The 136,355-nt window shown below is 49.3% G+C and overlaps 3 protein-coding genes across 3 annotated transcripts in view; 2 read left to right on the top strand and 1 right to left on the bottom strand.

Annotated features, from left to right (window-relative positions):
• Window positions 1-21,980: 21,980 nt before the first annotated feature.
• CLPTM1 (CLPTM1 regulator of GABA type A receptor forward trafficking) lies at window positions 21,981-81,868 on the bottom strand. The gene is made up of 14 exons (XM_060258237.1): window positions 81,715-81,868; window positions 70,603-70,721; window positions 55,564-55,687; window positions 54,344-54,502; window positions 49,604-49,721; window positions 44,804-44,889; window positions 41,504-41,624; window positions 37,689-37,933; window positions 36,647-36,740; window positions 33,254-33,444; window positions 29,181-29,276; window positions 25,771-25,906; window positions 24,829-24,996; window positions 21,981-22,903 (listed from the first exon to the last, which is right to left on the bottom strand). Exons 1-14 carry the CDS (start codon window positions 81,772-81,774, stop codon window positions 22,605-22,607), a joined length of 2,016 nt encoding a protein of 671 aa, XP_060114220.1. The 5' UTR covers window positions 81,775-81,868; the 3' UTR covers window positions 21,981-22,604.
• Window positions 81,869-83,433: 1,565 nt separating this feature from the next.
• Window positions 83,434-119,938, top strand: RELB (RELB proto-oncogene, NF-kB subunit). Its single transcript, XM_060258295.1, has 11 exons — window positions 83,434-83,600; window positions 97,690-97,746; window positions 100,556-101,067; window positions 104,673-104,830; window positions 106,514-106,605; window positions 109,011-109,142; window positions 111,420-111,524; window positions 113,912-114,127; window positions 116,137-116,205; window positions 116,510-116,587; window positions 118,862-119,938. The coding sequence occupies exons 1-11, from the start codon at window positions 83,456-83,458 to the stop codon at window positions 119,227-119,229; spliced, it is 1,932 nt and encodes a 643-aa protein (XP_060114278.1). The 5' UTR covers window positions 83,434-83,455; the 3' UTR covers window positions 119,230-119,938.
• Window positions 119,939-133,284: 13,346 nt separating this feature from the next.
• The window catches only part of CLASRP (CLK4 associating serine/arginine rich protein), a 50,596-nt gene continuing 47,525 nt past the window's right edge, over window positions 133,285-136,355 (top strand). Inside the window, 2 exon segments of the mRNA XM_060258162.1 lie at window positions 133,285-133,392; window positions 135,806-135,920. Coding sequence (XP_060114145.1) covers window positions 135,822-135,920 — 99 coding nt within the window. The 5' untranslated portion in view covers window positions 133,285-133,392; window positions 135,806-135,821.

Below are 136,355 nucleotides of genomic sequence, written 5' to 3'. Positions count from 1 at the left end.
ATCTTCTTAATCCCAACGTAACAGTGCTCTTCTTTTTAAAATTTTAAGACATCTTTATACCTCCTTTGTAGGGTTCGAGAGGGCTTTACAAATATTCACAACTGACAAAACAACACAACATTTCATTGCTTAGCCTTAAAAACACAACCACCGTCACGGTACGATACAAAGCTGAATCGCGGGACGTAAGTAGCAGTTTGTCTTTAATGAACTATAATTCTAACACAAACAGATCCTGATGAACGAGATAGTCGGAGTTTCCAGATCAAAAACAGAGAAAGAAAAGACCCCCCCCCTTCATATTGTGCATAAAACTGAAACCAAGTCAGTGGCACACCAAGGATTCTTAAAGAGAGATTAAATAGGAGGATAAAAAAGGCACGCTCGAGCCATCATTGCTCCCACGCTTGAGATGTTATTAGTCACAACATCCATAAACTTGAGTTAGTGGCCTATTAGCTATTATTAATGTGTCATTAAGATCGAATGGGGGAGAAGACAGAAAGGACCTTGCTTCTTAACTATCACTTCGCAAAGTTTTCAGCCACACCCAGGGCATTTTTTATGTAGCGGAAACTCCTTTGTATATCTGGCCACACACACCCCCTGATGTAGCCAACCCTCCAAGAGCTTACAGGGTTCTTCTTACAGGGCCTACTGGAAGCTCCAGGAGGATTGGCTACATCAGGGAGGTAGATAGATAGATAGATAGATGATAGATAGATAGATAGATAGATAGATAGATAGATAGATAGATAGATAGATAGATAGATAGATAGATAGATAGATAGATAGATAGATAGATAGATAGGTAGGTAGGTAGGTAGGTAGGTAGGTAGGTAGGTAGGTAGATAGGTAGATAGATAGATAGATAGATAGATAGATAGATAGATAGATAGATAGATAGATAGATAGATAGATAGATAGATAGATAGATAGATAGATTTATTGTCATTGTTCTCCACAAAAAGAGAGCAACGAAATGAGGTGCTCTTCCACAAACATACCAACACATCAAACACACATATTCATATTCATACCATTTAAATACATCTAAAACCATTTAAACCATTTAAATACATCTAAAACAGATAAACATTCATAAAACCATTAAAACCATTTAAATACATCTAAAACAGATAATCCTTCATAACCCTGCATTTAACCTAACCACAGCACTTGGATAGAAACTGTCCTTAAATCTGTTTGTCCTAGCCTTCAACACTCTATATCATCTACCTGACGGTAAGATCTCAAATAGCAAATGGCCCAGATGTGAAGGGTCCCTTAGGATCATTTGTATCTTAAGGGACCCTTCACATCTGGGCCGTCCTAACCCCCTTCTTCCACCAGTGGTAGGCTTGCCAATCCCCAGGTCCCAGCGGGGTTTCTCCCGCTTTCCCAGGCTCCTTCCCGCCCCCCGTCAGCTGGCCGGTGGGGGGAAGCCCCGCCCCCACAGCCACCATGTGACTTTTCACCATGTGGCTTCAGTCTCCGATTGTTAAGGCTTCCTCTTGGGATGGTGTGGCTGTTGCTTTGAAGAAGCTGGCAGCAACTCGTGAGTAGAGAGGCCAATCCCTCGCTTCAGAGTCGCCAGGAATGGGGGGAGGGGGGAGGGAAATGTCTGCTGGGCGCTTCATTATTCCCTATGTGGAGATCGATTCTCATAGGATATAATGGGGAATTGATCTGGAGGTATCGGGGGCTCTGGGGGGGACTGTGTTTTGAGGTAGAGGCACCAAACTTTCAATATAGCATCCGGTGCCTCTCCCCAAAATAACCCCCAAGTTTCAAATAGATTGGACCAGGGGGTCCAATTCTATGAGCCCCAGAAGAAGGTGCCCCTATCCTTCATTATTTCCTATGGAAGGAAGGCATTGAAAAAGTTCTATTATACTTGTGGCACCCTTGCTCCTGGCTCCGCCCCCAATGTCTCCTGGCTCCGCCCCCAAAGTCCCCAGATATTTCTTGAATTGGACTTGGCAACCCTAACCGGTAGCCAGGGGGGACTTGGCAACCCTATGGGAAGGTGGCAACCCAAACCTGTGGAGCTTGGACTCCTGCCCCTCCCACAACCCTTGATGCCATTCAGAGTCTCTCTTCTCACCCCCTACATGGATGGGTGAACTGCAGGGCTTTTTAAAAAGAAAAAAGAAAAATCCCAGCATGGACTCATTAGCATATTAGGCCACACCCCCTGACATCACCATTGTTTTGAGCAGGGATTTTTATAGAAAAAGCCCAGCAGGGACTCATTAGCATATTAGGCCACACCCCTAACATCACCATTGTTTTGCCCAGGGATTTTTCTAGAAAAAGCCCAGCAGGGACTCATTAGCATATTAGGCCACACCCCCTGACATCACCATTGTTTTGCGCAGGGATTTTTATAGAAAAAGCCCAGCAGGGACTCATTAGCATATTAGGCCACACCCCCTGACATCACCATTGTTTTGAGCGGGGATTTTTATAGAAAAAGCCCAGCAGGGACTCATTAGCATATTAGGCCACACCCCTAACATCACCATTGTTTTGCCCAGGGATTTTTCTAGAAAAAGCCCAGCAGGGACACATTAGCATATTAGGCCACACTCCCTGACACCACCATTGTTTTGTGCAGGGATTTTTACAGGAAAAGCCCAGCAGGGACTCATTAGCATATTAGGCCACATCCCCTGACATCACCATTGTTTTGCCCAGGGATTTTTACAGGAAAAGCCCAGCAAGAACTCATTAGCATATTAAGCCACACCCCCTGCTGCCAAGCCAGCGGGGACTGTGTTCCTGTTAAAAAAAAAAGCCCTGGTGAACTGTTACCTTCCATTTCAGTGTATCTGAGGAAGTGTGCTTGTACACAAAAGCTCCTACCTCGAATAATACTTTGTTGGTCTTAAAGATGCCCCTGGACTCAAATTTTGTTCCGCTGCTACAGGCCAAGACGGCTGCCCACCTGGATCTATTCTCACCAAACAGCCGACCTTTCCCTCCCCAACTTTGTATTTGTCTTGTATTTGGCAAGTGATGCTCTGTATTTGTAGTTGCTTGGGAGGGGCCACAGTGGGAGGGTTTCTAGTGTCCTGGCCCCGCTGGTGGACCTCCTGATGGCACCTGGAGGTTTTGGCCACTGTGTGACAGAGTGCTGGACCGGATGGGCCTTTGGCCTGATCCAACATGCTTCTCTTATGTGACACAGAGTGTTGGACTGGATGGGCCATTGGCCTGATCCAACATGGCTTCTCTTATGTTCTTATGTGGCACAGAGTGTTGGACTGGATGGGCCATTGGCCTGATCCAACCGGGCTTCTCTTATGTTTTTATGCGACACAGAGTGTTGGACTGGATGGGCCATTGGCCTGATCCAACAGGGCTTCTCTTCTGTTCTTATCTTTGCCCAATAAAACACATGACGGATCTGAAGAAGTGTGAAAGCTTGAATAAAACTTTGTTGGTTTTCCAGGAGCTGCTAGACTCTAACTTTGTTCTGCTTTGCTTCAGACCGACACGGCCACCCACCTGGATCTATCTCTATGAGAAAGGGGCTTTCACGTGCCCCATTGTTTGGGAGTGTGAGTGTGTGTGTGTGTGGGGTGTGTGTCCCTGTTAGGCCAGCTTGTTTACTCCCAGGGCCTGAGACTGTGGAGTGAGTTAACCATTACCTATCATAAAGAGTATGCTGGGAAACCAATCAGATGGACAACACTGGCCAGATCCAGGAACTGATTTACAATATGGAGGCTTTACATGGATTTTTTCTGTGGGTGGGGGAGGGATTCACAAGCACTTCCGTGCCCCCCAGCAGCTTGCAAAAATCCCAAAGCGAAGCGAACCGCCTCCTAAGCCTTCTCAGGAGTAGAAGCTTCCTAGCCAGGAGACAGGGTTGCCAAATGTCAATCCCCAGGTGGGCAAAACCGGAAACCACAGCGTACTGATTAGGAACAACTGAAATAAACCAGTGCGTTACTTATATATTGCAAATAATTGCTCAGCAGGAGATCACAGGAGCACAGCTCCTGAACGTTTCTGAGAGCTCCACCTCCTCCTTCCCACCTTGTCCATTGAATAGTACAGGGGTGGCCCCGGTAGCTCTCCAGATTTTTTTTGCCTACAACTCCCATCAGCCCCAGCCATTGGCCGTGCCGGCTGGGGCTGATGGGAGTTGTAGCAGAAAACATCTGGAGAGCTACCGTTGACCACCCCTGGAATAGTAGGTGCAGCTGCATAACAATCCCTGGATGAGCTCTGCCACTTTTTTCCCTACAAAATGACCCCTGCTGCTACCTAATCTTAAATAGGCACACATGTGGCCCAACCTGACATGGCCTGGCCCGACAAGGTCTCATTTATGTCAGAACCGGCCCTCATAACAAATTAGTTCAACACCCCTGGTTTAAGACATACCATGTTTTCCAGTTCAGCCACAGAATCACAGAATCTGATGACTTTGAAGGTCACTGTCTCCTTGCCTCAGTTCCCTTGCCTCAGTTCCCTTAGAGAGCCAGTTTGGTGTGGTGGTTAAGTGTGTGGACTCTTATCTGGGAGAACCGGGTTTGATTCCCCACTCCTCCACTTGCACCTGCTGGAATGGCCTTGAGTCAGCCATAGCTCTGGCAGAGGTTGTCCTTGAAAGGGCAGCTGCTGTAAGAGCTCTCTTAGCCCCACCCACCTCACAGGGTGTCTGTTGTGGGGGAGGAAGGTAAAGGAGATTGTGAGCCGCTCTGAGACTCTTCGGAGTGGAGGGCGGGATATAAATCCAATATCTTCTTCATCTTCTTCTTCTTATCTGCGCAATGGGAAGAAAAGCAACAAGGTGGATACTCTAAGTCTTAAAAAATGCACATCTGTTAACTGTCTCTGCTGTGCCCATTTCTTGATCAATGCTGAAACTGAAGCCCACAAAACTATGCCCAGCTTTAAGACTTCCATTTAGATCAGCTTCTTAAATCTGAAGACACCGCACAGAGGACACATTCTTAGTCTGTTCCGCTCAGAACACAGACTCTCAACTAGAGATTCTTTAGTGGTACAATCTTATTGGAACATCAAGTTCAAGCACTAGATGAACATTCAAAATATTCCTTTGCATGTGCAAAGTGATTTTCCCCTCCCTGCTGAAGAACAGCCACCAGCCTACAGACATGCTGTTCCAGTTCTGCGAATTTCCTTTATGGAAATTGCCTGCAGCTGAACTCTTGCAACATCATTGCCTGCAGCTGAACTCTTGGGAAGCTTATATCAACTGGCTTTTTTTGCTTGAAAAACACGATGTCTCCAAGACAATCGACCTATTTTCTTTCCTTCCTTTCCATCTTTAGAACTGCTCAGTAATCATGCTTGGTCCCCACCTTCGTTTTATTGTCGCATTTCACCGGTATGTAAAACCACACCACATCTTGTGAAATGACTCAATGGTTTGAGATAAAACTGATCAAGATAGAAGAAAACAACAGGAGAGAACAGATAAAATGCTAAGGAGGCACAAACAAACACAAGAGTTTTTGTGGCACCAGAATGACTGCGTTTTGTACACAACCGTAAGCTTCTGTAGGTTGGACTACACTTCCTCCAATGCATGAGGCATCGGAGTTGGTATATGCATATATATGTAGACACACACCAAAAAAAATCAGGATGATGAAAGAATGCAATGGCTGCGGGGTCAAGAGGTCACGAAATGCAGTAAGTTCAGGGTGTGACGTAATTATGGAAAATGCATACATCGTCGAGAAAAGAGCACATAGGGGTAACTGTCCTTTTTATGAACTGCTTTTACTATCGCATCTTTTATTCCTGACACTCCACGCCTTCTGGATATTCTGCTTCCATAAAAACAACCCTGCTGGATCAGACCAGTGGTCCATCCAGTCCAGCATCCCCTCTCACACAGTGGCCAACCAGTTCCTCTGGAGCGCCAACAACAGGGCTGCGAGGCTGAGGCCTTCCCTTGATAACCACGTAAGAGCCCTGCTGGATCAGACCAGCGAGGGTCCATCTAGCCCAGCATCCTGTCTCACACAGCGGCCAACCAGTCCCCCTGCATGGCCAACAACAGGGCAGAAAGGCCGAGGCCTTCCCCAGATGTTGCCTCCTGGCTCTGGGATTCAGAGGATTAATGCCTCAGAATGTGGAGGTTCCCCTCAGTCAAAGCGGCCAGTAGCTGCTGATAAAGCTCTCTTCCACCTTAAAGGTGCCACAGGAATCTTCTTTCACGTCAAGCCCCAAAGCTGGGTCTGGCTTCTTCCTCCTCCCCTCCCCTCTGCCCTCTTCTTGGGTGGGTGGGGGGGAAAGAAGCCCTCCCATGTAGCAGACCCCATTCTTCACATTCCAGCCGTCCCAGGAGGGCGGGCCAAGTACCTTCCATGACAGGGGCTGAGCCGGGAATAAATCCTATTTATGGGAGAAAGTTTGGCCAAACAAAACTTCTCCTGCGCTTCTCCTCCAACTCGGAAGTGGCGCATTCCTGACTCGTCCTTTGGGACCCAGTTGGTCGGGCCTCTCTCCTGCTAGAAAAAAGGGGTTGGGGAAAGCAAAGCGTTATGGGTTGTTGTTATTTATTGGCCAATAAAGCAGTCCTGTGTGCGTCACAGGTCTCTGCCCTGAGAAGTTTACAGTCTCAAATTTGGGATGAAGGAGGAGGACAGATATGGGTGCCAGCCTCCAGGGGAGTCATGGAGATGCCCCAAAATGACAGTTCATCTCTAGACTACAGAGATCAGTTCCTCTGGAGAAAATAGGTGCTTTGGAGAGTGGACTCTATGTGGGGTTGCCAGGTCCAATTCAAGAAATATCTGGGGACTTTGGGAGTGGAGCCAGGAGACTTTGGAGGTGGAGCCAGGAGCAAGGGTGTGACAAGCATCAATGAACTGCAAAGGGAGTTCTGGCCATCACATTTAAAGGGACCACACAGGAACCACACATCTTAAATGACTTCCCTGTATTGGAAATAATGAGGGATAGGGGCACCTTCTTTGGGGGCTCATAGAATCGGACCCCCTGGTCCCATCTTTTTGAAACTTGGAGGGTGTTTTGGGGAAAGGCACTGGACGCTATGCTGAAATTTTGGTGCCTTTACCTCAAAAAACAGCCTCCCCCAGAGCCCCAGATACCCGCAGATCAATTCTCCATTATACCCTATTGGAATTGGTCTCCATAGGGAATAATGGAGTGTCCCCTGCTTTCTGATGACCCTGAAGGAGGATCCCCTACCCCCACCTGGGGATTGGCAACCCTACTTGTACTCCAGCTGAGTTACAGGGCAGGAAGCGGGCCAGAATGTTAAAATAAGCAGAGTTTAAGGCCTCCCCCCTGGTCTAGAGTTGCCAACCTCCAGGAGGGGTTTGAAGATCTCCCAGAATTTCAACTGCTCTCCAGACAACAGAGATCTGTTCCCCTGGAGAACGTGGCTGCTTTGGGGGGGTGGACTGTATGGCAACATACCCCTGCTGAAGTCCCCTGTCAGCCGCTCTTCCGAGATCTCCAGAAACTTCCTAACCTAGGCTTGGAAACTCTGGTAGTGTCACAAATATCAATCATCAGACACGTCTGTGCACATTTTTATTGTCACCGATGCTCAGGGTTGAACCAAGGTGTCCCTGTGGCACCAGCCATGCCCGCTGGGATTCAGTTCAGCTTCCTTCTGACTTCTAGCAGTCCTTGGGGTGGGGGTTATGGCTGCAAACCAACAGGTGGTGCCTGCAGGTCTCCTGGGATTACAACGGATCCTCAGGCGACAAAGATCAGGTCCCCCGGCGAAAATGGCCGCTCTGGAAGGTGGACTCTATGACATTATACGCTACCAACTTTACTTTATTTGGTTTATATCCCGCCCTCCCCGCTGAAGCAGGCTCAGGGCGGCTCTAGCGTTGCCAATCCCCAGGTGCGGGCAGGGGATCTTCCGGTTTGCAGGCCCTCCCCCCGCTTCAGGGTCATCAGAGAGCCAGTTTGGTGTGGTGGTTAAGTGTGTGGACTCTTACCTGGGAGAACCGGGTTTGATTCCCCACTCCTCTACTTGCACCTGCTGGCATGGCCGTGGGTCAGCCACAGCTCTGGCAGAGGTTGTCCTTGAAAGGGCAGCTGCTGGGAGAGCCGTCTCCAGCCCCACCCACCTCACAGGGTGTCTGTTGTGGGGGAGGAAGGGAAAGGAGATTGTAGGCCGCTCTGAGACTCTGTCCTTGAAAGGGCAGCTGCTGTGAGAGCCCTCTCAGCCCCACCCACCTCACAGGGTGTCTGTTGTGGGAGAAGAAGACATAGGAGATTGTAAGCCGCTCTGAGTCTCTGATTCAGAGGGAAGGGCGGGGTATAAATCTGCAATTCTTCTTCAACATCATCAGAAAGCCGGGGGGGGGAGGGAAATGTCTCCTGGGCACTCCATTATTGCCTATGAAAACCAATTCCCATTGGATATAATGGAGAATTGATCTGCGGTTATCTGGGAGTCTGGGGAGGCTGTTTTTTGAGGTACAAATTTTTAAGCATAGCATCCAGTGCTTCTCCCCAAAATGCCCTCCAAGTTTCAAAAGGATTGGACCAGGAGGTCCAATTCTATGAGCCCCAAAAGAAGGTGCCCCTATCCTTCATTAATTCCAATGGGGGGAAGGCATTTAAAAGGTCTGCGGTCCCTCTAAATGTGACAGCCAGAACCATCAATTTAAAATTCAATAATTAAAACAATCTGGTGCTAACATCCTATGTAGTTGTTTCGCTTCCGACGGCTTCAGTGTTCTTACATTTTCTCCTACCGTAACGGTAACTCTAAATCAGTTAAAGGCCAACCGGAAGAGTGTGGTTTTACAGGGCTTGTGGAACTGAGCAAGGTCCCACAAGGCCCTCCCATCCTCCGGTAGCTGGTTCCACCAGTAAGGGGCTGCTACCAAGAAGGCCCTCTCTCTGGTGGATTTTAGTTTTGCCTCCTTCTGCCCGGGGATCACAAATAGGTTTTGGGATCCAGATCTAAGTACTCTCTGGGGAAAGTGTGGGCAGAGACGGTCCCTAAGGTAAGCAGGTCCTCAGCCATATAGGGCTTTAGTGATCAGCACCTTGCAGTGAATCCGGTATACTTAGGGTTGCCAAGTCCAATTCAAGAAATATCTGGGGACTTTGGGGGTGGAGCCAGGAGACATTGGGGCGGAGCCAGGAGACATTAGGGGTGGAACCAAGATCAAGGCTGTGACAAGCATAATTGAACTCCAAAGGGAGTTCTGGCCATCACATTTAAAGGGACGGCACACCTTTTCAATTCCTTCCTTCCATAGGAAATAATGAAGGATAGGGGCACCTTCTTTTGGGGCTCATAGAATTGGACCCCCTGGTCCAATCTTTTTGAAACTTGGGGGGTATTTTGGGGAGAGACACTAGATGCTGTACTGAAAATTTAGTGCCTCTATCCCAAAAAACAGCCCCCCCCCCGAGCCCCAGATACCCGCAGATCAATTCTCCATGATTTTCTATGGGAATAAATCTCCATAGGGAATAACAGAGTTCCCAGGAGACATTTCCCTCCCGTCCTCCCCCCCCCCGCTTTCTGACGACCCTGAAGTGGGGGGAGGGCTTTCAAACCGGGGGATCCCCTGCCCCCACCTGGGGATTGGCAACCCTAGGTATACTACTGGCAGCCAGTGCAGTTCCCGCAGCCCCGGCTGTATGTGCTCCCGCCTGGTCGCCGTGTTCTGCGCTAGCTGGAGTTTCCAAAGTCCCTTCCCTCCCCAAACTCCACCTTCCTCAGGCTTCAACCTCCAAAACTTACAGGTATTTCCCAACCTGGAGCTGGCTACCTTTGGTGGCGGTCTACCAGGAACCTTCCTGGAAAGGGTGAAGGGGCAATTCACGTTAGGCAGGCAAAGAAACTACCACGGGAACCCCTGAGGTTGAGAAGAAGAGGACTGCCCTATAATATAATTCAAATACCAGGGAACTCAACTCCTGCTCTCAGTCACTCTTAAAAAAAAGTAAAGGTAGTCCCCTTGTGCGAGCACCAGTCGTTTCCGACTCTGGGATGACGTCGCTTTCACAACGTTTTCAAGGCAGACTTTTTAACGGGGTGGTTTGCCATTGCCTTCCCCAGTCCTCTACACTTTCCCCCCAGCAAGCTGGGGACTCATTTGACCGACCTCGAAAGGATGGAAGGCTGAGTCAACCTCGAGCCGGCTACCTGAACCAGCTTCTGCTGGAATCGAACTCAGGTCGTGAGCAGAGGGCTCCGACTGCATATTGGAAGAATTCCTGGCTGGCCGTGTGGGGAAGGGATAGACCTTTCCCCTGCTTTTTTGAATAAGCGAACACGTCAGAAACAGCAAGGGCATTTGGCCGGTGGGAGTATGAGCAGAGTTGATACAGCAAATTCGAGACGGTTCCTTCGCCAAGGACAGAGAGGTTTTCCTTGAGGCAGCAAAGATAAGAGCACCGCCTGCCCCGTTTCTTGCATTTCTCTGGTGTGCAGGGGGAGAACAGGATTGCTGGCCTTCAGATGGTGGCGAAAGGGCCCACCGTAGACCTTCTTATTTTTTAATTTTTTGATTTTATTATATTTGTATCTCACCCTCCCCTGACGGGCTAGCAGCAATTAAAACAACCTCAAATTAAATTATCACCATAAAATCACAATAAGTCATTAAAATGTCTCAAATTGTATAATTTTAATCCCTAGATGGCATCTTTATTAATTCTTGATTAGGCCCCATCGCTCCTTGGCAAACAGAAGGGGAAGACATGGAGGTCGTGACAGACTTCACATTAGGGCTGCTAATCCCCAGGTGGGGGCAGGGGATCCCCCGGTTTGGAGACCCTCCCCGGGCTTCAGGTCATCAGAAAGCGGGGGGAGGGGAGGGGGGGGAAATGTCTGAGAACTCTTATTATTCCCTATGGAGATTTATTCCCATAGAAAATCATGGAGAATTGATCCGTGGGTATCTGGGGCTCTGGGGGGCCCCTGTTTTTTGGGGTAGAGGCACCAAAGTTTCAGTATAGCATCTAGTGCCTCTCCCCAAAATATCCCCCAAGTTTCAAAAAGATTGGACCAGGGGGTCCAATTCTATGAGCCCCAAAAGAAGGTGCCCCTATCCTTCCTATGGAAGGAAGGCATTGAAAAGGTGTGCCATCCCTTTAAATGTGATGGCCAGAACACCCTTTGGGGTTCAATTATGCTTGTCACAGCCTTGATCTTGGCTCCACCCCCAATGCCTCCTGGCTCCACCCCCAAAGTCTCCTGGCTCCACCCCCAAAGTCCCCAGATATTTCTTGAATTGGACTTGGCAACCCTACTTCACATTTCTGGGGTCCAAGATCACCGCAGATGATGACTGTAGCCATGAAATTAAAAGACTTTTGCTCCTTGGGAGGACAGCTATGGCAAACCTGGGCAGTATAATAAAAAGCAGAGACATCACCTTGCCAATAAAAGTCCGTATAGTCAAAGTGATGGTATTCCCAATAGTAATGTATGGCTGCGAGAGGTGGACCATAAGGAAGGCCGAGCGCAGAAGAATAGATGCTTTTGAGCTGTGGTGCTGGAGAAGACTCTTGAGAGTCCCTTGGAATGCAAGAAGATCCAATCAGTCAGTCCTAAGGGAAATCAACCCTGACTGTTCCCTGGAAGGTCAGATGCTGAAGCTCAAATACTTTGGCCACCCAATGAGAAGGGAGCACTTGCTGGAGAAGACCCCGATGCTTGGAAAGACAGCAGGCCAAAGAAGAAGGGGACGGCAAAAGAGGAGATGGCTGGACAGCATTACTGATGTAACAAACACGAATTTGAGCAGACTTCAGAGGATGGTGGAAGACAGGAAGGCCTGGCATGACTCGGTCATGTCGCAAAGAATCAGACTCGACTGTGCGACTGAACAACGAAAGCACTGTTTACTGTAATGTTATTGGATGTTATTGAGCACGTTGCATTTCTGTTTGGGTTGAGTTAGGATGTTAATGCTGCGGGGCGGTGAAGTACTGGGTGCCTCCAGTAGATGTTAAACGCCTGTTCAAACCATTCTGTCTCGCAGGCCCTGTGGAATTGTGGCAAGTCCCGCAGGGCCCTGATGTTTCCAGGGAGAGCATACCAGAGGGCAGGGTTTGCCACGGAAACGGCTCTTTCCCTGGTGGTTAACAGCTGAGCATCCTTTGGCCCGGGGACCGTTAAGAGGTTTTGTGAGCTTGGTCGTAGTTGTCGTAGTTATGCATTTCATTTATACTCAGTTTGGTGTAGTGGTCAAGCGTGCAGACTCTTATCTGGGAGAATCGGGTTTGTTTCCCCACTCCTCCACTTGCACCAGCTGGAATGGCCTTGGGTCAGCCATAGCTCTCACAGGAGTTGTCCTTGAAAGGGCAGCTTCTGGGAGAGCTCTCTCAGCCCCACCCACCTCACAGGGTGTCTGTTGTGAGGGAAGAAGATATAGGAGATTGTAAGCCGCTCTGAGCCTCTGATTCAGAGAGAAGGGCAGGGTATAAATCTGCAATTCTTCTTCTAAGAATCTTAGGACAGTGGATGTAGTTCTCTCTTCCACAATTGCATCTTCACGACAACCCTGCAAGGTAGGCTAAGCTGAGCGCCATTGGTCGAAGTTCACACACTGAGCATCTTGGGAATATGGGGATAATTGTGGGACAACCTACTGGCCAAAGGGCATTTCATAGCTCCTATAGAGGCTGTGAAAAATGGCAGCAACTTATTTCTTCCTTGATTCTCTGTTGTGAATGTGGGTTCCATGGTTACCAGAGCACCCCCTGGTGGTGGCATTTTAGTATTGCGGCAAATTTCACAGCACTCAAAAAACCAATATATTGCCTTTTGAACATATGAAGCTGCCTTATACTGAATCAGACACTTGGTCCATCAAAGTCAGTCTTGTCTTCTCAGACTGGCAGCGGCTCTCCAGGGTCTCAAGCTGAGGTTTTTCACACCTATTTGCCTGGACCCTTTTTTGAAGATGCCAGGGATTGAACCAGGGACCTTCTGCTTCCCAAGCAGATGCTCTACCACTGAGCCACAGTCCCTTGTTCTGTAGAACAAAGCTGGAGTCCAGTAGCACCTTTAAGACCAACCAAGTTTTCTTGAAAATGTAAGCTTTTGTGGGCTAAACGCAGACTTCATCAGACAATGAAATGGGATACAGTGAGCAGTGCGACATAGCTGGTGGTAACGCATGCAAAACAGTATAAAGTTGGAATCCAAGGGCAAGATAGTGAAATTAACAAATTGAAAAGATAACAGTTTGGTCTGGATAGTGTAAGTTGCCTGGGAAAACAGCAGAAGGTAATAAACTTGTCGGAATTGGAGAATGATGGTGTGAATAGCAGTAATCATTTTCTAATTCTGACAAGTTTATTACCTTTTGCTGTTTTCCCATGCAACTTACATTATCCAGACCAAACTGTTATCCTTTCAGTCGGTTAACTTCACTATCTTGCCCTTGGATTCCAACTTTGTCCTGTTTTGCATGCCTTACCCACCACCAGCTATATGTAGCGCCGCTCACTGTGCCGCGTTTCATTGTCTGATGAAGTGTGATTTTAGCCCACCAAAGCTGACGTTCTCAAGAAAATAGATCCAAGCGGGCAGCCGTGTTGGTCCAAAGCAACAGAACAAAGCCGTAGACAAGTTTCACCTTTAAGACCAACTAAGTTTTATTCAGAACGGAAGCTTTCGCATGCTCTAAGCAGAGTTCATCAGATGAACCCCAGACAAAGAGTTTCAACAATAAGCTGCGGCTAACAGGACCTCAAGACAGGAGGGCCTGGCGTGACTTTGTCCATGGGGTTGCAAAGAGTCTGACTTGACTGTAAGAACATAAGAGAAGCCACGTTGGATCAGGCCAATAGGCCATCCAGTCCAACACTCTGTGTCACATAAGAACATAAGAGAAGCCCTGTTGGATCAGGCCAATGGCTCATCCAGTCCAACACTCTGTGTCACATAAGAACAAAAGAGAAGCCATGTTGGATCAGGCCAATGGCCCATCCAGTCCAACACTCTGTGTCACATAGTGGCCAAAAAACCCCAAGTGCCATCAGGAGGTCCACCAGTGGGGCCAGGACACTAGAAGCCCTCCCACTGTGCCCCCCCAAGCATCCAGAATACAGAGCATCACTGCCCCAGACATAAGAACATAAGAGAAGCCCTGTTGGATCAGGCCAATGGCCCATCCAGTCCAACACTCTGTGTCACATAAGAACAGAAGAGAAGCCATGTTGGATCAGGCCAATGGCCCATCCAGTCCAACACTCTGTGTCACATAAGAACAAAAGAGAAGCCATGTTGGATCAGGCCAGTGGCCCCTCCAGTCCAACACTCTGTGTCACATAAGAACATAAGAGAAGCCACGTTGGATCAGGCCAATGGGCCATCCAGTCCAACACTCTGTGTCACACAGTGGCCAATATGTGTGTGTGTGTGTATACGCACACATGTACACACACACACACACACACACACACACACATATATTCTGTGGCTAATAGCCGCTGATGGACCTCTGCTCCATATTTTTATCCAGTCCCCTCTTGTAGCAACTTTGGGTTCTTTCCCCATTTTTTGTGGGGGGAAATCTTAGAAAGCTTGTCAAATCTTTGGAGTCCAGAAAAATTCACACGGGGGGGGGGGGAGGGGTTGAACAGTGGAATGTGCGACTGAACAACAACAACAACAACAAAACAGCCACTGATGGACCTCTGCTCCATAGGTTGATCCAATCCCTCTTGAAGCTGTCTGTGCTTGTAGCCGCCACCACTTCCTGTGGCAGTGAATTCCATGTATTAATCACCCTCTGGGTAGCAGCCAGAGACCTCCTGGGATTACAACTGATCTCCAGGAGAGAGATCACTTCACTTGGAGAAAATGGCCGCTTGGAAAGTTGGGCTATGTGGCATTATACCCCATGGAAATCTCTCCCCTCCCCAAATCCCACAGGCTCCACCCTCCAAAAATCTCCAGGTATTTCCTAACCTGGATCTGGCAACCTTGCCAATGACATCACAGCTCTTAGGGGAAAGATTAGGAAAGCGTTTGAGCCTGCCTTCCTCAGTTCTGATCAGCCTCCCGCCCCCTTTTTTGCCAGCTCCTAATCTATTTCGTGATGCGACGTCACCCCAGAGTCGGGAATGGCTGGTGCTTGCACAGGGGACTACCTTTACCTTTAATCTATTTCCTTTCTGCAGAAATACGAAAGAGACCTTTGGAGTCCTTTCTTTAGGGCTAGCAACGTGCTTTGTTCAAATTCACCCCTGTGCAGGAATATTAAGAGGCTGCTGCAGACAACACCTGGCCATAAAGTCGTTTGCACCTAGCGCAGAAGAGATCTGGGCAGGTCTCAGGTGATGGTAGGAAGGGCTGAAATCCCCTTTTCTACGGAGCTATCAAGGCTGGCAGCCCCATGGCACAGAGTGGTAAAGCTGCAGTACAGTAGTCTGAGCTCTCTGCTCACAACCTGAGTTCGATCCCGGCGGAAGCTGGGTTCAGGTAACTGGCTCAAGGTTGACTCAGCCTTCCGAGGTCGGTAAAATGAGGACCCAGCTCGCTGGGGGGAAAGCGTAGATGGCTGGGGAAGGCAATGGCAAACCACCCTGTAAAAAACCTGCCGTGAAAACATTGTGAAAGCAACGTCACCCCAGAGTCGGAAACGACTGGTGCTTGCACAGGGGACTACCTTGGCCATTATCAAGGCTGGAGGGTGGGAAAGGAAGTATGGGCTAAGCACCCAGATGTCCCTAGCCTTTGGGATTCTGACCAAGGGCAGGAGGTGCAAGAACAAAATGGCGGCCGCAAGAGGCGGAGCCAACCGTAAAGCACCAGGGATGGAGGCGACGTGCAACCCATAATAGGAGCTCTCCAACATTCCAGGCAGAAGTTCTGCACAGCCAATCAGAACTCTGTGAGGAAAAATCCCACCCGCTTTCTACAATTATTTGGGTGCTGCATTGGGGTCCCCTGGGCTAGCTCGATCTTGTCCGATCTCGGAAACTAAGGAGACCGCCAAGGAAGGCTCTGCAGGGGAAGGCAACGGCCAGCCACCTCTGCTTCTTGCCTGCCTCAAAAGCCCCTCGTTGGGGGCTCCAGAAACCCACTGCGACTTGGGCATAGGGTTGCCAATCCCCAGGTGGGGGCAGGAGATCCCCCCGGTTTGGAGGCCCTCCCTCCCCCCGCTTCAGGGTCGTCAGAAAGCGGGAGGAGGGGAGGGAAATGTCTGCTGGGAACTCTGTTATTCCCTATGGAGACTTAGTCCCATAGGAAATAATGGAGAATTGATCTGCAGGTATCTGGGGCTCTGGGAGGGCCTGTTTTTTGAGATAGAGGCACCAAATTTTCAGTATAGCATCCGGTGGCTCTTCCCAAAATACCTCCCAAGTTTCAAAAAGATTGGACCAGGGGGTCCAATTCTATGAGCCCCAAAAGAAGGTGCCCCTATCCTTCATTATTTCCTATGGAAGGAAGGCATTTTGAAAGGTGTGCGGTCCCTTTAAAGGCGATGGCCAGAACTCCCTTTGGAGTTCAGTTAAGCTTGTCACGCCCTTGCTCCTGGCCCCACCCCCAATGTCTCCTGGCCCCACCCTCGAAGTCCCCAGATATTTCTTGAATTGGACTTGGCAACCCTACCTGGGCACTTTCCTCACACATTAAGGAAGGAGGAGAGTCCCCCCCCCCCCCGCACACAAAAAAATCATTTCACATTCTACCAGCTGCACAGCAGTCCGCAAACGTCCTCCACCCCTTCCCTGGGGGCTCATGCCAGACCTCATCCCGAATTGCCAAAGTCTGAGGTCAAGAAAACAAAACGTCACCGTGGGGCCTTCAGAAGGACATGGAGAGACAGCCTAGGCCTGAAACTGCTCTTGGCCCACAGCTGGGGTATCTGGGGCTGCCCTGGGCCAGATGCTCAGCTTGCAACCAGTGGCGCTTGGCCCTTTTTTCCCTTCCCCCCCGTCCCTTCTGCTGTTTCCAGGGCCTTGCCTGCTGAAGAGATAAATGCCCGTTTTGAGCCAACCTGCGGCTTAAGTGTCCAGCTGTGGCCAGCAGGTTCCAGATGTTTTCCTCTGCAGCAACTGCGAGGAAACTCTGAGCCTGCGGGAAAGCAGCGACCACGCCCGAGCCCCCTTTTGTGCGAATGCAGAGCCAGACCCAGAGATTGGAAACAGGCCTCTCCGAAAAGCAGGGTCAGGCTTCGTTTGGGCCAGCTGGTCTTCCCCTCTTTGGAAACTGCTGCCTCATCTCCTGTGTTCGCCTTCCACCAGTTTCCCTCGAAAGCTCATCTCTCCTTTAAGCACACAGACCGCTTAACTGCCCCCATTTTACTACAGACTCTGGCTGTTTTCACTGTCCTTTGGAAAGATCTGGGACAGGGGTGACCAAACTTACTTAATGTGAGAGCCACACAGAATAAACATCAGATGTTTAAGAGCCACAAGAAGAAAGGGAGGGAGGGAGGAGGAGGAAGAAGAATTGCAGATTTATACCCCGCCCTTCTCTCTGAATCAGAGACTCAGAGCAGTTTATAATCTCCTATATCTTCTCTCCGCACAACACCCTGTGAGGTGGGTGGGGCTGAAAGGGTTCTCACAGCAGCTGCCCTTTCAAGGAGAGCCTCTGCCAGAGCTATGGCTGACCCAAGGCCATTCCAGCAGCTGCAAGTGGAGGAGTGGGGAATCAAACCCGGTTCTCCCAGATGAGAGTCTGCCCTTTCAAGGACAACCTCTGCCAGAGCTATGGCTGACCCAAGGCCATTCCAGCAGCTGCAAGTGGAGGAGTGGGGAATCAAACCCGGTTCTCCCAGATGAGAGTCTGCCCTTTCAAGGATAACTCTGTGGCTAACCAAAGGCCATTCCAGCAGCTGCAAGTGGAGGAGTGGGGAATCAAACCCGGTTCTCCCAGATAAGAGTCTGCCCTTTCAAGGACAACCTCTGCCAGAGCTATGGCTGACCCAAGGCCATTCCAGCAGCTGCAAGTGGAGGAGTGGGGAATCAAACCCGGTTCTCCCAGATAAGAGTCTGCCCTTTCAAGGACAACCTCTGCCAGAGCTATGGCTGACCCAAGGCCATTCCAGCAGCTGCAAGTGGAGGAGTGGGGAATCAAACCCGGTTCTCCCAGCCAAGAACCCTGTAAGCTCCAGGAGGACTGGCTACTTCAGCGAGGCGTGGCCTAATATGCAGAGTAGCTCCTGCTAGAAAAAGAGCCCTGTGTCTCTTGGCAAGTGCAATAACAGCTCACGGTGAAGCCGTCAGGTTCTGATAGCTTGGCAAAAGCTCAGCCTATCAATCATCTAAGGTCGTTTCCCTTTCTCGCCGTGCATTTTATCAGCTGCACGACAGGCTCGGAGACCTCTCCGCAAACGTGATTGTTGGTGCTCCGGTTACGGCCTGACCGGGCTTGTCGCACGGGCAACGTTTCTAGAAGGACCGGCTTGGCCGCTCCTCGGCGGGCTATCGGAATGATGCCATTCCAGGAAATAAAGACGCACCTTTGTTTAATTTGCAGGGCCCAGGCAGGCCATGGGGGGTTGGGACTTGGAACCCACCGTGCGGTTGAGACACCCGTCAGCTGTGCTGTTTCCAAGAAGGGGAAAAGCAGATTCCTTCACACAGACCAAGGAGTGCACGTGCTCCTCTGCTCTCCTCAACACTGTTGTCGGGGTGTCAAACATGCGTCCTGGGGGCCAAATCAGGCCCCCGGAGGGCTATCAGGCCTCTGAGCAACTGGCTGTCATCTGCTTCCTTCTCCCTCTCTCTTGCTTCCTTCTGCATCTCAGCTTGCTTTCCACAAGGCTTGCTCGGTTGCACAGGAGTTACAGAGCAAACCCCCCGTTTTCTCCATTGGTTGAGGCTCCTCCCCCTCCTGGATCCCCAGGGGAGGGAGGGAAAGCACCAGAGCTTCCTTTGCCCAGTTCCCTGGATGAAATACAAATAAAGCACCTTTTAGACCAACAGGTAACTGGCTCCAGGTTGACTCAGCCTTCCATCCTTCCAAGGTTGGGAAAATGAGTCCCCAGCTTGCTGGGGGGAAAGCGTAAAAGACTGGGGAAGGCAATGGTAAGCCACCCCATAAAAAGGTCTGCCGTGAAAATGTTGTGAAAGCAACGTCACCCCAGAGTCAGAAATGACTGGTGCTTGCACAGGGAACTACCTTGACCATTAAGAGCCCCACGGCGCAGAGTATTAAAGCTGCAGTACTGCAGTCCTAAGCTCTGCTCACAACCTGAGTTCGATCCCCGTGGAAGCTGGGTTTGCAGCCAGCTGGCTCGAGGTTGACTCAGCCTTCCATCCTTCCGAGGTCGGAAAAATGAGTCCCCAGCTCGCTGGCGGAGGGGGGAAGTGTAGATGACTGGGGAAGGCAATGGCAAACCACCCCGTAAAAAGTCTTGCCGTGAAAACGTTGCGAAAGCAGCGTCACCCCAGAGTCGGAAACGACTGGTGCTTGCAGAGGGGACTACCTTGACCTTTTAAGACCAACAAGTAATAATGTTTTAAGCATGTTTTATCTTAAGGTGTTTCTTTTTTTTAATCGTGTTTGTCTGTGTCCTTTAAAAAGTTTCTCTCTCTGCTACCTAATCTTAAATAGGTACACACATGGCCTGGTCTGGCAAGGTCTCATTTATATCAGATCCGGACCTCATAACAAATGAGTTTGACACCCCCGGTTAAGAGTGTAATAGCTCCACCACGCCAGGCAGGGGGCAGGAAAAGAGCTCCAACAACATACTCTTTCCCCAAAGGTGGAGAGACACGGCCTGGTCCCAGCGCACTGATCAGCGCAAGAAGCCGTGGCGCAGCACATTCCTCAGGAATGACCGCCGCTATTAGCTGAGGCCAAAAAAGAAAAGGATTTCCTGCCTTTTTCACTCGACAGAGGAAAGTCAAGGCCGTGACTGAGGCAGCTATTCGAATCCCAAGTTGGGTAGAATCTGAAGATGAATTGCAGATTTATACCCCACCCTTCTCTCTGAATCAAAGCAGCTCACAACCTCCTTTATCTTCCTCCCCCACAACAGACATCCTGTGAGAAGAGGACATTGGATTTATATCCCGCCCTACACTCCGAATGTCAAAGTCTCAGAGTGGCTCACAATCCCTTCCTCCCCCACAACAGGCACCCAGTGAGGTGGGTGGGGCTGAGAGGGCTCTCCCCACAGCTGCCCTTTCAAGGACAGAGTCTCAGAGCGGCCTACAATCTCCTTTATCTTCCTCCCCCACAAGACACCCAGTGAGATGGGTGAGGCTGAGAGAGCTCTGACAGAAGCTGCCCTTTCAAGGACAGCTCCTACAAGAGCTATGGCTGACCCAAGGCCATTCCAGCAGGTGCAGGTGGAAGAGTGGGGAATCAAACCCGGTTCTCCCGGATAAGAGTCTGCACACTTCACCACTACACCAAACTGAGTGGGGCTGAGCGAGCTCTCACAGCAGCTGCCCTTTCAAGGACAACTTTTGCCAGAGCTGTAGCTGCCCCAAGGACATTCCAGCAGGTGCAGGTGGAAGAGTGGGGAATCAAACCCGGTTCTCCCGGATAAGAGTCCGCACATTTAACCACTACACCAAACTGGCTCTCCTCTTCTGAGGAATCGGCAGCTGGCACACGAAGAGGGGGCGGCTGTGCACTCTCCTGCATCTGACCAGGGTTCTGTACGTGGCACATGGCAGGCTAGGAGAATCTGGTATCCCGGTATGGAGCTTAGCGCCTGGAAGGTCGTGGCTGCTGCTGCCTTCCACACAGACGTTTCCCTTGGTTGTGACGATGGGTGGAAATGACTCCCGCTCTGTACGGGTTGCATGCCTAAGCAGCGGGGGGTTCCTCACACCACCTTGTAAAATAGGAGGCCTGTCCGTCTCAGCCCACACCGAGTTGGGGGGAACCAGAAAACATTAAGTTAACACACCCATCCCATCGAAGGATGGTTTGAGTTTGGAGCGTTTGGAGGACCACGGCCCCTGCAAAAAGGATGTTGCGGAGCTGGAAGAAATACAGGAAAGGGGCCTTAAAAAGGACCCAAGGAGCAAATGGCCTATAATGAAGAGGTTATGGCTCAGTGGAAGAGCCTCCATTTGGTGTGCATTTGGATAGCCAGGAATTGGGGCTGTAGCTCAGTGGAAGAGCCTCTGCTTGGCATGCAGAAAGTCCCAGGTTCAATCCCCGGCATCTCCACTCAAAAGGACCAGTCAGGAGGGGATGGGAAAAACCTCAGCCTGAGACCCTGGAGAGACAGGAAGTGGGGCTGTAGATCAGTGGAGGAGCCTCCATTTGGGCATGCAGAAGTTCACAGGTTCAATCCCCGGCATCGCCAGTTAAAAGGACCTGGTAGATCTGACGGGAAAGACCTCCACCTGAGACCCTGGAGAGCCAGGAAGTAGGGCTGCAGCTCAGTGGAAGAGCCTCTGCTTGGCACGCAGAAGGTACCAGGTTCAATCCCCGGCATCTCCAGTTAAAAGGAGTAGGCAGGAGGGGATGGCAGAGACCTCAGCCCGAGACCCAGGAAGTGGGGCTGTTGCTCAGTGGAAGAGCCTCTGCTTGGGTGTGCAGAAGGTCCCAGGTTCAGTCCCTGGCATCTCCAGTTAAAAGGACCAGGTAGAGGTGATGGGAAAGACCTCTGCTCCAGACCCCGGAGAGCCGCTGCCAATCGCAATAGGCAAAACTTGATTAAGCAAAATGCCTGATTCAGTATAAGGCAGCTTCAAGTGCATTCAGGAGAAACCAAGGGGGCTTTGGGGGCGTTCCAGTTTAAGGTTGTAAGGAGAATTAAGACATACTAGGAGCCTAGGAAATTATGAACCCTGTAGAGTGAGAACACAGAACCTTTTCTTATGCGAAAAACAGCGTTGATGTCCTAGCAGCGGGGTCAGGACTCCTCCGTGCAGAAGAGAACGAGGCCATCTGGCAACCGCGAGAGATAAAACCTTTTCTTTGTCAAAAAGCGAGCGACCGGAGTCTTCCTCCCAGAACCGAGAGGCGCATTCAGGGTTCGAGTCTAGCGAGAGGAGACGGGAGAAGGAGGAAGAAGCGGCGGCGGCAGAGTTCCGGGTTTTTTTTAACTTAAACACCCATATGAATTTATTAAATCCAAAAGTCCGTATTAGGATGTAATGATGAGAGATGATACTTCTGTGGTTTGGTGGGGGGGGGGGTTGATGGTGTGGGGGGCGGGGTTCGTTTTGCTTTTGTTCTGACGACGAGCTCTCTTTATGAAACGGAGACACGACTCGGGGGACGAGAGCTCCCGAACGACAAAAGTCCTAAATACCTGCACGATGGAATGGAGATCACAATTATTACTGACGGAAGTTTTTGTTTTTTTTTTAAACACGGAGATTTAACGGAGGGAGGTTGGGTGGGCGGGTGAGGCAGGGCGGGGTTTCTCTCCCAGGGAATACAGCTTGTCACACCGAACGTCATTAACATCTCAGGTGCTCTCTTTCTCTCTCTCCTCCTCCCCCCCCCCCCAAAAAATCTTGACAATCCCCTCCTTTCCCACCCCCCACAAGTTTACTGGAATATAAAATAAAAAGCTTTGGACCCAGATGGACCGAAGGGACCGTGCCCCGTCCCCCTCCGGCCCCCTCCCTGCCCGACCCCTTTGCCATCTGTCCATTATCCAACAATGAGAGAGTCCAGTTAGGGGATTTTTAAAAATTAAAGTTAGAGCCGGTTAATCTTTCTTCTTCTCCTCCGCTGTTTTCGAAGGCGGCGGCTGGGGCAGGCCGTCTGGCAAGCTGGCCGCGGAATCCTGATTGGCTACTTCCTCCGTCGCCGCCGGGGAGGCCCCGTCAGCTGGCCCTTCCGTGATGGCACCCTGGGGGCCATTGGCCGGCAGCGCGGGGACGCCGTCTTGCTGCGCTGCGTTTTGCGTCGTCCGCTGTGTCTCCCCGCTGATCCCAAACTCGTTGACGCGGGTCAGATCCACCCGGTAGATCCACCGCTGGTAGAGGTAAATGAAGAAAACGACATCTGGGGTGGGAGTGGGGGAAGAAGAGAGAAGGAGAGAACACTGGTGGTCAGAACCGAAGAAGAGCCCGGCTGGGTCGGAGCAGTGGTTCACCTAGTTCAGCATCCTGCCTCACACAGGGGCTGACCAGTTCCTCTAGAGGGCCAGCAACAGGGCGGAGTAGCTGAGGCCTTCATAAGAACATCAGAAGAGCCCTGCTGGATCAGAGCAGTGGTCCATCCAGTCCAGCATCCTGCCTCACACTGTGGCCAGCCAGTTCCTCTGGAAGGCCAACAACAGGGGAGAGAGGCCGAGGCCTTCATAAGAACATCAGAAGAGTTCTGCTGGATCAAACCAGTGGTCCCTCTAGTCCAGCATCCTGTCTCACACAGCGACCAATCAGTTCCTCTGGAGGGCCAACCACAGGGCAGAGAGGCCGAGGCCTCCATAAGAACATAGGAAGAGCCCTCCTGGATCAGTCCAGTGGTCCCTCTAGTCCAGCATCCTGTCTCAGACAGTGGCCAACCAGTTCCTCTGAAGGGCCAGCAACAGGGTGGAGAAGCTGAGGCCTTCAGAAGAACATCAGAAGAGCCCTGCTGGATCAGAGCAGTGGTCCCTCTAGCCCAGCATCCTATCTTGGACAGCGGCCAACGGTCCCTCTGGAGGGCCAACAATAGGGCAGAAAGGCTGAGGCTTTCCCATGATGTTGTCTTACATGATTCAGCCTCAAAGAAAAACCCTGCGGGATGGCCACAGCGGTTCACCTAGTCCAGCATCCTGTGTCTCACTGTTTCTCTGGAAGACCAACAACGAGGCGTGGAGGCCGAGGCCTTCCCCTGAAATCGCCTCCCGGCACTGCTATTCAGAGGCTGAGTGACTCTGAACGTGAAAGTTCCCTTTAATAATCGTGGCTGGTAGCCGCCGACAGACCACTCCTCCCTGAGCCCATCTCATCCTCTTTTAAAACCATCACTACGTCCGCTGGCAACGAATCCTGCTTTTGCTGTTGGATCTTTATAATCGACACTTTACTTTAAGGAATCTCAGAGCCAGCTGACGATCTCCTTCCCTTCCCCTCCCCACAACAGGCACCTTGCGAGGCAGGTGGGGAGCTGAGGGAGCTCTGAGAGAACCGTGACCGGCCCAGGGTCACCCAGCTGACTGCACGTGGAGGAGGAAGAAGAAGATGATGATTTTGGATTTCTATCCCGCCCTATACTCTGAATCTCAGAGCGGTCACAATCTCCTCTACCTTCCCTCCCCCACAACAAGCACCCTGTGAGGTGGGCGGGGCTGAGAGAGCTCTGACAGAAGCCGCCCTTTCAAGGACAACTCCTGCGTGAGTTGCGGCTGACCCAAGGCCATCTCAGCAGGTGCAAGTGGAGGAGCGGGGAATCAAACCCGGTTCTCCCAGATAAGAGTCTGCCATTTCAAGGACAACCTCTGCCAGAGCTACGACTGACCCAAGGCCATTCCAGCAGGTGCAAGTGGAGGAGTGGGGGAATCAAACCCGGTTCTCCCAGGTAAGAGTCTGCCCTTTCAAGGACAACTCCTGCATGAGTTGCGGCTGACCCAAGGCCATCTCAGCAGGTGCAAGTGGAGGAGTGGGGGAATCAAACCCGGTTCTCCCAGGTAAGAGTCTGCCCTTTCAAGGACAACTCCTGCGTGAGTTGCGGCTGACCCAAGGCCATTCCAGCAGGTGCAAGTGGAGGAGTGGGGGAATCAAACCCGGTTCTCCCAGGTAAGAGTCTGCCCTTTCAAGGACAACTCCTGCGTGAGTTGCGGCTGACCCAAGGCCATCTCAGCAGGTGCAAGTGGAGGAGCGGGGAATCAAACCCGGCTCTCCAGATTAGAGTCCGCCGCTCTTAAATCCCTAATCCACACTGGCTCAGAAGGGGGTGCGTGTGTGGATGGAGAAGGGAAGGTCAGGGAGAGGCAGGGGAATTACCATCGCGAAGGCAGCCTATCCTGTACATCATGGGCATTTTGATGACGAAGGCAAAGAGGTCGTCGATGAAGGTGTTGAGGGCCTTGTAGGTCAGCATCCGCCAGGGCAGGTGCGCGACCGACTTCAGCTTGTAGTTGATGAACAGCTGAGGCGTCATGGTGATGAAGCCTGGAAAGAGGCAGGGAACGTTTAGTACGAAGGGAGGGACGGTGGCTCAGTGGTAGAGCGTCTGCTTGGTAAGCAGAAGGTCACAAGTTCAATCTCTGGCATCTCCCATTAAAAAGGGTAGAGGCAAATAGGTGTGAAAAACCTCAGCTTGAGACCCTGGAGAGTAGGGGAGGGACGGTGGCTCAGTGGTAGAGCATCTGCTCGTTAAACAGAAGGTCCCAGGTTCAATCCCCAGCATCTCCAACTAAAAAAGGGTCCAGGCAAATAGGTGTGAAAAACCTCAGCTTGAGACCCTGGAGAGTAGGGGAGGGACGGTGGCTCACTGGTAGAGCATCTGCTCGTTAAACAGAAGGTCCCAGGTTCAATCCCCAGCATCTCCAACTAAAAAAGGGTCCAGGCAAATAGGTGTGAAAAACCTCAGCTTGAGACCCTGGAGAGCAGGGGAGGGACGGTGGCTCAGTGGTAGAGCATCTGCTTGGTAAGCAGAAGGTCCCAGGTTCAATCCCCGGCATCTCCAAAAAGGGTCCGGGCATGTAGGCGTGAAAATCCTCAGCTTGAGACCCTGGAGAGCCACTGCCAGTCTGAGTAGACAATACTGACTTTGATGGACCCAGGAGGGTCTGATTCAGTATAAGGCAGCTTCATATGTCCATTCATAAGGGGGCCCAGAATCACCCGCACTCCCATCCTCTGCTAGAGACCTGCTTCTGCACAGGTGGTGCAGGCAGGGCTCCGGTTTCTAGGCGTCGTAGAACGGGGGAACTGGCTGCTTACCGAAGGTCAGGAGGAACCCGTAGAGCATGCTGAGTACCCAGGAGTACCAGCCTTTGTGTTCCATGTAGAGGAGGCTATAGACGGCGTAACAACCCAGGAGCGGGAAAAGAATCCAGGAGAGATACCGGAAGGCCATCTGTGGGGGGGGGGGGGGGTGGAGGGGAAAGCGGGGAAAAGAGACAGGTTCAAAGGAGAACCGCAGACACCTTCCCAGGAATAACGGGGTTGCTCCGGTCTGCACAGAGAGATGGGTATTAGGGGAGTTTTGCTCTCACCTGCTTCTTCATATCAAACCAGAGAGCTCCCAGATAACATTAAGGTATATGACTTCAGAACACTCTGTGAGGGTTTTGACTAATGCATATATCGCAAAACAAAATATTTAACCGCAGTATTGTTCACCGATTAATTTGGAGGAAAAAAATTCAGTCCATTTTACAAAGACGATATACAGTGTTCTTTCTTTCTTTGTAGGACTTCCTGAAGTCCCAATACGGGTGTGACTGCAATTCCCAGAATGATGCGGCTGCAAGGGATTGCTGTTTCTATCCGCTTTCGGAGTTAATCCTTCCTCAGGCAGCTCACCAAGGGATACAATACTTCCGCTGACACTGCTCTGTATCTCCAGCGTCTAGCACGGCTCCACACTTCTATTTGTCCTAGGCTTAGAAACAGTCCAGTTGCAGCCACACAGGTTGTGGGAATTGCAGTTACACCTGTATTGGGCTTCAGGAAGTCCTACAAAGAAAGAAAGAAAGAACACTGTATATTGTCTTTGTAAAACGGACAATTTTTTCCCCAAAATTAATATGCGAAAAATACTGTGGTTAAATATATTGTTTTTCAATATCTCTCTCTTGGCTTGGCTTCGCGAACGAAGATTTAAGAAGGGTGCAATAGTCCACGTCTGGTGCAGGCTCGCTGGTAGCTGACAAGACCAATGCGGGACAGGCAGGTCCGGCCACAGTGGCTGCAGGGAAAAGTCTGATTTGGGGTTGGTGCTGTAGCAGTGCGATTCTTCCTCAATCTCCTTTTGTCCTCAAGACCAGCTATGCATGCGTTCTCAAAAGAAGAGACAGCCTGGTGGATGGTGTGCCTCCATGCTTTGCGATCTGAGGCTAGGTCAGACCACTGGTGATGGTTGATGCGACAGGTGCCAAGGGATTTCTTCAAGGAGTCCTTGTACCTCTTCTTTGGTGCCCCTCTATTTCGATGGCCGGTGGAGAGTTCGCCATACAGGGCAATCTTGGGAAGGCGGTGGTTTTCCATCCTAGAAATATGCGCTGCCCAGCGCAGCTGCGTCTTCAACAGCAGTGCCTCGATGCTGGTAACCTCCGCCCGTTTGAAAACTTCAGTGTTGGTCACAAAGTCACTCCAGTGGATGTTGAGGATGGTGCGAAGGCAGCGCTGATGAAAGCGCTCAAGGAGTCGCAGGTGATGACGGTATAAAACCCACAATTCGGAGCCGTAGCTGAGGGTTGTCATCACAACCGCTTTGTAAACATTGATCTTCGTGCCTTTTTTCAGATGCTTGTTGCTCCACACTCTTTTGTGCAGTCGGCCAAAGGCACGGTTTTCAATATATGCATTAGTTAAAACCCTCACCAGCTATCCCTCGCTCCCCAGAATCTATTCTCTTAAATTTTTGGCCACACAATAACTTCACTCCTCTCAAAGTGGAACTTATCTCACTACGAATATTAGCAGGAAAGATTTTTACTAGCTAAACAATGGAAAACGGTAAAAATTCCCTCCCTAACTTTGTGGTTTCAAAACATACGGGACATTGTGATTCAGGATAAAATAGCTTTCCCACATTTTATTAAGTGATAACCCTACGGCAGGGGATAAATTTCTGGAAAAATGGTTCGCTTTTTTTTTTAACAATTTATTAATAACATATGGTTACAATATTTAATTGTCTCTTTTCTATACTAACCCATATGATATTTCAACCCCCCCTCCCTGCAATATTTGACTTCCCTGAAGTTATAAATTTAAATTCAATTATAAGGTACCACTAACCAATCAAAGTTCAATACTTTTCTTTTCTCATTAATACTAAAAAATTGCCCAATGTCTTTTTACGTTCCACTCTTTCTCCATATATCCTTTAAATTTCTTCCACTCCTTTTTGAATATATCTAAATCATAGTCTCTTAAAGATTTAGTTAATTTGTCCATCTCACTCCACGATAAAACTTTCACAATCCAGTCCCATTTCTCTGGTATTTTTCCCTGTTTCCACAGCTTCGCTTTTTTTTGAACACGTCAATGAAAAATCTTCGAAACAAAATAGAATGCCAAGAAAATACTTGGACTTTATCTTATATTAACACGATTGTATAACTACAGACTTACTCCTTTTGGCTCATGCTGGCCTGCATCTTGGTTCACATGTTTATTTAGTTTTTTCGCTATGCTTTCTGTATTACTAAATTATTGCTTAATATCTGTTCGTTTGCTATTTTATATTATTTGCATGTTGAATACGCTGAAATTCTGAAAACAATAAAAATTTAAGTTTAAAAAAACAAAACAAACCCTCACCAGCTTCTTGGCACATCCAAGTGGGCAGCCGTGTTGGTTTGAAGCAGTAGAACAAAGCAGGAGAGAAGTTGCGCCTTTAAGACCAACCAAGTTTTATTCAGAATGTAAACTTTCGTGTGCGCATGCACACTTCTTCAGGCGAGAAATCAGGTGCAGTGAGCTGAGCTATGTATAGCTGGTAGGCAGTGGTTTAGAACGCAAAATGGTAAAAATTTAAAATCCAATGACAGAATAGTAAAAATATCCAATGTATTTCTCTTTTAGCTGGGATACTGGCTGTTTATCACATTACAAACACTAAACCCACTATATTTTTACGTATTTTTCTTCTAATGGCAAACTATATGTATGTTACATGTTAAAAAGTAAATTTGTTGGATGGGAAAAACTTCTCAGAAAGAAATGCTCTCATTTGGGCCCAGGCTTATAAACAACAGGGTGATTATTAGGCAACATTCTCACATTTTGACACGTTACGGTTTTATTGGTTTCTTACGCTCATGCTACCCAGATCAAAGGTTTGCTCGATTTGTTAATTTTATTCTTCTGTCATTGGGATCTTAAAATTTGTACCATTTTGCATTCTAAACCACTGCTTACCAGCTATGTGTGGCTCTGTTCACTGTGCCGGATTCCTCGTCTGATGAAGTGTGCTTAGAGCACACGAAAGCTGACATTCTGAATAAAACTTCGTTGGTCTTAAAGGTGCCACTTGACTCCTACTTTGTCTACTGCTTCTTGGCGGTCATTGTTCCCCCCTCCCTAATACCAGGCAGGGGCTACCAGTTTCTGCAAATCGTAGGCATGGGAAAGAACCGTTCTTCCCTGCTGGGGCGCAAGAGGGGTCCCCCTCTACTCACGTCATCGTAGACTTTGGTAGACGATTCTATGTATGTCGATTTGTCTTTGAAGGTGAGGCGGGGGAAGATTCCTGCCACTTTGTTGTCCCGATCCAGCTGTTTTGGAAAAAGAAGAGGGAGGCGGGGAGAAAGAAGGGGAGGGGGCAGCGGAGAGGAAAGGCATCAGATGGTTACCGAGGCGAGGAAACGGTTTGGCGAAGTGGGCCAGCTGGCTCACATGTTCAAAGGAGGGGGAAAAAGAGAAGTCACTCAAGGAAACGCCCATCCCAGGATTGTGGCTCTGTGGGAAAATCAACTCCAGGCCTCATTGGGGTCGGGAGCCTGGCAGAACCAGCTTGTCCAGGGTTTAAGGCCTGGAGCAGTGGCCTCACGGGAAGGAAATCTTAAGATGATGTAAAGCTTTTAAACCCAAACTGTCCTGCCTGCCCTGCGTTAGCCCAAAGCTCAGGTTTCTTCCACACTGCTAACATCTCAAAGGGAACAGACTGAAACGCACGACTGCGGAGGTTCTCTGTACAACTGCAAGACCAGCTGCCGTTAGAGTCAAGTGCAACAAGTAACTCTTTTGAGAATCAACAGCCCTTGAAAACCCAAATATTTTCCTAACCCCTAATGCCAGCTCCTCTATTCCTCCACTACTTTGCCCTCCTCTTCTCTTTCAGATAGCAAGCTCTGTGGCGCAGAGTGTTAAAGCTGCAGTACTGCAGTCCTAAGCTCTGCTCACGACCTGAAGGTGAGGCAGTGCTGCAGTCCGAGCCCTCTGCTCACGACCTGAGTTCGATCCCAGCGGAAGCTGGGTTCAGGTAGCCGGCTCCAGGTTGACTCAGACTTCCATCCTTCTGAGGTCGGTCAAATGAGTCCCCAGCTTGCTGAAGGGAAAGTGTAGATGACTGGGGAAGGCAATGGCAAACCACCCCGTAAAAAAGTCTGCCGTGAAAACGTTGTGAAAGCAACGTCACCCCAGAGTCGGAAATGACTGGTGCTTGCACAGGGGACCTTTCCTTTCCTTCTCTTTTAGATACCTACAGTGACAGAAGCATAACAGACACAGGGTGAGTATCCAATTATATCCAGTTTGCACAATTCATTCTGACCCCAAGACTTTGCGGGGAGGGGGTCACCTTCTGGCGATGTAATTTGTACACAGGTTTGGGCAGAGCTGGGAGGGAAAATAGTGATCGCAGTGGACTGGCTATCTCATCTGCCTAATGGCCCCTTAGCAACACAGAGCCTATTCGCTAGCTACGTTCAATGTGCCACCATCTGCCATACTTCTTGGAAGATTCCATAAAACTCCCTATGCAAATAGATTGTGCACTTGTGCATGTCCAGAGATAGAAACTTTAGAACATGTGCTCTTAAGCTGTACTTTTTACTCTAACCTGAGCGCCGTACTCATTGACCCCTGCTTGAGTGAGCAAACAGCGAAGCCCGGCAAATATAAAACTGTCTTCCTGTTGTCAACTCGGAACCAATTGTTAATTGAAACCGTTGCAAATTTCTTATATCTAGCATCTAAAGGTCAAGGTCGTCCCCTGTGCAAGCACCAGTCGTTTTCGACTCTGGGGTGACGTTGCTTTCACAACATTTTCATGGCAGACTTTTTATGGGGTGGTTTGCCATTGTCTTCCTCAGTCATCTGCGCTTTCCCCCCAGCAAGCTGGGTACTCATTTGACCGACCTCGGAAGGACGGAAGGCTGAGTCAACCTCGAGCCGGCTACCTGAACCAGCTTCCGCTGGGATCGAACTCAGGTCGTGAGCAGAGGGCTCCGACTGCAGTACTGCAGCTTTACCACTCTGCGCCACGGGGCTGTATCTAGCATCTAGGAGGTGCTTAATGTATTTGCAAATCGCCCTTTGATGGATGGATCGGTTCCCTGTTATGTTCGATATCATGCCAATAAAGGTTATTGAATCGAATTGGATTTTGGGAGCTAAGCAGGGTCAGTGCTTGGATGGGAGGCCGTGAAGGAAGACTGCAGAGGAAAGGAAGTGGGGCTGCTGGGTTGGTCTGAAGCAACTGAACAAAGTTTGAGCCCAGCGGCACCTTTAAGTTTCATTCTGGGTATAATCTTTCATGGGCATGCCTGCTTCTTCAGATACCCTGAAACAGCTTTTCTCAAGCCTTACATATAGGTAGAGAAGGTGGCTGGGGGAAATAGTTGCCAGTTTGGTGTAGTGGTTAAGTGCGTGGACTCTTATCTGGGAGAGCCGGGTTTGATTCTCCCACTCCTCCACTTGCAGCTGCTGGAATGGCCTTGGGTCAGCCATAGCTCTGGCAGAGGTTGTCCTTGAAAGGGCAGACTCTTATCTGGGAGAACCGGGTTTGATTCTCCCACTCCTCCACTTGCAGCTGCTGGAATGGCCTTGGGTCAGCCATAGCTCTGGCAGAGGTTGTCCTTGAAAGGGCAGACTCTTATCTGGGAGAACCGGGTTTGATTCCCCACTCCTCAACTTACAGCTGCTGGAATGGCCTTGGGTTAGCCGTAGCTCTTGCAGAGGTTGTCCCTGAAAGGGCAGACTCTTATCTGGGAGAACCGGGTTTGATTCCCCACTCCTCCACTGGCAGCTGCTGGAATGGCCTTGGGTCAGCCATAGCTCTGGCAAAGGTTGTCCTTGAAAGGGCAGTTGCTATAAGAGCTCTCTCAGCCCCACCCACCCAACAGGGTGTCTGTTGTGGGGGAGGAAGATAAAGGAGATTGTGAGCCGCTCGGAGACTCAGCGATTCAGAGTATAGGGTGGGATATAAATCCAATATCATCATCTTCAAACTTAGTTCTCACATCCGTTTCTTAACTCTTGCATATGTATGCTAATTCGCTGCTGTTCAAAGCCCTTACCAACTGCTTTAATCCACTCTCAGTTATATTTATCGCCCTGTTACTTATGCATCTTGACTCTAACACGGCCCTCCTGGCGACTAACCTCTCCCGCCCAACCTATATATAAGGCTTGAGGAAGTCAGTTTCAATGTATATGAAGAAGTCTGCACGCACAGGAAAGCTTATAGCTCAAATTAAACTTTGCTGGTCTTAAAGGTGCCGCAGGGCTCAAACATTGTTCTTCTGCAGAGGAAACTGTGCAGGGTCGCCGCTTGGAAGGGAGACCACCAAGGAAGACCTGCAGAGGAAGGCAACGGCAAACTGTCTCTGCTTCTTCCTTGCTGGGGGAAACTAAGCAGGGTCTGACCATGGATGGAAGGCTATTAAGGAAGACTCTGTAGAGCAGGGGTGTCAAACATGTGGCCTGGGGGCCAAATCAGGTCCCCGGAGGGCTATCAGGCCCTTGAACAACTGGCTGTCATCTGCTTCCTTCTGCATCACAGCTTGCTTTGCAAGGCTTGCTTAATAGCACAGGAGCTACAGAGCAAAACCTCTATTTTCTCCAATGGCTGAGGCTCCTCCCTTGAGAGGAAGGGAGAGCTTGCTTTGCCAGGCTCTCTCAATCACACAGCAGAGCTACTGAACCAAGTCCCTCTTCCTTCTATTGGCTGAGGCTCCACCCCCTCCTAGGCCCCTGGGGAAGGAAAGAAAGAGCCAGAGCTTCCTTTGCCCAGTTTCCTGGATCCCATGGGAGAGAGGCACCTTTAAGACCAAGGAGTGATAATGTCTTAATCATGTTTTAAGGTTTTTTTAAATCTTAAAGAGGTGCACATATGGCCCAGCCCAATATAGCCTGGCCTGACAAGGTCTAATTTATGTCGGATTTGGCTATCATAAGAAATGAGTTCGACATCCCTGCTGCAGAGGAAGGCAACGGCTAACCACTGATGCGTCTTCCGGGATCCCACGAAGAAAGACTCTGCAGAGGAAGCCACAGCAAATCCCCTCTGCTTCCCCCCTGCCTTGGAAGTCCCTTGCCAAGGCCAAGATAAGCAGGATCGGTACTTAAACGGGAGACCACCAAGGAAGGCTCTGCAGAGGAAGGCGATGGTAAAGCACCTCCCCCCCCCTGAGGGCCCCTTGCTGGGGTCGCCACAGTTCACTTGCAGTCTGACAGCACATGCACACAGCTAGACAGAGTTGAGGAAGGAAGAGGCGCTCCCGACAGGCCCCGTCCGCGGGGCTCTTACCCTGACGTCCATGACCTTGGTGATCTTCCAGAGGTCGATGAGGAGCCCGATGAAGACGCTCACTTGCACCACGAAGTTGGTCTCGTTGTCCAGGATGTAGAGCAGGACAACCAGCGACTGGAAGACCCCGAAGAACACGGAGCGGACAGAAAGCCCTTCCAGGGACTGCCTGCTGTTCCAGAACTGGATGTCTAAGGAAGGAGAAGGAACGAGGCTTTTTTTTTTAAAAAAGGAGAATCCCGACACCCTTCTGACCCTCTTCGGCAAGCAGCTTCCTGCTGGAACCAGAGCTGGACTGACGATCGGCCAGCGGATGCCGTAAAGCAGTCGGGACACAAACACTGCTCATGGCTCCAGCCCCAGCCTTGGTCTTAAGAGAATCCAAAATAACAAATGAACTCTCTGTGTTAAGAACATAAGAGAAGCCCTGCTGGATCAGGCCAATGGCCCCTCCAGTCCAACACTCTGAGTCACATAAGAACATAAGAGAAGCCATGTTGGATCAGGCCAATGGCTCATCCAGTCCAACACTCTGTGTCACATAAGAACATAAGAGAAGCCATGTTGGATCAGGCCAATGGCCCCTCCAGTCCAACACTCTGTGTCACATAAGAACATAAGAGAAGCCGTGTTGGATCAGGCCAATGGCCCCTCCAGTCCAACACTCTGAATCACATAAGAACATAAGAGAAGCCATGTTGGATCAGGCCAATGGCCCCTCCAGTCCAACACTCTGAGTCACATAAGAACATAAGAGAAGCCATGTTGGATCAGGCCAGTGGCCCATCCAGTCCAACACTCTGTGTCACATAAAAACATAAGAGAAGCCATGTTGGATCAGGCCAGTGGCCCCTCCAGTCCAACACTCTGAGTCACATAAGAACATAAGAGAAGCCATGTTGGATCAGGCCAGTGGCCCATCCAGTCCAACACTCTGTGTCACATAAGAACATAAGAGAAGCCATGTTGGATCAGGCCAGTGGCCCCTCCAGTCCAACACTCTGAGTCACATAAGAACATAAGAGAAGCCCAGTTGGATCAGGCCAATGGCCCATCCAGTCCAACACTCTGAGTCACATAAGAACATAAGAGAAGCCATGTTGGATCAGGCCAATGGCCCATCCAGTCCAACACTCTGAATCACATAAGAACATAAGAGAAGCCATGCTGGATCAGGCCAATGGCCCCTCCAGTCCAACACTCTGTGTCACATAAGAACAGAAGAGAAGCCCTGCTGGATCAAGCCAATGGCCCATCCAGTTCAACACTCTGTGTCACATAAGAGAAGCCCTGTTGGATCAGGCCAATGGCCCATCTAGTCCAACACTCTGTGTCACACAGTGGCCAATATATGTGTGTGTGTGTGTGTATATACACACACACACACACAAACATATACGTACTGTGACTAATAGCCACTGATGGACCTCTGCTCCATATTTTTATCCAATCCCCTCTTGAAGCTGGCTATGCTTGTAGCCACCACCACCTCCTGTGGCAGTGAATTGCATGTGTTAATCACCCTTTGGGTGAAGAAGTACTTCCTTTTATCTGTTTTAACCCGACTGCTCAGCAATTTCATTGAATGCCCATGAGTTCTTGTATTGTGAGAAAGGGAGAAAAGGACTTCTTTCTCTCCTTTCTCCATCCCATGCATCATCTTGTAAACCTCTATCACGTCACCCCGCGGTCGACGTTTCTCCAAGCTAAAGAGCCCCAAGCGTTTTAACCTTTCTTCATAGGGAAAGTGTTCCAACCCTTTAATCATTCCAGTTGCCCTTTTCTGCACTTTTTTCCAATGCTATAATATCCTTTCTGAGGTGCGGTGCTACCAAAATATTTTTGTATATTATAATAATAACCCTGTCGCCGTTTTTGTTTGCCACATTCACATTAACAGCATCACCACCAGTGTTCCAATCAACGTTCCCTCTAAGCTGCAGAGTCCTGTGAGCAAAAATTTTACTCGGTGAGCGACTGGCATTCAAGTTGTGAGCTCCTGCATCAACGAGTGTGCTCGGGGGCCGTCCTTCCTGAGCTGTGACAAAAACGTGTGAGCCGGCGGCTAAAAATCTGCGAGCCGGCTCACGCTAACTCAGCTTGGAGGGAACGCTGGTGACGATCAATCGTCACAGGCACAACGGAAAGAGCTGCGACTGCGCAAGGTGCTCAAGAGCGGCAAAATTTGGACAGATCACACTAACGAAGGTGAGCCGAACGGACAGTTACAGAAACATGACAGACGGAACCGGCCGGGGCTGTGAGGACCGGTGAGGCTAAACAGAAGAAGCCAATAAAGACACCAGATCCTCAAGGAAAGGAGATACATCCTAAATTCACATCCCCTTGGAGAAGGAGCAAAACAGACTATGCAGATATTAATACCATCGGGAATATATAGAAGCACTGCAGCTATTATGTATTTTGTATAAATTCCACCTCGTGCAGTTGCAGCTCTTTCGAGTGTACCTGTGATGACTGACTGTTAACACCGGTGATACTGTAAACGGGCTGCTAAATGTGATTGCAAACCAAGCGATAGGAGATGGTGCGAGCCCTGCGGGACCTGAACCAATTCCGCAGGGCTTGCAAAACATTTCTTTTTCAGTTAGCATTTGAGTCACCATGTGGTAACTAAGACAGAACCTGATTAATGAATGAATAGACACTTAGCCATCTTAAATACATCATTTTAGCACCTATTTTTATATCTTATATGTTTATATGTTTTTATGTATTTTAAATAATTTATTGTAATTAATGTTTAAATTGTTATGTTTTATGAATCACGGGACTCCCATGTCTATTATTGTTTAACGTGAATCATGAGACTCCCGTGTCTGTTAGCCGCCCTGAGCCCGCCTAGCGGGGAGGGCGGGATATAAAAATAAAATATTATTATTATTATTATTATTATTATTATAACATGCAAAATATTTTTGTAACACGGAGAGTTTATTTGTTACCTTGGATTCGATACTCTCGTGGTTCCTGTACTTCTTGATTGGTCTTAGAGCAGGGGTGGCCAAACTGTGGCTCTTTCACTCATACTGTGCGGCTCTCAAAGCTCCACCCACCCCGTCAGCTGGCTTGGAGAAGGCGTTGGTCTCTTTAAACCACTTCTCCAAACCAAGACAGCCAGCATCTTGGAGAATGCATTTAAAGTTAAAGTTGCTTTCTTTCCACCTCTCCTCCACCCCTCCCATTTATCTTCTTTCTTTCCTTCCTTCCTTCCCTCGTGTGATGTCCATGTCTTGCGACTCTCAAAACATCTGGCGTTTGTTCTATGTGGCTCTTACGTTAAACAAGTTTGGCCACACCTATCTTAAGAGCACGGCAGATGCAACGAATGAAGGGGCAGAAGGGGGAGATCTCCAGCGCTGAGGAACTCACCGTTTTTGAAAGCGAGGAATTCAAAGATGCTGTGCACGATGGAAACGATAATGGTCAAAGCGAGCAGGTAGGGGTTGGTTTCCAAAAGAGCAACCTTTAAAAAAGGGAAGAGGAAGGGAGAGGAGGATGTAAAAGGAGCAGGTCTTGTTTTGGGACAAAGTGCACAGGAGCCGTGCTCCAAAACCTCTAAATTTTTCTGTGTTCTTTCTTACCCTCCCACCCCCACACACACACCTCCCCAGGACTGAACAGGGTTACTGGGTTTTTTTAACTCATTAGATGTGCTAAACCCACTCTCACCTCCCCAGGACTGAACAGGGATATTGGCTTTTTTTATCTCATTACAAGATACACCTTGTTCCCAAGAAAGCCAGTTTGGTGTGGTGGTTAAGAATGGTGGACTCTAACCCGAAGAGCCGGGTTGGATTCCGCACTCCTCCACGCGAGGCCAGCCGGGTGACCTTGGTCCAGCCGCGGTCCTTTTTGAACTCTCTCAGTCCGAAAAACAAGCCTAGCTCGCCACCTAGTGGTGCATAACGCTAAAAGAGCTAGAACTTTCGGCTGCCAAGGCAGTCTTAGGATCTCCTGGCTATACCACACGCAATGCCACAGGGCAACAATTATTGTTCTTACCTCGCTCCCAAGAGAAACTGGCCTCGTTGCATCTCATTCTCCTACAGCTCTCCCCACCACCCCCCACCCGAGATTGTAAGCTGCATGAGACCTGGCTTGCTTGTGTGTGTTGCGGGGGGGGGGGGGGGAGGTAAAGGAGACCGTGACCGCTCTGAGACTCCAGCGATTCAGAGAATAGGGTGGGATATAAATCCAGTATTTTCTTCTTCTTCCCAGTTAAGTGTTTGCGCACTTAACCACTACACCAAACTGGAGGGTAACACAATACGGAAACAATTCACACTACACTAACATTGGCATCCACCCTGATGGGGTTCTGCGTGCCCGAGGACCCTTCCCCCCAGGGGCCACCTTCCCCCGCCTCTGGCAGGCCAAAGTACCACAGAGGAGCCAGACGTTCTCTGCTCACCTTGACGGAGTCCTGCTCCTCGTCCGACTGCTCGTACAGGTCCTCCCCCAGGAAATTCCAGGGGGACTTGGTGCTCTGGGCAGCATACAGCTGCCAGCGCCAGAGCGACAGCGGGCAGTAGGAGAGGCGGAGGGGCAGGTGCTCCACTGTCTCGTTGATAGGGAAGTAGTCCTTCTGCAGGTTCCAGTAGTCGTTGAAGTACAGGATGGGGTAGTAGTCGCCGCTCACTGCGTCAAACTTCACATCTGCGGCAAAACACAACAACAGATGGTGCCCACGATCTTACAAAACGAAATAAGCAACAGAGAAAGGTGAATTTCTGATTAATCATGTTTGCTTATTATTGCCAGAAATAATAATAATCTGGCATTTGTTATCTTTGGAGTGGAGGGTTGAACTTCAACAGTTTTGCTGACAAATCAGAATTCTGAAAAACACCTGAAATGCCAAAAGAAGGGTCTCCCGACTTTTGTGCTTGCGGGCCGCTCCGGAATTCTGACGCTGGGCACAACCACAAAATGGTTGCCGCAAGAGGTAGCGCCAACTACAAAATGGCTGCCTCAAGGGGCAGTGCCAACTACAAAATGGCTGTCACAACTACAAAATCTCAGGGAGAGAATCCATGCATAATTCTAATAGTCACTTCTAACATTTCAAGGAGAAGCAGTGTTTAATAGGATGCCTTTTAAAATAAGCACATTGCTTAAAAAAATTCTTGTACGCATACAGCTCACCTTCAGTCATACAATGAAGATCCTTGTGCTGCAGTCACTGGCTTTTAAGAAAGCTCTTCAGTGGCCAATCAGAAGCTTTCCTGGGCAAAAGCCCCATCTGGCCCTGACCACTTTTTAAAAACATTTTTTTGGGGGGGGGGAGGGCACCAAGAAAGATGCCTGAGAGCCCCATTTGGAGAACCCTGATACGATATGTGAATATTTAGGATCTGGAGAAGTCGCTGGTTGACGCTGGAGGTAGATTTCAGATGTCTGCATACACGCACGTGAGGATCCGTGTGCAAGACAGAACAAAAGATGTGCTTCTGGCTCTCTCTTTCTCACACACACTCACATACCCCCTCCCTTAAAACACCAAATACTCCCAGGAAGTAAATAATAAAATGCCAAAGGGACAGCTACAGTCATCTGTGGCAGCTAATCAATAAACAGCCTTTCAGCTGAACATCGGGAAAAACTTAATGGCGAGAGGAGTTTGATGAATGAGCCAGCAACGAGTCCGGTGGATGGCACCTCTCGCTTGCTGGAACTCTCTGTTAGCCAGCTGTCTGCTGAAGACGCTGTACCTTTGGACTGCAGCACTGAGCAGACGGCTGCGCTCCCTGGCCTAGAATGGCTGGTCTCAGCCTTCTGCATCTCACATTCTGCTAATCGCTTTGCCAAAGAACCTGGGTCCCACCAAGATGAAACTGTAACGCCACCTTTTCCAGGAAGCGATATGTTTACAGGCATCCTGTCATTCTGTTTAGCATGCACTGTAAGCTTGAAGGACATAAACAATGCCAGAACCGACTTCCTAGGTCAGGGGTGTCAAATCTGCGGCCCGAGGGCAGAATCAGGCCCCCAAGCAGCTGGCTGTCGTCTGCTTCCTTCTCCCTCTCTCTTGCTTCCTTCTGCATCTCAACTTGCTTTGCAAGGCTTCCTCAATCGCACAGCAGAGCTTCAGAGAAAAACCTCGATTTTCTGCATTGGTTGAGGCTCCTCCCCCTCTGGGTTCCCTGGGGAGGGAGGGAAAGAGCCAGCGCTTCTTTTGCCAAGTTCCCTGGTTCCCATGGGAGAAATACAAAGCAAGCAACTTTTAAGACCAAAAAGTGCTAATGTTTTAAGCATGTTTTATTTTAGGTTTTAAAAAAAAAACCCAAAAACTTTAGTCATGTTTGTGTCCTTTATAAAGTTTATATCTCTGCTACCTAAATAGGTACACACATGGCCCGGCCCAACGCAGCCCGGCCCTCATGAGTTCGACACCCCTGTAGGATCTCCCATCCAAGTGCTAACCCTGCTTAGTTTCTGAGATCTCGCAAGACCAGATCTCAGAACAACAGGAAAACGACACGGGGTATCGGTTGAAATTTTGATGCTGGATAATGTTGTTTTTGTCTCTTGGTTATCAATCGGTAAAAAGGTAAAGGTAGTCCCCTGCGCAAGCACCAGTAATTTTCGGCTCTGGGGTGACGTTGCTTTCACAACGTTTTCACGGCAGACTTTTTATGGGGTGGTTTGCCATTGCCTTCCCCAGTCATCTACACTTTCCCCCCAGCAACCTGTGGACTCATTTTACCAACCTTGGAAGGATGGGAGGGCTGAGTCAACCTCAAGCCAGCTACCTGCGAACCCAGCTTCCGCCAGGGATTGAACTCAGGTTGTGAGCAGAGGGCTCTGACTGCAGTACTGCAGCTTTACCACTCTGCGCAACGGGGCTCATCTATCAACCAGTACCCCGTGTCATTTTCCTTCACAGGACAATCCTACTTTTGTCGTTTTCCTGTTGTCGTTCTGAGATCAGGTCTTGCGAGTTCTCGGAAACTGAGCAGGGCTAGCCCTGGGATGGGAGACCACCGAGGAAGCCCAAGGTTGCTGCGCAGAGGCAGGCAATGGCCAACCACCTCTGAATGCCTCTCTTGCCTTGAAAACCCTACAAGACTGCCATAAGGCAGCTGCGACTTGATGACAAAAAGAAGACGACGACTTGCAGATTTATACCCCGCCCTTCTCTCTGAATCAGAGACTCAGAGCGGCTTACAATCTCCTTTATCTTCTTCCCCCTGTGAGGTGGGTGGGGCTGAGAGAGCTCTCGCAGAAGTTGCCCTTTCAAGGACAACCTCTGCCAGAGCTATGGCTGACCCAAGGCCATTCCAGCAGCTGCAATAGGGGAAGTGGGGAATCAAACCCGGTTCTCCCAGATAAGAGTCTGCCCTTTCAAGGACAACCTCTGCCAGAGCTACGGCTGACCCAAGGCCATGCCAGCAGCTGCAAGTGGAGGAGGGGGGAATCAAACCCGGTTCTCCCAGATAAGAGTCTGCCCTTTCAAGGACAACCTCTGCCAGAGCTATGGCTGACCCAAGGCCATTCCAGCAGCTGCAAGTGGAGGAGTGGGGAATCAAACCCGGTTCTCCCAGATAAGAGTCTGCCCTTTCAAGGACAACCTCTGCCAGAGCTACGGCTGACCCAAGGCCATGCCAGCAGGTGCAAGTGGAGGAGGGGGGAATCAAACCCGGTTCTCCCAGATGAGAGTCTGCCCTTTCAAGGACAACCTCTGCCAGAGCTATGTCTGACCCAAAGCCATCCCAGCAGCTGCAAGTGGAGGAGTGGGGAATCAAACCCAGTTCTCCCAGATAAGAGTCTGCCCTTTCAACCTCTGCCAGAGCTACAGCCATTCCAGCAGCTGCAAGTGGAAGTGTGGGGAATCAAACCCGGCTCTCCCAGATAAGAGTCCACGCACTTAACTGCACACACAAAATACACATTAACTGTGGACCCTCGGTGTTTCTCCTGATCCTGTTCCCCCTGCTCACCAGCAAGTTTCTTTGCCGTGCTGCTTCCTGCTGACCCTACACACCACAGATCACCTGTAGCAGTTCTGGCATTGTTTATGTTCTTCTACCTTACAGCTGCTTAGACTCTTCACCGTGGCCCTGCCATCGCTGCACCCCACAAACGTCGCTAACGAACAAGGGTATAGAAAGCGACTGAAAAGGGCTGAACGAAAACTGTGCTTGGGCCACCGTAAGGAAGAAGTCAGCATTTCCCTCCTGCCTGCCCCCATTCCCCGCCCGACACCGTTCCTCAGGGTGCCCTTACACTGGTCCAGAGGAGGAGGGACGCTGCCCTTCACCCACGGCGTGTGGTCATCCACAATGTTGATGGTGAGGTTCGGGTGCCAGTGGGAGATCACCTCCACGGGGCCGTAGTCTTCGGCTCTCTGCAAGAAAAGCATAATGCCTGAATAAAAGCCAAAGGTGGACATGACGCCTTCAAGATCTTCTCACAGTCCCGGGTTCTAAGGACGCCTGGCTGGCTTCAACGAGGGTCGTGGCCTTTTCGGTCTGGGCCCGTAACCTGGTGGAACGAGCTCCTGCTGGAGATCCAGGCCCTGCAGGACTTATCAGCCGCATGCTGTTTCCTGCCTACGCCTGCAAGACTGTCTGTCCTGGGGAAGCGCCCCGTGCACTTTATTTAATCGGACTTATATCCCGCCCTCCCCCTTACGGGCTCAGGGGGGCTAACGACATTTTAAAATGACTGCATAAAACAATTCAGCTTAAAAAAACAAAACAGGAAAGGAAAGGTCCCCTGTGCAAGCACCAGTCGTTTCCGACTCTGGGGTGACGTTGCTTTCACAACGTTTTCACGGCAGACTTTTTACGGGGTGGTTTGCCCTTGCCTTCCCCAGTCCTCTACACTTTTCCCCAGCAAGCTGGGGACTCCTTTTACCGACCTCGGAAGGATGGAAGGCTGAGTCAACCTGGAGCCGGCTGCCTGAACCCAGCTCCCGCCGGAATTGAACTCAGGTCGTGAGCAGAGAGTTCACACCACAACACTGCAGTACTGCTGCTTTACCACTCTGCGCCACGGGGCAATGTAACGATTTACAAACTATAAACTCATCATCCAAGATTTGTTGACCATCGCTACTATTATTACTTGAGCGCTCACACGTTGCTGACATTTGTTACTGTTGGCGCTCAGATGTTATTATTATAGTGCCGGTTGGGCTCTCAGAGCTATGACGTAGCGGTTGCCCGCCTTGGTTGTTAAAATGCAAGCCGGAAAGAGTTTGGTCTTGCAGGCGCTATGGAACCGCACCAGGTTCCACGAGACCTCTAATTTCTTCTGGGAGGGCATTCCACCATGTGGGGGCCGCCACAGAAAAAGCCCTGGCCCTGGTGGTGGCCGAACGTACTTCTTTTGGCCCAGGGATCGTTAAAGAGATTTTGGAAGCCGTGGCGTAGTGCCCGCTTGGAGGGCGCAAGAAAGATGGCGGAGGGCGCGGCGGTTGGGGACCCCTGAGGTAAGCCAAAAGGAGACGTCTGAGGAAGAGCCGTGGCAGGTTTCCTAAATGAGTCCCCAACCCTTCGGAGCCTGCGTGCACTTCTAGGATTCTGACACCACGTGGTGTATCCAGCCATAAGATGGCTGCTGCGGTCTACCTTCACGCCCCTCCCCTTCCCCAAAACACCTGGTGAGCACCATGCTGCCCACGGGCTCCACGCTGGGGACCCCTGCGCTACAGCAATGAACCTTGGGTTAGTTCAGCACAGTTTTTTAAAAAGCAGCTCTCCAGTTTTCATTAAGGTAGTTGTCTTCCCCGGTCCCTCGCAAAACAGGCCAGGTTATAAACGACGAGACCCGTGCAACTCTAAACTGCGGCGCCGTGCCATTGACGACACCCGACCCAGCGACAGAACTGACGCATGCCTGGAGCATTAAGGGTTTTTTAAACTCGCGCTGAATTGAAACGGCTGTCAAGAGGCTTCCTTTTTACATTCGCCGCTGCAGCCCGGAACCCATGCAGATGCCAAAAAGACACTCTCTAATTATAGCGCGACCAGAAATTGCAGGCTTGTGGCAGGAGCTGAGGTAGCTGACGACGGCCCTTGGCAAAGTGCGGCGAGGCTCTTACAACGGCTGTTGGAAGCGACGTGGTTGTGATGGGACGAGGCCCCGGGGCTTATGCACACGGAGCTGCACAGGTGGCGTTTCTGCTGCTAAACGGAGGGTGGGGGAGGGGGAATTTGAACGGAGCAGCCACAATGCAAATCGCCAAATGGGCAAGCAGTGTGACTCGTTGAACGAATCCCTCCTGTTTCCACTCGCTCGATGCTCTAGTGGGGCGGCGCAGAGCCCAAAAGCAGCTCAGAAGGGAATTCTTCCCCTCTCAGCCTACCCGCCGTGGAAAAAGAGCCCGGACGGATCGGGCTGACGGTCCATCTCCTCCGGCCATCCTCTTTCAACCACGGCCAGACAGCTGCTCCGGGAAGCAGGGCTCGCTCAATCACTTCAAAAGCTTCTCCCCCGCAAACCGCAAGCAGCCATTTCCAGGCCAGGCTTTAAATAGAACTCTGGCTTTTCTGCTGTAATGGTTTAATAGATCCACCCCCCCCTCCCAACCCTTCCCTTTCCCAAACCCAGCCTGTATTATCTTTCCACCTCTATAAATAAAGTGGCTTGTGTGAACTTCCCCCTTCCCCCGTCAAAAGAGACGGCAAGCTTCAACATCTGATGGAGAAGGAAGCTGGAACCGCCAAAAGGGCGTGATAGAAATCGTTTCCTGATGTTGGCTTGCTGTGCCAATTCATCAAAGGCCCATCAGTGTCCGGGACCAAGAAGAAGAAGATGACTGCAGATTTATACCCCGCAATTCTCTCTGGATCAAAGACTCAGAGCGGCTTACGATCTCCTATATCTTCTCCCCCCTGTGAGGTGTATGGGGCTGAGAGAGCTTTCACAGCAGGTGCCCTTTCAAGGATTACTCCTATGAGGGCTATGGCTGACCCAAGGCCATTCCAGCAGCTGCAAGTGGAGGAGTGGGGAATCAAACCCGGCTCTCCCAGATAAGAGTCTGCCCTTTCAAGGACAACCTCTGCCAGAACTACTGCTGACCCAAGGCCATTCCAGCAGCTGCAAGTGGAGGAGTGGGGAATCAAACCCGGTTCTCCCAGATAAGAGTCTGCCCTTTCAAGGAAAACTCCTATGAGAGCTATGGCTGACCCAAGGCCATTCCAGCAGCTGCAGGTGGAGGAGTGGGGAATCAAACCTGGTTCTCCCAGATAAGAGTCTGCCCTTTCAAGGACAACTCCTTTGAGAGCTATGGCTGACCCAAGGCCATTCCAGCAGCTGCAAGTGGAGGAGTGGGGAATCAAATCTGGTTCTCCCAGATAAGAGTCTGAGCACTTAACCACTACACCAAACTGGTTCTCACCACCTAACACCTGCATAAGGCAGGGAAGGTTGAATTATTTGGGGGGGGGGCAAAGGTGCAGGGGGAAAGATCTGCCAGCCACAAGGGCTGTTCTCACTGCGAAGGGTGATCGCTTTGACCTCAGCGGACTGAGGGACTGAGCAAAAGCCAGAGAGTTTGGTGAGAGAAGCTAGCGTTACTTTGATCATTTCGGGATCCGCTTCCGTCTCTCCCGTTAGTAGGTTCTTGGTCTTCTGGAACCGTCTGCGCTTGTACTTATTGATCACTGCAAAGAAGAAGGGGGTGGGGGAAGAGGACAGAAACTGGCATTCAACCGTCTCAGCAGGCCAAGCCAACCAACACATTATTATAATTAAGCATAACTTCAGTGCCTCGGCTGGATCAGACCGATGGTCCGTCTTGTTCAGCGCTCCGTTTCGCGCAATGGAGGCAGAAAGGGGGCAGAGAGGCCTAGGCCTTCCCCTGATGTTCCCTCCTAACAACGGCATTCACAGGTTGGCTGCCTCTGAACATGGAGGCTCCCTGAAGCCACCTTGGCTAATAGTCATCGTCCCTGTGCAAAAGTATTCCAAAAGGACACATGCGCCTATCTAATTCAGGCTGCACGTCTGTCTGCCTTGAAAGAATCTAGGATTCCTCTCAATTTCTAGTCCTCGTGCACAGAAACGTAAAACTGGAAGTGACCTCAAAGGGGAAGTGATCGGGCTTGTAGCTACGGTGGGGCCCAGGCAACCTCCCTTGCAACTATATGGCCTCTCCATTGGAGGGTCCCTAATCTGTCCCCTTTGCTCACCGCCACTCTGAACTAGTACCATTGCTGCTCCCCTCCTCTCCCCTTCCCTAACACAGCGTGCAGAGCAAAGAGGGGGGGGGGCGGGTAGTGTCAAGAGCTCTCTGTCTCTCGCTAGGATATTGTATGCACAGTTGTGGAAGCAAAAAAAAAATACCAGAAAAATGGGATTGGATTGTTAAAAGTTATGACATGGAGTGAAATGGATAAGTTAACAAGAACTTTGAGAGACTATGATTTAGAAGTATTTAAGATGGAGTGGAAGAAGTTCAGAAGGTACGTAGAAAAAGAAGGGAAAAAAAAAGGACATTGGACAATCTTTGATAACGATTAAGTATGAGCGAGAGAGGATATGAACTTTGGTTCTTATTAATTAGGGGTACCTTTTATAATGATGTTTTGAATACAGTACACCGCCGGGGGTCAAGTAATGGGGGGAGGGGGAGGTAGAAAGTAATATATGGGATAGGGGGAAAAAAGTAGTTATTAATGAAAGAAATTGAATATATTGCCATATGTTACTTTGCTCACCACCACTCTGAACTAGTACCATTGCTGCTCCCCTCCCCTAACACAGCATGCAGAGCAAAGGGGGGTGGGTAGAGTCAAGAGCTCTCTGTCTCTCTGGGATAGGGGCACATAAGAAAGGAGTGGGGGGGAGCGGAGCTGCTGTGACTGCCCAGGCAAAAGGGGTTCACTTGTGGAACTCAAAGCAGCTTACAGTGCCGAGAGCTCAGGGCTGGCAAACCGGGTGGCCCTCCGACCTCCTCAAACAACGAATCCTGCTGTGGGCCTCACCGAACATGAAATCATGGCTACGGCCCTGGAAGCGACCTCAGGAAATGCACAACTGCTTCCACCTCCACATCCCCGGTGACCCCTGCTCTGTGTCCAAATGAAAGCAGAAAAACCTTCAGGATCCCTGGCCAATCTGGCCTGGAGGAAACTTCCTTCCCGATCCCAAAGCGGTGATTGGCATTACTCTGGGCCTATAAGAAAGGGCCGCTAAGAGCTGAGCGCAGATTCATCCCTCTCTCGTGAACTGCCAAGTTCACGGAATCTGCGCTGCTGTCAGATGGCCGTCTAGCTTCAGCTTTAAAAACCCCCAAAGGAGGAGACCACCGCCTCCCGAGGAAGCCTTCTTCACTCTTCTGTCAAGAAGTTCTTCCTAATGTCTAGATGAAAACTCTTTTGGATTTAATTTCAAGATGGGTAGCGTGTTAGTTTGTCTGTTGCAGAAGAAAAGGGCTAGAGTCCAGCAGAACCTTAAAGACTAACCACATTTGCGGCAGGGGGGTAAGCATTTGTGAGTCACCGCTCATCCAGATGGGAATCAGAAAGGCAGCTGAATTACAACTGATGAAACTCAAGACAATGCATCCTGCTGGATTGATTTCTCCACACCTACTACACATCTGGATATCACACCTAACCAAATCATACCTACTGTTGTCATTAAGAACATCAGAAGAGCCCTGCTGGATCAGACCAGTGGCCCACCTAGTCCAGCATCCTGTCTTACACAGGGGCCAGCTGGTTCCTCTGGAAGGCCAAAACAGGGCAGAGAGGCTGAGGCCTTCCTCTGAGAAGAACATCAGAAGAGCCCTGCTGGATCAGACCAGTGGCCCACCTAGTCCAGCATCCTGTCTCAAACAGTGGCCAACCGGTTCCTCTGGGGGCCCAACAACAGGGCAGAGAGGCTGAGGCCTTTCCCTGATGTTTCTTCCTGACTCCGGGATTCAGAGGGTTAGTGCTTCTGAATGTGGAGGTTCCCCTCAGTCACCAAGGCTAGTAGCCACTGATAGACAGATTCATGGAAGGTGAGTTGATCTAATTCCCCTTTAAAGTTGCTTATTCTTGTGGCCATGATTACATAGCCACTGGCAGTGAGTCTCACATTTTAAGCACTCTGCGTAAAGTCCTATTTCCTTATTTCCTGAACCTACTGCCCATCGGCTTCGTTGGATGCCCTCAAGGCCTAGAATTTTGGGAGATGGAGAAAAGGTTCCTCTTAAAGGTGCTACAGGACTCCAAACTTTGTTCTACTCAGCGCCTTGGTCGCTCACCCATGGTGACATCTTGACACTGGCCACCAGCGCCTCAAGACCGAGGCACTCCCTGGTGGGCGACACCAGGAAATTAATTAATAATTTGAAAAATTAATAATTAAAAAAATATTATTTCCGTGAAGCAACTTCTCCTTAACCCGCTGTCTTGCTTTTCCAAAGGAAAAAATAAGAGAGGGGCACCATATAACATAAGCAGAGAAAAAAAGCCATGGGCTCACGGAGCTACAAGCTTATACACTGAATATTAAATCCCAATCGACACAAGTAAGCAAAAGTCTTTGCCAGTTTCGTAAAGGAATAATCCCACTTCTATACAAAATCCAAGGACGAAGACTCGTCTGGAAAGCATACAAGGTCCATATAAAAGTCCAAATTTTCATAATGGAACTCCTGTTCCTTAGCAAAGATGCTTGCATTGACGTTAGGTTTCTGGGTCCAGGCACAAAGCGACGAAACGTTAGCCAAATTTTCACTTCCCGCAGAGGCTTCATGCTCGTAGGACTCATCTCTTCACGATACGAGCTCTCCGAGTCATGCATAGAAGCTGGCGTCAATTGCCGCTCTCTGAAGCAATTGACGCCAGCTTCTATGCATGACTCGGAGAGCTCGTATCGTGAAGAGATGAGTCCTCCGAGCACGCAGCCTCTGCGGGAAACGAAAAATTGGCTAACGTTTCGTCGCTTTGTGCCTGGACGCGGAAACCTAACGTCAATGCAAGCATCTTTGCTTAGGAACGGGAGTTCTGTCTTGAAAATCTGAACTTTTATATGGACTTTGTATGCTTTCTGGTCGAGCCTGTGTCCTTGGATTTTCTGTAAAAGTGGGACTATTCCCTTACGAAACTGGCAAAGACTTTTGTTTAATTGTCTTGCTTTCCCAGTCATAAAGAACATTTAAAAAGCCACACGATTGGTAAGTTGGGGCAAAAAAGAACTAGAGACACTGGGCACGTGGAGATGGTATTGAGTGCAGAAATCTCACCCCTACAACCAGGGCTCTTTTTTCTTTTTAGTAGGAACACAGTTCCAGCTGGTTTGGTGTCAGGAGGCGTGACCTAATATGCAAATAAGTTCCTGCTGGGCTTTTTTCTACAAAAAACAAAAAAGCCCTGTGTGAAACAAAGGTGGTATCGGGGGTGCGGCCTAATAGGCAAGTGAGTTCCTGCTGGACTTTTGTTTTGTTTTTAAGGATTGCTTTCTTATGCTTTTGTCATCTTTCATTTTACAGATTTAAATGCGACTTTAAAAGAAAATTCTGAGAATTTAACAGTACGTAGCTAATCAGCAGCAATATCAGCAACGAACAGAAAACCCGTTTAAATAACCTCAATAAATGCATTGCCACTTGCAGTTGCAATACTATATATATTGACTTGGGTGTAAGACCTTTAAGCTAATGGTACTTCTGAGTGCACCTGCATAGGATTGGGCTGCGAGACTCCTAAACTAGGGCAATTGACACATGTCGTCTTTATAACTGATTTTACATATTTAAGATCACCATCTGGAAAGCTTTTGGGTATAAGCGCTTAACTCAACTGATCACGGAAGGAGGGATCCAAACGATTGCGGCTTCTGTGAACAGACTGATCTTCCAAGCCCCCATTCTACAGCACCCTTGGACACCCTTCAAGAGAAGCTTGCAGCTGCTGCTCTTCAAGACCTGGGAACTGACTGGAATGGCATCTGGCGTTTCTCAAACGGCTTGGGTAGAACGTTGGATTTTTAAAAAAGAAAACTCCCGTGCGTATCCTTAACTGTTATTCTATGCAATCCTAAACAGAGTATGTTTAGGATTATACTCTGGATCTCCGCAAAGATTAGGCTGGGTTCTGCCTACAACTAACAGCTGCAGCCTCCAGATGAGAGAGAGGGGGAAGGGATGGTGGCTCAGTGGTAGAGCATCTGCTTGGGAAGCAGAAGGTCCCAGGTTCAATCCCTGGCATCTCCAAAAAAGGGTCCAGGCAAATAGGTGTGCAAAACCTCAGCGTGAGACCCTGGAGAGCCGCTGCCAGTCTGAGAAGACAAGACTGACTTTGATGGACGAAAGGTCTGATTCAGTAGAAGGCAGCTTCATATGTTCATATGAAGGGTTGGGACATATCCCTGGGAGAGACTTACTTCGCGATGTGTGGACCGTGGAGAGCCGCTTGTAGGAGTTCTTCTGCTTTGGGTCGGGATTGAAGCCGCTCTTTGTGAAGTACACGTGGATGTAGATGGAGCCGTTGTGCTGGACGCTCTGAAACCACACACGGGCAAAAACGGGCCAGAGTTAGTGGCATCACCGGGCAGGCGGAGAAAGGAGCCCAACTAGGCCTTTGCAGCAGGAGTTCCTTTGCATGTTAGACCACGCCTCCCCCCCTGATGTAGCTAATTCTCCGAGCTTACAGGGCTCCTCTTACAGGGCCTACTGTAAGCACCAGGAGGATTGGCTGCATCAGGGGGACGTGGCCTAATATGCAAAGGAGTTCCTGTTCCAAAAAATAGCCCAGAGCCCAACCATCGCTGCCTGCTACTAGAACGGGCAGTGCCACTCACGTTAACTGAACAATGCAGCTGTCTCAGAATACAACCCCACTAATAGTTCTGTCCACTCCCTTTATTCCCTACCGCCTGGAATAGCTTGACTTTTGCATTCAAGGCCAAAAATCTTTACAGAGAAAGGTCCCAGCAAACCTGGTTTGGCATGTTTCCTTCTTTTTGCCAAAGGGACGCAAATCTGCCTTCTACCCAGTCTGGTGTTTTCAGAATTAAAGGGAACAAAGTCGCTTCTCGAACTGTTGATGCCGGGCGCATGGGGATTGCACCACAGAGATGCCAGAGTGAGGCAATATCCCTGCCTGCTTCTGCAGAGCATCACAGCCTGTGACTTTCAGCTTGGTACTGGATATTTCAGGCTGTGCACCATTCAAGGGAGAGCCTGCGTGGTCTGGTGATTGAGAGCAGCAAACTCTAATCTAGAGAACCTGGTCTGACTCCCCACTCCTTGGGCCAGTCACAGTTCTCTCAGGACTCTCTCAGCCCTCACAAGGGGCCCGTTGTGCGGAGAGGAAGGGAAGGAGATTGCAAGCCGCTTTGAGACTCCTGGATGTAAGAACATAAGAGAAGCCATGTTGGATCAGGCCAATGGCCCATCCAGTCCAACACTCTATGTCACACAGTGGCCAAAAAAAAGGAGGTTCACAAGTGGGGCTAGAAGCCCTTCCACTTCTCCCCCTCTCCCAAGCACCAAGAATACAGAGCATCACTGCCCCACACAGTTCCAATAATATGCTGTGGCTAATAGCCACTGATGGATCTCTGCTCCATATTTTTATCCAAACCGCTCTTGAAGCTCGCTATGCTTGTAGCCGCCACCACCTCCTGTGGCAGTGAATTCCACATGTTAATCACCCTTTGGGTGAAAAAGTACTTCCTTTTATCCGTTCTAACCTGACTGCTCAGCAATTTCATTGAATGGCCACGAGTTCTTGTATTGTGAGAAAGAGAGAAAAGCACTTCTTTCTCTACTTTCTCCATCCTAGGCATCATTTTGTAAACCTCTATCATGTCACCCCTCAGTCAATGTTTCTCCAAGCTAAAGAGCCCCAAGCATTTTAACCTTTCTTCATAGGGAAAGGGTTCCAAACCTTTAATCATTTCAGTTGCCCTTTACTGAACTTTTTCCAATGCTATAATATCCTTTTTGAGGTGCGGTGACCAAAATTGCACATAGTATTCCAAATGAGACCGCATCATCGATTTATACAGGGGCATTATGCTACTGGCTGATTTGTTTTCAGTTCCCTTCCTAATAATTCCCAGCATGGCGTTGGCCTTTTTTATTGCAATCGCACACTGTCTCGACATTTTCAGTGAGTTATCTACAACGACCCCAAGATCTCTCTCTTGGTCAGTCTCTGCCAGTTCACAGCCCATCAACTTGTATTTGAAGCTGGGATTTTTGACCCCAGTGGGCATTACTTTGCACTTGGCCACACTGAACCTCATCTGCCACGTTGACGCCCACTCACCCAGAAAAAGGTAGAGAAAAGTGAGGTATAAAAACCAACTCTTCTTCTTCTTCTAGTCTCTCACTTGTTGTAAGCTCCCCTGAGCCTGCTTGCGGGAAAAGGCGGGATATAAATCTAAAAATTAAATTAAATTGTTTAGAGTGGCCTCTGGTACAAGCGGCAGAGGTGGAATCCCTGATAGCGCTAATCAAATTGGGGAAAGCTCCCGGGCCTGATGCCACCCCCCCCCCTGAAGCTATTAAGGCATTTCCTGAGTGGTGGGCCCCCTTTTTAGCTGCCCTGTTCACTGTAATTGATAGGACGGGCTTGATACCTGAGGCTTGGACAAATGCAACAGTTGTCCCTATATTTAAAACAGGGGATTGTCAGCTTCGTAGCAATTAAAAAGGTAAAGGTAGTCTCCTGTGCAAGCACCAGTCGTTTTCGACTCTGGGGTGATGTTGCTTTCACAAAGTTTTCACTGCAGACTTTTTACGGGGTGGTTTGCCGTTGCCTTCCCCAGTCATCTACCCTTTCCCCCCAGCAAGCTGGGTACTCATTTGACCAACCTCGGAAGGATGGAAGGCTGAGTCGACCTCGAGCCGGCTACCTGAACCAGCTTTCGCTGGGATCGAACTCAGGTCGTGAGCAGAGGGCTCCGACTGCAGTACTGCAGCTTTACCACTCTGCACCACGGGGCACCTTCCTAGCAATCACAGACCTATTAGTCTCCTATCCACTACTGAGAAGTTACATGCAAGGTATGTGGCTAACAAACTCAAGCCATGGATATCGGAACAGCAACTTTTAGGGCCAGAGCAAGTTAGATTCTGCCAGGGAAAATCAACCTTAGACCACTGCATTGTGCTAAGTCATTTGGTGAACAAATACAGGAAAGAGAAATGGCTTCAATTATTTACAGCCTTTTTAGATCTTAAGGCTGCCTTTGACTCCGTCCCTAGAGATCTTTTGTGGAAAAAACTAAGGGCCCTAGGGACTGATGCAAATTAAATTAGCTCAAGGCAGGGCTAGGTCCAAATCTTCTGCCACCTGTCCTCTGGCAGAAGAAGACGACACTGGATTTATATCCCACTCTACACTCCGAATCTCAGAGCAGCTCACAATCTCCTTTATCCTCTTCCACCACAACAGACACCCTGTGGGGTGAGTGGGGCTGAGAGAGCTCTCCCAGAAGCTGCCCTTTCAAGGACAGAGTCTCAGAGGGGCCTACAATCTCCTTTCCCTTCCTCCCCCACAACAGACACCCTGTGAGGTGGGTGGGGCTGAGAGGGCTCTCACAGCAGCTGCCCTTTCAAGGACAGAGTCTCAGAGGGGCCTACAATCTCCTTTACCTTCCTCCTTTACAACAGACACCCTGTGAGGTGGGTGGGGCTGGAGAGGGCTCTCACAGCAGCTGCCCTTTCAAGGACTGAGTCTCAGAGCGGCCTACAATCTCCTTTCCCTTCCTCCCCCACAACAGACACCCTGTGAGGTGGGTGGGGCTGAGAGAGCTCTCCGAGAAGCTGCCCTTTCAAGGACAGAGTCTCAGAATGGCCTACAATCTCCTTTACCTTCCTCTCCTTTACCTTCCTCCTTTACAACAGACACCCTGTGAGGTGGGTGGGGCTGGAGAGGGCTCTCACAGCAGCTGCCCTTTCAAGGACTGAGTCTCAGAGCGGCCTACAATCTCCTTTCCCTTCCTCCCCCACAACAGACACCCTGTGAGGTTGGTGGGGCTGAGAGAGCTCTCCCAGAAGCTGCCCTTTCAAGGACAGAGTCTCAGAACGGCCTACAATCTCCTTTACCTTCCTCCCCCACAACAGACACCCTGTGAGGTGGGTGGGGCTGAGAGAGCTCTCCGAGAAGCTGCCCTTTCAAGGACAGAGTCTCAGAACGGCCTACAATCTCCTTTCCCTTCCTCCCCCACAACAGACACCCTGTGAGGTGGGTGGGGCTGAGAGAGCTCTCCGAGAAGCTGCCCTTTCAAGGACAGAGTCTCAGAGTGGCCTACAATCTCCTTTACCTTCCTCCCCCACAACAGACACCCTGTGAGGTGGGTGGGGCTGAGAGAGCTCTCCGAGAAGCTGCCCTTTCAAGGACAGAGTCTCAGAACGGCCTACAATCTCCTTTCCCTTCCTCCCCCACAACAGACACCCTGTGAGGTGGGTGGGGCTGAGAGAGCTCTCCGAGAAGCTGCCCTTTCAAGGACAGAGTCTCAGAACGGCCTACAATCTCCTTTCCCTTCCTCCCCCACAACAGACACCCTGTGAGGTGGGTGGGGCTGGAGAGGGCTCTCACAGCAGCTGCCCTTTCAAGGACAACCTCTGCGATAGCTATGGCTGACCCAAGGCCATGCCAGCAGCTGCAAGTGGAGGAGTGGGGAACCAGGCCCGGTTCTCCCAGATTAGAGTCCAGGCACTTCACCACTACACCATACTGGCTCTCACATATATCTCCACATGCAGGGTCCAAGACTAGCCCTGGAGGCATTATCACAGGATCAAACCCAACTGACAGCTGTGTGGGACGTCCCTCACTTACTGAGAACTGGGAGCATCAATGCTCCCCTTCCTTTTTGTGCTGCCACCTCAAGCAGTCGTCTGAACGCCTTGGCCTGAGAGCCAGCCCTGGCTCTGCATTGGCTGCTAAGGCAGAGGAAGTCCAGCCCTGAACAGGAAGAGGAGGAGCTTGCTGGTCTTGCCCTGGCTGGGCTGTTCCTGCTGCATGCCTGCTTCCTATTGGCTGGGGAGTGAAAGCGTGGGAGGGCCCAGACTGCTCAGCGGAGACAAGGAGGAAGACGAGAGAAATCTACGGCAAGGGGGCGGAGCTGGGGAAACAGGAGGAGCTGCACACGGGCGCACAGACGCACCTCGGGGACGTCCAGCTCCGCGTAATGCTCGTAGCACCCATCGAAATTCTCGCCACTTGTCCAGTCCCCATAGATGAGATCCCGCTTCTCCCAAAACAGTGACTCGGAAGTGTTGAAATCTGTAAAGTGCTCGTGCTCTGAGATATAGACATAAAGATCCTGTGGAGGGAAGTTAACAGAGGTTAAGCCCATGGCCGGCAACCCACGCCCACGGCTAGAATCAACACAGGACTCTGCTTCCTCTTCTCCATAATTTCCCTGCCTCCTTGTAGCCAAAGGATGTGAGTGAACTGTGATACCTTAGGAGCACAAAAAATACCACACACACACACGGTACTAGGCTAACTTGCCCCTTCTAAATTCAGACTCCCAGTGCCTCTATCCAGGAACAAAAATGCAACCATCAGGTTTCTAGTCCTTATGGTGAAGAAATATGTGCATATAATAGGAGATATGCAGTGCCTATGGAGATCTCAAAATCTATGGGCATTGGTGCCAGGGCTTTTTTTGTAGCAGGAACTCCTTTGCATGTTAGGCCACATCCCCCCTGATGTAGCCAATCCTCCAAGAGCTTAGAGGGCTCTTTTTTGTGGAATTCTAGCGTGAGCTCCTTTGCATATTAGGCCACACCCCCTGATGTAGCCAATCCTCCAAGAGCTTACGAGGCTCTTTTTTGTGGAATTCTAGCAGGAGCTCCTTTGCATATTAGGCCACACCCCCTGACATAGCCAATCCTCCAAGATATTACAGGGCTTTTTTGTGTGGAATTCTAGCAGGAGCTCCTTTGCATATTAGGCCACACCCCTGATGTAGCCAATCCTCCAAGAGCTTACAGGGCCTACTGTCAGCTCCAGGAGGATTGGCTACATGAAGGGGGGTTGGCCTAATATGCAAAGGAATTCCTGCTACAAAAAAAGCCCTGGGCATTGCTAAATAAAACTTTCAAGGGTTGTTGATTGCAGGACTTGTGTGTGTGCGTGGTACTTCCAGCTCCTACCCCAGAGCAGAAACACATGGCAGAATCCATTAAGCAAAACATGCCACTTTGGCTACTTGGCATGATTTATACACAGAACCCCAAGTGCCCGGGCCCAGAGCTTCTTATGCCCAGCATACCAACCACTCAGATAACGCTTCCACCAAGCAATGGTCGCACATGTTGAGTTGATGCCTGACTGCCAGCCCTGGGGCCACCTCCGCTAAGTCCCTGCCGTGCTTACCATTAAAGTGTCTTTAGGGAAAAGGTTGCGGCTTGGTGCCCGGGGTGCTCCGCCAGCGGTGGTCTGGTCCTGTGGTGCCGGCCCACGACGGAACCAACTGCTGATGGCCCAAATGATGAAGATCCTGGAATGGGGATGGAGAATGAACTCAATGGCGCCGACCTTTTCAAGGCAGTTGATGCAACGTGAGTTTTCAGTTCAGTTACCTTTAACTGGCACAAAAACGACATGAACGGCAAACGAGGAGGACTGCGGTCACTACCGCTGTATTCCGCTTGCTGAAACTAGGAAACCTGCTAGGGGATGTCTGCACCGGTGAACGTGTTATGTTAATGCTCACGCTTTGCTTCAGCTCTGCCTTTTTTAAAAATTTCTGTTTGGTTCTACAACCCTAACTCCTGTTGCATTGTTTACTGAACGTCAATTGTATTATTTATTTAATTTAATCTTTAGCCCGCCCTTCCCGTAGGACAGGCTTGGGGCGGATTACATCATAAAACAAATCAATAAAAACAATATAAAAGACCAATTTAACATATATGAAATCTAAAACCACAGAGTGACAGCAGACAAGAATGGCAGGTTCTGCCTCGCGAACATGACCTATTGTCCAGGTGAAGGAGGTCTTATAGCACCGGGATGGAATGAAGGGGGTGGGGAGGCCGGTAACAAGTGACATCCACTGCTTCAAGCTGAAAGCCTGGTAAAAGAGCTCTGTTTTACAGGCCCTGCGGAACTTGAGCAGATCCCGCAGGGTTCCGGATCTCCAGGGGGAGCTCATTCCACCAGGCAGGGGCCAGGACCGAAAAGGCCCTGGCCCTCATTGAAGCCAGATGGACGTCTCTGGGGCCTGGTATCACCAGATGTTGTTGGGTCACTGATCATAAAGACCTACGGGGCTCATACAGGGAGAGGCAGTCCCGAAGGTATGGGCTCACTCTGTGTAATCAGCCTTGAGTTCAAGTGAGAAAGGCGGGCGACGAATAACACAAAAAAATATAAGAAGGTGATGGGATGAAAAAAACACATTGTTGGCGCCCGGCGCTTTGGCAGATTAGAAAGGCTCTCGGGGCTGAGGACCAGGGGTGGAATTCTAGCAGGAGCTCCTTTGCATATTAGACCAGGCACCCCTGATGTAGCCAATCTTCCAAGACCTTACAAGGCTCTTTTTTGTAAGCTCTCATAGGATTGGCTACATCAGGGGTGTGTGGCCTAATAAGCAAAGGAGCTCCTGCTAGAATTCCACCCCTGCTGAGGACGCCTTTCATATCCGTTCCCCTCCGATTCTGGGGGAATCAGACACCAGGACCTCTATCTGTTGTGTGAATGAAAAGCAGTTTTTTTAAAGCAAAAAGACTGATTTCCTTCTTCTGTCATTAAGATTCAGACCCTCCTCCAAACCCTTTATCGCTGTCTCTCACAGCCGTCCACCCTGGGCTAGCTCTGCGTTTGCAATATCCTTCGGAAAGGTGGGGAGTGGAGATATCACCGGCCAGGGCTAGGCAATATTACACCTTCTGATGCGTATCTCTGCTCCTATTGTCTGTGGTTTACGTGCGCTGGTACTGGATTCGCGGCTTGTCTCGGACTGTGTCACGTGAGGGATAAACGTATGTCATAAGCTTTAAAAACCGAACCCTCCCGGAGAGAAAAACATTGACCGAGAACAAAATTGGGCCTCCCGAACAGTGGCGCAATTAACCACGTTCAGTGGATCTTTTGCAAAGATAATACTAAAAAAAAAAAAAGGTCAAGGCGGTCCCCTGTGCAAGCACCGGTCGTTTCCGACTCTGGGGTGACGTTGCTTTCACAATGTTGTCACGGCAGACTTTTTACGGGGTGGTTTGCCATTGTCTTCCCCAGTCATCTACGCTTTCCTCCCATTTTACCAACCTCGGAAGGATGGAAGGCTGAGCCAACCTTGAGCCGGCTACCTGAACACAGCTTCCGCCGGGATTGAACTCAGGTCATGAGCAGAGCTTGGACTGCAATACTGCAGCTTTACCACTCTGTGCCATGGGGCTCTTAAAGATAATACTACAGCATTCTTAATGGCAACATCATGACCTGGGTGGTTCAGGCTAGCCTAATATCGTTAAATCTTGGAAGCTAAGCAGGATCAGCCCTGGCTGGTATTTGGACGGGAGACCACTGAAGTAGCCCAGGGTTACTACTGTTCAGGGCTTTCTTTTGTAGCAGGAACTCCTTTGCATATTAGGCCACACCCTTCTTATGTAGCCAACCCTCCTGGACCTTACAGTAGGCTCTGTACCAAGAGCCCTGTAAGGTCTTACAGGATGGGCTGCATCAGAGGTGTGTGGCCTAATATGCAAAGGAGTTCCTGCTACAAAAAAAGCCCTGCTACTGTTCCACACAACCTGTAGGCAAGCGTGTCCCCCTCCTCACCCAGTTCAGAGCGCGCCTGGAGCCCTGCAGTGAACGGAAGCTGAAAATACGGTAACATTAATAATTTATGAGAGACTGTGCAGAGGGAAAAGATCTTCAATGAAATCCTACAGGTCTCCCGAGGAATACAGGAAGTGCAGGTCGCTTTATACCTAAAATGACATCACCCAAAATGATACAAAACAGCTATAATTGGTCCATCAGGCGCCTGACCTGATGACCTGTCCCTATCTGATTAGATAAGTCCCCCCTCCAGGTTACATGAGCCATTGTAAAAACATCTCTCTTGCGTTTTTTGCAGAATTCCAAAGTCCCTTTGAAGTACGCATGCGTCTAGAAGTCCTTGCCTTGCAAGTTCAAGGTGTAACTTTGCTTGCGGATTTCAGATAGTACACTTCTTTGTCCTCTTCTCGCTCCCTGCTTGCCAGTTTGGTGTAGTGGCTAAGTGCGCGGACTCTTCTCTGGGAGAACCGGGTTGGATTCCCCACTCCTCCACTTGCACCTGCTGGCATGGCCTTGGGTCAGCCAGAGCTCTTGTAGTTGTTATTCTTTAAAGGGCAGCTTCTGTCAGAGCTCTCTCAGTCCTACCCAATCTGGTGTAGTGGTTAAGTGCATGGACTCTAATCTGAGAGAACCGAGTTTGATACCCCCGTCATCCACTTGCAGCTGCTAGAATGGCCTGGGGTCAGCCATAGCTCTGGTGGAGGTTGTCCTTGAAAGGGCAGTGCTGTGACAGCCCTCTCAGCCCCACCCACCTCACAGGGTGTCTGTTGTGGGGGAGGAAGGGAAAGGAGATTGTGGGCCACTCTGATACTCTGTCCTTGAAAGGGCAGCTGCTGTGAGAGCCCTCTCAGCTCCACCCACCTCACAGGGTGTCTGTTGTGGGGGAGGAAGGGAAAGGAGATTGTGGGCCACTCTGATACTCTGTCCTTGAAAGGGCAGCTGCTGTGAGAGCCCTCTCAGCCCCACCCACCTCACAGGGTGTCTGTTGTGGGGGAGGAAGGGAAAGGAGATTGTGGGCCACTCTGATACTCTGTCCTTGAAAGGGCAGCTGCTGTGACAGCCCTCTCAGCTCCACCCACCTCACAGGGTGTCTGTTGTGGGGGAGGAAGGGAAAGGAGATTGTGAGCTGCTTTGAGACTCTTCGGAGTGGAGGGCGGGATATCTTCTTCTTCTTCTCTGGTGGTTCCTACATCAAGTATGGGAGTGCTGGTTGCCGTCAGCATTAGGAAGTTGGCTGCAGTCATCCAATAAATGAACTCTTAACACAGAGATGCTCTACACCTAATCAATCCGTCTTCCATATTCTGATGTGATTCTGAATGTGATTCCTTGACGTCCCTTTGGGCTGGTAGCGCGAACAAAAATATACGAATGCGTGCCCACGTCTATCGCTATGCAGAGGCAGGTGATGGCAAACCACCTCCAGGTCAAAGCAAGAGGCAAACAGAGGTGACCATAAGAGAAGCCATGTTGGATCAGGCCAAAGGCCCATCCAGTCCAACACTCTGTGTCACATAAGAACATAAGAGAAGCCCTGTTGGATCAGGCCAATGGCCCATCCAGTCCAACACTCTGTGTCACGTTAGAACAGAAGAGAAGCCATGTTGGATCAGGCCAATGGCCCATCCAGTCCAACACTCTGTGTCACATAAGAACATGAAAGAAGCCATCTTGGATCAGGCCAATGGCCCATCCAGTCCAACACTCTGGGTCACACAGTGGCCAATATATATATATATATATGTGTGTGTGTGTGTGTGTGTACAATTCTGGTCATCGCACCTCAAAAAAGATATTATAGCATTGGAAAAAGTGCAGAAAACGGCAACTAGAATGATTAAAGGTTTGGAACACTTTCCGTATGAAGAAAGGTTAAAACGCTTGGAGCTCTTTAGCTTGGAGAAACATCGACTGTGGGGTGACACGATAGAGGTTTACAAGATTATGCATGGGATGGAGAAAGTAGAGAAAGAAGTACTTTTCTCCCTTTCTCACAATACAAGGACTCGGGGGCATTCAGTGAAATTGCTGAGCAGTCACGTTAGAACGGATAAAAGGAAGTCCTTCTTCACCCAAAGGGTGATTAACATGTGGAATTCACTGCCACAGGAGGTGGTGGAGGCTACAAGCATAGCCAGCTTCAAGAGGGGTTTGGATAAAAATATGGAGCAGAGGTTATTAGAGCAGAGGCTATTAGACACAGTATATATATTTATATATATAGTGTGTTCATATATGTGTGTGTGTGTATATATATATATATATATATATATATATATATATATATATATACACACACACACACACACACACACACATACATACACACACACACACACATATTGGCCGCTGTGTGACACAGAGTGTTGGACTGGATGGGCCATTGGCCTGATCCAACATGGCTTCTCTTACGTTCACCTCTGTTTGCCTCTTGCTTTGACCTGGAGGGCCCAAGCTAGCCCAGTCTCATCGGATCTCGAAAGGTAAGCAGGGTCAGCCCTGGCTAGTATTCGGATGGGAGACCACCGAGGAAGCCCAGGGTTGCTACGCAGAGGCAGGCAAGGGCAAACCACCTCTGTTTGTCTCTTGCCTTGACTTGGATGCCCCAACCACCAACCAACAGCCAACCACCTCCATCTCCGCACTGCAAAGGTGATGTGATGCAGTATGGGCACTTTTCACGAGCCCCATCTCAAACGCAGCAAAGAGTTGGACCCCGTGGACCCATTCGTTAATGGGTGGTCCTTCTCCACCAGGGCAAAGTACCGTCCCTGGACTCAAAAGGAGCCTCTTGCATTGAGGGAAGGGGCTGCCATTTACGAACCCCATCCGTGGGGTCCGGCCTTAAATTAATTTGCAATTGTTCAAGTTCCCTGCAACTCTTGCCTCTGCCAAGCAGAAAGCACAGGGCAGTTCTGCTGATTCTGAGTTTTCATATGGACCGATCCGGCTACCTGCAATGTTTTGCCTCCGCTGAGAACACAAAGCCCCAGGATTTTGCATGGACACCCCCCTCTCCCCATTTCCCTTCTTCCCTCAGGTTATCCTCGCCTGGAGAATGTCGGTTCTGCCGGTACAGCAAACGCCTCCCTGCTGGTGCTCAGAGGCGGCATTTAAAATTACGGCTGGAGATAATCGTCTGACTGAGAAGCCGGAACCGCCGTGCTGTCGGTCTCCTGCCGGCTCGTGAATCATCTGTTAAAACCTGCAAACCTGGAAGGGCCGTAGCATTGCCTGCTTCATAAATTTAATGAAAATCCAGATACGTTTTCTTCTACCCAGGCAATGGCTTTTTAAAAACCATTATTTGAAGTTCACATTCGGGAGACAAAGTCACCTTCGTTTAATAGCCTCCAAAAACAATCTTGATGAAAGGATTTTTTTTTTAAAATTACATTGATGCTCTTACTGTTCTTCCCACTGCAGACCCAGGATAGCTCACAACACTCCTCCGTTTTATCCTCAGAACGACCCTGCAGAGCAGGTGAGGCTCGATGGATGCGACTGGCAATCAATACTCCCTCTAAGCTGCAGAGTCTCGTGAGCAAAAATTCTACTTTGTGAGCCACTGGCATGAAAGTGGTGAGCTCCTGCATCAATTACTGCGCTTTGGGGTCATCCTTCCTGATCTAAGACACAAATCTGTGAGCCGGAGGCTAAAAATCTGAGCTAGCTCGCGCCAACTCAGCTTAGAGGGAACACTGCTGGCAATATGTGCAAATTGAAGGAGCTGCTGCATCGATTCAAAACCAGCAAATTGTAAATTGCCTAAATCAGATTTCACGCAGGCTTGCAAACGGCCACTGGCCCAGTCGTCGGTTTGGGAATAGGGACCACCAGCGTAGCGAGGAAGTGGGTATAAACCGGTGTTCTTTTACACATTTCCTTTCAGGACACAGATTAACTCGGGCACAGGTGAGAAGCTAGCCAATGAAAAAAATAAAAACAAACCATGCTAGTAATTTGCTGGTGTGTCTGATTTCGCTGCAACCCACGCTTGTGATCAATGCTCCCTTCTAAGCTGTGCAGTCTCGTGAGCAAAAATTCTACTTCGTAAGCTACTAGCATGAAAGCTGTGGGCTACCGCATACATTAGTTTGCTCTGGGGCCAATTTATGTCAAGCATGATGTTTCTGGGTATTGAATCAATGCATGTGATTGAGTCCATTTCCTCTCTGCCTCTAAATTCTTCTCTCTCACAGTCGCATTTCAAAGCTTCCTTCCTCCCCTCCTCGCACCGCTAGAGAAAAGATTTAGAATATGCAAGTAACCTTCTATCTGTAAGTGAGGCGTCTCTCCCACCAGTTCCCATCCATACATCTTATCAGAAAGACAGGAATGCCTAGGAACCGGGAGAAGTTGTAGTAACATAATGGTTAGTTGACAGTACCCTTTGAACCTTCCCTGCAATTTACATCTGTGTGTTATGTTTTGAAGCTATCTCTTCTAGTGCCTTTAAAGCAGCGTTTAAGATTCTATACCGTGTGAAACTTTGTATCACTTCCAAGGTATCGCACCTTGGAGCAAGTACCAGATTATCAATAAAACGAGTCTTTGTATTAAACAATCGCTTGCTTATTCGAAATACCAATGCTTGACAATTTTTCCTGAGCTGAGACTAAAGTTTTCGAGCTGGAGGCTAAAAAACTGAGCTAGCTCACACCAACTCAGTTTAGAGGGAACACTGCTTGTGATGGTTCTTTTACTGAGACCCAAGATTAGCCAACACCATCGTAAGAATGCAAGCTAAACGCAAATATAGCATATCAAAATAATAACAGTGTCAGCGACACAAGGCGATAGCTGAAAAGTGGTTCCCTCCATACCAGCTGTGCCAAAACGCAAAATGTGGCAGCTGTAAGTGTGGTTTCAGGCGTGAAGGAGAGCAGATATATAAAATTTATCTGATCTGCCTTCAAACTCAGATGCAACAGGAGCAATGAACAAGAAATGGATATCCTTACAAGATGAACAGTGACATGTGTTGTTGTTACGATGGTGTTCACCTGGCAAGAATACAAATGGTGGGAATAGGGGATGTCGAAAGGTTTTCTTTCAAGCAAGAATCAAGTGGCACCTTTAAGACCGATGAAGTTTTATTTAGAATGTAACCTTTGTATGCATGCAGACTTCTTCAGACGAGGGGATAGGTACAGCCTACCATACCCTATCCCCTTGTTAGAAGAAGTACGCATGTATACAAAAGCTTACATTCTGAATAAAACTTTGTTGGTCTTAAAGGTACCACTTGACTCCGACTTTGTTCTACTGCTACATACCAACATGGCTGCCCGCTTGGATCTTTCTTTCAAGCAGCTGGTGATGTTTTAAAACCTGTAAGAATGACGTAAGTTCAGACAGTGACCTTGGACCGGTCACATCCTTGTGCTGCGAAGATGAGAGAGATGTACCCTACCTAGTGCTCCTTGAGAGCCAGTTTGGTGTAGTGGTTAAGTGCGTGGACTCTTATCTGGGAGAATCGGGTTTGATTCCCCACTCCTCCTCTTGCACCTGCTGGAATGGCCGTGAGTCAGCCATAGCTCTGGCAGAGGTTGTCCTTGAAAGGGCAGACTCTTATCTGGGAGAACCGGGTTTGATTCCCCACTCCTCCACTTGCACCTGCTGGAATGGCCTTGGGTCAGCCATAGCTCTGGCAGAGGTTGGCCTTGAAAGGGCAGACTCTTATCTGGGAGAACCAGGTTTGATTCCCCACTCCTCCACTTGCACCTGCTGGAATGGCCTTGGGTCAGCCATAGCTCTGGCAGAGGCTGTCCTTGAAAGAGCAGACTCTTATCTGGGAGAACCGGGTTTGATTCCCCACTCCTCCGCTTGCAGCTGATGGAATGGCCTTGGGTCAGCCATAGCTCTGGCAGATGTTGTCCTTGAAAGGGCAGACTCTTATCTGGGAGAGCTTGGTTTGATTCCCCACTCCTCCACTTGCACCTGCTGGATTGGCCTTGGGTCAGCCATAGCTCTGGCAGAGGCTGTCCTTGAAAGAGCAGACTCTGATCTGGGAGAACCGGGTTTGATTCCCCACTCCTCCACTTGCACCTGCTGGATTGGCCTTGGGTCAGCCATAGCTCTGGCAGAGGTTGTCCTTGAAAGGGCAGCTGCTGTGAGAGTCCTCTCAGCCCCACCCACCTCACAGGGTGTCTGTTGTGGGGGAGGAAGATAAAGGAGATTGTGAGTCACTCTGAGACTCTGAGTGGAATGCGGAATATAAATCCAATGTTGTCTTCTTCTTCAAGAAAGGGTGGGATGAAAACGTAAGAGACAGAAACTATTTTTTTTAAAAGGCCATGATGTGGAACACTGTCATCCTGATTGGCATGGGTGGGTGCCTACTTTTTCAAGCTTCAATCTTAGCCTTTGGATCCATTTCGGCAACGAATGGGGCCCTGCCAAAAAAAGATTACAGTGATTTTTGCACACTAGTGCTTTCGGAAGCGCGCTGCTGCGGCGCTTGCCCATTTTTCTCGGAGGACAAGACTCCAGCTGCAGCCTTATTTTCTTTGACAAGCTGATTCTGCTCCAGCCCGATTTGGTCTCACAAACCGAAATGTATAAACTGTTCTAATCGCTTGGAAATCCGCTGCCCGACTGGCACAGCGCAGCGGCTCAAATATCCTGCTGACACAGCTGCTAAGAGCAAGGGGAAATTGGGGCTTTCTCTACCAGGTCACTGTGCTCTCTCTGCAGGTTCCCCCACCAAGGAAGCTGGGCTGGCACCAGCAGCTATCTTTTGCCACCTGACAGAACGTGGGTCTCCGAGACCTGAGTTCCCAACATGACACCTGATGGTATCACGGTGCCCACTGATACCTTTCCTGGTGCCCGCCAAGTGTTTTTAGAAAGTGAGCTGAGCCCGGTGGGGCTTCTGCCCCAGCAGGGCTTCCGGTTGTCTGCCGGATATCTGATGGGCCGTGCAGATTAAAATAATGTGTTTTAGGCAGCTGTCGCACCACATTAGGGGAGGCCAAACTTGCTTAATGTAAAAACCACATAGAATAAACGTCAGCTGTTTGAAAGCCGCAAAATATGAACGTTGGAGGGAGGGAGAGGTGGAAAGAAAACAACTTTAATTTTAAATGCATTTTCTAATCCGCCAGCTGGCTTGGCGAAGTGATTTAAAGAGACAAATGTCTTATCCAAGCCAGGCAACAGTGGGAGAACTTCTAGTGGCCTGGCCCCATTGGTGGACCTCCTGATGACACCTGGATCTTTTGGCCACTGTGTGACACAGAGTGTTGCACTGATCCAACATGGCTTCTCTTATGTTTTTATGAAGTGTGCATAAAGATGTATTACTTCTATTAAAACTTTTTTTTGTTAATTATCCAACAGAGCCTTCCACAGCCCCTCTTCTTCAAGAGACTATTTGCCACAAACATAATTAGTTGAAGAGATACTTCAAAGAGGCAAATATGACATTCTGAAACTAAGGCAAGGATTCCACGTAGCTACACTCGGTAGTGAACGTTCCCCCAAAGGACATGGTGAGACTTTTGATTATCCTGAAGGGTTCATGCATTTTGAGTGCGGATTTCTGCTCCCTTTGCATCACATTTCAGGAACGTTGGCCTCTTCGGCAAGCAATGCATTAAGCAGCAGCTGAAGAACAGGCCTTTTCTCTCTGTAACTTCGCTGTCTGCTGCCCATAAACCAAAAATATCAGATTTCCAAGCAACCTCTCAGAAGCTGGCTCTAATGGAAGTATAAAGGCCCCAGATATCCAAGCAAGTTGGTTAAAAATATGTCGAGAATAAATAAGCAGAATTGTCCGTCAGACCCTTAAAGCAGGCTGGCCGTTCAGCTAAATGCCTTCACGAAGCAGTACCCAACCTTTTTGGCACCAGGGACTGGTTTTGTGGAAAACAGTCTTTTCACGGACCGGGGTGGGGGAATGATGGTTTTGGGATGATACAATTGTGCACTTTCTTTCTATTAGTTTGGTGTAGTGGCTAAGTGTGTGGACTCTTATCTGGGAGAACCGGGTTTGATTCCCTACGCCTCCACTTGCAGCTGCTGGAATGGCCTTGGGTCAGCTATAGCTCTTGCAGAGTTGTCCTTGAAAGGGCAGCTTCCAGGAGAGCTCTCTCAGCCCCGCCTACCCCACAGGGTGTCTGTTGTGGGGGGGAAGGTAAAGGAGACTGAGCCGCTCTGAGATTCAGAGTGGAGAGCGGGATATAAATCCAATGCCGTCGTCTTAAATTGTAATATATAATGAAATAATTATACAACTCACGGCCTGGTTGCTAACAGGCCACGGACCAGTACTGGTCCACGGACTGGGGGTTGGGGAACCCTGCCTTAGAGAATGCAGTTGGACATGGGATAATTTTAAGCCCTGTGTGTTCTCTTTGTTTGGAGCCACACAATTTTAAGAAAATAAGAACATAAGAAGAGCCCTGCTGGGTCAGACCAGTGAGGGTCCATTTAGTCCAGTTTCCTATCTCACGCAGTGGGCAACCAGTTCCTCTGGAGGGCCAACGACAAGGCACAGAGGCTGAGGCCGTCCTAAGAACAACAGACGAGTGCTGCTGGATCAGAGCAGTGGTCCACCCAGTCCAGCATACCCTCTCACACTGTGGCCAACCAGTTTCTCTGGAGGGCCAACAACAAGGCACAGATGCTGAGGCCTTCCCCTGATGTTGCCTCTCGGCTCTGGGATTCAGAGGCTGACTGCATCTGAGCATGGAGGCCCCTTTCAGTCACCACAGCTAGCAGCCCCTGATAGACCCATCCTCTGTGAATTTAATTCTCTTTTTAAAGCCATCTGTGCCTGCGGCTATCACTACATCCTTTGGCAGTGAATTCCACATTTTAATGGCTCTCTGTGTAAAGCAAAAGTATTTCCTTTTTTATGTGGCTACAGACAGTGGAGAAACAGGCTCCCAATCTGAGGCTATTGCACTTAGTCAGATCGGTGTAGTGGTCAAGTGCACGGACTCTTATGTGGGGGAGCCAGGTTTGATTCCCCACTCCTCCACTTGCAGCTGCTGGAATGGCCTCGGGTCAGCCACAGCTCTGGCAGAGGTTGTCCTTGAAAGGGCAGACTCTTATCTGGGAGAATCGGGTTTGATTCCCCACTCCTCCACTTGCAGCTGCTGGAATGGCCTCGGGTCAGCCACAGCTCTGGCAGAGGTTGTCCTTGAAAGGGCAGACTCTTATCTGGGAGAATCGGGTTTGATTCCCCACTCCTTCCACTTGCAGCTGCTGGAATGGCCTCGGGTCAGCTGCAGCTCTCGCAGAGCTGTCCCTGAAAGGGCAACTTATGTCAGAGCTCTCTCAGCCCCATTTACCTCACAAGGTATTTGTTGTGGGAGAGGAAGGTAAAGGAGACTGTCAGCTGCTCTGAGCTCTCTAAATTAGAGTCTCAGAGCAGCTGACAGTCTCCTTTACCTTCCTCTCCCACAACAGATAGGGAGGGGTATAAATCTACGGTCTTCCTCTCTAAGGCTACTGCTCAGCAATTTCTCTAAATGCTTAGATCAAATGTGTCAAACTCTTTGGTTATGAGAGCTGGATCTAACATAAATGAGAACTTGTAAGACCGGGCCATGTGTCATAAAACGTAATGCCTGGTAGCGAACATTTTTTTTAAAAACTTAAAATAAAATATGCTTAAAAGATTAGCACTCTTGCAATATAATATTTTGCTTATTTATCTCTGGTAACTGACACCTCCTGCCCTGAATTACTGCATCAAAATCTGGAGACAGTGTCTGTGCTGTAGCAATCTTGAGTACGCTCTTCAGCTGTGTGTCTGTAAGTTACAAACCTACTTTAGATTTAGCTGTTTTACGGCAAAGGAACTTCAAGAACAGAATGGGGAGAGAAATTGCTGAATTACAAATTATCATGAAATTTGGAACAAACACCTCCCTGGGACTGAACAGGGATATTGGTTTTTTATCTCATTACATATGCTAAACCGACTCTCACTGAGTATAGCTGCGCATCCACAGTGTTCCAATGTATTTCTCTTTTATAATAGTGTATCAGAACAATGTTTTTTTTTTGTGTCGACATGCTCAAATGAGGGATGTGGGCTGTTTGTCTCATTACATATACTAACCCACCTTCCACTATACCAGGGGTGGCCAACAGTAGCTCTCCAGATGTTTTTAGCCTACAACTCCCATCAGCCCCTGCCAGCATGGCTGATGGCTGGGGCTGATGGGAGTTGTAGGCAAAAAAACATCTGGAGAGCTACCGTTGGCCACCCCTGCACTATTCTTTAATGCACCCTGTTTTTCTAACGGCTAACTTATATTATTGCTCTTTTAGAACAGTGTCAAGAATATTTGGTGTTTTTGTTTTTTTGTATTGACATACTCAAATGGGGGATATTGGCTGTTTTGTCTTATTGCAAATACCAACCCATCCTCCACTGTATTTTAATGTCTTCCTTTTTTTCTAATGGCAAACTATAATGGATGTTATAACCTCTTGAGAAACCTTGCCCTCTATTTAAACTAACAAAGCCGGAATGTTACCTAGATTTATGGCACTTCGCAACTACAACAGCAGTCTGCTTTTTATTAGCCTCCAGTGTTTTTTCAGCCCTGCTTTGTCCTAACACTAACAACACAGATCCCTATTTGTGATTCTTTTAATCTGCTAAAAACATTCCCATGATTCCACACTGCCCACTTATATTAAGTATGGCTGCTTCCATTCCCTTTTGTCTGATGAAGTCTGCTTAAGAGCATACGAAAGCTGACATTCTGAATAAAACTTAGTTGGTCTTAAAGGTGAACTTGTCTACTGATTTGTTCTATTGCTTCAGACCAACACAGCTGCCTACTGGGATCTATCTCCTTTAGATTTATTGACATTCATTACAGAAATCTCATAGTTAATGCTTTGAGCCTAAGACCCAGGGGAAAACATGAAATGGCTGGGCACTGCAAGCTTTTGTACATAAGTTGCTTCACGTGCTGGTCAGCCAGTAGAGAGAATAGAGGCTTTGCTCTGTAGCTCCAGTGCAACTGAGCAAGCCTGGCAAAGCAAGCTGTGATGCAGAAGGAAGCAAGAGAAGGAAAAGGAAGCAGATGACAGCCAGTTGCTTGGGAGCCTGATATGGCCCAAGGGCCACATGTTTGATGCTCCTGGCCTAGAGGGCCTAGTTCTCACAAACAGCGATGGTACAGGTAATGCTGCACCTCAACCATTAACTGTCTGTACGGTGCAGACCACATCACTGAATGCTGGTTTACACTTTATATGGTGCAGATCACATCACTGAATTCTAACCGTACAGCAAATGAGCGAAGACCAAACTGTGAGTGCACAGAAGTCCCCCCGTTCTAATTTTGCCCTTCAAAGCTAATCTTGCTATGGGCAAACTGCCTTGTCTTTGGAGGGGGCCGTGGCTCAGTGGCAGAGCATCTGCTTGGAATGCAGAAGGTCCCAAGTTCAATCCCCGGCATCTCCAGTTGGAAGGACACGGCAGGAGGTGATGTGAAAAGATTTCTGCTGAGATACTGGAGTGCTGCCGCCAGTCTGAGTAGACAAGACCAACCTTGATAGATTCAGGACAAGGTAGTTTCATGTGCATTCATCTGGTCTCCCAATCTCCAAATACAGGGATATGATGATGCCAGCTTGCCTTACACAGCTGGTGTGAGAAACCACAAGATCATTAGGTGGATTCAGGGAGGATGGGTCTATCAATGATTACTAGCCACGGTGGCTGAGTGAAACCTCCACATTCAGAGGCACAAAACTCCGAATCCCAGAGCCAAGGAAGGCCTCAGCCTCTCTGCCCTGTTGTTGGCCCTCCAGAGGAACTGCTTGGCCACTGTGTGAGACAGGATGCTGGATGACATGGACCAGCAGGGCTCTTCCGATGTTCTTAGGAAGGCCTCGGCCCCCCTGCCCTATGGTTGGTCCTCCAGAGGAATTGGCTGGCCACTGTGTGAGACAGGATGCTGGACTAGATGGACCACTGGTCTGATTCCACAGGGCTCTTCTAATGTTCTTATGAAGGCCTCGGCCTCTCTGCCCTGTTGTTGGCCCTCCACAGGAACTGGTTGGCCGCTGTGTGAGACAGGATGCTGGACTAGATGGACCACTGGTCTGATTCAGCAGGGCTCTTCTGATGTTGTTATCAGAGGAATGCCTCAGCCTCTATGCTCTGTTGTTGGCCCTCCAGAGGAACTGGTTGGCCACTGTGTGAGACGGGATGCTGGACAAGAAGGACCACTGGTCTGATCCAGCAGGGCTCTTCTGAGGTTCTTACAAGGGGAAGGACTTGACCTCTCTGCCCTGTTGTTGGCCCTCCGGAGGAACTAGTTGGCCACTGTGTGAGAGGATGCTGGACTAGATGGACCACTGGTCTGATGCAGCAGGGCTCTTCTGAGGCTCTTATGAAGTGCTCTGAACATGCTGGAGTCCTGAATAAGTGCTGGGTACTCTGGATGTGTGGGTGTCACTGCTTTCATCCAAACACACCTTTACGGTATGTAAACCCTGAAGGCGACTTCTACAGGCCAACTGTGTTGGGGGAACACTAACTTTCTCTCTCACACACACATATAACCCTCTTCCCCCAAGCTTCGTTAGTTTTTAACATACACACAAAAGCCTACGATGACAACAGCTCCGGGAAGTTCAAGATCTTACCTGAACAAGACTCCTTTGATGACTTGCCAGGCATTCGGAGCCTGCTGCGGGGGCTGATTCTGCTGCTGAGTCTCGGTGACTCCTTCGCCTCCCCCGGCAGTTCCATTGCTGGTCACTTGCTTTAAGGCGGGGGGGGGGGGGGAAGAGGAAGAAATAGGTAAGATTGGTATCAGCAAGAGCCATTCGTCGCAAGAAGCTAAAATGCCATGACTGCGAACAGTGCCGCATCAAACTCTGTGGAGGCCCGTAGGCAGCTGAAATCTTGGCCCCCCCTTGCAAATTATCTTAGAGTCCGAGCACCCGCCCCACTGCCCATGGCCCACAATGCAACCTTCTTAAAAGCCCCTTTTACTAAGCTGCGGGGGAGAGGCAGAGAGAGGCAAACTTGACGACAATGCTAGAGATGTAAAATTTCCAGAAATTATGAAGCTCGGAAACCCCCCTAGTTTTTTCCCATTTTTCTTCCCGGAAAAAAACAGAAATTTTCGGAAAAATTGAAAAAAAAAAAGCTACGTTAGCACTTCTTTTTTCTTTTCCAGATTGAAAGTCATTCTGTTACTTTAGGAACATTAAATATGACTGTGGACAATTTTACTTGGCATGAAATTATCACAACTAGCATATTAAAAATACAGTGTATCCAAACAATTATTACAAACAGAATTTACTTTTTAAGCAATATTTATTCGTAACTGTAACAAACGGAGCAACAATCTCCTGAACTGTTTACTAGTTTATGTGGAACAGACAAAAAAACCTCCACAATTTTTAAAAATCCAGAAGTAACAATTATTCCTATTTCCTCTCCACAGTATTAAGGGAAACGGGGGAAGCTGGCTCACAGCCCCTCAAGGTATGAGGGCCCATTGGCCAGTGTCTATTTGGCCTAATTGTTAATTCAGCTCTGACTGCGAATCAAATCCCCGAACCATCCGATGAGACTCCCCCTATTTTACTGGCCTTTAGAGGAATGGTGAATTATTGCCTGTTCTGGAGAAACCATTTAAACCAGGGGTGTCAAACTCATTTGTTATGAGGGCCGGATCTGACATAATGAGGCCTTGTTGGGCCGGGCCATGTGTGTACCTATTTAAGGTTAAGTAGCAGAGATACAAATTTCACAAAGAACACAGACAAAGGCAAATATTCTTTTAAAAAAACTTAAAACATGCTTAAAATGTTAGCACTCATTGGTCTTAAGGATGCTTTCTTTGTATTTCTCCCATGGGATCCAGGGAACTGGGCAAAGGAAGCTCTGGCTACTTTCTTCCTTCCCCAGGTTACTGCGGGAGGGGTCTCAGCCAATGAAGAAAATGGAGGTTTTGCTCTGTAGCTCCTGTGCAATTGAGCAAGCCTGGCAAAGCAAGCTGTGATGCAGAAGGAAGCAGATGACAGCCAGTTGCTTGGGGGTCTGTTAGGAGCCCTCCGGGGGCCTGATTTGGCCTCCAAACTGCATGTTCGACACCCCTGATTTAAACTGCACTGGTCATCGCACACAAAACACTGCTGGTTTGGAGAGCTGCGGCAGTGTATTGGGTGAGAATCTGGGGAATAACACAGTAGGTTCCTCATTCAAAACCTCACCTCGGCCACAAAACTCGCCGGCCGCTACCTCTGTGTATGAAACGTGGCAAAGATAACAATTACAAGAAAAGCTTAGGGCCAAGGGGGCTGTCAACCCAGCCCAACAGCAGCCGGCAAGAAGTACCTTGAAACCACAAGGAGGATGGGTGTGGACGGAAGAGCCCACATCGTATCCTGCTGCGGACGCTGAAGGCCTCTGCCCTCGAGCCAGGGAGCTCCATGCCTCACAGCTGTCAGCAGATCTGTCCTTCACAAAGTTGTACCTTTCCCCTTCGAAACCATTCAAGCTTGCTCCGCACGGCTGTGATTTATACAACTTAATTACGCGCTATGCAAAGAAGAATGCTCTGCCTCATATCCATCCCGAACCTACTGCTGATCCATTTTATTAGGTGACCCTGAATCCTACGAGGGAGAGAGGGATGGAGGGAGGCAAATGTCTCTATTTTCCCAACACCGTTCACACTTTTACGAACCTAAATGCTCCACGCATCCTTGGTTGCAATTTTTCCGTAGACTAAGCAGCACACAAACGCTTTTGTTCCCCCCACCCCCGTAGGGAGGATGAGCCAACGCCTTTCACAATTTTCACTGCCCCTTTTCCCAGCTCGACGCCATTCTTGCAGAGTGGGGCTGGGGTGGGGACACCAGAACTGCATCCCGGGTTCAAAACCCAACGGAACCACAGGGACACTGGTCGTTTTACTTGCAGTCCATTTCCTAATGACCTCTAGCATGGGTTTTGCCCTTTTTAAAAATGCTGTCTCACACATATAGTTCTTGTTGAGCTATTCAGCATGACCCTAAGAGCCAGTTTAGACTGCTCAGTTCAGTCTATATGCCAAATTAGGAAGTTTGGCACCACTGCTGTATTGCTTTGCTTTGCACTAAATCCCATTTGGCCTTTTGCTGCCTAGGAACACACATGAACCTGCCTTATCCAGCAACGCCAGTCTTGTCTACTCAGACTGGCAATGGCTCTCCAGGGTCTCAGGCTGAGGTCTTTCCCATCACCTCCTACCTGATCCTATTCACTGGAGATGCTGGGGATTGAACCGGGGACCTTCTGCATGCCAGGCAGAGGCTCTACCACTGAGCTACAGCCCCACTTCATGGCTCTCCAGGGTCTCAGGCATAGGTCTTCCCCATCACCTCCTACCTGGTCCTTTTAACTGGAGATGCTGGGGATTGAACCTGAGACCGTCTGCATGCCAGGCAGAGGCTCTACCACTGAGCTACAGCCCCACTTCATGGCTCTCCAGGGTCTCAGGCTGAGGTCTTTCCCATCCCCTCCTGTCTGGTCCTTTTAACTGGAGATGCTGGGGATTGAACCGGGGACCTTCTGCGTGCTGAGCAGATGCTCTTCCACTGAGCTACAGCCCCACTTCATGGCTCTCCAGGGTCTCAGGCTGAGGTCTTCCCCATCCCCTCCTGCCTAGTCCTTTTAACTGGAGATGCTGGGGATTGAACCGTGGACCTTCTGTATGCCAAGCGGATGCTCTACCACAGAGCTGCAGCCTCACTTCCTGGCTCTCCAGGGTCTCAGCCTGAGGTCTTTCCCATCACCTCCTACCTGATCCTATTCACTGGAGATGCTGGGGATTGAACCAGGGACCTTCTGCATGCCGAGCAGATGCTGTGCCAGTGAGCCACAGCCCCACTCATTTTGAAGGAAATCTTCAAAAGCACACTCATGTTCTCACTAACCTAGACAATGTGGCATCTTCCACAAACTTGGCCACTCGAGCCAAGACAACTTATGAATGTTTGAATTAAATAGTCCTCGTTGGAATACAGAACTCGGTGGGATTCCAAAGCTTCTGTCCCCATCATAATCAAAACTGTTCATTTATTCCTTCTCTCTCTCCCTTTTGCGTTTGTTTTCTTAACTAGTTACTGATCTGGGCACAGAATAGGGGCCATGGCTTGAGCAAGGGGTCAGACTCGATTGCCCTTGGGGTCCCCTTTCAGCTCTGTGTCGCTGTGTTTCTAAGAGGACACACTCTCTTATCCCCGTCATTGGTTGGACCCCTTTGTTAAGAGCTTACTGGAAATCCAAATATGTATTTCCGCTGGCCTACATAAGAAGGTTGTCGTATACGGTTACTGGGAATATACATTAAGAGCTTTCCACACTTACATAAATACTGTATATGTCGGAGTATATATGATATGGTTTTATAAGGATTCCCCCCCCCCCCATGAAGTCATGGCCATCTTATGGCGAGTCTGTAAAGCAGGGGTGTCAAATATGTAGCCCAGGGGCTGAATCAAGTCCACAGAGAGCTCCTCTCAGGTCCCCGAGCAACTGGCTGTCATCTGCATCCTTCTCCCTCTCTCTTGCTTCCTTCTGCATAACAGCTTGCTTTGCCAGGTTTACTCAATCACACAGGAGCTACAGAGCAAAGCCTCTATTTTCTCCATTGGCTGAGGCTCCTCCCTTAGGGAGGAAGGGAGGAGGAATGGCTTGCATTACCAGGCTCTCTCAATCGCAGAGCTACTGAGCCAAGCCTCTCTTCCTTCTATTGGCTGAGGCTCCTCCCCTTCCTGATCCCCTGGGGAAGGAAGGAAAGAGCCAGAGCTTCCTTTGCCCAGTCCCCTGGAATGCACGACAAGAGTTACAAAGAAAGCACCACTAAGACCAACGAATGTTCATGCTTTTAAGTTTTAAAAAAATCTTTAGTTGTGCTTGTCTGCGTCCTCTATAAAGCTTGTTGATTTGCTACCTGGCACGACACTTTATGTCACACACGGCCCGGCAAGGTCTCATTTATGTCAGATCCGGCCCTCATAACAAATGAGTTTGACACCCCTGCTAAGGTTTTCAAGCCGAGAGACGCTCACAGGTGCCCGCCTCTGCACAGTGACCCTGGTATTGCATCCAAATAGTGACCGGGGCTGACCCTGTGTAGTTTCCAAGACTTAATGAGATCGGGCTAGCCTGGCCAATTCAGGTCAGGGCTTCATAAGGCATTTACACGTGCGCTCAGCTTCACTAACCCAGTTTGACGGAAGAAATCCGAAATCCAGGTTTCCTCTCAATCCCAAACGGAACGTAGGGTAAGCACCCCGATGGTGGGTTCGAGATCAAACCAAGCTCGAATGCTCTCTAGAAGCTGAAAGGGCTCAACTGAGGTTGTCATACTTTGGCCACATTACGGGAAGACAAGAGTCACTGGGGGAGGAAACAATCGCGCTAGGAAAAACTGAAGGCGGCAGGGAAAGAGGAAGATCCGGCGTGATATGGGTTGACTCCATCCAGTACGCCACGGCCTTCAGTTTGCAAGATCTGAGAAAGGCTGGTAACGATAGGATGATGGTGATGAAGAAGAAAGATATTGGATTTACACCTCGTCCTTCACTCTGAATCTCAGAGTGGCTCACAATCTCCTTTACCTTCCTCCCCCACAACAGACACCCTGTGAGGTAGGTGGGGCCGAGAGCGCTCCCCCAGAAGCTGCCCTTTCAAGGGCAGCTCCCCCAGAAGCTGCCCTTTCAAGGACAGCTCTCTGACCCAAGGCCCATTCCGGCAGCTGCAAGTGGAGGAATGGGAACTCAAACCCGGTTCTTCCAGATAAGAGTCTGCCCTTTCAAGGACAAACTCTGCCAGAGCTATGGCTGACCCAAGGCCATTCCAGCAGCTGCAAGTGGAGGAGTGGGGAATCAAACCCGGTTCTCCCAGATAAGAGTCTGCCCTTTCAAGGACAACCTCTGCCAGAGCTATGGCTGACCCAAGGCCCATTCCGGCAGCTGCAAGTGGAGGAATGGGAACTGAAACCCGGTTCTTCCAGATAAGAGTCTGCCCTTTCAAGGACAAACTCTGCCAGAGCTATGGCTGACCCAAGGCCATTCCAGCAGCTGCAAGTGGAGGAGTGGGGAATCAAACCCAGTTCTCCCAGATAAGAGTCTGCCCTTTCAAGGACAACCTCTGCCAGAGCTATGGCTGACCCAAGGCCATTCCAGCAGCTGCAAGTGGAGGAGTGGGGAATCAAACTTGGTTCTCCCAGATAAGAGTCTGCGCATTTAACCACTACACCAAACAGGTTCTTTTTTGGAGGTCATGAACTTGTAAGGTTGCCATGGGCTGGAAGGGACGATGTCACACAGCCTTACAGTACCACCATCAGCACCTTCTGAAGAAGTGTGCTTGCACACAAAAGCTTATCCCCAGAATTAAACGTCACTGGTCTTAAAGGCGCCCCTGGACTGAATTTTTGTTCTGTTGCTTCAAGACAACATGGCGAGCCACCCGAATCAACCTTAAACAGAATAACAAAATTCAATGCCCATTACAGTCAATGGACTTTTAGAAGACCACTGAGGACGGCCATGACACACTCTTAAAATAAATGGGTGCAAACAAAAGTCACTGGAGAACAAGTACACTGTGTCAAATTCACAGCACAACTCTGTTACGACCACATCAGATTCTTTCCCCACGGGCTGCAAAAAGAAGACTGCAGATTTATACCCGCCCTTCTCTCGGATTCAGAGACTCAGAGCGGCTCACAATCTCCTATTTCTTCTCCCCCCACAACAGACACCCTGTGAGGTGGGTGGGGCTGAGAGGACTCTAACAGCAGGTGCCCTTTCAAGGACAACCTCTGCCAGAGCTATGGCTGACCCAAGACCATGCTAGCAGGTGCAAGTGCAGGAGTGGGGAATCAAACCCGGTTCTCCCAGATAAGAGTGTGCCCTTTCAAGGACAACCTCTGCCAGAGCTATGGCTGACCCAAGGCCATTCCAGCAGCTGCAAGTGGAGGAGTGGGGAATCAAACCCGGCTCTCCCAGATAAGAGTCTGCCCTTTCAAGGACAACCTCTGCCAGAGCTATGGCTGACCCAAGGCCATTCCAGCAGCTGCGAGTGGAGGAGTGGGGAATCAAACCCGGTTCTTCCAGATAAGAGTGTGCCCTTTCAAGGACAACCTCTGCGAGAGCTCTGGCTGACCCAAGGCCATTCCAGCAGCTGCAAGTGGAGGAGTGGGGAATCAAACCCGGTTCTCCCAGATAAGAGTCTGCCCTTTCAAGGACAACCTCTGCCAGAGCTATGGCTGACCCAAGGCCATTCCAGCAGCTGCGAGTGGAGGAGTGGGGAATCAAACCCGGTTCTTCCAGATAAGAGTGTGCCCTTTCAAGGACAACCTCTGCGAGAGCTCTGGCTGACCCAAGGCCATTCCAGCAGCTGCAAGTGGAGGAGTGGGGAATCAAACCCGGTTCTCCCAGATAAGAGTCTGCCCTTTCAAGGACAACCTCTGCCAGAGCTATGGCTGACCCAAGGCCATTCCAGCAGGTGTAAGTGCAGGAGTGGGGAATCAAACCCAGTTCTCCCAGATAAGAGTCCACACACTTAACCACTACACCAAACTGGCTCTGAGTTTCTACCTTCAAGGCAATTAGGAAAACCTGGAACCAAAAAACCTCATTTCAAATCTGAGCAGTGTTTTCATTTCAAGGCTGAGTAGATATCACTTTACGCCTAAAGCCAAAGGACTGCTGGTTTTCAGCAAAGGGACATATGGTGTAAATGTTGAAAGTGGGAAAGGGAGAATAAAGGGGGAAGTGTCATCATAGTTTCAGGTGAAGAAGGTCCAGGGGAATCCCAAAGTGGGAAATCTAGTTGTTTTTAAAGCGATACATGGCAGGCAACCAAAAGATAGGGAATGTGTGGGCGGCTTCCTAGCAGAAGGTGGAGAGAACAGGTGTGCCTACCTAGGTGATTTCCCCCTGCAAATGCAATTTCATTTTCTTTATTAAAATATTTGTAATCTGTCTTTCTTTGTTGGCCCAAGCTAAAATAAGCCACATGCATCAGGTCACCAGTTTTTAGGGTTGGGGTTTTTTTTTGGCTATTAAGGCACTCTTGTACCAAAATGGTCTACCCACACCCAGGTGGCTCATATGTACCTATATGAGAGATGGTTACCCTCAGCCTAAAGGTACGCAAGCTCAGAGCAGAAACTCACACAGAGATGAAGCAGCCAGCCATCTCTTGAATACAGGCAATTCTGCAGAATAGGAGCAAATATTCCATTTGTAATCAGTGCTGTGATATGACAGAATAATCCTGAGATATGGTTCATTTAGTCCAGGGATGTCAAACCCATTTGTTATGAGGGCTGGATCTGACATAAATGAGACTTTGTTGGGCAGGGCCGTGTGTGTACTTATTTCAGATTAGGTAGCAGAGTTATAAACTTTTTAAAGGCCACAGACAAACATGACTAGAGGTTTTTTTTAAAAAAAACTTAAAACATTAGCACTCGTTGGTCTGAAAGGTGCTTCCTTTGTATTTCTCCCACGGGATCCAGGGAACTGGGCAAAGGAAGCTCTGGCTCTTTCCTTCCCTCCTCAGGGGCCAGGAGAGGGAGAAGCCTCAGCCAATGGAGAATACAGAGGCTTTTCTCTGTAGCTCCTGTGTGATCGAGCAAGGCTGGCAAAGAGAGGGAGAAGGAAGCAGACAAGAGCCAGTTGCTCGGGGGCCTGATAAGAACCCTCCAAGGGCCTCATTTGGCCCCCGGACCGCATGTTTGACACCCCAATTAGTCATACAGATGGCTGCACCCTTTGGAGAGCTGCTTTACACAGGCAGCAGGCTTTAAATGTTTCATTGATTTACGTTTCACCCTATGTTAATGTGCCTCCTCTCCAATATGCAGTTTGGCAACTGCTGATTAAGAACTCGGCAAATACCTGCAGCAAAAACCAGGCTGTTTTAAGTCAGAAGATATAGTTGAGGAAAGAATAATGCTTTCTTTGGGAATAAACCAAGCTCCTGGATTCGGAGAGTCTCCAACATTCCCAAGAACGGTGGGGAGGGGAAGATACTGATTAGACAAAATAAACAGGAGCTGTGCAAAAATAAAGGAGCCTGGGAGTTATGTGTGGGGTTCATTTGGAAGGTGAACAAAACATTTTGTGCAAGTGCGTTAACTTTCCTCCAAAAAAGGCACACCTAGAAAGAGCAACTTCAGAAATAGAGGAACGTGATAGGGGCAGGTGCCCCAAAGGGAGATTTTGCATGGATGAAGGAGGAAGAGGAATAGTTCAGTTAAGTAAGAGTCCAAAGACCACATTCCTCAGAAAACGAAAGAACAGCGTATTCCCAAGAACGTTAGGCCTAAAACCGCTGGTGTTGAAAAGAGAGCTGGAGAGTAGTGTCCCCTCTAAGCGGAGTTAGTGTGAGCTAGCCCAGTTTTTTAGCCTCCAGCTCACCTGGGATCAGGCAACAGAAGCAGAAATAGAGGGGAATTCAAGGAAGAAGACTGAAGAAGCAGGAGAAAAGGCTGGGGGCGGGTTCCCAAGAGGCAAAACTGCAGAGACGGGAGCCCTCGAAAAGGCCACAGCACCCGTGTGTGCGGGAATCTAAAATGGTGAGCCGTTCTCTTTCCCTGGTCCTTCAGAGCGAGGCAGATGAACACACATGAAGCTGCCTTAAACTGAATCAGACAACGGCCCATCAAAAATGAGTATTGTCTACTAAGGTTGGCAGCAGCTCTCCAGGGGCCCAGGGTGGAGGTTTTTCTCATCACCTGTTACCAGTTTGGCATACTAGTTAAGAGTGGCAGACTCTAATCTGGAGAACTGGGTTTGATTCCCCATGCCTCCACATGTGGCTGCTGGGTGACCTTGGGTCAGACACAGTTCACACAGAGCTCTCTCAGCCTCCCTTACCTCACAGGGTGTCTGTTGTGGGGAGAGGAAGGGGAAGGACATTGCAAGTCGGGACTGAGGGGTGGGGTATAAATCCAAACCTTCTTCTTACCTGATCCTTGAACTGGAGATGCTGGGGACTGAACCTGGGACCTTTTGAGTACCAAGCAGATGCTCTACCACTGAGCCATGCCCCCACCTTCTAGGGCAGGGGTGGCCAACCGTAGCACTCCAGATGTTTTTTGCCTACAACTCCCATCAGCTCCAGCCAGCATGGCTGATGGCTGGAGCTAACGGGAGTTGTAGGCAAAAAAACATCTGGAGAGCTACCACTGGCCACCCCTGCTCTAGGGTCACCTTTCTGTCAGTCTCCCCCAGAGGAGAATGTGGTGCACCCTGTGCTCCTCAAACAACCCTTTAAGCAAACAGCTTTTGCTTTACCCTCAACGCACACAAAATGGGCGAGGGTGGAAACCCCACAGCAGTTCAATCAGGGGTGTCAAACATGTGGCTGTCATCTGCTTCCTTCTCCCTCTCTTGCTTCCTTCTGCATCTCTCCTTGCTTCCCTCTGCTTTGCTAAGCATGCTCAATTGCAGAGGAGCAACAGAACAAAACTCCTCCCTTAGCGAGGAAGTGAGGAAAGGAGAGCTTGCTTTGCCAGGCTCTCTCAATCGCACAGCACAGCTACTAAGCCAAGCTTCTCTTCCTTCTGTTGGCTGAGGCTCAGCAAGCCGGTGAGGTGGATTAGGCTGAGCGTGTGAGTTTGTCTGCGTCCTTTATAAAGTTTATAACTCCCTGACCTGGAATTACATTTTATGACATACATGGCCCGACAAGGTTAAGATCCAGCCCTCATAGCAAATGAGTTCAACACCCCTGCTGCATGCTGCATTTTTTTTTTTAGTGTTTTCTGTTCCTCCACTATCTCGGCTAGGCACCTCTCTTCTGCATGGTTTCCCCACCTTCCCTGAACCCTCGTTGCAATTCTGCTTCCCAGTCCTGTGCTGGGGCATCCCCCCCTTTCCTCTGACAAAACGACCCTTAAGGCAGGATTCCACCACGCAGCGTGGTACTTGGGTCAGTCACAGATCTTGCAGAGCTGTCCTTGAAAAGGCAGCTGCTGTGAAAGCTCTCTCAGCCCCATCCACCTCACAGGGTGTCTGTTGTGGGGGGAGAAGATATAGGAGATTGTACGCCGCTCTGAGTCTGATTCACAGAGAAGGGCGGGGTATAAATCTGCAATTCTTCTTCGTCTTCTACTGACACAGCCCCACCAGGCTCTCCCCAGAGTGCTTCACACGGCCCTGACTACCTCGCAGGGGTGTTTTTAGGCTACAATGGGGGAGCCCTCTCCCCTGCCCAGGTCTTATGAGGGGGTGGGGCCCGCAGGGCTTTTTTGTAGCAGGAGCTCTTTTGCATATTAGGCTACACCCCCCTGATGTGCCAAACCTCCAAGAGCTTACAGGACTCTTAGTACACGGCCTACTGACAGCTCCATGAAAAATGGGTACATCAGGGGGTGTGGCCTAATATGCAAAGGAGTTCCTGCTACAAAAAAGCCTTGGGTCTGAGCCTGATAAGAAAAGGCACCTCCTAAAGAAGCATCATCAATTCATTCAGGAGGAGGAAGAAGCCCTGGGAAAGCGGAGGGGCGTGAAGAGCCGGCCCCGGGGACCAATAGGAGGGCGGCGATTGCCACACGTGACCGGCTTGGGGCGGGGTTTGGGGTACGCGAACTGCCCCGACTGGGGGGGGGAAGGCTGGGGCAAGAAGAAATGAGGTGACGGGAGACGCCTGGCGCGGATAGAAAGAGGAGGCGTCGAGGGAGGGTTCCCGCGCGGGAAGAAGGAGGAAAGACCGAGCCCCGCGGGCGCTACCTGTTCAGGGCCGGCCCCGGGACCCGCCGCTGCCACCACCTCCGTCTCCGGCGCCGCCATCTTGCTGCGCCGTTGCCTCGCGTAACTCTCGCGAGACTTCCCGGCCAGCTCGCGTGGCTTCCCTCCACCCTTCGCCAGGGCGTCACGTGATCCACTCATTTCTTTCCCCCTCCCCTTGCCTCGCTCGCTTTCCTTCGAACGAGACTTCCTGGCTACCGTAAATTCGCGAGCGCCTGCGCAGCCACAAGCGTACCCCTCCCTTCGGTTTCTTGACGCTCGCCCTATCCGCGGTCTGTTCAAATTCCTCCCTCGTCTATGAAACTCATTGGCCCCGCCTACCACACAGGGTTGTTGTTGTGAGGATAAAAAGAGGCATGGAGAACCATGCACAAAAGTTACTTGCGCATTTGTCAAGGTATTCTTAAGAAGCATCGCTTCGGTAGTCGGCTGGTCCCGGTTCTTTTACAATTTTCATTATCAGTTCAATTATGTATATCCTGCTTGCTCGGGCAGATCGCATTGGGTTGCCAGGTCTGTGTTGGAAAATCACTGGAGGCTTTGGGGTGGAACCAGGAGGGGGTGGAGTTAGGGGCGTAGAGGGGCCTCGGCGTGGTGCAATGCCATTGAGCAGGGGTGGCCAAACTTGCTTAATGTAAGAGCTACATAGAATAAACATAATCAAATGTTTGAGAGCTGCAAGACATGAACACCAGATGCTTGAGAGCCGCAAAGGAAGGAAGGAAATAGATGGAGGGGAGGGGTGGAAAGAAAGCAACTTTAACTTTAAATGCATTCTCCAAGCTACCAGCTGGCTTGACTTGGAGAAGTTATTTAAAGAGACGAATGCCTTCTCCAAGCCGGCCAACAACCACCCACAATATATGTGAAAGAGTCACATGTGGCTCCCGAGCTGCAGTTTGGCCACCCCTGCCATACAGTCAAAAGCAGCCATCTCTGCCAGCTACAGATCAGTTGTCAAAACGGGAGATCCCCGGGTCCACCTGGAGGCTGGCAACCCTAAATCTCGAACACCCCAAACCTCGTTTCGTTTGAGAACTGGAGATAGGACGGCCATCAGCCAGTACAGCTAGCTAGAACCTCCATGTTCTGAAGCAGTCTATCCCTGAATATAAGACTGTTGGGTGCAAACAGGAGACTGTAGTCTCCCTGCCTTGTCTGTGAGCAATCCGGGTGCTGGCCACAGCTGGAAACTGGATGCTGAAATCCAGACATGCAGGGTCTGATTCTCAGTTGCCAGCCTCCAGATGGGGCCTGGAGATCTCCCGGAATTACAACCGATCCCCAGACAAATTGCGGTCAGAAAAATGGCTGCTCCATTACACCCCACCCCGAAGTCCTCCTCTCTCCAAAACCTGCCCTTCCCAAGCGCCATTTCCCAAATCCCCAGGAATTTCTCAACCTGGAGTTGGCAACCCTACTCAATCCTGCAGAGCCGGTCTCCTTACGGGAAAATGACAGCTACCCTTTTGCTTCCCACAGCGCGGCTCGGACTGATTTAAAACCACGTGTTTGCTCCTCTAGGCCAATTTTTCTATTGGAAGTGGGCGCTTCCGGTGCCAAAAAAAGAAAACAAGGAGGGGAAGGGGCTGGGGATTCCGGTCAAGCCCATCTGGCTTTTGCTTTCTCCCCTCCTGCCTGCCAAATAGGATCCACTCCGCCTTTCCTCTTCAGGAACTGGGGGGGAGAAAGGTTCCTGATCTGTCCCATCCGATTCAAAGAGATGAGCCGGGAAATGCGGAAGCCTAAAACGGAACCTGTGGATTTAGAGGAGGAGGAAAAAGGAGCCCAGGGAGAACTTTTGCGGCCCGAACAGCGGCTGGAGGAGGGACAGCTTGGAGACACGGCCGGGGAAAACGAAGAACCGGGTAAGGGGGCCAGAAAGTGTGGGGATCCCTTCCAGCCAATGTTCCCTCTAAGCTGCAGAGTCTTGTGAGCGAAAATTCTACTTTGTGAGCTTCTAGCATTAAAGTTGTGAGCTGCTGCATCAATTAATTTCCTCCAGGGCCATGTTTCCCGAGCTGAGACAAAAAGGTGTGAGCTGGAGGCTAAAAAATTGTGAGCTAGCTCACACTAACTCAGCTTAGAGTAGTGGGGAGGAAACTGTGGCTCAGGAGCCGCATGTGGCTCTTTCACACATATTGTGTGGCTCTCAAAGCCCCCACCGCCCTGTTGGCCAGCTTGGAAAAGGCATTTGTCTCTTTAAACCACATCTCCAAGGCAGCTTGGAGAATGCATTTAAAGGTCAAGTTGCTTTCTTTCCATCTCTCCCTCCCATCTATTTGCTTTCTTTCCTTCTTCCTGTCATTCTTTCTGCTTGCGGCTCTCAAACATCTGAGGTTCGTGTCTTGCGGATCTGAAACATCTGACGTTTATTCTTTGTGGCTCTTAGGTTAAGCAAGTTTGGCCACCCCTGGCTTAGAGGGAACACTGCTTCCAACAGCGCCCCTTCATGCCATTAGCTCTGGATTCGAATTTATCCCCTTTTGGACCCAGTCAGGAAGGAATGGCTTGCAAACGAATCGTTCCCACTTGCCTGTGGCGCGCTCACATGCATTCACACACACACAGGCACACACCCGAGTTAAGTTGCCTTCGTTTCAGCCTCAAGGCTCTGCTCTTGTACCTCTTGGCTTCATTTTGTATGCCACCTTCCTTGCTGACACTCCAGGCAGGTTACAGCTACAAAGGATGTGCTGAGAGCAGCAATACAGGCAAGGCCAACAAGCAAAGAATGATGGGTCTCCATCAATGCGCTCTCTAAGCCAGGGGTGTCAAACATGCAGTCCGGGGGCCAAATCAGGCCCCCGGCGGGTTCCTATCAGGCCCCCGAGGAACTGGCTGGCATCTGCTTCCTTCTCCCTATATCTTGCTTCCTTCTGCTTCACAGCTTGCTTTGCAAGGCTTGCTCAATTGCACAGGAGCTACAGAGAAAAGCCTCTATTTTCTCCATTGGCTGAGGCTCCTTTTCTGGGGGAGGAAGAAAAGCAGAGCTTGTTTTTTCCGGGCTCTCTATTTTTGCTCACAGCAATATACACAACAATCGTTATAGTGACAAATTGCTATGTCATCAAATGCAAAATACAAAAAAACAATTCATGAAGAATCTTCCAAAATAAGGCGCCCCGATGTGCAGGCTGCCGACTTTAAAAGTCCTGCTTCGGTTGTCACTCTTCCAGCAAAGGTTGCTCCATTCAGTTTCAAAACTACAATGCAAAATATACATGTTCATATCGAACAGTCGCTGAGGTCTCAGCTTCAACCAATTTCTATCAACCCGCGATACTCACAACGTCCCCGTTCAATCACGCTTGCTGCTGCTCTTCCCGATGCGTCCCTCGCTGCTAAGCTATAATAATATAACAATACAGCATAAGTCACTTCAATGGAGATACCAAATATTCCCACCTTAATAGAGAGACTATACCTACTGCTTTTTACATATACTATAATATGGGAATAAAGATTCTCCAAAGAAGTTTTCAATTCGGCATTACGCTCTAACCCTAACCCTCAAGGCAAAATGCTGCCGCTACCCATATCTTTTTAAAGCTGCAATCCATGACACCTGTTCTTACACAAAGGAGATCGCACACGATACTTACATACATACCAATCTATGTTGTCTCGATGCTAACATTAAAAAACAGTGACATCGACTTAACCCGTGTCTGCAAAATCCATGTCAATTACAAAAAAAAAAAAAATACATTTTACCAATTTGGTTACAAAAAAATTACAAGAAGCAAGAATAATCAAGATTGCTGTTCAAACCATATGACATGACTGAGTTTAATCTATGAATCCAGAAACATTCTTCTCTGAGTACCGCCGTACAGACGGCACTCTGCTTTGTGGTGGAATGGCTTGCCTGAAGGAAGTGCGGTCTCATTTGGAATACTGTGTGCAATTCTGGTCACCGCACCTCAAAAAGGATATTACAGCATTGGAAAAAGTGCAAAAAAGGGCAACTAGAATGATTACAGGTTTGGAACACTTTCCCTATGAAGAAAGGTTAAAACGCTTGGGACTCTTTAGCTTGGAGAAACGTCGACTGCGGGGTGACATAATAGAGGTTTACAAGATTATGCATAGGATGGAGAAAGTAGAGAAAGAAGTACTTTCCTCCCTTTCTCACAATACGAGAACTCGTGGGCATTCGATGAAATTGCTGAGCAGTCGGGTTAGAACGGATAAAAGGAGGTACCGTACTTTTTCACCCAAAGGGTGATTAACATGTGGAATTCACTGCCACAGGAGGTGGTGGCGGCTACAAGCATAGCCAGCTTCAAGAGGGGTTTGGATAAAAATATGGAGCAGAGGTCCATCAGTGGCTATTAGCCACAGTGTGTATATATATACATTTTTGGCCACTGTATGATACAGAGTGTTGGACTGGATGGGCCATTGACCTGATCCAACATGGCTTCTCTTATGTTCTTAAGTCTTCCCTGCTTCTGTCATTGCACAACAGTGTTCCCTCTAGGCTGAGTTAGGGTTTTCTAGCTTTTGGCTCACACATTTTTGTTTAAGCTCAGGAAAAATGGTTCCAGAGCAAACTAATTGATGCAGCGGCTCACAGCTTTAAATGCCAGTAGCTCACAAAGTAGAATTTTTGCTCACAAGACTCCACAGCTTAGAGGAGGGGTGTCAAACATTTTACCAATGTTATTACAAAAAATTACAAACACGTGGCCCCGAATCAGGCCCCCAAGCAACTGGCTGTCATCTGCTTCCTTCTCCCTCTGTCTTGCTTCTTTCTGCATCACAGATTGTTTTGCGAGGCTTGCTCAATCACACAAGAGCTACAGAGCAAAGCCTCTATTTTCTTCATTGGGTGAGGCTCCTCTTTTGGGGAACAAAGGGGGGAAGGGAACATGCCTTGCCAGGCTCTCTCAATTGCACAGCAGAGCTACTAAGCCAAGCCTCCCTTCTGTTGGCTCAGGGGCCCCCAATACCCCCACTCCTGGTCTCCTGGGGAAGGAAGGAAAGCTTGCTTTGCCCAGTTCTCTGGATCTCACAGGAGAGATACAAGGAAGACACCTTTGAGACCAATGAGTTCTAATGTTTTAAGCATGTTTTATTTTAAGCTTTTAAAAATCTTTAATTGTGTTTCTGTCCTTTATAAAGTTTATATCTCCACTAACCGGCATTACATTTTATGATGTAATGATCTGGTCCAACAGGGTCACATTCATGATGGATCTGGCCTTCATAACAAATGAGTTTGAAGAAGCGTAGCCACAAACTATGTAAAGGCCTCAGATTCAGCAGGAGCTCACAGGAGCACAGCTCCTGAACTTTTCTGAGGGTTCCACCTCTTCCTCCCCACCTACCTTGTCCATTGAATAGGAGGTGCAACTGCATAACAATCCTTGGATTAGGAGAGCGGGCAGCCAGACAGCCAGCCACCAGGGGCTTTGCCACACTCCCAGCAGCCCTCGTTAACCCCTGGAGAAGCCCACGCCACCCTTTCTCCACTTCTTATGTGATTTTGGGCTGCCGGTGGCTTCTTGGCCTTTTGACTGGGGGGGGGGCAGCCCAGGGGAGCCCCAGGCGAGCGAGGCCTGCTTGGGCTGGCTGGATCTCTAGCCAGCCCAAGCAGGCCTCGCACGCCTGGGCCTCTCCATTCTTGTGTTGGATTGATTTTGGCTGGTGGGGGGGGGCAGCATATGCTAATGAGTTATGCTAATAAGCTCCACCACCTATTTTTCTACAAAACAACCCCTGACTGTAACCGATTGGCATGGCGCAGCCCGCTTCAAGTTACCACGAGAGCAGTGGCCTATGTAAGTAAATAGAACAAAATTTGAGTCCAGTGGCCCCTTTAAGGCCAACGAAGTTGAATTTCCAGGTAGAAGGTTTTGTGTGAGTGCATCTGAGGAAGGGTGCATCCACACAAAAGCTCATACCCAGAATTACACTTTGTTGATCTTAAAGGAGCCACTGGTTCCGAACCCCCTTTTCAGAGGCAGTCGGTCTGTGAATATTCAGTACGGTGAGCTACAATGGCAGGGGAAGGCCCTGCCCACGTGTTCCAAGGGTTAGCTACAAAGGGGAGCAAAGGAAGGGCAGCCTCTTAGGATGCGTTCACATTGCACTAAATCAGGGGTGGCCAAACGGTGGCTCTTTCACGCACATTGGTGTGGCTCTCAAAGCCCCCACTGCCCCATTGGCTGGCTCGGGGAAGGCATTGGTCTCTAAATAATTTCTCCAAGCCAACTGGTGACTTGGAAAATGCATTTAAAGTTGCTTTCTTTCCACTTCTCCCCCCCTCCCACCTCTATCGATCTGTCTGTCTATCATTCGTCTGTCTGTCTATCTCCTTCCTTACTTCCTTGTCTTGTGGTTCTCAAGCATCTGAAGTTCACGTTTTGCGGCTCAAAAACATCTTGACATTTATTCTTTGCGGCTCCTATGTTAAGCAGGTTTGGCCACAACTGCACTTAATCGCACCTTTTGAGACTGGATTCGTAAGAATAGCGAAAACCCCACTTGCATGCCGCACCCCAATTTCTGCCCCCCCAGCCCAGGTCCGCCCCCGAGCGCCTGGCTTCACTCGTCCCCCACCCGGGCGGGTTTGTTTAGCGCCAGCGGCGCGTCCCCGCCCCTTGACCGCCTGTCGGGGGGCTTTCCCGTTCCACGGCGGTGAGCTCATCACCGCCGGCGGCCAATCAGGAAGCGGCAGCCGGCGGGGCAGGGGAATTCCAAGCGGCTTCGGCCTTCTTCAAAGGCGGGCGGGGGAGAGGGGGGAAAGTTGGGGGTTTGGGGGGCCGGAGGGGGAAGCTGGGGCCGAGCCCGGGCTATGCGGAGCCCCGGAGGGCAGCGGCGGCCGCTGGAGGAGCAGGAGGAGCGGGAAGAGATGCTGCGCCTCCCCGTGGGTAAGGGGAGAGGAGCTGGAGGGAACGGGGAGGGGCGGCGGAATTGAAAGCCGAGCGACCGCTGGACTCAGACTTTACCGCTCGATCTCTGCCTGAGACCCTGGGGAGCCGCTGTAGCTCAGTGGTAGAACCAATGCTTTTGGCAGGCAGAAGGTCCCCGGTTCAATCCCGGCATCTCTCCAGTTAAAAGGACCAGGCAGGAGGGGATGGGAAAGACCTCAGCCTGAGACCCTGGAGAGCCATGAAGTGGAGCTGTGACTCAATGGAAGAGCCTCTGCTTGGCATGCAGGAGGTCCCCGGTTCAATCCCCGGCATCTCCAGTTAAAAGGACCAGGCAGGAGGCGATGGGAAAGACCTCAACCTGAGACCCTGGAAAGCCATGAAGTGGGGCTGTGGCTCAGTGGAAGAGCCTCTGCTTGGGATGCAGGAGGTCCCAGGTTCAATCCCCGGCATCTCCAGTTAAAAGGACCAGGCAGGAGGGGATGGGAAAGACCTCAGCCTGAGACCCTGGAGAGCCATGAAGTGGGGCTGTGACTCAATGGAAGAGCCTCTGCTTGGGATGCAGGAGGTCCCAGGTTCAATCCCCCGCATCTCCAGTTAAAAGGACCAGGCAGGAGGGGATGGGAAAGATCTCAGCCTGAGACCCTGGAGAGCCATGAAGTGGGGCTGTGGCTCAGTGGGTAGAGCATCTGCTTGGCATCCAGAAGGTCCAAAGTTCAATCCCCGGCATCTACAGTTAAAAAGGGCCATGCAGCAGGTGATGGGAAAGACCTCTCTGCCTGAAGGGTGTTGTGGTTTCCTGGGGCTTTGGAGGGGCTGGGCAAGTACAGACAGGCCTGGGGCACTGAGAAACTTGCAGCTAGTTCTAGGGACATCTCTGCACCGCCTGCCACCCCTGAAAGTGCCCTGGTAGGGCTCCTAGGGCAGACCTCAGCCTGAGACCCTGGAGAGCCATGGAGTGGGGCTGTAGCTCGGTGGTAGAGCATCTGTTTGGCTTGCAGAAGGTCCTGGGTTCAATCCCTGGCATCTCCAGTTAAAATGACAAGGTGACGTGAAAGACCTCTCCCTGAGACCCTGGAGAGCGACTGCCAGTCTGAGTAGGCAAGTTCTTGAGGGGCTTATGGATCTGCTTCATCTACTCATGGATCCAGAGCATAGGGACAAACTTGGACTGTGCTTAGATCCAGGTTTGTTGGTCTGAAGCAGTAGAACGAAGTAGGAGTCAAGTGGTGCCTTTAAGACCAACAAAGTTTTATTCAGAATGTAAGCTTTCGTATGTATGCGTACTTCTTCAGACTTGTTAGTGACAGTGGTTAAACCAAGGCAGGGGGAGGTTTGCATGTGTCCAGGGGAGGGGTGGGGTGTCCAGGGGTGGGGTGACCAAACCACGACTCAGGAGTCACATGTGGCTCTTTTACATGTGACTCTCGAATCCCACACATCCCTATCGGCTGGCTTTTAATGCATTTAAGTTCAAATTGCTTTCTTTTCACCTCTCCTCCCTCCCCCCATCTTTTTGCTTGCCTGCTCTCAAGTGTCTGGTGTTCATGTTTTGCAGCTCTCAAACATCTGACGCTCATGTCTTGTGGCTCCCAGACATTTAACCTTTATTCTATGTGGCTCTTACATTAAGCAAGTTTGGTCACCGCGATCTAGGGCATGTTATTGTGAGATGGAATTACCACGCATGTGTACTTTCTCTGTCTTCTCTAGCAAACTGTCAGATTTTTGTTTGATTTGCAAAATGCATCTTACCGCAGCGAAATGACCATGCTGATTTTTAGGTTGGGTGGCTTGTGAGAACATTTGCTGCTTCTTGGTCTTTTACGATAGTGACTTGTTCTCCTTGTTTTTATTGTTTGGCTTGAAATCCTAAGGACGCTTTCTTGGAAGGAAGTCCTTGTTGAATAAAATAGGATTCACTTTCAAAAAAAGACCACCTTGGGAATGGCCTCGTGGTCCCTAATTCAGGCTCACAGAGAATCATCTCCTGCTAACCGAGTGTGGATACAGGCTAAAAATCTGGTGTTCATTCTTGGAGAGGGGCCGTGTCTCAGTGGGAGAACATCTGCTTGGTTACAAATCCAAGGGTGGAATTCTAGCAGGAGATCCTTTGCATATTAGGCCACACACCACGATGTAGCCAATCCTCCAAGAGCTTACAAGCCTCTTTTTTTGTAAGCTCTTGGAGGATTGGTTACATCAGAGGTGTGTGGCTTAATATGCAAAGGAGCTCCTGCTAGAATTCCACCCCTGCAAATGACACAGCTATCAGTACCTGTTGCTAGTAAAGAGTGCCGTGGACACAGATCTTTTGTGAATTAATTTGCCTGGCTGCAAATGGCTGTTTGGTATTTTTATGTAGCGACTGCGTCTCATATCTTGATAATTAACTTGCATAACGGGAACATATGAAGCTGCCTTATACTGAATCAGACCCTTGGTCCATCAAAGTCAGTATTGTCTATTCAGACTGGCAGCGGCTCTCCAGGGTCTCAAGCTGAGGATTTTCACACCTATTTGCCTGGACCCTTTGTTGGAGATGCCAGGGATTGAACCTGGGACCTTCTGCTTCCCAAGCAGATGCTCTACCACTGAGCCACCGTCCCTCCCCAACATAGGATTCAAGTAGTCTCAGTTCTCCTACTCTTTGGCAAGGGGATCTAGAGAATAGTGGGAATGGGGCTGCCAGAGCCTGGTGAGAAAATACTTGGAGATTTTGGGGGTGGAGCCTGCAGAAAAAAAGGGTTTGGGGACTTCAATGGGGTATCATGCTTTAGAGCAGGGGTGGACAAACTTGTTTAACAAGAGCCACTTAGAATAAACATTAGATATTTGAGAGCTGCAAGACATGAATGTCATGTTTGAGAATTGCAAGGAAGGAAGGACATAGATGGGGGAAGGGGGTGGAAAGAAAGCAGCTTTAACCTCAAGAGCCAGTTTGGTGTAGTGGTTAAGTGCGCAGACTTTTATTTGAGAGAATCGGGTTTTATTCCCCACTCCTCCACTTGCAGCCGCTGGAGTGGCCTTGGGTCAGCCGTAGTTCTTGTAGGAGTTGTCCTTGAAAGGGCAGCTGCTGTAAGAGCTCTCTCAGCCCCACCTTCCTCACAGGGTGTCTGTTTTTTGGGGGGAGGGCAGGTAAAGGAGATTGCGACTGCTCTGAAACTCTGAGATTCAGAATATAGGGCGGGATATAAATCCAATAGCTTCCAATAGCTTCTTAAATGCATTCTCCAAGCCACCAGCTGACTTGGCTTGGAGAAATGATTCAAAGAGAGAGATGCTTTCTCCAAACCAGCCGACAGAATGGTGGGGGCTTTGAGAAACACACAACATTTGTGAAAGAGCCAGTTTGGTGTAGTGGTTAAGTGTGTGGGCTCTTATCTGGGAGAACCAGGTTTGATTCCCCACTCCTCCACTTGCACCTGCTGGAATGGCCTTGGGTCAGCCATAGCTCTGGCACAGCTGTCCTTGAAAGGGCAGCTTCTGGGAGAGCTCTCTCAGCCCCACCCGCCTCACAGGGTGTCTGTTGTGGGGGAGGAAGATAAAGGAGACTGTGAGCCGTTCTGAGACTCTTCGGAGTGGAGGGCGGGATATAAATCCAATATCATTGTTCACGAAAAGGGAGGGGTTGGAGTTACCAGAAAATTTCCACCCCATTAGTTTATTATCTATAGTGGGCAAATTGTATGCCAAACATTTAGAACTCCGATTAACTGACTGGATGCGCCTAGGAAACATCATAGGTCCTGAACAAATTGGCTTCTCCAAAGGCAAATCTGCTATGGACCATTGCTGCACTCTGGCCTTCCTTGCTGAAAAATATATGCATACCGGGGCAAAAAATTTATATGCTGCCTTCATCAACTTGAAGGGTGCATTTGATTCGACAGATAGAGCCCAACTATGGATTAAGCTAGGTTACCTGGGAATGGACCCTTGTCTGCTTTTTTTCTCGAGGAAACTTCATTCTAATACTTTTTGCCGAGTGAAATTTTCTTCTAGCGGTGACTTGACTAGCAAAATCACAGTGTTAAAGGGGGTTAAACAAGGTTGCGTGCTGGCCCTGCATCTTTTAAATTTATTTTTAACTGACCTGGTACAATTTTTGAACCCTATTAATGGTCATCCGCCTAAACTAGTAGGCCGAGCGCTCCCCTTATTACTTTATGCCGATGATACTACCATCCTCTCTTGCACAAGTGTGGGCCTGCAAAGGTATTTGAATGCCTTCTATGACTACTGTAATTGTAATTCACTCATCACATGTGGCTCCTAAGCTGCAGTTTGGCCACCCCTGCCTTAGAGTCTACCTTCCAAAGTGACCATTGTCTCTAGATGAACTGTCTTGGTCGCCCGGAGATCAGTTGTAATCCTAGGTGATCTTTAGCTGCTACCCAGAGGCTGGGAATTCTAGTTAGGAGACCGAGTGCAAGCCTGGCCTGATTAGACACAGAGGTTGGCTTTTGGACCTTAGGAAGTGGGGGCAAGATCTCTGGCCCTGGGAAGACTAGGGTGCAATGAAAATGAACTGGATGCGAAAGGGAGAGACTGTCTTCTTTGGGAGGGGTGTACCAAACTGGGGTGACTGGGTAGTGTCGTCAACGGATCAAGGACAAAAAGGGCCAGTCTGGTTCTGTGTCTCTAGCTGCTGCTCAGCCTGCAGAAACCCACAGGTGACATTTATTCATAGAATCATAGAGTTGGGACCTCTAGGGTCATCTAGTCTAACCCCCTGCACAGTGCAGGAAACTCACAAACACCTCCCCCTAAATTCACAGGCTCTGCATTGCTGTCAGATGGCCATCTAGCCTCTGTTTAAAAACCTCCCAAGGAAGGAGAGCCCACCACCTCCCGAGGAAGCCTGTTCCACTGAGGAATTGCTCTAACAGTCAGGAAGTTCTTCCTAATGTTGAGCTGGAAATCTTTTGATTTAATTTCAACCCATTGGTTCTGGTTCTACCTTCTGGGGCCACAGAAAACAATTTCACACCATCCTCTATATGACAGCCGTTCAAGTACTTGAAGATGGTGATCATATCACCTCTCAGCCGCCTTCTCTCCAAGCTAAACGTCCCCAGCTCCTTCAACCTTTCCTCATAGGACTTGGTCTCCAGACCCCTCACCATCTTCATCGTCCTCCTCTGGACCCGTTCCAGCTTGTCTATAACCTTCTTAAAATGTGGTGCCCAAAACTGAACACAATACTCCAGGTGAGGTCTTACCAGAGCAGAGTAAAGCGATACCTTCATATCACGTGATCTGGACACCAAGGACCCACTTTAGCTTCTTTTCTTATAGGAATCGTCTGTGATTGCGCTTTCAGTATTTCGCTTTTAAGAAACTCTCACCCCTCCTGAACCCCCTTCCTCCTAAGTATTTCTGACCATGGGATTTTACCCAGCATAGTTCTAAGTTTATCGAAGTTTGCCTTTCTGAAATCCAACCTATAAGTCTGACTACGTATAGCTTTTTCCTAACCTAAGATTGTAAATTCCAAAATCACATGGTCACTACTGCCCAGGGTGCCCACTATTTCCACTTCTTCAATTTATTTATTTATTTATATTTTGACTTATATCCCGCCCTTCCCACCGAAGTGGCTCAGGGCGGCTCACAACACATAAACTTACATAAGTTTATCTTAAAAACATTTACATAGTAAGGATTAAAACAATAAATTAATAAAACATAAGACATAAAAACCAGCGGTCTGTTAAATGCATTCTGATTCCATCCAGAAATTCTCAATCAATTCTTCCTTGTTGGTGAGAATCAGATCCAAGATAGCAGATCCCCTTGTTTCCTTCTTCACTTTCTGGAAAAGGAAGTTGTCAGCAAGACAAGTCAGGAATCTATTTGGCTTTTCATTTTTAGCAGAGTTGGACTTCCCACAGTTGTCCGGGTAATTGAAATCTCCCATGATCACTGTGTCCCTTCTCTTGGAGAACTTTGCAATCTGCTGTAGAAGTATCTCATCCAGTCCTCTGCCTGACTTGGTGGTCTATAGCAGACCCCCACAATAATATCACTGTTATTTCTTACTCCTTTTATTTTTACCCAGAGACTCTCAACTGAGCTGCCATGCTCAGATTCACATATTTCCTCACAAGTATATGCCTCCTTCACATATACTGCTACACCTCCGCCCTTTCTCATTTGCCTGTCCCTTTTAAATAAGTTGTACCCCTGAATCCTAATATTCCAGTTGTGTCATCCCACCACATTTCAGTAAGGCCTATTAGGTCATAGTCTCCTTCCTTTATTAGGACTTCCAGTTCCTCCTGTTTGTTTCCCATACTCTGTGCATTAGTTTAGAGACATCGGAATCCACGTTTTATGCATCCCGAGGGTTTAGTTTCCATACAAGCCTGCAAGTTCACATTACCTAGCGTATGCACCGCTCTTTGCAAATCTTTAATGTTCTTATCCCCAGTTTCTGGGATCATACAAGGCTTTGAATTATTGTCTCGCTCCCCCATACAATTTAGTTTAAAGCCCTCCTTATTAGGTTAGCAAGGCTGTTACCAAACACCCTTTTCCCTACCGCCGTAAGGTGCAAACCATCTCCCGATAGAAGACCACCATCTCGAAAGTGTAAGCCATGGTCCAGAAATCCAAATCTTTCCTGACGACACCATCGACGTAGCCAGTCGTTTATTTGAAGTATTCTTCTTTCTCGTCCTAAGCCACGGCCTTCAACAGGAAGCACTGATGAGAACACAACCTGTGCGCCCAGCTCCTTCACCGTCTGACCAAGAGCCGCATAGTCTTTTCTAATACGTTCAGGGCTATGACGGGCAGTATCGTTTGTTCCCATGTGGATCAGCACGAAAGGATAGTAATCCGTGGGCTTGATAAGTCTTCTAATCCTTTCTGTCACGTGCTGGATGCGTGCATCCGGCAGACAGCAGACCTCTCGGGATGACAAGTCCGGTCGGCACACTCCGGGCTCCGCCCCTCTGAGCAAGGAGTCTCCAATCACCACCACCTTCCTCTTCCTATATCGGGGAGCAGAATCTGCAGGCTTCTTATCCACAGGATCGCACCACGAAAACTAACCTTCCCGGTCTGCTCATATCTGCAGATGAAACTGCCTTTAAAGATGCAGGAGCAGGGGCCAGTCAAAAAGTTGGCGACATAGTGCAGGAAATGGGGGTCTCTGTGTTTGCACCGTGCGGGCAAGGAGGGATTTGTTAGCAGGTGGCACCCAGTTTTAGGTTGTGTGAATGTAGCATGAGACAGAGTCCTCGCCCCATGCGAATAGGGGCGATTGAAAATAGCTCCCTCCGTCAACAGACGGTTTCATTCTGAGTTGCAAACTTTTCCTCTGCTGTTCGAGAACCGCACGATGTGCAGAAATCCAGCTTGCAGGAGCGGCGACGGGGAGACTCTTTCCCTGCTAGATTTCTGCTTGCTGCGCAGCTGTCGAAAGCACGGCTGCCCTTTGCTTTTGAGAGCTGCTGTGGCCGAGTGGCTCAAAAGGTGAGCCGGGAAATCCCTACTTTGAAACTCGCCTGGCTCTAGGGTAAACCGCTTCCTTCCTTTTATTTATTTATTTGCTTTCAGCCCATCCTGGAGTGGGGATAAGAACGTTGGTCTGCCCTGCGAGGATTACTGACGTGGCGATCTTTTCTTTAAAAGCCCCAAACTAGATGGTTTGATCTGGGTTTTAAACAGGGCATCCTCCAACGTAAGGTTGACAGATGATGCTGAAATGTTTGTTTAGATTTATACTCCGCCCTATACTCTGAATCTCAGAGTGGCACAGTCAGTGTTCCCTCTGAGCTGAGTTAGCGTGCGTTAGCTCACAGATTTTTAGCCTCCAGCTCACACATTTTTGTCAGGAAAAATGGCCCCAGAGCACAACAATTGGTGCAGGAGCTCACAACTTTAATGCCAGTAGAGGTGGAATTTTTGCTCACAAGACTCGGCAGCTTAAAGCGAGCATTGGTGACGACCTCCTTTAACCCCCGCCCCCCAACAACGGATACCCTGTGAGTAAGCTGCAAAGTCTTGTGACCAAAAATTCTACTTTGTGAGCTACTGGCATTAAAGTTGTAAGCTACTGCATCAATTGCGCTCGGGGGTCATTTTTCCCTGACAAAAATGTGTGAGCTGGAGGTTAAAAATCTGTGAGCTAGCTCATGCTAATTCAGCTTAGAGGGAACACTGCCTGTGAGGTAGGTGGGCCTGAGAGAGCTCTCACAGCAGCTGCCCTTTCAAGGACAATTCCTGCGAGAGCAACGGCTGCCCCAAGGCCATTCCAGCAGGTGCAAGTGGAGGAGTGGGGAATCAAACCCGGTTCTCCCAGATAAGAGTCTGCCCTTTCAAGGACAACCTCTGCCAGAGCTATGGCTGACCCAAGGCCATTCCAGCAGCTGCAAGTGGAGGAGTGGGGGATCAAACCCGATTCTCCCAGATAAGAGTCTGCCCTTTCAAGGACAACCTCTGCCAGAGCTACTGCTGACCCAAGGCCATTCCAGCAGCTGCAAGTGGAGGAGTGGGGAATCAAACCTGGTTCTCCCAGATAAGAGTCTGCCCTTTCAAGGACAACCTCTGCCAGAGCTATGGCTGACCCAAGGCCATTCCAGCAGCTGCAAGTGGAGGAGTGGGGAATCAAACCCGATTCTTCCAGATAAGAGTCTGCCCTTTCACGGACAACCTCTGCCAGAGCTATGGCTGACCCAAGGCCATTCCAGCAGCTGCAAGTGGAGGAGTGGGGAATCAAACCCGGTTCTCCCAGATAAGAGTCTGCCCTTTCAAGGACAACCTCTGCCAGAGCTATGGCTGACCCAAGGCCATTCCAGCAGCTGCAAGTGGAGAAGGGGGGAATCAAACCCGGTTGTTCCAGATGAGAGTCCACACCCTTAACCACTACACCAAACTGGCTCTGGTTTTATGTGGACTGTTCTTCCTTTATTGCTGTCAGACTCCTCTGGTGGGGTGGGGTGTGTGTGGAAGTTACATACATATCCTTCCCTGATCTACGCGATATGACCTGGCAGGGAATGGATTGGGCGACTTTGGACAGTACTGCTACTTTCTAACATCTTGTATGTATGTCTTTCTGCAGGAGCAGCCCTCTCGGCATCCAGTTTGTCCGTGATGCAGCCAACCGTAGAGACGTCCGGTAAGGATTATGAGTATCTCGTACACTGTGGCCTGGGTGTAGGGAAACAGTTTGTTCCAGGGGTGTTAAACATGCGGCCCTGAGGCCAAATCAGGCCCCCGGAGGGCCCCTATCAGGTCCCTGAGCAACTGGTTGTCATCTGCTTCCCTGGTGTTCAATTGCTCTACCCTCTTAAGGTCTAGAAAAGGGGTGGCCAAACTTGCTTAATGTGAGAGCCACATAGAATAAAGGTGAGATGTTCGGGAGCTGGAAAGAAGGAAGGTAGGAAGGAAAGAGATGGGGGGGTGGGAGGGAGGGAGAGGTGGAAAGAAAGCAACTCATTTGAAATTCATTCCCCAAGCCGCCATCTGGCTTACATGAGAGCATAAGAGAAGCCATGTTGGATCAGGCCAATGGCCCATCCGGTCCAATATTTTGTGTCACACAGAGGCCGAAAAACCCAAGTGCTATCAGGACGTCCACCAGTGGGGCTAGAAGCCCTCCCACCATGCCCCCCCTAAGCACCAAGAGTACAGAGCATCGCTGCCCCAGACAGAGAGTTCCAACAATACGCTGTGGCTAATAGCCACTGATGGACCTCTACTCCATATGCTTATCCAATCCCCTCTTGAAGCTGTCTATGCTTGTAGCTGCCACCGCATCCTATGGCAGTGAATTCCATGTGTTAATCACCCTTTGGGTGAAGAAGGACTTCCTTTTATCTGTTCTAGCCCGACTGCTCAGCAATTTCATTGAATGTCCACGAGTTCTCGTATTGTGAGAAAGGGAGAAAAGGACTTCTTTCTCGACCTTCTCTATCCCATGCATAATCTTGTCAACCTCTCAGTCGATGTTTCTCCAAGCTAAAGAGCCCCAAGCGTTTTAACTTTTCTTCATAGGGAAAGTGTTCCAACCCTTTAATCATTCTAGTTGCCCTTTTCTGCACTTTTCCCAGTGCTATAATATCTTTTTTGAGGTGCGGTGACCAGAATTGTACACAGTACTCCAAATGAGGCCGCACCGTCGATTTATACAGGGGTATTATGATACTGGCTTGGCTTGGAGAAGTGATTTAAAGAGACCAGTGCCTTCTCCAAGCTGGCCGGGGGCTTGGAGAGCCACACAGTATGTGTGAAAGAGCCACGTGTGGCTCCTGAGCCACAGTCTGGCCACACCTGGTTTAGAAACCTGATGGAAACTGGGCTGACATGGAAATTGAATTCTCCGTCATGTTGTGAATGTCCTCACTGCTTAAGCCACGGAGACATGTGGAACAGAATTGGTTCTGATTAAAAAAATATATATTTTGTTGATTCTTTTGCAGATGAATTAGGTAAGGACTCTGGGGTCTGGGGTCGCGGCGAACTTCAGGTAAGGAGAAAGGCTGCCTTTATGAGGGAATACATCCGTGACCCGTTGGTATACTTACGGATGCGTGGTAGCTATTAGTGAGTTAAAAGATTGATTCGTACGTACATGTAAGTGGCTCAGTATCTCAGCAACAACCTGCCCTGCCGGGACATGGGATTTAGACCCCTGCGGAAGCAGGAGGTTGACTTGGAAGAAGGGGAGAGGAGGTCAGTGGGTGTAGCATGCCCCATGGCACAGACAGGGCCTTTTGCAGGGGATGGAAGCAGCAACTGGTGGGTCCCTGTAGGCAGGGCGTGGAATTCTAGCAGGAGCTCCTTAACATATTAGGCCACATCCCCCTGTTGTAGCCAATCCTCCAAGAGCTTACAAAAAAGAGCGTTCTAAACTCTTGGAGGATTGGCTACATCGGGTGTGTGTGTGTGTGGCCTGATATGCAAAGGAGCTTCTGCTTGAATTCCACCCCTGCCTGTAGGACGTCTATAGGTTGCTCCTGAAAAGTTGGGGAAGAGCTAGTCTTAAACTTTATTGCTATTGGGGAGGGACGGTGGCTCAGTGGCAGAGCATCTGCTTGGGAAGCAGAAGGTCCCAGGTTCAATCTCCACTAAAAAAGGGTCCAGGCAAATAGTCGTGAAAAACCTCAGCTTGAGACCCTGGAGAGCCGCTGCCTGTCTGAGTAGACAATACTGACTTTGATGGACTGAGGGTCTGATTCAGTATAAGGCAGCTTCATATATTCATATGTCTGTCTACCTATTTATCTCCTGCCATTCTCCCCAGTGACGACCCAAATCACCTTACAACATCCTCCTATCCTGCATTTTATCTTCACGACAACTCTGTGAGGAAGGCTGGCCCAAGACAGGGCTGTAGCCAGCGGGGGGGGGGGGGGCACAGGGGCTATGCCCTCTATAGACTCTGCAGCACCCCCACCCAATCTTCCCCGGTCTTCCCTTTCACTGAAAGGGTCCTGCAGTGAAATAAACTGCTTGGCGTTTATTTCACTGTAACCTGCCCCGTAGTGCGGAGTGGTAAAGCTGCAGTACTGCCGTCCGAGCTCTCTGCTCACGACCTGAGTTTGATCCCGGCGGAAGCTTGGTTCAGGTCGCCAGCTCAAGGTTGACTCAACCTTCCGTCCTTCTGAGGTCGGTCATATGAGGACCCAGCTTGCTGAGGCGGGGAGTGTAAAGGACTGGGGAAGACTATGGCAAACTACCCCGTATAAAGTCTGCCGTGAAAACGTCGTGATGCGACGTCACCCCAGAGTCGGAAACAACTGGTGCATGCACAGGGGACTACCTTTATCTTTATTGATATCCGTGCCACCTCTCCCTTTCCTTGCGGATGGATCCCCATAGACCCTATTGTGTCTTAAGGGGCCAATCAGAGCCCAGGCTGTGTAGCATTCCGAACTGAACTTCTCTTTCTCATTTTCTCTTCTCTTTCTCATTTTGCCTTCCAGAAATCATTGACGAGTTACTCAAGGAGGACGGGTTTGAGCTGGGCTCCGCAGCACTTCCGCTCCAGGTCCCCATGAACGGGCTGGCCAATCTGATCCGCGGGTGCTCCGGGTTAGCATCTCCGACCGGGGTGCTGAGACCCATCGAGCCAATGGGGACAAGCCTTTCGCAGTTGGGCTTGGAGCCTTTCGAGACGTCCAGTTTCTCCTCCTCTCCAGTCTTGCTAGACTCCTCGGCCTCCCAACTCTCTCAAAACCTCCATCACTTGACGCTGGTTCCCAGGGGGACGACCTCTCACCCCTCGCCCCTTAGCAGCAGGCGCCCGGAGATTTCTTGGCCCTCTCCCTCTTGTCCCCCGGTGGAGGAGGATGTCCGGCCGCCCCCGAAGCTCATGATCACAGAGCAGCCCAAACAGCGAGGGATGCGCTTTCGGTACCAGTGTGAAGGCAGGTCCGCAGGAAGCATCCTTGGGGAATGCAGCACCGAAACCAACAAAACATTGCCTGCCATTGAGGTGAGGGTGTAGGCCTGTTGTGAGGGAAACTCCACCCACAGTCAGGGAAGGCGGGGCTTAGAGCACAAGGGCGAGAACCATATGTCAAGATTGATCCAAGCGGGCAGCCGTGTTGGTGGGAAGCTCCACCCACAGTCAGGGAAGGCGGGGCTTAGAGCGCAAGGGCGAGAACATATGTCAAGATTGATCCAAGCGGGCAGGCGTGTTGGTGGGAAGCTCCACCCACAGTCAGGGAAGGCGGGGCTTAGAGCACAAGGGCGAGAACCATATGTCAAGATTGATCCAAGCGGGCAGCCGTGTTGGTGGGAAGCTCCACCCACAGTCAGGGAAGGCGGGGCTTAGAGCGCAAGGGCGAGAACCATATGTCAAGATTGATCCCAGCGGGCAGCCGTGTTGGTGGGAAGCTCCACCCACAGTCAGGGAAGGCGGGGCTTAGAGCGCAAGGGCGAGAACCATATGTCAAGATTGATCCAAGCGGGCAGCCGTGTTGGTGGGAAGCTCCACCCACAATCAGGGAAGGCGGGGCTTAGAGCGCAAGGGCGAGAACCATATGTCAAGATTGATCCAAGTGGGCAGCCGTGTTGGTGGGAAGCTCCACCCACAGTCAGGGAAGGCGGGGCTTAGAGCGCAAGGGCGAGAACCATATGTCAAGATTGATCCAAGTGGGCAGCCGTGTAGGTGGGAAGCTCCACCCACAGTCAGGGAAGGCGGGGCTTAGAGCGCAAGGGCGAGAACCATATGTCAAGATTGATCCCAGCGGGCAGCCATGTTGATCTGAAGCAGTTGAACAAAGCAGGAGTCAAGTGGCACCTTTAAGACCAACCAATTTTTATTTAGAACGTCAGCTTTCGTGTGGATTCCTCGTCTGATGAAGTGTGCTTAAGAGCACACGGAAGCTTATGTTCTAAATAAAAATTGGTTGGTCTTAAAAGTGACACTTGACTCCTGCTTTATATATCAAGATTGGTAGAGAGAGCAAGAGATGACTAGAAAAAACAATGCTCCTTCTAAGCTGTGGAGTCTTATGAGTGAAAATTCTGCCTTGGGAGCTGCTGGCCTTAAAGTTGTGAATGTGTGATTTAGCTACTGCAGAAACTAGTTTGCCGTCCTTCCTGAGCTAAGACAAAAGTGTTTTGAGCTGGAGGCTAAAAAAACTGTGGGCTAGCTCACACTAACTCCGCTTAGAGAGAACACCAGTCACAGTGTTCCCTCTAAGCTGCGAAGTCTTGTGAGCAAAATTTCTGTTTTGTGTTGGAACCCTTTCCCTATGAAGAAAGGTGAAAACTCTTTGGGGCTCTTTAGTTAGGAGAAACGTCGACTGCGGGGTGACAGATAGAGGTTTACAAGATAATGCAGGGGATAAAGAAGGTTGAGAAAGAAGTCCTTTTCTCCCTTACTCACAATACGAGAACTCGTGGGCATTCAATGAAATTGCTGAGCAGTCGAGTTAGAACGGATAAAAGGAAGTCCTTCTTCACTCAAAGGGTGATTAACACGTAGAATTCACTGCCACAGGAGGTGGCGGCGGCTGCAAGCATAGCCAGCTTCAAGAAGGGATTGGATAAGCATATGGAGCAGAGCTCCATCAGTGGATATTAGCCACAGCATATTGTTGGAACTCTCTATCTGGGGTAGTGGTGCTCTGTATTCTTGGTGCTTTGGGGGGGCACAGTGAGAGGGCTTCTAGCCCCACTGGTGGACCTCCTGAAGGCAATTGGGTTTTTTTTGGCCACTGTGTGACACAGAGTGTTGGACTGGATGGACCATTGGCCTGATCCGACATGGCTTCTCTTGTGTTCTTATGTCTGGGGCAGGGATGCTCTGTATTCTTGGTGCTTGGGGGTGGGGAGCACCGTGGGAGGGCTTCTACCCCCACTGATGGACCACCTGATGACAATTGGGGGTTTTTGGCCACTCTGTAACACAGAGTGTTGGACTGGATGGACTATTGGCCTGATCCAACATGGCTTCTCTTATGTGAGCTACTGGTATTGAAGCAAGCAGTTTGGGTACTGCAAATTACTGGCACTAAGCCAGTGATTTGGCTACTTCATAAATTACTTTGCTCTTGGGCCATTCTTCCTGAGCTCAGACAAGAATGGGTGAGCCGGAGGCTAAAAAACTCTGAGCTAGCTCGACAGTGATAAAGCTTAGAGGGAACACTGGTAATCACCTCTCTGCAAATACTCCCTATTGACGGAGCTATTAAGAACGGCCTTTCTGGCTAATGCCCGGGCTGATATGATGTAACGGAATGTACACAAACATTTCAAGTGCTGTAGGCAAACTGTCAACAAACAAATGCGTAAAGCACAATTCAGCCTTTGTGGGGAAGTGAAAGGTCAATTGTGACTGGGAAAACCCTGCTACAGAGGCAAAGGGCAGGGAGAATACACACATTCATGTTTTTGGCCTACAGAAAGTTTGGTGTAGTGGTTAAGTGCGGGGACTTATCTGGGAGAACCGGGTTTGATTCCCCCACTCCTCCACTTGCAGCTGCTGGAATGGCCTTGGGTCAGCCCTAGCTCTCACAGGAGTTGTCCTTGAAAGGGCAGCTGCTGTGGGAGTCCTCACAGCCCCACCCACCTCACAGGATGTCTGTTGTGGAGGAGGAAGGGAAAGGAGATTGTAGGCCGCTCTGAGACTCTTTGTAGTGGAGGGCGGGATATAAATCCAATATCTTCATCTACCTCACAGGGTGTCTGTTGTGGGGGAGGAAGGTAAAGGAGATTGTGAGCCGCTCTGAGACTCTTCGGAGTGGAGGGCGGGATATGAATCCAATATCTCCATCTACCTCACAGGGTGTCTGTTGTGGGGGAGGAAGGTAAAGGAGATTGTGAGCCCCTCTGAGACTCTTTGGAGTGGAGGGCGGGATATAAATCCAATATCTCCATCTACCTCACAGGGTGTCTGTTGTGGGGGAGGAAGGCAAAGGAGATTGTGAGCCCCTCTGAGACTCTTCGGAGTGGAGGGCGGGATATAAATCCAATATCTTCATCTACCTCACAGGGTGTCTGTTGTGGGGGAGGAAGGTAAAGGAGATTGTGAGCCCCTCTGAGACTCTTTGGAGTGGAGGGCGGGATATAAATCCAATATCTTCATCTACCTCACAGGGTGTCTGTTGTGGGGGAGGAAGGGAAAGGAGATTGTGAGCTGCTCTGAGACTCTTTGTAGTGGAGGGCGGGATATAAATCCAATATCTTCATCTACCTCACAGGGTGTCTGTTGTGGGGGAGGAAGGTAAAGGAGATTGTGAGCCGCTCTGAGACTCTTCGGAGTGGAGGGCGGGATATGAATCCAATATCTTCATCTACCTCACAGGGTGTCTGTTGTGGGGGAGGAAGGGAAAGGAGATTGTAGGCCGCTCTGAGACTCTTTGTAGTGGAGGGCGGGATATAAATCCAATATCTTCATCTACCTCACAGGGTGTCTGTTGTGGGGGAGGAAGGGAAAGGAGATTGTAGGCCACTCTGAGACTCTTTGTAGTGGAGGGCAGGATATAAATCCAATATCTTCTTCATCATCATCTTCTTCTATCTGAGTTCTCCTGAGTTCAGGTCAATGTCTGAGAGGAATGTCACTGGTTTGGTCTTGACTTCCTCCAGCTGCAGAACTTTGAGGGGAACCCGGAAGTGAAGGTGACGGCCTGCTTGGTGTGGAAAGACCGACCTCACCGGATCCACCCCCACAGCCTGGTGGGGAAGGACTGCCACGACGGGCTGTGTGAGGTGACCCTGAAGCCCCGAATTAACCCTAAGCACAGGTGAGGCTGCGGATTTCTTTGACGCTTTGTTGGGAGAGCGTCACTGTGTGGTCCTGGCTGGGGGTGCTACGCAAAAGGCGCGTTGGACTGTGCGTGTTCTGCTCGTGACCGAACACGCTGACTGCCCCATGATCAGGAATGCTGTTTTGTGATGTTGATGAGCATTGATGCTGTTAGAGGCAGGATTCTAGCAGGAGCTCCTTTGCATATTAGGCCAGACGCCCCTGATGTAGCCAATCCTCCTGGAGCTTACAAAAAAGAGCCTTGTAAGCTCTTGGAGGATTGGCTACATCAGGGGTGTGTGGCCTAATATGCAAAGGAGCTAGAATTCCACCCCTGGTTATACTTGTGTATGATTGAACGTACAGAGAAAGGGGGCGGGTGCACACTCAGTCTCAAGTGGGGTAGGAGCAACATGTGTCGTTTGTCCAGTTTTCCTCACGCGCTGGGCAGGGCGCAGTCACTCTCTTGCACATGGCGGTCCCCCTTGGCAGTGATGAGCCCTTGGCGAGTTTCCCCTCTGCCCACAGGATAAAGCCGTCCTGGTGGAACCAGCAGATAGGATGGTGAGCTGAACGGGCTGCTCTCTGTTCCAAACTTCGGATATAGGGAAGGGGTGGGAGCAGAACGGGGGGGGGGGGGGCAAACTTGCTTAAGCTAAGAGCCGCATAGAATAAACATCAGATGTTTGAGAGCTGCAAGACATGAACGCCGGGTGTCTGAGAGCAGGAAGGTAGGTAGGTAGATAGAAAGAGAAGGATAGAGATAGATAAAGAAAGAGAAGGATGGATAGATAGATAGATAGATAAAGATAGAGAAGGATAGATAAAGATAGAGAAGGATGGGGAGATGATAGATAGATAGGGAAAGATAGAGAAGGATAGATACAGAAAGATAGAAAAGGATAGAGGAAGATAGAGAAGGATAGATAGAAGAAGATAGAAAAAGATAGAGAAGGATAGATAGAGAAAGATAGAGAAGGATAGATAGATAGGGAAAGATAGATAGATAGATAGATAGATAAAGAAATATAGAAAAGGAAAGATACAGAAAGATAGAAATGGATAAAGATAGAGAAGGATAAATAGATAGCGAAAGAGAAAAGGATAGATAAACATAGAGAAGGATGGATAGATAGATAGAGAAAGAGAGAAGGATGGATAGATGATAGATAGGGAAAAATAGAGAAGGATAGATAGAGAAAGAAAGATAGAAAAGGATAGAGAAGGATAGATAAAGATATATATAGAAAGAAAGAAAAAGATAGAGAAGGGTAGAGAAAGAAAGATAGAGAAGAATAGCTAGATAGAGAAGGATAGATGGAGAGAGAAAGATAGAGAAAGAAAGACACACAAAGATAGATGAAGATAGAAAGAAAGAAAAAGATATAGATAGATAGAGAAGGGAAGTAAGTTTAAATACATTCTCCAAGTCATCTGGGTTGTCTTAGATAAGCGGTTTAAAGAGAGAAATGCCTTCTTAAAGCCAACCAATGGGGCAGCGAGGGCTTCGAGAGCCACACAATATGTGTGAGAGAGCCACACGTGGCTCCCGAGCCGCAGTTTGGCCACCCCTGGTCTAGAGCGAAGCCACTCCCCCCTTCTTTTCCTTTTTGCCCCACTTGCTCCAACGTGGTTTCCCTCGGCTCCCTCACCCGCCCGCTCTCCTCTGATCGCTTGGTAGTTTCAACAACCTTGGGATCCAGTGCGTCAAGAAGAAGGACATTGAGGAATCCATCGACAGGAAGCTGCATCTGGGGATCGACCCTTTTAAAGGTGAGAAGGGCCTTCCAAGTGCCGTGGCTGGCCTCGAGGAGCCAGGGTTTCTTCTTGGGAAGGGGTGGGGTCATCTGCGTGGCTTCCCAGCTTGAGGCCCTGTCTTCTGCAGGGTTTGAACCAGGACAAAGTTCTTACACAGCCTCACTGGCCTAGCACAGGGGCGTCGAACTCATTTGTTATGAGGGCCGGATCTGATCTAAATGAGACCTGGCTGGGCCAGGCCATGTGTGTACCTATTTAAGATCAGGTAGCAGAGAGAGAAACTTTTTAAAGGACACAGACAAACATGACTAAAAAAACCCTCCTTAAAATAAAACATGCTTCAAATATTAGCAGTTGTTGATCTTAAAGGTGCTTTCTTTGTATTTCTCCCAGGGGATCCAGGGAACTGGGCAAAGGAAGCTCTGGCTCTTTCCCTTCTTCCCCAGGGGACCAGGAGGAGGAAGAGCCTCAGCCAATGGAGAAAATAGAGGTTTTGCTCTGAAGCTCTGCTGTGCGACTGAGCGAGCCTTATAAAGCAAGCTGAGATGCAGAAGGAAGCAAGAGAGGGGAAGAAGGAAACAGACAAGAGTCAGTTGCTCAGGGGCCTGATAGGAGCCCTCCGAGGGCGTGATTCAGCCACCGGGCTCCATGTTTGACACCACTTACCCAGCAGGTGCTGAATTCAGACCAACGTTTTGCAGGAGAAATTCAGCCCTTCTTTAGCTCTTATCCTGGCCCTGAGCCCAACCGTTCCTCTGCTTCCTCTGTTCCAACCAGTGTTGCCAACTTTGAGTGGCACTCTGGTATTTGGGCAAATCTGGAAGCTGGTTTTACCATCGAGTTTTTGCTCAAAGACCACAGCGTTGCTCAGAAGTGGCAGGTGGATGACCTCACTTCCTGTGCGACACCACATCTCTATCCCTCCACTGGTTGCCAGGAGGGACCCGGCAACCCTAGTCCCTAATAATTTTGCCAAGTAAGTTTGTGAGCTGTTTTGTGCAGCACAGCCCTGTCATCTGTACAGAAAAGCTCTCTTAAATACGTCAGCTGCAGAGATCAGTTCCCCTGGAGAAAACTGCACTTTTGGAAAATACACTCTGTGCGATGAGTCAGGATTTTTTTTGTAGCAGGAACTCCTTTGCATATTAGGCCACATCCTCTGATGTAGCCAGTCTTCCTGGAGCTTGCATTTTATCAATTTTATTATAACAAAAATAAAAAATACGTTACGGACATAAGAACATAAGAGAAGCCATGTTGGATCAGGCCAATGGCCCATCCAGTCCAACACTCTGTGTCACATAAGAATATAAGAGAAGCCATGTTGGATCAGGCCAATGGCCCACCCAGGCCAACACTCTGTGTCACATAAGAACATAAGAGAAGCCATGTTGGATCAGGCCAATGGCCCATCCAGTCCAACACTCTGTGTCACACAGTGGCAAAAATTTTTATACATACACACACACTGTGGCTAATAGCCACTGATGGACCTCTGCTCCATATTTTTATCTAAACCCCTCTTGAAGGTGGCTATGCTTGTGGCTGCCACCACCTCCTGTGGCAGTGAATTCCACATGTTAATCACCCTTTGGGTGAAGAAGTACTTCCTTTTATCTGTTTTAACCTGTCTGCTCAGCAATTTCATCGAATGACCACGAGTTCTTGTATTGTGAGAAAGGGAGAAAAGTACTTCTTTCTCTACTTTACAAAAAAAGCTTTAAAAAAAAAAGCTTTTAAAAAATCATATACAGAAGCCTTTCCACAGTCCCCCTGTGCAACCACCAGTCATTTCCGACTCTGGGGTGACGTTGCTTTCACAATGTTTTCATGGCAGGTTTTTTATGGGGTGGTTTGCCATTGCCTTCCCCAGTCATCTACACTTCCCCCCCAGCAAGCTGGGGACTCATTTTACCGACCTCGGAAGGATGGAAGGCTGAGTCAACCTGGAGTTGGCTACCTGAACCAGCTTCTGCCGGGATCGAACTCAGGTTGTGAACACTATAGAAGGAACACTGCTCTTTTCCCATTTCTGAGCTAATAGAATTTTACCAGCAAGTAGCAAGAATGAAATAAGCTCTGTGCAGTGGGGTGGAGGAGGTGTCTGGCCAGATTCCTGGAACTTGCAGTAGGCCCTGAAAGCTCTTGGAGGATTGGCTACATCAGAGGTGTGTGGCCTAATATGCAAAGGAGTTCCTGCTACAAAAAAAACCCCTTGGTAGAATCACATCCTTGCTGAATTCTCTCCGCACCCTGGATTTTGCTCTCCCCAGGCGTGCCCTCAGAAAAGTCCTAGCATTTCCCAACTTGGACTTGGCAACTGTGGTGTAGGGGCAGTGGGAGGTTAAGCTCGCTGGGCTGCATAAGTTTGCGTCTACTGTGCTGCGCCTGGGCTGCAAATCTTCCCTCTCTTCGGACAGCCGGCTCTTTGAAGAACCACCAAGAGGTCGACATGAACGTGGTCCGCATCTGCTTTCAGGCTTCCTACCAGGACGCCTCGGGAGAGACGCGGCGTCTCAGTCCTGTCCTATCGGAGCCAATCTTTGACAAGAGTGAGTATTGGGGGTGTGGGGAGAGTTTGGGGAAGGGAAAGTCCATGCCAATTAAGGAATATAATGGGAGAAAGCGAAGGCAAAGCCCAGCAGAGTGAGAGGCGGGGTGTTAGGGATCTGTCGGATCCAGTGTCCTTGAGAAGAGAGGCCGAAAATAGCCAGGGAATGTGGATATACAATGTGTACCAGAAGAGGGTGGCAGCGAGGGAAAGGAATTCGGCACAGACTCAGGTGTGCTTCCCCCCCAGGAGTGAGTCTCGATGCTGGAAATGAGTTTCGTGGCAAAGTCCTGGAATGCTCTTGCCTCAGTTAAAATCCTGGGGCAACAAATGGGCTTTTAAAGAGATTCTAAAAAACTTGGACTTTACCCGTAACCATGCTAAATTCATTATTATTATTTTTTTAAACCTGGCAATAATTGTTTTTGTTTTTTTAAAAAACGGGGATACAGAAAGGAAAAAGGGAAGGGGGGATAAAGATTTGGAAAAAAAGATTTTACATATTTACAAATAACAAGGACCATTGAAGATGTCAGGGATATAATATTTAAGATATATATTTGAAATATTTAACATATTTGCAATATTCAAAGGTGTTTCCTCTTGATCTTAATAAGGCTTTAATACAGCTACGGCAACAAATATTTCAGACTGCTATCTAATTAGCGAGATACTAAAATTTCTTCAGCCTTCAGATATTACAAATGAAATATTAGACATTTAATCTTACCATAATATTATATTATTAAATGATTTTAAAATATTAACGTATCCTATAATTATTATAAATTAACTATAATTTTAAAAAGCAAGCAAGATTTCTCAAGAGATAAGTATCAAAAACTAATTATATATAAAATACTACACCATAAAATACCAGTTATAGTAATTATACTAATTATTTTTAAGATGCTGAGTTTATTTTAAATGGATATCACGCATTCATTTTTAAAAATCAAGATGTTTTATATTACCATGTAATTATTATGTGATGGTCTTTTAAATAACCCTGAGGTAATAACATATTGGTATTTTTATCTGCACTTTGATATCTTTGTTCAGTATCAAAGTTCAGTATTGGTCAAGGGACTTCTGAGAAAGGCAATACAGATACTTGGTCTTCGGTTTATAGTCAGAAATCTTGGGCCATCGTGTGCGTGTGTGTTTGTTCACAATACTCTGTTCATCTTCTACTTCAGGGACCCCCAACCTTTTTGGGCCTGGGGGCACCATTGAAATTTTGAGAGTGTGGTGAGCACCATCCCAAAATGGCCGCCACAGAAGGCAAAGCCAAAGGGAATACCTCACGCCTCTTGGGAAGAAGAAAATCCTGAAGTGGGAATGAAACTACACACTGCCTAAGGGAAGCCCTGGGGCTTCCCACTCTTCCCGATCCTCCATGCGAAAACCCTCTTGTTTGAAAGAGGGCAGCTAATAACAATTCCTGGCTTACACAGCCCCACCAGCTTTCTGAAAAGCTCTGCAGAGATCCAAGGGAAGTGGGCACTGTGGTGCCCATGGGTGCTATGTTGGGCAACCCTGTTCTGCCTTAATGTTAATTTCTGAGCTTCTTTGGAAGGAAAGAAGAATTGCAGATTTATACCCCGCCCTTCTCTCTGAATCGGAGACTCAGAGCGGCTTACAATATCCTTTATCTTCTCTCCCCACAACAGACACCCTGTGAGGTGAGTGGGGCTGAGAGGGCTCTCACAGCAGCTGCCCTTTCAAGGACAACCTCTTCAAGAGCTATGGCTGACCCAAGGCCATTCCAGTAGCTGTAAGTGGAGAAGTGGGGAATCAAACCCGGTTCTCCCAGATAAGAGTCCACATACTTAACCACTACACCAAACTGGCCATGTAAGTTAAACACTGGTTGTTCTGTAGGTGTGGCCTAAGCAGAGAATCATGGTTTCCTCTGGTGAAGGTCCCCCTTTTTTCCCATCAGCCCCTGTAGTTGGATTACTCCTTCTACTTTCTCCAGTTGGCAGGGCTGAAATTTTCCAGCTGGTAAAACTGCCTACAATAGGGAGTGGGCTGCCAGGCACAGTTCTGTGAGGAGAAAGTTCCAGCAATCAGGGGCCATCACAGAGAAGTCCCTGTCCTTAGCAGCCAGCCGTCTTGCCTTTGTGAGAATAGTGGCACATACAGGGAAGGGGCTCTCCTGATCTTAACCACTCAAAAGGAGGAGTGTTTTGTTTGTGTGTGTGGAAAGCATGAAGAAAAATGGGTTGTTGTTTAAACAGAGCCAAATTTTGACACTGAGCCTTGGTGTGCGCAGAATCCACAAACACATCGGAGCTGAAGATCTACCGGCTGAATAGGGAGTACGGATCCTGCGCAGGTGGAGAGGAACTCTATATGCTGTGTGACAAAGTCCAGAAAGGTAAGCCTTGTGAGCTTTAGGGTCTTTCGGAGGCTGGACATTCATCAACAACTGGGCTGTGGGCCACATCTGTCCCATCTATCCTGCCTGTTTGCCTGCCGTTAGTCCTAGAAAGGATGAACACTTAGTGAGGATGAAGTTAGAATAATGCTCCCAGGCAGGGCTTTTTTGGTTGAAAAAGCCCAGCAGGAACTCATTTGCATATTAGACCACACCCTCTGATGTCACCATTGTTTCACAGAGGGCTTTTTTGTAGAAGAAACCCAGCAGGACCTCATTAGCATATTAGGCCGCACCCCTGATGCCAAGCCAGCCAGAACTGTGTACCTTACGTTCCTGCTCAAAAAAAGCCTGTCTACAGACAGAACCCCCAAATCTGGGATTTCTCGGGCAGGAGTTGGCAACCCTAGATAGGCTGTCTCTGAATCCTGCTAAGCTGATGGGTGGGGGCTGTTCTTGGGTGATTTGGATTGGATCCTCAGCATGTGGTAGGGTTGCCAAGTCCCCTTAGGTCTCCGGTGGGGGACTTTCATGCGTGACACAATGACATCATCCGGAAGTGACATCATCACACTGGTGACAGCCTTCACGGCAGCTCTAGGCATTTCCAGAAAAAAACTATGTTTTCTAGGGTTGCCAAGTCCAATTAAAAAATATCTGGGAACTTTGGGGGTGGAGCCAGGAGACATTAGGGGTGGAACCAAAATCAAGGCTGTGACAAGCATAATTGAACTCCAAAGGGAGTTCTGGCCATCACATTTAAAGGGACAGCATACCTTTTCAATTCCTTCCTTCCAAAGGAAATAACGAAGGAAAGGGGCACCTTCTTTTGGGGCTCATAGAATTGGACCCCCTGGTCCAATAGTTTTGAAACTTGGAGGGTATTTTGGGGGTAGGCACTAGATGCTATACTGAAAATTTGGTGCCTCTACCCCAAAAAACAGCCTCCCCAGAGCCCCAGATACCCGGTGATCAATTCTCCATGATTTTCTATGGGAATAAATCTCCATAGGGAATAATAGAGTTCCCAGCAGTCATTTCCCTCCCCTCCCCCCGCTTTCTGACCTTGAAGCGGGGGGAGGGTCTTCAAATCGGGGGATTCCCTGCCCCTACCTGGGGATTGGCAACCCTATGGTTTTCCCAGACTCAAACCATTCGGGAGGGGAAAATTCTATGGTAACTTGTACCATAGAGTTTTCCCTCCCAAATGGCTAGAGCGTCTGGGAAAGCCATAGTTTTCCCGGAAATGCCTAGAGTGGCCGCCGCGCACTGGCACCAGCGCAATGACGTCACTTCCAGGTGATGTCATCATGTTGACGATGTCCGGGAAGGCTCCCCCCATCGGCTTAATCTGGGCAAGCAGGTTGGGAACCCCCCAGACCGGGGGCTTGGCAGCCCTAGTGTGCGGTGAGAGGGGGCTGGAGATGGGAACAGCCCACCATGTTGTTAGGCTCTTTGCTGGACTTTAGGCCAGGGCAAAAAAAAATAAATTCCTTCCATACTTTGTGTGCTCAGCGGTGAGCATATTTTGGCATTTGCCCCGACAGTGGCTAGATGGAACAGATTTGTATCCGGCCAGGTATACTGTAGGCCAGATTTTGTGTCCAGCAGTGGGAGGCCAAGAATCCAAACTTATAGCTGTGCGGTTGTCGGACGTCTGCTGGCAAATGATGGAAGATTTTGGAGGCAGTGCCTGGGAGTGGTGGAGTTTCAGGGGGACATGATGGCACCAACACGGTAGCAATTTTCCTGTTCTCTGTAGTAAAGAGCGAAGAGGATATGACATCACTTCCGGGGGTGGGGGAATGTTGAAGGGTGTGACAGAAAATCTGGATGACGCTCTAGGTATCCGAACTAGAAGATGCTTTAGCAACTTCTCCTGTCTCTATAGTAAGAATACAGAGGATGTGATATCACTTCTGGGGGGAGTTTTGGAGGATGTGACAAAAACTCTGGGTGATGGTATCCCAACTGCTCTATGATCATTACCATAGAGATGGGAGAAATTTGCTAGACTCATGGTTGGCAGCATCTCCCCCATTCTTTTTTCTCCCGTGACTGAAATTACTGAGGAAAGGGATGGGAAATGGCTGGTGTTAGTGAGCAAAAGGCAATCCTATCTAGTCATTTTTCTGGCTTTGGATTGGCCTCTGCTTGCATCCTGGGTAGAGGAAAAATTAATACAAAATGCAACACAAATGAATTATAACAGATTCAACTATGAAATCTGCCTGAAAGCTTTATTTTGCTGGTTCTGGGCATCTTTGCTTCTGTTTCTTATTGGCAGATAAAATGGCTGCCTTTGCGTTTCCCTCAGCGCCACAGACTCTCTTACTTGCCTTGCATGCCTTCCACTCCTCACACCACCTTCTGTTTTGCCCACGCAGAAGATATCTCCATAGTCTTCCGGAAGGACTCGTGGGAAGCCAAGGCTGATTTTTCCCAAGCGGATGTTCACCGCCAGGTGGCCATTGTCTTCAAGACACCGCCCTACCAGCACCTGGACATTGTAGAGCCGGTTGAAGTGGAAGTGTACCTGAGGCGCTTGACGGACAGTGTCTCCAGTGACCCCTTCAGTTTCCTGTACCTGCCCAAGGACAACGGTAAATCCTATCACCCTCCTCTCCCAACTAGGGTTGCCAAGTCCAATTCAAGAAATATCTGGGGACTTTGGGGGTGGAGCCAGGAGACACTGCGGTGGAGCCAGGAGCCAAGGGTGTGACAAGCATAATTGAACTCCAAATGGAGTTTTGGCCATCACATTCAAAGGGACCACACACCTTTTAAATGTTTTCCTTCCACAGGAAATAATGAAGGATAGGGGCACCTTCTTTCGAGGCTCATAGAATTGGACTCCCTGGTCCAATCTCTTTTAAACTTGGGGAGTATTTTGGGAAGAGGCATTGGATGCTATACTGAAAACTTGGTGCCTCTACCTCAAAAAACAGCTCCCCCTTCGGAGCCCTAGATACTCACAGATCAATTCTCTATCATTTCCTATGGAAATAAGTCTCCATAGGGTTTCCAGCAGACATTTCCCTCCCCTCCCCCCGCTTTCTGATGACCCTGATGTGGGGTAAGGGCCTCCAAACTGGGGGGTCCCTTGCTCCCACCTGGGGATTTTATACACAACAGGAAACCACAGCGTGCAGATGTTTAGAAACTCACGAAACGCTGTATACTATCAAAGATGTCAGGTTTTCACGGCTGGTAACATCATTAGGGTTTGTAGAATCTTTCGGGATCAAGTGCCGTGTTCTACTGGAGAAAATTTTCCTTCCAGACGTTTCGTTCTCAGCTGTGGAGAACATCCTCAGTGGCGTTGCAGCCGGAGCAGGCGCTCTGACCTTCTTGGCTGCTGTGCATTGAGTGGGGCCAGGGCTGCTGGAGAGCTGCTATTTGTAGGCTGGAGGGGGTGTGATGAAAGGGCAATTGGTTTGTGGATGTGCCCATTGTTTGGTGGGGCTTCCTGGAAGGGTAGTGATAAGGAAACTGGCTGTTGAATGTGACCATTGTTCTGTGTTAATTGCTGGGAGGGTTGGAAGGGGTGTGAAGATAAGGAAGATGGTTGTTGACTGTGCTGATTGTTCTGTGGAACTTCTTGGCACAGCAGCCAAGAAGGTCAGAGCGCCTGCTCCGGCTGCAACGCCACTGAGGATGTTCTCCGCAGCTGAGAACGAAACGTCTGGAAGGAAAACTTTCTCCAGTAGAACATGGCACTTGAGCCCGAAAGATTCTACAAACCCTAATGCTGTATACTATATTTCCAATAATTATATTATCCTATCCCCCTCCTAATAGGATAATTATATGATGCTATCCTCACTCAATACATCATTTACTCATGTTCAGAATTCATGTAACTTTTCAGTCCAATTCATAGTCCAAAATTCATAAATCAACTCAAAAAGGAAATCCAGTCGCAGATGCTTGAAGTAGGAAGGTACCGTTTCCTTCTGTATCCTCAACTTTCAGATGCAGGTGGTACCGTGAAAATGTGTAATGTTTCACTGGAGTTATCTGTGTTTATTTGATCATTTTGTATAATTTTTGTACATAGCAGTAGCTAGGAACACCTGTGGTTGCTTATTTAACACACGTCGGGAAGTTTCTGCTTTGAGAATCTATTTGTGCCATTGTGCATAGTGAGCTGAAGCGTTTGAGAACAGCTGCCATAGCACGGGGTAAGACTGAGTTTGCTATTTGTTTTTCCAGCATGTCGTAAAAGATATTTTTGGTATTAATTTTATGGTAATGTTAGTTCCTCGTAATCATTGTGGCCCATGGAAGTCGGAAATGAAATAGCCAGAATCGTGTCGCCGCGCCGGTTGGATAGCGGACTGCTGCCTTGAAGAAACATTTTCAAGGTCTCCTGGCTCCACCCCCAAAATCCCTAGATATTTCTTGAATTGGACTCGGCAACCCTAGCAGCTATGCATAAATAATACTTGGTGCGACAAGGCGGTACTCAAATTTCCCCGGTTTGCTTTTGTAATCACCTGGATATTTGCAACGTTTGTCCTCCCAGGGTGCAGATTTTTTTGGGGGGGAGTGTATGCGTGTGCGCATGCTTGCAGTTTGCGCTGACAAGCCTGGTTGCCTCTCTCTGCAGATACATACAGAGTGAACAAGAAGCGGAAACAAGGCATGCCGGATGTCTTGGAGGAGCTCTCTGGCCCAGGTTTGTGTGCTCCTAGCCCCCCTGGCCCTGCCTGAGGAAATGTTTCTGGACAGGGGAGGGATTCTAGCAGCAGCTCCTTTGCATATTAGGGCACACCCCCTGATGTAGCCAATCCTCCAAGAGCTTACAAGGCTCTTTTTTGTAAGCTCTTGGAGGATTGGCTACATCAAGGGGGTGTGGCCTAATAGGCAAAGGAGCTCCTGCTGGAATTCCACCCCTGGTTCCGGAGTCGGTGGTTTCCATCTGCCTGCACTTTCTGTGGCTCAAATGTGATAAGGTTTCCTTTTGGCTTTTGCCTTGCCAGATCCTCACGGGATTGAAGCGAAGAGGAAGAAAAAGAAGCCTGGCTACATGGACTATTTCGGCATGGCCCCAGCAACAGGTCAGTTGGGTGCAGAGCCGGATTAACAATTAGGTCAAGTAGGTACTGGCCTCTGGGCCCCCATGTCTTTAGGGGCCACAAGCCAGCTTTCCCCTCTGGTTTCCCCCTTGCTTGCAGCCCTCCCAGCCTGCACGTGCAGCCAACAATGGAGCCGCTCTTTGCTCCTCCCTCCCCTCCTTCCTTCCTTCCCTCCCCCTCCCTCCCTTCCTTCCCTCCCCTTCTCCCTTCTTCTTGCCTCCATCCCTCCCTTCCTTCTCCCTCCCTCCCCCTCCTTCCATCCCTCCCCCTCCCTTCTTTTTCCTTCCTCCCTTCCCTCCCCCTCTCTCTTCCTTTTCCTTCCCTCCTCCCTTCCCTCCCCCTTCTCCTTCCCTCCTTTCTTCCCGCCTCCATCCCTCCCTTCTCCCTCCCCCTCCTTCCTTCCTTCCCCCTCCCTCCCTTCATTTTCCTTCTCTCCTCCCCCTCCCTCCCTTCTCCTTCCCTCCTTTCTTCCCTCCCTCTCTCCCTCCTACTTCCCTCCCTCTCCTTCCTTCCTTCCCTCCCCCTCCCTCCCTTCCTGCCTCCATCCCTCCCTTCCCTTCCCTTCCTTCCTCCCTGTCTTGGGGCTCTCAAACATCTGACAATCACCTCGCCCCATCCACTTTCTAAAAATGCTTGATGGGCACCTGGAAAGGTGTTGGCACGTGCCATGGCACCCTGGGGCACCTTGTTGGAGACCCCTGTATTAGTCGTTCTGGAGTTCCAGGGGAATTTTGGGTTCCGATCCTGACTGGGAGGGGGGATGTCGACCAGCGACGCCTGTTTCTCCTTGGGTGAGAGGGCTGTGAGTCAATCTTAGCTGCCTTGCTCAGCAGCAAGGGGTGGTAATACCGTTGTTCTGGTTGCTTTATAGCTCTGAGAGTAACTTCAAAATCAATTCAGGAAGGAAGTATAAGAGTGTTGCTAAAACTACTGCGTGCTCTTGGTAAACTTTGGGTTGCTGCGTGCAGCCCTGAAACGCGCTTAAAAGTATAGTCGCAGAGGAAAAGAGGAGTGATGGTCTGTCATTTTGAGGATCCAATCCCATTTGAAGAGACGGGCAGAGATATCTATTAAACATGGAGACACTTCCCTCATGTTTAGTCAGCAAAATATCGTAGCCTTATGGATTATTTTCAGTGGAAAGAGAGATTTACCTGTATGGAATATTGAGTGGAACTGAGTAAAAGTCTCAAAGGAACTACTCGGGAACAGTTATGGTCTCTTACCTGACTGTTTTTCCACACACCTTCAGTGCTGTTGTTTGCCTTTAAGGTTGTAATGAATTGATTTTTGAAGTTGCTCTTAGAGCTATAAAGTTGTATTTGAGTATTTTAAAAGCTTGGAAAGTTATTTGTCACACAGTTCCTTGTTGTGCTCTGTTTCTGTTGTTGTGTAATGCACCCCGTGGCGCAGAGTGGTAAAGCTGCAGTACCGCAGTCCTAAGCTCTCCTCACGACCTGAGTTTGATCCCGGCGGAATCTGGGTTCAGGTAGCCAGCTTGAGGTTGACTCAGCCTTCCATCCTTCCGAGGTCGGTAAAATGGAGAGCCAGTTTGATATAGTGGTTAAGTGTGCGGACTCTTATCTGGGAGAACCGGGTTTGATTCGCCACTCCTCCACTTGCAGCTGCTGGAATGGCCTTGGGTTAGCCAGAGCTCTGGCAGAGGTTGTCCTTGGAAGGGCAGCTGCGGTGAGAGCCCTCTCCAGCCCCACCCACCACACAGGGTGCCTGTTGTGGGGGAGGAAGGTAAAGGAGATTGTGAGCCGCTCTGAGACTCTTCGGAGTGGAAGGTGGGATATAAATCCAATATCTTCTTCTTCTTCTAAAATGAGTCCCCAGCTTGCTGGGGGGAAAGTGTAGATGACTGGGGAAGGCAATGGCAAGGAAAGGAAAAGGAAAGGTCCCTGTGCAAGCACCAGTCGTTTCCAACTCTGGGGTGACGTCACTTTCACAACGTTCTCACGGCAGACTTTTGACGGGGTGGTTTGCCATTGCTTTCCCCAGTCTTTTATACTTTCCCCCCAGCAAGCTGGGGACTCATTTTACCGGCCTCCGAAGGATGGAAGGCTGAGTCAACTCAGGTCGTGAGCAGAGAGTTCAGATCACAGCACTGCAGTACTGCTCCTTTACCACTCTGCACCACCCCGTAAAAAGCCTGCCGTGAAAATGTTGCGAAAGCAACGCCACCCCAGAGTCGGCAACGACTGGTTCTTGCACAGGGGACGACCTTGACCTTTAATGTTGTTCTGGTTGCAGCTGGCCCCATGACCCACCTGGAAGACGAGAACTACCCGTACACCTTGGAGCACATCACGTTGCCGCCGGCCTTCGAGGACTATAGCCTGCTCCCCGACTTCTCTTCTTATGCCAGCCCCAGCTTGAGCGACGTTCTGCTGCCCGGCGCCATGGACCTCCCTGATGAGGCAGACCACGAGTTGCTCCTAGACTCTTACGCCCTCCACCCCGGCCTCTCTGCCCCTCTCCCGCTCTCTGGGGAGAGCGAGCCGGAAGGCGTGGCCAGCCTGGTAGGAAGTAGCCTGTTTCCCAGCCAGTATAAAGAGGCCGAAGCCAAGGCGGAAATGGAGGCCAAGCTGACGGCAGCAGGCACTTTGGGGAACTTGTGAAGGATCGTGGCCCGCCGAAGCCTCTCCCGGAAGAGGCCTAACGCTCCATTTTGAACCGTACTGACCATGGTGAGCTGCTCGGTAGAGAGACCGGGGAATGCATTCCCTGCTGGGAATCCGAAGGGAAGAATTTTGCTGTGATCTGTCTGAGGGACCCTTGTCTCTGTGCGGACGCAGGCAAAACGCAAACCAGAAGGAAAAAATTGCACTACTAGTGAAGTGGGAGAGGAAAGGCATTACCTGTAAAGGTCAGACCAGGACGGCCTGAATTTGCTCTCCCGGGATGTCGTCTTCGATTTTCTCTATCTGTAGAATGGGCCAGTGATACTGCCTTAACAAAGCTGATTGGGATGCTGGGCAAAATGTTGACCTTGTAGGAGGAGGCAAGATTTCTTCCTCCTGGTCCCACCCACACGTTTAGTCCTCCCCCTGACCTTGCTGCAAGAGCAATCGTGGTCCTGTGATCTCCAACTCCTTCTGCTCCAGTCTCGTCACTGAGATTTTCCCTCCTTTTATTTTACACCATGGAGTATTTTAACTTCGTGGAGGTCCAAGGCCGACAATGCCATCTCAGCAAACTGCTCGTCTCTTTAGGTTGGTCACCTCCACTCTTTTTGACGCCCAGTGCCTCTTTCCGAATCTTCACATTGGAGATCTTTTAAAAATGACTGAAGTTTTTAACGTACAATGAATTGCTTTTGTATTCTGGTGTGCAGACTTCGGCTCCTTTCCTCTGTATTACTCCCCAGAAGGGGGATCTCTTGGAAGTGACAGTTTATACCACTTTTAAACCATTCATGTATGCGCGTGTGCAAAACAGAAGAGGCAGAAAGCATTATGGGAGCAGGGGCGAGGGAGAGACGAGACGGGTGGCAAGTGGGGGTTATGAACTTTCCTTCCCCCTAGAGCGACTGTGTTGACCAGGGGTCCTCAAACTTTTTAAATCGGTGGCCAGTTCACCGTCCCTCAGACTGTTGGAGGGCCGGACTGCTGTGGTGGTTGCCGTTACTGTACAAGGCTGCGGGCCGTCAGTTCTCCGTCTTCTGCATCTCTCTCCCTTCCCCACACCACACACCCCAGGCTGGGAACTCACCTCACCTCGGTATCGCCTCACACTCTGTCTTTGCCGCCTCAGCCCAGTGCCGGAAGTGTGCGTTGCTAATGCGAGTTTAGGTCAAACGTCACTTCCGGTCTGATTTTGCCATAACCCGGCGGGCCGCATAAACGTCCTCAGCAGGCCGCATCTGGCCCACGGGCCGAAGTTTGAGGACCCCTGGTGTTGACTCTCCAAACTTGTGAAGTTTACAGGCTACAGTGGAGTGGTCTTATAGACTGGGGGTCTCCCGAGCTTGTGGGGTAACGTGCACGGCTTTAGGAGGGTGTGCACTGGAGCGGAAATGAAATTTTCCACATGTTTGAAATGTGGTGAATTGGGGACCGCGTATCAGAAATGTATTGTGTTTTCTGTCACTGTTTAGGCCCCAGAACAGCTGGAGTCTTGCCCATCTGCTGGTGGGTTTAGGGTGTGTTCACAATGTGTTGCTCATCCTATCCAGTCTTAAACCAGACTTCAGTTATGGGGCAGAAGGGGGCAAATGTGCATCCTTCATCCGCTGGTTGCTGCCAGCTCTATCCTGGGAACTGCCTTGCGCCGTATTTCTTTTTCTCCCCTTCAAAATCGAGGCTACGTTGACCTCCGCCTTCTGCCGGTAAGTCTTTTGTGAGGAGCCTCCCTTCTGAATGTTTCTACCAGATCCTGAGCTTGGGGTCGAGGGTGAAGCGTTGGTCTGTCCCCAAAAGGAACTGTTGCTGGTTTCATCTGAAATGTAAAAGGCACAGCTCCTGCAAAGGTTTCCAGATGTTGCACTGCATTGTGAGAAGCACTTACCAATTTCCTTCTTCTTTTGTATCAGCACAAGGGGAAACCGAGGCCTCTGTACCTAATACAGCATTACAGAGTCGCGAGGAAGCTTTAAGAATTCAGAGTATGGCAATCACAAGTTCCCGGCAATTGTTTCCCTGTATTTTGGGACGGATCCCGTTCAAGTTGGACTTTACCACGTACCACCTCTCCTACGCAGGGTCCTGTTTATCCCCTCTTACTGTATTAATTTTCAGCCCTATAACCTGTTCTGAGTGCCGAGAATCAACCCCTGGAAAGATGTGAAACGCTTAATAAAGCTGGCAGTGCCTCTGAGCGTGTCCAGAGTTAGTTTTCCTTCACTTGTCATAGTGACAAGTGGCTATCCAGCCTCTGGGTTGGAGGGTAGCTTTCCTGAGTCAAAGGGAGTGCTTTGAGTGTTTTGCAGCTCTTTTTCTGCAAAATTGCAGAGAGCCAGTTTGGTGTAGTAGTGAAGTGCGTGGACTCTTATCTGGGAGAACCGGGTTTGATTCCCCACTCCTCCACTTGCAGCTGCTGGAATGGCCTTGGGTCATCCAGAGCTCTCGTAGGGGATGTCCTTGAAAGGGCAGATGCTGTGAGAGCCCTCTCAGCCCCAACCACCTCACAGGGTGTCTGTTGTGGGGGGAGAAAATATAGGATATTGTAAGCCGCTCCGAGTCTCTGATTTAGAGAGAAGGGTGGGGTATAAATCTGTGGTCGTCTTCTTCTTCCCACTTTCCAAAGGCTCCATGTTTTCCAGGGGAACTGAGAGCCAATTTAGTGCAGTGATTAAGTGTGCGGATTCTTATCTGGGAGAACCGGGTTTGATTCCCCGCTCCTCCACTTGCACCTGCTGGAATAGCCTTGGGTCAGCCATAGCTCTGGCAGAGGTTGTCCTTGAAAGGGCAGCTGCTGTGAGACCCCTCTCAGCCCTACCCACCTCACAGGGTGTCTGTTGTGGGGGAGGAAGATCAAGTAGGTTGTGAGCCACTCTGAGATTTGGAGTGGAGGGCAGGATATAAATCCACTATCATCATCATCTTTCTAAAGTGCGGCACTCCACCTCTGTGGAATTCACAGGGTGCGTCTCGGTAGGAGGGCTTCAGATACCTGAAGAAATGAGCAGTGACTCATGAAAACTCATCCCCTGCCAGATTTTGTTAGCTTGTAAGGTTCTACTGGATATTTTCCCTACCGTGCGGGACAAGTTGCTTCGCTCTCCTGCGTCTCTTCCAATATTCCCTCTAAGCCATGGAGTCTTGTGTGCAAAAATTCTACTTTGTGAGCGACTGACCTTACAGTGGCGATCTGCTGCATCAATTCGTTTGCTTTGGGGCCATTTTTCCTGAGTGAAGACAAAAAAGGGTGAGCCGGAGGCTAAAAAACTCAGCATAGAGGGAACACGCTTCCCATCTTCCCAATGCAGTACTATGAAGAATTAAATTTACCTTTATTGTACGGACATTGTTGGGTTGTTTTTTTTTAAATCAAATATTCTTGCATGGGGCCCGTTTAAAATACTTTGCAGAGCTGGGTAGGCAGTTGGGAGGATGCTGGAAAGGTGATGTCATTTTATTTATTTATTTATTTATTTATTTATTCGGGATTTATATCCCGCCCTTCCCAGGAGTGGCTCAGGGCGGCTTCCAACAATAACAATTTAACAATTTAAATAGAACAATTAAATACTTCACATTTAAACATTAAAACCAATACATTTCAATTCATAAAAACAATGCAGCTTGAGCAAATGAAACTGTCAAATGAGTCCCTAGTCGGACCGGGTGCTATGGTTTGAGGAAACCTATAACGTTATAGTATACGGGGGGGGGGGGGGTGAATCATAGAATCACAGAGTTGGAAGGATCCCCTAGAAACCATCTAGTCCAGCCCCTTGCACCCTGCAGGATCAGCTTAGAGCAAGGGGGGGTGGTGCAAACTTGAGTAAAATCAGAGTTACGTAGAATAAATGTCAGATGTTTGAGAGCCACAAGACGAAGGGAGGGAGGGAGGCAGGCAAATAGTCGGAGAAGAGGTGGAAAGAAAGCAACTTTAAATGCATTCTCCGAGCTGCTCATTGGCTTGGCTTGGAGAAGTGATTTAAAGAGAGAAAGGCCTTCTCCAAGCCAGCCGTTGGGACAATGGGGGCTTTGAGAGCCGCACAATAGGTGTGAAAGAGCCGCGTGTGACTCATAAGCCAGTTTGGCCACCGTTGGCTTAGAACAGGGGTGGGAAACCTTTTTTCTGCCAAGGGCCATATGGATATTTATAACATCATTTGCGGGCCCTGTGATCCCTACCTGGCCCTGGGGAGGCTGCTGCACAGTGCGGCTGGGCCCCATGATCCTCACTGGCCAGCCAGGCCCCAGAGAGCCTGCCACATGGCTCGGTTCAGCCCAGCAATCTCTGAGGGCCGCACCAAGTGACCTCGAGGGCCACATACGGCCCTCGGGACGAGGTTCCCCATCCCTGGCTTACAGCATCCCCGACAAGTGTTTGTCCAGCCACTGCTTAAAGACTGCCATCAACGGGGAGCTGACCGCCTCCCTTGGGAGCCGATCCCACTGCTGAACCACTCTTACCGCGAAAAAGCTTTTCCTAATATCCAGTTGATACTTTCCCACCCTTAATGGAAACCCATGATTGCGAGTCCTCTCCTCTGCTGCCAACAGGAATGGCTCCCTGCCCCCTCTAAAGTGACAGGCCTTTAAATTCTCACAGAGAGCAACCCTGCCCACTCTCAGCCTCTTCTTCTCCAGAACTGGCTCAGGCTAGGGCACTTTTGTCAAATCTCGGATGCCAAGCAGGGTTGGCACTGGGTAGAACTAGAATGGGAAAGCATCATGGAAGTCAGGAGGGCATAATGCCCTAGATCCCATTCAAACCAGCCATCCCCCGGTTTGGAGGCCTCCCCCCACTTCAGGGTCATCAGAAAGCAGGGGGAGGGGATGTCTGCTGGGCACTCTATTATACCCTATGGAGACCAATTCCCATAGCATATAATGGAGAATTCATCTGCCAGTATCTGGGGCTGGGGAGGGGGGGTGCTATTTTTTGAGACAGAGGCACCAAATTTTCAGCATAGCATCCAGTGACGCTCCCCAAAGTAGCCCTGAAGTTTCTAAAAGATTGGACCAGGGGGTCCAATTCTATGAGCCCTAAAAGCAGGTGCCCCATTGTTATTTCCAGTGGAGGGAAGGCATTTAAAATGTGCAGCCCTTTTAAATGTGACGGCCGGAACTTCCTTTGGAGTTCGATTAGGCTTGTCCCAACCTTGCTCCCAAAGTCCTCAGATATTTCTTGAGTTGGACTTGGCAACCTTAATATAAAATGAGGTATTGCCTCCCTTGTTCTCTGATCCGATGCATCAGACGAAGAGAGCTGTCTCTCTCGGAAGCTTAAGCTACAATAAAATTTATTAGTCTTAAAGGCGCTACTGGATTATTTAATTTAATTTAATTTGCAATTTATATCCCGCCCTCTTCCGCAAGGTGGGCTCAGGGCGGCTTACAACATTAAAACATTGCAATAACAATAAATTAAACATCCAATTAAACACAACAAATTTAAAAAATCTCGTAAACATAATACATAAATACATAAAACAATTTTTTTTAAAAAATTTCCTGATTATAAACTCAAACCGCTTACAGAAAAACAGTTTCAAACTATGAAACAACAAACTCAACAATAATGATACACAAATTAAGATAAAGTTAAATAATTAGGGAGCCCTATGGCGCTGCAGTACTGCAGTCAAACTCTCTGCTCATGATCAGAATTCGATCCCGGTGGAAGCTGGTTCAGATAGCCGGATCAAGGTTGACTCAGCCTTCCATCCTTCCAAGGTGGTCAAATGAGTTCCCAGCTTGCTGGGGGGAAAGTTTAGATGACTGGGGAAGGCAATGGCAAACCACCCCGTAAAAAGTCTGCCGTGAAAACGTTGTGAAAGCAACGTCACCCCAGAGTTGGAAACGACTGGTGCTTGCACAGGGGACTACCTTGACCTTTTTAAATAAGTAGCAAAATGGTTTCTTAAAAAAGGAGACCATTTTTCTATAGAAGGTCATAACTTTACTATTTTGGCGATGAGCTGCAATCCTTGCGGGATCTCCCGGTGCTAACGGGAGGTTGGCACCCGTCCTCTCCGATCAAGAATTCCGCCTCTAGCCTCGCTTCTGCGCTCTCTCGGTTGCCGCGCTCTTCCTCCGCTGACCACTAGGGGGCCGCATTGCACACAGAGGATTGGAAGGGAACAGAACCTTCGGAGCGGCGCTCTGGGATTGGCTGCCGTCCCAGGCGTCACGCGGCCTCCGTTTACCCAATGGGCCGCAAGGAGACGGTCTCGCCCTCGCTCAGCTCCCGGCCGTTTCCGGTTCCGGTGCAGAAGCTGCGCCTTCTGAGGCGGGTGAGGTAGGGCCTCGCGTGTCCTCTGAGCCGTTGACAGGGGCGGGTGGGCGTCACCCGAGGGGAAGGGAGGCCTAGGGGGTGGGGGAAGGGGAGAAGCGACCTATTTAGGGGGGCTTGCTGAGGGGAAGGACCCCCTTTGTCCCACAGAGGTCTATCAGTGGCTATTAGCCTCAGTGTGTGTGTGTATATATATATATGTGTGTGTGTATATGTGTGTGTATGTGTGTGTGCGCTCGTATGTATGTATATGTGTGTGTGTATGTATGTATACACACACACACACATATATATTGGCCACTGTGTGACACAGTGCCTGATCCAACATGGCTTCTCTTATGTTCTTACAGTGGGGAGAAAGTGGGCCTGGGGGAAGCGGGGGAGGTCTTGGGCAGCGCTGCATGCAGGTTTCTGGACCCTTCTGTCTTAAAATATACGAGACGCAGTTTTGGAGGGGGGGCGGGAATCTCAGCCTCCCATGTAGGGTTGCCAATCCCCGGGTGGGTCATTAAATGCATTTATATCTTACATAGATTTATATTAGTACAATTCCTACTCCTTCATTCACTTTCAGTCGCTTTAAAATTCATGGATATAAACTGAAATCCAATCCGGATGCTTGAACTGAAGAAAAGAAGGTACCAGGCAGTGTTCCTTCCCTTTAAGTTGAGTTAGGGTGAGTCAGCTCACAGTTTTTTAGCCTCCAGCTCACCCATTTTTGTCTTAGCTCAGGAAGGATGACCCCAGAGCACAATATTTTTGAAGTAGCTCTCAACTTTAATGCTGGTAGCTCACAAAGTTGAATTTTTGCTCACAAGACTCTGCAGCCAAGTCCTGCTGTGCACTTGTCTTTCCAGATGCAGGTAGTACCATAAACTCACTTATATTCCTTAAGGCAGCAATCCTCTTATTCAGCCGGTGCGGAATAAGAAATCCAGATCAGATTTCAGTCTTTATGAATTTTAAAGTGACTGAAAGGGTATGAGTTGTACTGATATAAATTTATGTAAGATATAAATGCATTTAATGACACAACATGATCGCTTGTAATGCTGAATATGCAGCGTTTCTTTGGTTTCTAATTATATGCTGTAGTTTCTTGTTTAAATTGAGTCCCTAGGTGGGGGCAGGGGATCCCCCGGGTTGGAGGCCCTCCCCTCGCTTCAGGGTCATTCGAAAGTGAGGAGGGGAGGGGAATGTCTGCTGGGCACTCCAGGATTCCCTATGGAGACTGATTCCCATAGGATATAATGGAGAATTGATCTGTGCTTATCAGGGGCTCTAGGGGGGCTGTTTTTTGAGGTAGGGGCACCAAATTTGGAGCATAGCATCCTGTGCCTCTTCTCAGAACACCGTCCACGTTTCAAAAGGATTGGACCAGGGGGTCCAAGTCTATGAGCCCCAAAAGAAGGTGCCCCTATCCTTCATTATTTCCATTGGAGGGAAGGCATTTAAAAAGAGTGCGGTACCTTCAAATGTGATGGCCAGAACTCCCTTTGGAGTTCGATTATACTTGTCACAACCTTGCTCCTAGCTCCACCCCCAATGTCTCGTGGCTCCACCTCCAAAGTCTCCAGATATTTCTTGAATTGGACTTGGCAACCCTATTTCCATTCCATAACTTCAGCCCTCCAGCACCAAAAGAACCCAAACCAGGGGTGTCCAAACTCACTTAATGTAAGAGCCACCCAGAATAAAGTCAAACGTCTGAGAGCTGCAAGACATGAACATCAGATGTTTGAGAGCTGAAGGAAGGGGGAAAAACAGATGGGAGGAGGGAGAGAGAGGTGGAAAGAAAGCAACTTTAACTTTAAATGCATTCTCCAAGCTGCTGGCTTGGGGAGATGAGCGCCTTCTCTAAGCTCTCTGGCAGGGCTTTGAGAGCCTGGGTTTTCTCCCAAGCCACAGTTTGGCCAGCCCGACCCAAACTAATATTTTTAACAGTTAAATTTGAGTCCAGTAGCATCTTAGAAGCCAATAAGATTTTTTTTGGGGGGGGGGGGAAGGAGCATAAGGTTTGGGGAGTCAAAAATCCCTTCATCAGAAAGCACAGCATGGACTCTCAAAAGGGTCTACCCCTCAAAATTTCATTGGCCTGTAAAGTGTTTTGTTGTTGTTCAGTCACACAGTTGAGTCTGACTCTTTGCGACCCCCTGGACAGAGTCACGCCAGGCCCTCCTGTCTTCCGCCATGTAAAGTGTTACTGGATTCAAATCTAGCTGTTCTATCACAGAACAAAATTTGAGTCCAGTGGTTCCTTTTAAGACCAGTGAAATTTTATTCATGGTATAAGCTTTCGTGTTCTGGCATATTTCTTCAGAAACAGAGGTCACTGACTGAAACAGAAGACTGTAGATTTATACCCCGCCCTTCTCTCTGAATCAGAGACTCAGAGCAGCTTACAATCTCCTATATCTTCCTCCCCCACAACAGACACCCTGTGAGGTAGGTGGGGCTGAGAGAGCTCTCACAGCAGCTGCCCTTTCAAGGAGAACCACAATACCTGATCCCCTTGTCTGATGAAGTGTGCTTAGAGAGCACACGAAAGCTTATGTTCTAAATAAAACTTGGTTGGTCTTAAAGGTGCAACTTGACTCCTGCTTTATCTTGAGAACTAGCAGCTTTCTTCCCCCAATTTATTTGAGCCTGGTTGGAAGACGTATAGAGCAGGGGTAGCCAAATTTGGTTAATGTAAGAGCCACGGAGAATAAACATCAGATGTCTGAGAGCCACGAGACGTGAACATCAAATGTTTGAGAGCCACAGGACATGAACATCAGATGTTTGAAAGCAGACTGGCAGGAAATGGGGTGGGGAGGGAGAGGTGGAAAGAAAGCAACTTTAAAAGCATTCTCCAAGATGCCAGCTGACTTGGCTTGGAGAAGTGATTTGAGAAATGCTTTCTCCTAGTCAGCTGATGGGACAGTGGGGGCTTTGAGAGCCACACAATATGTGTGAAAGAGCCACATGTGGCTCTTGAGCCACAGTTTGGCCACCCTTGGTATAGAGTGAAAGCAGTGGGACACTCATTTGGGAGGCCATGCAGCTATTCTAGAGATTTTTGCCACAGCCACATGCCTCAAATATACCTGGTTCTGAGGCTGAGGTCTTGATATTGTTGCTTGTAGGTCTGTTGGTGAATGTACCGTTGTTTGCAATAGTCCATTATGCTAAAAGAACAGTTAAAAAAAGTAAAATAAATAAATGCTGAATATGTGGCAGAAAACATATTTTTAAAGTAACGACTGCAGTATTGATGTTGGGTCCATAAACAATTATATATATATTGTGGGAAGTTATGTGTAAGGTTTGGCCGTTGGTATAATTGGATACTATGTAACTAGAAGTACAGTGAGCAGATTGTACTCGACGCCTTATTGGTTAAGGGGTATGACGTGTATGAGGAAATAAAAGGAGGTGCTGGAGAGGCTGAGGGATCATTCCCTGTGCAGCTGTACTCGAGCATGCTTTGCAATCTTTAAATCTGTCTCCTGTCTACCTTTCTTCTTCACACCATTATATTGTTGGGGCTGGACTCCGACAATATATATATATATATATATATATAAATATATCAGTGGGAGCCAGTTGGGTGTAGTGGTTAAGTGTGCGGACTCCTGTCTGGGAGAACCGGGTTTGATTCCCTACTCCTCCACTTGCATCTGCTGGAATGGCCTTGGGTCAGCCAGAGCTCTCGTAGGGGATGTCCTTGAAAGGGCAGCTGCTGTGAGAGCCCTCTCAGCCCCACCCACCTCACAGGGTGTCTGTTGTGGGGAGAGAAGACATAGGAGATTGTAAGCCGCTGATTCAGGGAGAAGGGTGGGGTACAAATCTGCAGTTCTATATATATTCTATTAGGAGTAGCATTGTGTGCATTAATCCTTGGTAGATAATTTTCCAAGTATGTGGCAGAACACATATTTTTAAAAGAATGTATTTTCATTTTCTCTTGCAAAGCATTTCTTAACTCATTTTAATCATAAGCTGGCACCATTTATGTGTAATGTCAGCGCATAAACTGTTGGCTTCCTTTAATAATGGTTTTTGACCAACCAGCCCTGTTGTGCAAACTATTCCAGCATTGCTACTTCTTAGGCAATTATTTTATTCTCTCTGTCTCTCTCTCGTGCTGTTGCTGTGATGGTAGCTTGCCAGCTAAGGTTTCTTTAACATTGCAATCCTAAAGACATTTCCCTGGGAGTAAGCCCCATTGAATAGACCTGAGTAGAATTCTGAGCAGACCTGTTTTAGGATTGCTCTTTAAATCTTTCTTGAGTAGGATTTGCCGATGATCTTTTTTAGCAGTGGCGAAAGAGGTATGTTATTCACCTCCCTTCTAGTGGCTTTTTCTTGCTCTGAGCATGGCAAAACTATGGCTTTGCCTTCCAGAAAACCTGAGGGATGCTGGGGCACGCGGAGGCCAGGAGGAACAGGGCTGTTCTCATTCGCGATGGGTCTGAATGAGTACTTTGGAAGCTGCTTGCAGTGAAAAGCCGTTTCTGGTTGTCAGCAGAATTTGAAAGGCAGCTGTGTTTCTAACGCTGAGTTCGCACTTTCGCACTCTCTCAGCAGGTAGCCAAGTGGGTTTTTCGATTTGTGGTCTGAGCCTGCTCTCCTTTTTTGCCCCAGGGCTGATTTCAGATGTCTTTTTACTGCAATCCCAGATGCTCAGGTAGAATATTTCCCCCTCCTTCCCAACCCTGCTGAGAAACTCAGAAAGGTGGGAAAGGGAGTAAAGCTCCCGGTGTCCAAAGGGGGTTATGAACATATGAAGCTGCCTTATACTGAATCAAAGCCTTGGTCCATCAAAGTCAGTCTTGTCTACTCAGACTGGCGGAGGCTCTCCAGGGTCTTAAGCTGAGGTTTTTCACGCCTACTTGCCTGGACCCTTTTGAGTTGGAGATGCCGGGGATTGAACCTGGGACCTTCTGCATGCCGAGCAGAGGCTCTACCACTGAGCTACAGCCCCACTTCATGGCTCTCCAGGGTCTCAGGCTGAGGTCTTTCCCATCACCTCCTGCCTGGTCCTTTTAACTGGAGAAGCTGGGGATTGAACCTGGGACCTTCTGCATGCCAAGCAGAGGCTCTACCACTGAGCCACAGCCCCACTTCATGGCTCTCCAGGGTCTCAGGCTGAGGTCTTTCCCATCCCCTCCTGCCTGGTCCTTTTAACTGGAGATGCTGGGGATTGAACCTGGGACCTTCTGCATGCTGAGCAGAGGCTCTACACCACTGAGCCACAGCCCCACTTCATGGCTCTCCAGAGTCTCAAGCTGAGGTTTTTCACGCCTACTCATCTGGACCCTTTTTAGTTGGAGATGCCAGGGATTGAACCTGGGACCTTCTGCTTACCGAGCAGATGCTCTACTGCTGAGCCACTGTTGGTGTTGCCTGGCAGCTAAAAACCAGTCTGACTAAAATGAACCTTGTAAAGTTTCTGAAATAGGGAATGGTAGCTGCAGGCACCTCAGCCAACTCTGCCTCTCTGTCGCAGCTGGCCTTCGACTGCTGACTTCAGTGGCAAAAGGGTGTAGAGGTGTATGTAGGGGTAGGTGTCACGGTGGTATGTGCTGCGGACGGGGGCGGGCGGGGCTCACTGTCAGGTTGATCTGGTCACACTCGGGCCTCCTCCAGATTTCCCAACAGCAGGACATAGAGGCCGAGACCGTCCCCTGATGTGGCCTCCTGGCCGTGGGGTTCAGAATTTGAGTGTCTCCAAACATGGAGGTTCCTTTTGGTTACCGTGGCTGGTAGCCCCTGATGGACTTTTCCTCCATGAATCTCTCTAGTCTAGGGGTAGGGAGCAGTGGCTCTTCAGATGTTTTTGACTACAGCTCCCATCAGCCCCAGTCATTGGCCATGCTGGCTGGGGCTGATGGGAGTTGTAGGCAAAAAAACCATCTGGAGAGCCACTGTTCCCTACCCCTGATTCTAGTCTCTTTTAAAAAGTAGACAGAGTTAGGGATGTAAAGACTTTGGAAAATTTGGAGGGGAGGGAGGAAATGCTCCTGGTGTGGTTCCTCTCTCCCCGCCCGGAACAGAAGAAATAAAATATACACCCTGAGAGGCATAGTGGTTAAGCGCAGCGGACTCTAGTCTGGGTTTGATTCCCCACTCCTCCACTTGCAGCTGCTGGAGTGACCTTGGGTCAGCCGTAACACTCTCAGCTGTTCTGCTCAAGAGCAGTTCTGGGAGAGCTCACTCAGCCCCACCTACCTCACAGGGTATCTGTTGTGGGGGGCAGGGGGTGGAAGCTAAAGAAAATTGTGACCGCTCTGAGACTCTGAGATTCAGAGAATAGGGCAGGCTATAAATCCAGTGTCTTCTTTTCTTCTAAATATTGAAGGAAGCGTGACAGAGAAATTATAATTTAATGAAACAAAAGCCACTGTGTGTTGGACGGGAGAAGCATCTATTGTAGTTCTGCTTTTCATTCCTTATCACAGTAACGTGGTAGAACCATAATAACTTGAGGGGTGGGGGAGAAACCATCTGACTGTCAGCTCACAAAGTAGTATTTTTGCTCACCAGACTGCAGCTTAGAGGGAACTTTGGCCCTGACATCACCATTGTTCCACACAGGGCTTTTTTTTTGTAGGAAAACCCCCCAGCAGGAACTCATTTGCATATTAGGCCACACCCCGCCACCAAGCCAGCTGGAACTGTGTTCCTGTGCATTTGTGCTAAAAAAAGAGCCTGGCGGTAACATCTAGCAGAAAGCGTTTCTCCGTTTTGCAGAGTGTCTGCACGAGCTTAGGAAACCCAAATGAGTGGTTCAGGAAGGGATGGGCCAGGGCTCGGTTCTTGTGGCCGCTTTCTTCTCTGCTCTGGGTTATGTTCAGTGTTCCCTCTACGCTGAGTTAGCGTGAGCCAGCTTACAGATTTTTAGCCTCCATGCTCACACATTTTTGTCTTAGCTCAGGAAGGACGGCCCCGGAGCGCACGAATTGATGCAGGAGCTCAGCACTTTGATGCCTGTATCACAAAGTAGAAATTTTGCTCACAAGACTCGGCAGCTTAGAGGGAACATTGACCATGGATCATCATTTTGGGGTCAGGAAGGGATAATAATAATAATAATATTTTATTTTTATATCCCGCCCTCCCCGCTAGGCGGGCTCAGGGCGGCTAACAGACACGGGAGTCTCATGATTCACATTAAACAATAATAGACATGGGAGTCCCGTGATTCATAAAACATAACAATTTGAACATTAATTACAATAAATTATTTAAAATACATAAAAACATATAAACATATAAGATATAAAAATAGGTGCTAAAATGATGTATTTAAGATGGCTAAGTGTCTATTCATTCATTAATCAGGTTCTGTCTTAGTTACCACATGGTGACTCAAATGCTAACTGAAAAAGAAATGTTTTGCAAGCCCTGCGGAATTGGTTCAGGTCCCGCAGGGCTCGCACCATCTCTGGGAGATCATTCCACCAACGAGGGGCTATCACCGAGAAGGCCTGCTCCCTAGTGGCCTTCAACCTAACTTCTCTTGGCCCAGGGATTGTTAATAAGTTCTGAGAACCAGACCTCAGTGCTCTCCGGGGTACATATGGATCCTGGAGTTGCCCTGCCTTCCTCTGGGCATAGCGCAGGGGCTACTGGAGGAGTGGGGAGGTAGCTGGGGATTTCTTGTTTAGGGCAGGGGCTTGGGTAGGATGAGCCCTCGGGGTCCCTTCCAGCTCTGTGCTCCTGTGTTTTTCTACCTATAGATTGGAGCTCTCACCCAACTCTGACTCTTTTCTTTCTCCAGGCTATTCACTTTATTCAAGGAGCTGACTCCAGCCCTCCCAGTCTTTTCATGGGCAGCTGGTGCAGAGGAGGACACCCGTTTTGATCGCCACCCCAGTTTGTGCTCTGTGAGTGTTGGCTTTGTTTGTTGGGGCTGTCGTGTTTGTTAAAAGACCCTTTCCTGTGTTTGTGACGGTTGGGGGGTGCGCTAACGGTTTTCAGGGCCCGGTTAAAAGAAATCTTAGTTGGTTTAATCAGAACCTTGAGTCAGTTACTGTATTGAGTCGGCAGCTGTGGGTGAGTGTTAAGTGCTGTCAAGCCACTTCTGTCTTATTGATTTATTTATAATTTAGAACAGGGGTGTCAAACAGGTGGCCTGGGGTGCCGAATCAGGCCCCCAAGCAACTTTCTGTCCTCTGCTTCCTTCTCCCTCTCTCTTGCTTCCTTCTGCATCACGGCTTGCTTTGCCAGGCTCTCTCAATCACACAGGAGCTACAGAGCAAAGCCTTTATTTATTCCATTAGTTGAGGCTCCTCCCTTGGGGAGGGAGGGCTTGCTTTGCCAGGCTCTCTCAATCGCACAGCAGAGCTACTGAGCCAAGCCTCTCTTCCTTCTCTCGGCTGAGGCTCCTTCCCCTCCTGGTCCCCTGGGGAAGGAAGGAAAGAGCCAGAGCTTCCTTTGCCCACTTCCCTGCATTGCATGAGAAAGATACAAAGAAAGCACCTTTAAGACCGAGTGCTACTGTTTTAAGCATATTTTAAGTTTTTTTCAAAAAATATTTAATTTTATTTGTGTCCGTTATAAAGTATATATCTCTGCTACCTAATCTTAAATAAGTACACATATAGCCCTGCCCGACATGGTCGCATTTAGGTCAGATTCGGCCCTCATAACAAATGAGTTCAACACCCCTGATTTAGAAAATTTGTGTACCGCTCTTCTCTGAATTCACAGAGCTCAGGCCTTGAAGATAAGGCCAAGAGACATAAGAACACAAGAGAAGCCATGTTGGATCAAGCCAGTGGCCCATCCAGTCCAACACTCTGTGTCACATAAGAACAGAAGAGAAGCCATGTTGGATCAGGCCAGTGGCCCATCCAGTCCAACACTCTGTGTCACATAAGAACAGAAGAGAAGCCATGTTGGATCAGGCCAGTGGCCCATCCAGTCCAACACTCTGTGTCACATAAGAGAAGCCCTGTTGGATCAGGTCAATGGCCCATCCAGTCCAACACGCTGTGTCACATAAGAACATAAGAGAAGCCATGTTGGATCAGGCCAGTGGCCCATCCAGTCCAACACACTGTGTCACATAAGAACATAAGAGAAGCCATGTTGGATCAGGCCAATGGCCCATCCAGTCCAACACACTGTGTCACACAGTGGCCAAAAAACCCCAGGTGCCATCAGGAGGTCCATCAGTGGGGCCAGGACACTAGAAGCCCTCCCACTGTGCCCCCCCAAGCACCAGGAATACAGAGCATCACTTGCCCCAAATAGCCACTCATGGACCTCTGCTCTGTATAAGAACATAAGAGAAGCCTTGTTTGATCAGGCCAATGGCCCCATCCAGTCCAACACTGTATCACACAGTGGCCAAAAAGACCAGGTACCATCAGGAGGTCCATCAGTGGGGCCCTCTCTCCAAGCATCAGGAATACAGAGCATCACTTGCCCCAAATAGCCACTCATGGACATCTGCTCTGTATAAGAACATAAGAGAAGCCTTGTTTGATCAGGCCAATGGCCCCATCCAGTCCAACACTCTGTATCACACAGTGGCCAAAAAGACCAGGTACCATCAGGAGGTCCATCAGTGGGGCCCTCTCTCCAAGCATCAGGAATACAGAGCATCACTTGCCCCAAATAGCCACTCATGGACCTCTGCTCTGTATAAGAACATAAGAGAAGCCATGTTTGATCAGGCCAATAGTCCATCCAGTCCAACACTCTGTATCACACAGTGGCCACAAAGACCAGATGCCATCAGGAGGTCCATCAGTGGGGCCAGGACACTAGAAGCCCTCCCACTGTGCCCCCCCCCCCAAGCACCAAGAATACAGAGCATCACTTGCCTCAGACAGAAAATTCCAACAATATGTTGTGGCTAATAGCCACTGATAGACCTCTGCTCCATAGGTTTATCTAATCCCCTCTTGAAGCTGTCTATGCTTGTAGCCACCACCACCTCCTGCGGCAGTGAATTCCACGTGTTAATCACCCTTTGGGTGAAGACCAATTAGGAACACCTGCAGAATAGGAACACCTATTCACATTAACCCTTGAGAGGGAGGCCAGGGGTGGTTTGCCTCACACCAGCGTCTCCTGGGCCACGGTCCAGGAAGAGCTACCCCAGTTGCTCAGGCTTGGGCAATATTTTCCCACCTTTCTCCGGGCACAAGAGAAAGTCAGTAATGCTACTAACGACCAAAGCTGTGCTGCATGCTGCATGCACATGGGGGGTGGGGTCACTCTGGTTAATTTTGCCCTTTCCCTCATCCTTTCTCTAATACGTGTGGGTTCCCCTTCTCCCGTGAACAGCTTGGAGAAAGGCAGGATGTGGCACGAAGCCCGGAAACATGAGCGGAAGCTCCGGGGGATGATGGTGGATTACAAGAAGCGAGCGGAGCGTCGGCGAGAGTATTACGAAAAGATAGTGAGTACGGGGGAAGTTCTGCTCTTACATCTTCCCGTGTGTCCCAATTCCAGCCCCTCCGCCACGCGTCTCCGACACAAAACCTTTAATAAAAGATCGCAAACCAACTTGCGACGGGATGCAAGCAAGCGTGCGATGTGTTACGGTTCTTCGCTAGAGCCAGTGTGGCGTAGAGGTAGAAAAGAGCAAGTGTCCAGCCAGCACCTTAAAGCCTAACAAGATTTGGTGCAGGATTTGAGCTTTTGTGAGTCACGTCTTCAGATCCAGCTGGAACGCGAGTCCATCTGCCCTTGTATCTTGGCGAGCGAAGTGATTTCTGGTGCCGGCCGACAAAAGCAGGCGAATGGCAAACAGCAGGCGTGTGCTCTGAGATTCGGAGTGGAGGGTGGGATATAAATGCAATATCTTCGTCGTCTTCTTGGTGGCAGTTTTTAG

This window comes from Heteronotia binoei, chromosome 17 (genome assembly GCF_032191835.1).
Source record: "Heteronotia binoei isolate CCM8104 ecotype False Entrance Well chromosome 17, APGP_CSIRO_Hbin_v1, whole genome shotgun sequence".
Classification (NCBI taxonomy): Eukaryota; Metazoa; Chordata; class Lepidosauria; order Squamata; family Gekkonidae; genus Heteronotia; species Heteronotia binoei.
This window is presented reverse-complemented; position numbering and strand designations above follow the sequence as displayed.

Excerpts from the sequence above, each read along its gene's own strand:
- CLPTM1 (XM_060258237.1), bottom strand. The coding sequence starts at position 81,774 with ATGGCGGCGCCGGAGACGGAGGTGGTGGCAGCGGCGGGTCCCGGGGCC. Across the intron at positions 70,722-81,714 it reads CCGGGGCCGGCCCTGAACAG|CAAGTGACCAGCAATGGAAC; the intron begins GTAGCGCCCGCG and ends CCCGCCTTAAAG. Across the intron at positions 22,904-24,828 it reads GATAGGCTGCCTTCGCGATG|ATGTCGTTTTCTTCATTTAC; the intron begins GTAATTCCCCTG and ends CTCCCACCCCAG.
- RELB (XM_060258295.1), top strand. The coding sequence starts at position 83,456 with ATGAGCCGGGAAATGCGGAAGCCTAAAACGGAACCTGTGGATTTAGAG. Across the intron at positions 109,143-111,419 it reads GGAGCCAATCTTTGACAAGA|AATCCACAAACACATCGGAG; the intron begins GTGAGTATTGGG and ends TGGTGTGCGCAG. Across the intron at positions 116,206-116,509 it reads GGAGGAGCTCTCTGGCCCAG|ATCCTCACGGGATTGAAGCG; the intron begins GTTTGTGTGCTC and ends TTGCCTTGCCAG.